The sequence below is a fragment of the Camelus bactrianus genome, chromosome 25 (assembly GCF_048773025.1).
Source record: "Camelus bactrianus isolate YW-2024 breed Bactrian camel chromosome 25, ASM4877302v1, whole genome shotgun sequence".
Taxonomy (NCBI): domain Eukaryota; kingdom Metazoa; phylum Chordata; class Mammalia; order Artiodactyla; family Camelidae; genus Camelus; species Camelus bactrianus.
In genome coordinates this window covers 4,537,347-4,666,357 of record NC_133563.1, presented here as the reverse complement: position 1 = coordinate 4,666,357, position 129,011 = coordinate 4,537,347, and the positions used below count along the sequence as shown (strand labels likewise).

At 40.8% G+C, this 129,011-nt stretch overlaps 4 protein-coding genes across 10 annotated transcripts; 2 read left to right on the top strand and 2 right to left on the bottom strand.

Annotated features, from left to right (window-relative positions):
* The first annotated feature begins 31,455 nt into the window (after positions 1 to 31,455).
* On the top strand, positions 31,456 to 47,840 carry TP53INP1 (tumor protein p53 inducible nuclear protein 1). Of its 4 annotated transcripts, XM_074352658.1 has the most exons (5): positions 31,456 to 31,682; positions 38,141 to 38,401; positions 38,943 to 39,303; positions 41,777 to 41,814; positions 42,930 to 43,068. In XM_074352658.1, exons 2-4 carry the CDS (start codon positions 38,290 to 38,292, stop codon positions 41,796 to 41,798), a joined length of 495 nt encoding a protein of 164 aa, XP_074208759.1. In that variant the 5' UTR covers positions 31,456 to 31,682; positions 38,141 to 38,289; the 3' UTR covers positions 41,799 to 41,814; positions 42,930 to 43,068. The 4 variants fall into 4 exon arrangements, with proteins under 4 accessions (XP_074208759.1, XP_074208758.1, XP_074208757.1 ...); XM_074352657.1 differs by lacking the exon at positions 41,777 to 41,814 and having other exon boundaries at positions 31,458 to 31,671; positions 42,930 to 47,840; XM_074352656.1 differs by lacking the exon at positions 41,777 to 41,814 and having other exon boundaries at positions 31,459 to 31,682; positions 42,930 to 47,840.
* A 20,053-nt stretch (positions 47,841 to 67,893) lies between these two features.
* Positions 67,894 to 83,446, top strand: CCNE2 (cyclin E2). Of its 3 annotated transcripts, none has more exons than XM_045505451.2 (12): positions 67,894 to 68,422; positions 71,632 to 71,671; positions 71,766 to 71,862; positions 71,941 to 71,997; positions 73,105 to 73,256; positions 74,200 to 74,335; positions 76,318 to 76,464; positions 77,703 to 77,798; positions 79,125 to 79,259; positions 80,919 to 81,030; positions 81,551 to 81,708; positions 82,141 to 83,446. In XM_045505451.2, the coding sequence occupies exons 2-12, from the start codon at positions 71,658 to 71,660 to the stop codon at positions 82,252 to 82,254; spliced, it is 1,218 nt and encodes a 405-aa protein (XP_045361407.1). In that variant the 5' UTR covers positions 67,894 to 68,422; positions 71,632 to 71,657; the 3' UTR covers positions 82,255 to 83,446. The 3 variants fall into 3 exon arrangements, with proteins under 3 accessions (XP_045361407.1, XP_074208756.1, XP_074208755.1); XM_074352655.1 differs by lacking the exon at positions 67,894 to 68,422 and adding an exon at positions 70,370 to 70,498; XM_074352654.1 differs by lacking the exon at positions 67,894 to 68,422 and adding an exon at positions 70,510 to 70,688.
* LOC141574957 (uncharacterized) lies at positions 68,027 to 70,606 on the bottom strand. The gene is made up of 2 exons (XM_074352577.1): positions 69,899 to 70,606; positions 68,027 to 69,421 (listed from the first exon to the last, which is right to left on the bottom strand). The coding sequence occupies exons 1-2, from the start codon at positions 70,604 to 70,606 to the stop codon at positions 69,356 to 69,358; spliced, it is 774 nt and encodes a 257-aa protein (XP_074208678.1). The 3' UTR covers positions 68,027 to 69,355.
* Positions 71,404 to 123,856, bottom strand: INTS8 (integrator complex subunit 8). Of its 2 annotated transcripts, XM_074352653.1 has the most exons (28): positions 123,554 to 123,856; positions 122,124 to 122,298; positions 120,131 to 120,271; positions 119,733 to 119,804; positions 118,961 to 119,012; positions 117,882 to 118,064; positions 115,519 to 115,626; positions 113,862 to 114,017; positions 111,725 to 111,825; positions 111,156 to 111,297; positions 106,985 to 107,055; positions 106,415 to 106,590; positions 105,141 to 105,274; positions 103,834 to 103,944; positions 102,411 to 102,612; positions 99,453 to 99,574; positions 95,276 to 95,460; positions 94,798 to 94,831; positions 94,057 to 94,113; positions 93,913 to 93,974; positions 91,327 to 91,445; positions 89,691 to 89,794; positions 88,891 to 88,941; positions 87,319 to 87,392; positions 87,169 to 87,233; positions 86,971 to 87,014; positions 76,011 to 76,077; positions 71,404 to 71,644 (listed from the first exon to the last, which is right to left on the bottom strand). In XM_074352653.1, the coding sequence occupies exons 1-27, from the start codon at positions 123,681 to 123,683 to the stop codon at positions 76,021 to 76,023; spliced, it is 2,928 nt and encodes a 975-aa protein (XP_074208754.1). In that variant the 5' UTR covers positions 123,684 to 123,856; the 3' UTR covers positions 71,404 to 71,644; positions 76,011 to 76,020. The 2 variants fall into 2 exon arrangements, with proteins under 2 accessions (XP_074208754.1, XP_074208753.1); XM_074352652.1 differs by lacking the exons at positions 71,404 to 71,644; positions 76,011 to 76,077 and adding an exon at positions 83,581 to 83,782 and having other exon boundaries at positions 123,554 to 123,853.
* Positions 123,857 to 129,011: the final 5,155 nt, after the last annotated feature.

The window sequence follows — 129,011 nt, the reverse complement described above, 5'->3', positions numbered from 1 at the left end:
CTGGAGACCAACCCTCTTCTTGGCTCATCACAGCTCATAGAAGAAGAAACAAATCTTAGCCATGACACTGGTAAACTCTTTATAGAGTAAAACTTTCCCCTGTCTGCAGACTGGAGGAGAAACAAGAACCATTTTGATCTGTAACACCTGAAAGAGAATTACCGCTTCCTTGGCAGTGGGATGACTGCAATACCCAAATCTCCCAGTCACCGTCAGCCTCAGGGCAAGAGCCTGAATGTGCTGACTGGTAAAATGTTTACTGGCTGGCTAGAAGACAGTGTCTCATCATTTTCATTCATTAGTTTCACTGTTTATTCATTCATTATTCATATATTCACTTGTTTACACTTACTGAGAAAACATTGTATTAGGCACTGGGATTAAAAAGAGAACAAGAAACAATGCCTGACCTCAAGGAGCTTACAGCCCAGCTCTTGTTCCCTCCCCTTGTCACCCTCATGAACTGCTCCCTTTAAAAAAATAAATTTTATTTATTATTGTATTATTTAATTATTTTATTTTGGTTGAGGGTGGTAATTAGATTTGCTCATTTTTAGAGGAGGTACTGGGGGTTGAACCCGGGACCTCATGCGTTTTAAACAGGTGCTCTGTCTGCCACTTGAGCTAAACCCTCCCCCACTGCTCCCTTTTATTTGACCTTCACGCACAGAGCAGTAAGCAGCTCTGCCTCTCTGATCTCTGTAAATACCAGTTATCATTGGAGAACTCATTTAGTATATCAGCTTCTAACTTAAGGAAATAATTAAGCCTAAAAATAATTATTGTTGCATAGTTTGAACTACTTTTCTTACTTATAAAACAACTCCTTTGAGCCTCACAACATATCTGAGGTGGGTGGAAATTATTGTTCGTTTTCCTCTTTGTTTAATGATAGCTTTATTGAGATATAATTCACATACCATACAACTTACCATTTAAAGGGTGCAATTCAATGGTTTTTAGTACATTCACAGAGTTGTGAATACAGACATCACCACAGTTAATTTTAGAACACTTTCATCACCCTGCCATACTCCATAGCTAATATACTAATCTACTTTCTGTCCTTATAGGTTTAGCTCTTTTGTACATTTCACATAAATGGACTCATATGACACATGATCTTTTGTGTCTGGCTTCGTTCACTTAGCATAGTGTTTTTACAGCTCATCCATGCTGTAGAATGTGTCAGTACCTCCTTCCGTTTTATGGCTGAATAATATTTTATTATGTGGATATTTCACATTGTATTTATCCATGCATCATTAGGTGGTATATTTTACTTTATAAGTGAAGAAACTAAAGCAAATAAATGGCTGGGTTGAGATCATTCAAAGCCAAGTCTCCTGGCTCCTGATCCAGTGTTCATTCTATTCAATCCACTGGGTCCCCTAATTTAAAAGTACATGTTCATTTCTACTTTCAAAACACATTTATGTAAGAAAATCTAAAATAAGGAATGAAGCTAAAAAATTCAACTTACCTTCTGGGACCACCGCCTAGGAAGTCTAGGAGGCTTCCTTATTGTTTGCTGTTGCTATTTTAGGGGTTTTCCCACTTTGCAGGGGAAAATTTTGAGGGTGAAAAAGAAGCCAATAAAAAACAGTTCTTCATAGGACCTTGCCTTCACCGTTGCTCCTGTCTCTTTCTCTGACTCTATGTCTCTCTTCCCTGTTGTTGTCTGAGCACAAGTCGTCAGTCACTGGAACGGGCCTGTGGGGCTGAGAGAGGAAGGATAAGTTCCTCATTAAGAAGGAGCCCGTCCAAAGTGGACAGTCATCACCACTCAGCCTCAGTTGCCAACACATGGGCTCCAAAAGCCACAGGCCATATGCAAATATTATGAAATTCATCCTGATCACTCTTGCCTCCCTAATAGTTTTATACACTTAGATGAGGCCCCTGGTGGGGGGGATATCCTAATGGAAAGTACTGTAATAGAACAAGGGGGTTTTTTGTGTGCAGAGGTTTGTTTTTTTTTTTTTTTTCCAATTTTAAAACAAATGATGGCTTTAGACAAAACTTTGTCCTTATAACAAGCAAATCTGTCCAGCTTTAAGCCAAATCCCAAGAGCAGCCAACTTCTATTTTCAGCAGCTGGCAAGGGCACCCTTAATGAGCTCTGTCGACATTTCTCTTTTCTTCATCCCATACAATATAGAACAAAACCAATCCACGCTCATTGATGAGCTTTATGTGGTCATTTGAGTTTCACAGATGGTTTCTCTACTGGTATGCCAAAATCATTTCTGTGTTCTCTCCAGATAGCTTTACTGTAATGTGCAGCAGTGCTGGGCCTCGTGGTGAGTCTTCTGTGAACAGTCTACCAGAGTTCTACGTTATGGAAATCAGTCTATGTGCAAATGAAGCGATCCACAGGTTTTAACCTGGAAATGTTAGGAGAACAATCTGGTTGCAGCAATCTCAGCACCAAGACGTGTTCAGGCCACTGTAATAGCATACCAGAGGCTGGTGGCTTATAAATAACAGAAACGTACTTTTCACAATTCTGGAGTCTAGGAAGGCTGACATCAAGGCTCTGGCAGATTCAGTGACAAGGATCCACCCCACGGTTCGTGGATGGCCATCTTCTCGTGCCCTCAGATGGCAGAAGAGGGCAAGGGAGCTCTCAGGGTCTCTTTTATAAGAGCATTGATTCCATTCACGAGGTCTCCATCTTCATGACATAATCACCTCCCAAAGGCCCCACCCCCAAATAACATCACATTGGGGATTAGAATTTAACATAAGAACTTGCGGGGACACAAACATTCAGCCTATACCATATACTAAGGATAATAAAGGTGAATAAATTAACTCAGAGGATTCAAAATTAAGTACCAGCCGAGATAGCCAGGCTCAGAGAAGGAGGCTGATAAATCAAACAAGAAAACATTGTCAGACCCTATTATGCAGAATACCAGGTTGAGGTTTCAACCTCAGTGAGTTTTATGCAGTTCACCTCTCACTTCTCTGTTGTCTCCAACTTTCCTCTCTTCATGGACAGGACTGGGGCTTCCTCTTCCAGGACCCCAGTCAGCTAACCAGCTGAAACTGGGCGAATCTACTAGCTAGACCCGTTCCAGTCAATAGTGGCTGCTGCTCCTCTTATGAAATGTGGGTGCTAAGATCTGATTCTAAACCTGTTCTGGTTCTAGTGCATCTCCTAATGTAATGCTCTGTCCCGGCATGGCTAGGGACATATCGCCCCCCACAGATAAGCACCTCTGGACAGTGGACCTCCTCCAGGGGGTGCGGCTCCAAGGGAGAGGAGAGAAGGGTATATATGGGTGGGGTTGTGGGGAAAGGTCTGTGTGTGTCTGCAGTGGAAAACCCAGTCTTTTCCTCCTGTTTTAAGGGAAAGCCTCAGTTCAGTCTATCTCCTGTGTATTTATTTTACTACTTGTGCAAAACACTTCACTTCTGACACTTCTGATCGCCAAATGTGGGGAGGGAGCATTTTCTCCACAACAACGAGCAAGTCTCTGGCACCAGCTGGGAGTCCTACAGTTTAACTTAATTCTGACACTGTCTACCCAGAGATAGCATCAGATCCCACAGGGTAAGGGCTCCGTCCCACAAGACTGCCCCCGACTCCCCACCACACACACACGCATGCACACATGCACACGCATGCACACTTCAGCTGAAAGCAGTTGAAAGCCCAGGTGCTTTCTGTGCTTCTGACCAACCAGCTATAGACTGGAGGGTTCAACAACCTACTCCTTGAGTTCAATTAATTTACTAGAGCAACTCAGAATTCAGAAATGCTATGTTCACCAGTTTGTGAAAGGATATGATAAAAGATGCAGATGAACAGCCAGATAAAGAGATACAGAGGGTGAGGAGCTTCCGTCCCTGCTGAGTGAGAGTGTGTCACCCTCTCTGAGCCCTGCACTGTGGGGATTTTATGGAGGTTTCATCATGTAGGGGTGACAGATCATTAACTCCATTTTCAGCTCTTCTCCTTTCTCAAGAGAATGGGGAGCCGGGCTGAAAATTCCAAGCTTCTAATCATGGCTTGGTCTTTCTGGTGACCAGCCCTGAACCAGGAGCCATCAGGAGCCCACCCAGAGGAGCCTCATTAGAATAAACAACACTCCTGTCACCCAGGAAATTGCAGAGGTTTCAGGAGCTCTGTGTCAGGAACCAGGAGCACAGACCGTTGTGTATTTCCCATATCTCACAGTGTCCCACTGTAATTTCTGAAAGGAACGAGAAGCAAGACATCAAGGCATGTTAATCAAGTACTGGTAAGAACTGCACCCCAGATCTGGGAGGGGTGCGTGACCAAGGGCACCTGGAAGGGTGAACGAACCAAGAATAACCAACAAAAGTTGCATAATACTACATATAGTATGATTACACTGGCTTAAGAATTTTAAACTGTATGTTCTCAGAGATGTATCTAAATTAAAAAAAAATGAAGAATGGTAAAACATCAAATCCTGAATAATTGTTAGTTCTGGGTGGCAGAGAAGCAATGCATTCAGGGACAGACACAGAAGGAGTTTTCATTCAAGGCGTTTTAGTTTTGAAACTGAGTGGTGGGTACACAAGTGTTAGTAGCACCGTTTGTTCACAACAGTGTTTGTTTTATTTTAATTTCTCGGTTTTAATGACTAGTAATGTAAACACTGATAGATACAAGCTACGTAAACAAAAGCTCTTTTCAGTCCTCTATTTGTTTCCTGTGGCTGCGTAGTCTTTTTTTTTTTTTTTTTAATTGTGGTAGAATATACATGACATAAAATTTACGATTTTAACCACATTGGTATTCTTTTAATGCTACTGGCTTACATTGGATAGATGAATAGGGAGTGGTCTCAACGTAACACAGAAACCAAGTTGGTGTATATGCAATTTTTCCAGTATGTTAATATTTTGAAGCATCAGGGCAAGCTTCCTCCCAAAGAGAAAGCTTTCTTCATAGTTGAAGATCATAGCAGAAAGCTGAAAATCCCACAGGAGTGCCTTCCACATTTAGTGGCCGATCTAGTGGCTTCAAGAACCTCTATGTTTTTCACTCTATTTATCTCTCTGGGGAGGTTGAGAGTACAGATGACAAATTATGAAGACACTTCTCATGTTCAAATAAAGTACCTTAGGAAAGCCACCTCTAGATTATATTTTTCATTTTTGTGAAAATAGTCTCTTTGGAAACAAATGTCTTCCTCTAAGGAGGAAGCAGGAGTACCAGGATATAAGGCTGCTGAGAAAGGCCCAGCCATGTGGTTGGCTGCAGGTGCCGGTGGAGGGTGAACTGTGCCGGGGTATTTGTCGGGATGGTTAGTCTTTTTATCAGGGCTCTGCTTACAAACTGCTGAAGATTTTGAGTGACCTGTTCCCAACTCTGTTTTTCCCATAACCCCTTTGACTTTTAGTGCATGATTTGCCTAGACATGAAATGTTTCAAAAATACTAAAGAATTTTTGTTACTCTCTACATACACTTGTATGTTCTAAATACTTGATTTAAAAAAATTAAGAAAAGGCTGTGAAGGAGAAATAACCTAAGTAGGGGAATTATTTATAGTCAGCCTTCCATATCCACTGTTCTGTATCCACAGATTTCAACCAACTGTGGAGCAAAAATATATGAAAACAAAAATTTCAGAGAATTACAAAAAGTGAAACTTGAATTTCCCATGAACTGGCATTTACATTGTGTTAAGTAATATAAGGAATCTAGAGATGATTTACAGTGTACAGGAGGATGTGCATAGGTTATATACAAATACTACACCTTTTTGTATAACGGACTTGAACATCCCAGAGTTTGGTGGGCAATGGTAGGGGGCGAGGTCCTGAACCAATCCCACGCAGGTACAAAGGACAGCTGTATTTTCTTTCTTGCTTTCTGGGCTGATGTTAACCCAGGGGCTAAGCAAATCAAATGGCTTAAACAATAAGGAAAATGTATCAATTTCACATTATGTATCAAGTTCCAAACATACGGTGGCATATATAGAGTGGCATAATGTTTTCAAGGACTGAATTACTTTCCATCTTCCTTCTCTGCCATCCTCAGCACCTTGGCTCTCATCCTCAGTTTGTTTCCTCATGGTCACAAGATGGCTGCCACAGCTCCAAAGCTCACGCTGCCACACAACTATGTTCAAAGGCAAAAAGAGTCTTTGCTTTAGAGTCTTTTTTTTTTTTTTTTATTAGGGAGAAAACTCTTTCCAGAAGTTCCCCTGCAGATTTCCCTTTAGGTCCCTTTGGCCAGAGTTGGATTACATGGCCATGCCCTAGCTGCAAGGGAGTCTGGTAAATGAATACCTGGCAATTTTAGCCTTTAAGAGGGAGGCAGCTCTACCAGCAAGGAAAACACATTGGGAATGACTCTTGGGTTGTCATCCAGCACTGTCAGCTAAGGCAGTAGGTAACCAAACAGGTCTGTCTGCAGACAGCACTTATGCCTTTAACCTCTGCTCCATGATGTCACCTCTAAAAGTCTTCCAGCTCTTAAGTTGCATTCCATCGCAAACACTATAATATAACCACACCCTCAAACTCACCCTGTACCTTCCTGCCTCCCATCTTTGTACATGCTGTTCCCTTAGCCTGGGATTCTGTCTCCTTCCATATCTGCATTTAGACATAGAGTTCACTCTTAAAGATGCCACTCAAATACCACTGTCTCAATAATGCCTTCCCAATAACTGATCAAACTTTGAAGCTCTTCTTTCAGTCTCCTATAGCTAGGAAACTCCCCCATGGGGTCTAGCACAGTGTCTGCAAATGCTCAAGTCTGGTGAATTGAATTGCACCATTTTGCCCTCTGGGCTGCAGAAGAAGGTATAATAGAAAACGGGTTCACATGGAATAGTGTTTGGGGGTATTTCAATGAAGTGCTATTACACAGAAGAGCCACCCTGAAGATTAACATTACCTTTATTCTGTTTTACACTGTGTTTTAACTATTTAAAAAAAAAGATTTCTTACCCAAATCATGTAGGAAGTTTACCCCAAAGTAGTTATTTTCCTCTCCCAAATTATTTGAATGACTGTTTTAACCCTTTCAAATTCTTTTAACTTCCAAGCAGTGATTTTTATGGATTTTTAAACTGCTTCTCAAAGTTAGTAAAATGTTAATAATGTTAATAATCATTGAAGCTGGGTGAAAGCATGAAAATTCATTACACTACTCTATTTTTGTCTATGTTTAGAATTTCCATGTGTAAAATAAAAAATGAATTGGTTCTCCATGTTCAGAACCTTTGAATCCTATGGCTTTGTATTTAGTAGAATAGTAGACATTGAAATTGGATGTTACATATAGGAAATTAATTTCCACTCAATTCAAACACAAAATCTGCGGCCCTTTAGTAGAGTTTTCTTCTTTGCTTCCCCAGACTCAATGAGTCATGAAGCTTTATTCTCCTGTTTACTTTTTTTTTTTAACTGAAGTGTACTCAGTTTACAACGTGTCAATTTCTGGTGTACAGCATAATGCTTCAGTCATATATACACATACATATATTCATTTTCATATTCTTTTTCACTATAGGTTACTACAAGATATTGAATATAGTTCCCTGTGCTATACAGAAACTTGTTGTTTATCTATTTTATATATAGTGGTTAATATTTGCAAATCTCGAACTCCCAATTTATCCCTTCCTACCCTCTTACCCACCAGTAACCATAAGTTTGTTTACTATGTCTGTGAGTCTGTTTCTGTTCTGTAGATAAGTTCACTAGTGTGTTCTTTTTTCTTTTTTAGATTCCACATATGAGTGATATCATACAGTATTTTTCTTTCTCTTTCTGGTTACTTCTCTTAGAATGATGATCTCCAGGTCCATCCATGTTGCTGCAAATGGCATTATTTTATTCTTTTTTAATGGCTGAGTAGTATTCCATTGTATAAATATACCACAGCTTCTTTATCCAGTCATCTGTCAATGTACATTTAGGTTGTTTCCATGTCTTACTATTGTATATAGTGCTGCTATGAACATTGGGGTGCATGTATCTTTTCGATTAGAGTTCCCTCTGGATATATGCCTAGGAGTAGGATTTCTGGATCATAGGATAAATCTATTTTTAGTTTTTTGAGGAATCTCCATTATGTTTTCCATAATGGCTGCACCAATTTACATTCCTACGAACAGTGTAGGAGTGTTCCGTTTTCTCCACACTCTCTCCAGCAATTTATTGTTCATGGACTTTTTAAAGATGGCCATTCTGACTGGTGTGAGGTGATACTTCATTGTAATTTTGATTTTCATTTTTCTGATAATTAGCGATATTGAGCATTTTTTCATGTGCCTATTGGCCATTTGTATGTCTTCATTGGAGAATTGCTTGTTTAGGTCTTCTGCCCATTTTTGGATTGGGTTTTTTGGGTTTTTTTGTTGTTGTTATTAAGTTGTATGAGCTGTTTATATATTCTGGAAATTAAGCCTTTGTCAGTCACATTTTTTGCAAATATTTTCTCCCATTCTGTAGGTTGTTGTTTTGCTTTGTTTAGTTATTCTTCCATTTACTTTTGCAAAAAGAGTACTAGTGTAGTTTGTGAACATATACCAGCTCATCAGTGATGTTAAAATTCATCACTTTTTATATGCACTTATTTTCTTTCAGTTACATACTTCCTGGGCCATTTACAGTCTTTGTCAGTCTGGTTCCACATTTGCTCAAACAAACCAGAGCGATTTCTCTTTTTTTTCTTTTTCTTTTTCTGTTTATATTTTATTTTAGTTTTGAAAACAAATTTAATGGAGGTACTGGGGATTGAACCCAGGACCTAATGCTAAGCGTGCACTCTACCACTGAGCTATACCCACCCCCTAGAGAACTTTTATTTAAAACAAATAACTTTGACTCAGCTGACATCAAAATTTGGCAACAACAGTAAATAAGAGCAAAATTAAGCAAAATTCTTTTAGTTGAGATAATAAATTTACTGCTCAAGTGATCTCAGTAAATGTCTGTTTCAGTTCATAAACAAGGAACTAGAGAGACTGCATTTTATCACATTTTTTGGTACAAGATATACACAGTGGAGCTTCCTCCCTTGTTTCCTCTTTGAAAAGTTCTGTCTGTTCTCCAGGCTTGGTTTAAATTCTGCCTCCTCTGTGAAACCTTCAAGACTGAGGTTGCTGTTACAATAAAAACTATTTTTATTACAATCTTAGCCAACTTGTATTGAACCCTTATTATATGGAAGCAATAGGTTGAAAAACAATTATCTGCCTACTCACCAAATTCATTTGGGAGGAATATTAAAAATAGATTCCCAAGTCCCTCCCCTAGAGATCCTATTCTGGTAGTTGTGTGGTGAGCCCTGAATCTGAACTTTAATAGATTCTGCTGGTGATTCTTCAGCCCAGGTAAGTCTGGGAAACCAGATAGAATGGTTAAGCCATGGGCCCCGGACACCCCTTGGATGCAGACTGTCTGCGTCTGAATCTTGGCTCCACCACTCACAGTGTGGTCTTAGAAAAGTTACTTACATACATAAGGCTCCGTTTTCTCATTTGTAAAATAATAATAACAGTACCTAGCTCATGGCATTGTGGTGAGGTTTAAACAGGATAAAACCAGTACAAGATTTGGGGGACCCAAATTAAGATAAATAATTGCAAAACTATCTTAAATTTGCAAATTTCACAAAACCCTGTGAACACATTACTGGGGCCCCTCCCGGGGCCCTGAGGTTTAACGAGCTTCATGGACAGTCTCCTGCTAAGTAGCTGTTGTTTTGTTGTGCTCAGGCTTTGTGTGTATTGTTCCATTTAGGTTTTGCAATGACTCTGCGAGAAGGGTATTATTATCTCTGTAGTAGAGGAATCAAAACAGAGGCTGAGGGGGATGGAGTCCTGCCCATCTGCACCGAGACTGTACCAAAAACAGCGGCAACGCAAACCCAGGTCTACCATATCTCAGAGCCCACAAGTGTTGTCAGGACCACATGCTGGATATGCAGGCTCTTCCTTTATTAATCCTCTTTTCATGAGAATGACCTTGTCAAAGTTACAGAGAGATATAAAGAGGCTTAGGCTGATTGGCTTCTCTGTATCACGGTGAGACAGCAGGGAGCTGGGACTGTGCTCAGCTTTGTAGCCAGAATCTCAAGGTTAAGCAACTGATTGCTTCACCATCCTCACAGGAGGCTGACCGAGCACACCTAATGCCAGTGTTTTCATTGGCAGTGGGAGGGTGCCTTCCTGGTCATCAACCCAGTCCAGGGGCCAAATGACAGGTCAGAGGACAGTTTGGTAAATCTGGAATCAGAAATAGGAGTTGGGTGCCATGGTGAGATATTTCCATCAAGCTAGGCAAACCGAGTGTGACTGTTTCTCCAGGGGAGAGAAAGATCTGCCCAAGGAGTAGGGGTAGAGGCCAGGACTCAGAGCATCACTCTCTCAAGGAAGCACTGAGAGGAGGGTACAGCTCAGTGGTACAGTACTTTCTTAGCATTCATAAGGCCCTGGGTTTAATCCCCAGTACCTCCATTAAAAATAATAAACAAAAAGGTCACAATTACTGTTGAGATGATATGAAACACAATAAAATGTAAAACTTTAAAAAATAATAATGATAATAAACAAACCTTATTAGCCCCCAACCCAATTTTCTTTTTAAAGCACTGGATGAAAGGCAACACGTTCTTCCTCTCTAGTCCTCCTTTTAAAGTGAATCTCCATAAGGACAGTTTGTAGAACCATTTTGGTTTTAAGTGTCTATTAGGTAGCTCAGCCTGACTTAGGAAATGTATTGGCTCACATAAATGAAAAATCCCAAGGCAGAAGACCTGGTCTCACCAAGGCCAGACTGGGGTTCAAATGATGTCTCCTCTCCATGTGTTGCTTAATTCTCAGGCTCCACATGGAAGTAAGATGATTGCAGCTCCTGCAGCCACAAGGTTAAAGTTCGAGTGCAACAAGAAAGAAAAAGAGCCCCTTTGTAGTGGCTTCAGTTTAACTGGCGTAATTTATTTGCTCAGTTTTGGCCAAGCACGAGGCAGAATGTGACGTGCTGACTGCCATGGGCCTGGATCTTGTGCTGTTGCTCACGAGGCACAGGTGGAGCCCAGATACGTCATGGGCTGTTGAGGATGCCCGAACAGCCATAAAAGGCACTCTTGCTGGAAAAACGGGGAATAGAGGCAAACAAATGTCCCCTAAACTAGGGTTCCATGCTCAATATAGTAAAGTATAGTTGACAGTGTTTGTTTTCTTCTGACAATTTAACCTCATTTCAGGCACACCTTCTTCAGGATACACCCCGGTCAGCTTCTTTGGGTGCCTCCCACAAATCATTTCTTACCATGAACAACTCCTTTAACATGAGTGGTTCAATTTCCCCATCCATTATGAAAAAAGAATATACCCCTTAAATATATATATATATATATATATATATATATATATATATATATATATATATATATATATATATATAAATTATTTATTTATAAAAATATAAAAACATACGAAGAACAAAAAACTTACTCTCCATAGTCTCACCATGTAAACAAAATCACTATTTCTTATGTATTTCATCCCAGTCTGCCCTCCACGGATAAAGTTTGTTTTTTGTCACCATCTTATTTTGCCATGTTGTCTTCACCCTGCACATATTCCTACTTTTTCTTAGATTATATCATAAACATTTTTCCAGATTATTACATAGACTTTATGAATATAATACCTTTCCATAGAAATTTTTTACAGGGTTATTACAAAATATAATATATTCCTGGGGAAATAATTCAAATAACACAGAAGTGCATACAATTAAAAAGTAAACTCAACCGGAGTTTAAGAATGTGGATGAAACTCATGCTGAAATCTCCACTTCCTTATGAGATCCTGAGAAGAGATTTTTGAAGCTATGAAAAGGAAGGAAGGAAAGAAGGAAGGGAGGAAGGGAGGAAGGGAGGGAGGGAGGAGGGCGTGCGGAAGTGAAAGATAAAGTAGCCACTGTTGAAAATGAGAAAGAGCTCTCTCCAAAATGGCTGAGCGCATCCCTTAAGGACGTGGAGCGCGACCCCACGTCGTAAGCAAGTCAGCGCCCCTCGTAACTTCCACGTAGGAGTTAGTGCGCCAGGCACAGGGGGAGCCCCAGGTGTGCACAGGCGGAGGTGTAGCCCAGGTCACAGAAGGTGAGCTCACCCAGCCTCTCAAAAAGGCCAACACCATCTGAAAACCTCAACACAGGCAAGAACTTGCACCTGAGAAAACAGTTACCACACCAACGAGAACTTGAAAATGGGGGATTTCAGATCCTCTCAGACAACGTTCTCCGTCTCAGCTGTGAGCTGGAATCACCAGGAAGCTTTTACAGGTCAGATGCCCTCAACCCCCCAGACCAGACTTAGCTGCTCCGCAGACTTCACAGCCCCTCAGAGAAGTCAGAATTCTGGAGGATGGGACCCAAGCATCAGCAGTTGTAATGTTCCTAGGTGATTCCAGTGTGCGACCAAGGTTGATCTCAGCTGTTCGGTCATGAATCGTTTCCATGAAATGAAAATGGGAGGCTGTAAGACAACACATGACCATAGGGAAGAATCAGCTAAAGATGCTGAAAATAAAACACAAATCATTGTTGACAGAAAGAGAAAAATAATAATGACCTGAATATCAGACTGGACATGACCTTGAAGACAGTCTCTTCAGGTAAGTCACTTCCCGGAGTTCATTCAGCCTCTTTTCTCCCACCTGCCCTTTCTCCCTCTCTCTCTATTCCCGGCCCTACACCCTGTAAATGTAGTCAGAGAGCACCGTATAGAAGGCTAGCGGGCAAGAGCAAAGAAGAAAGTTTCTGGGAGACCAGCAGCTGTGGGTCACAGGGGTTCTGTGCACGCACTCTTCCTGATGGCCCTGGCTCACCTCTGCCTGAGCCTTGGCAGGATTTGAACTCGGGGCCTGGAAGGGACACCTGGAACTTTCAGTGAGAGGCCTTGGAAGAAGGAATAGTTGAGTAGACACCTCACTGTGCCTTCACCTTCTCTCCCCTCCCCTACCTCCCTCCTAGGAAGATACAGTCTGGCCAAAAGGACCAATTAGAACAGCTTTACCAGGAAAAATAGACTCAAGAAAGCTACCTGCAGGATGTGAATGAGAGGGGGCCCTCCATCCCACCCACCTCTCTGTCTCTGCCTGACCCCAGCGGCTTCAGGAAGGACAGAGAAAGACTTGCCCTGTCGTGGGGCGACTCGGCATTTGGCTGACACAGCTGGGGCTGGCAAAGCCCACGAGTGGTGACCTCGGTAGGCCAGGAAGGGTAGCAGCAAGGAGCTGGCATTTTGGAGACAGACCTGCGTTTGACGTCCTGGCTGGCACTTCCTCCTTTTTAGCCTGTCATGCCTTGGGTTTGAATTCCGGGTCAATGCTTGAGGCAAAAGTCCTCACTGAGGCACTCAAAGACATAGTGTCTGTTCTGGGGTTAATATTACCCACCTCCTAGTTCAGAGCTGAAGATTAAACTGGATAATGTAAAGCCCCTAGTGCAGGGGAGGTGCTCAACAGATGGTCACTCAATCTGCCCTCCTAAAGGAACCAACCACTGCAACCAAGTCTCGGTTACTAACTGGAAGTTGCTCTCTTTCGGGGAACTGAGAGCTGAAACGCACAGGTGGGGCATTCTCCAGACGACTTTATAAGCATGCGCCCTTGCTACATGCATATGTTTTGCATATTTACAATACTCTTGATATCCATTTTTAGCACTATAAGAACATCTGGATTTATACCATTTCTCCAGATATTTTTACATACATTGGATTTCATTTGGCAGTGATAGAGGGAGTAAATTTAGTTTTGGAAGACCATTAGCACTTTTCATCTACCAAGACCTTCTGAAAAAGGTAGTTCCATCCACCAGTAAACTTGCACCTGAGGGATCCTGGGCCAGGACGAGGGCTGATAACTTATTAATCTGCATAAAACTTCTATCTGGAAGTATAGCAGACATCCCTTGCAATAATTTTTTACTTAAACTTTTAAATTTTGAGATCACATGCAGTTTATAATACAGAGAGATCTCAGATATCCTTGACCAGTTTCCCCCAATGGTAACATCTTACAGAACTGTAGTACATCAGTGTATCAGAACTGGGATATTGACACTGAGACAGTCAAAAAACAGAATTTTTCCATCACCACAAGGATCCCTCTTGTTGCCCTTTTAAATCCATACCCACTTTCATCCCCTCCTTAACCCCTGGCAACCGCTTATCTGTTCTCCGTATTTATAATTTCATTCATTCTTGTCACTTGGAGAATGTTATGTAAATATCATCAAAAAGTGTACAAATAATAAATGCTACAGAGGGTGTGATGAAAGGAAACACTTCTACACGGTTGGTGGGAATGTAAATTGGTGCTGTACTGTTTTTATATTGATTACATGTTGAAATGATAATAAAATAGATTATTAAAATTAATTTCATCTGTGTCCTTTAATGGCTTTTAATGTGGCTACGAAATTCTAGTAGCTAGAAAATGTGAAATTACATATGCGGCTCGGATTGTATTTTACTGGTCAGCACTGCTCTAACCATTACAATTGCGTCATCAAGGCTGACATCGTCTTAGTCCAAGACCCCAGGAGTCTGAAGCCACGGGGCCTGGGAAGATGGGTGCTGCCTTCCTTAGCACACAGCACAGCCCTCCCCCATGGCGGTGCCACCGCTGGGGGCCTCCTCCGGGAACTCTCCCCCCATCTCCTCTCTTCTTACACCCATAGGCCTCACCCAGCTCCACCCCTCCTGGGACAGTCAGCATCAACCATCATGTCAGTGGAAATCCCTCGAAAGAATCCTTCAAGCCACGGTGACAGGAAAGCACGGCTTCCTGCTTAAAAGGGGGGAGAGCAGGACAGCCAGAGGAGGAAGAAGGCCAGATGACTACTTCAGTGCATTGTCACAGAACTATTTTATGTGCTTGTTTTTACTTGTGATGAGTGCTTTTTTAACAAGTGATCATAAGGAAAATTAGCATTTACTTTTATTTTAATGGTTTTATTTAACAAGCACTCATGCAGTGGGTGTCACATACCAGGTACTGCTGGGAGCTGTTTACAAATACTAATTCATTTTTTTTAACATTTTTTTTTGAATTATAGTCATTTTACAATGTTGTGTCAAATTCCAGTGTAGAGCACAATTTTTCAGTTATACATGAACATATATATATTCATTGTCACATCTTTTTCTCTGTGAGCTACCACAACATCTTGTATATATTTCCCTGTGCTATACAGTATAATCTTATTTATCTATTCTGCATATGCCTGTCAGTATCTACAAATTTTGAACTCCAGTCTGTCCCTTCCCACCCCCGACCCCCTTGGCAACCACAAGTTTGTATTCTATGTCTATGATTCTGTTTCTGTTTTGTACAAATACTAATTCATTTAGTTCTCACAACAACCTTATGAGGTAGGTCCTATCATTGTCCCCATTTTACAGATGAGGGAAAAACTGAGACAGAGAAATTAAGTAACTTTCTCAAGGTCACACAGCTATTAAGTGGTAGAGCCAGGATTTGAACCCAGGCAGTTTGTCTCTAGACCTTGCAGTCCTGACTACGTGGTAATTACTGGGAGTTCCTTTCAAGAAATGAATGTTTTCAATGTAACTTATTTTTACCATCAGAAATTCATTTTCCTTTCGGTTGATTTTTAGGATCTCTTTTAAAGATCACACCTTTCCTCTCTAAATCTGTCTTGCTATGCCACTGACTTAAACACTTACCCATTTTGAAATAACCTCTTTCAACTTTTCAGAAAGCAGCTTTCCAGGAGAGCTTTCTCTCCGATGCTATCAGAGCCATTATTTTTGTTTTAGCCTTTGTCAGACTGCTGCAATTTGATAGGTGAAGGAATCAAGGTCGAGGTGGCACTGATAGAAAATAAATAACACGGTTGGTTTCACAGTCAATGACACCATTCTTCAATTTGCTGGTGAGTCAGAATTTTTTTTTTTTAATATGGTAAAGGACTCTAAAAATGGAAGGTGTGGTTCTCTGTCTTCTCCATCCATGAGAAACCTGAAAACAGAAGCGCTGCCACCAAGCATGAACCTGATGGCACAGCAGGAACCTCCAAGCCAGTCTTTGCCAAGTAGATGGGATGGAGAAGCAACCCCAGAGGGAAGGGGAAAAAAAGTGACCCACCCTTCGCTTCTGGTACTCTTTTAAAGAAAAAATTTATTAAAGAGCTGAAAAACAATTTCTAAAAGATTGACTTTTCCAGAAAACTGTAGCTACACGATCCATTGCGTGTATCACATTAAAACGTGCATTAGACACAACGGGCACCAAACCTCTTACAGCAGGAAGTTGAGAGCACATTCTGTCTAGACGCATCAGCTTCCTTTTCCAATTCCATTAGCTGTCCTTGACTTTCACTCCTTCCGAGTCAAGGCCACTTCAGCTCCAGTACTGGGGTCTCAATCAACTGACATCTAAATCTGCCCACCCAATGCCCTCTGATCTTTGACCCTGGGACCTCAGATCTGGAGAGGGGCCACCAAAAACCCAGCTGTGTGGCTGACATTCACTTTGTGGTCGGGCTCATTTTTGCTGTGATGTTTTGGGGTCCCAATTATTTTTATATCTTCTGAGACTTTATCGTTTCCTCCCACAGAAGAGTTTTTCAAATTTTAGTTAAATGCAAACTCCTTGAGGGCAGAACTTTCTGAATATCTTTGCAATCCCAGGACTTTGCACAGGGAGGTCAGCACAGAGCTCAACAAAGGCGCGCTGCAGGAGAGAGGGTCGCCAGTCTTCCTGTGTGACCTGCGGGCCACACTGTGATGCGTTTCCTTTATTCTAGAAGTACTTTTCCCCTGGGTGAGACTATAAGGTAGATAAAATTTACAATTCTACTTTTTTTTTTTCCAGTTAACATGGTGTGGGCATTATCCTGTGAGCTATAGTCTGAATGTTTGTTTCCCCCTCCTCAAAATCCATATGTTGAAAACCTATTTCCAAAGTGATGGCAGTAGGAGGTGAAGCGATTGATCTGGGAGGTGATTCGGCCCCGACAGTAAAGCCCTCATGAATGGACTTAGCGCTCTTACAGAAGGTCTCAAAGAGTGGCTTGCCCCCTTCCACCATGTGAGGACGCTACAGGAAGTCTGCGACCCAGAAGGCCCTCACCCAGCCAGGCCAATCTCGGGTTTCCAAGCCTCCAGAGCTGTGGGAATTAAATTTCCGTTGTTTATAAACTCCTTAGTGTCTGGTATTTTGTTGTAACAGTCCGAATGGGCGAAGACACGTTTACCATAAATTCTTCCCATTTTGGGGTATGTATATGTGGGTGATTAATATTCCATTGCATGAAGGTACCAGAATTTCCTAAGCCATTCTTTTGGTGTTCGGCATTCGGATGATCTCCTCTTGCTATAACTATCGTAAGTAAAACCACGGCCAGCTCTTTCATCCGCATTTTGGCTTCGTTTCTTAGGACTCCCTGCGCTGGAGTCACCGGGTTAAAGGGTATGAACAGCTTTTTGCTAATTTGATAGTTTAAAACACGTCATCTTGTGGTTTTAACCTGAGTTTCTTTCCTGGCTAATGGTGCCAAACATTTTTCTTTATCTTTGTTTACTAGTTACAGTTCCTTTCTGTGAATTGCCTGTTCACATCCTTTGTCCACTTACCTATTCAGGTCTTATTATTTTTCTTACCAATCTGCATGAGCTTTTTTTCCCATTAAAAAGATTCTAACCCTTGTCATATTTACTAGTAACAGCCTCCCTCTTTCTGTGGTCTGGGTTTTAATGTTACAGTGTTTGTTTATTAACATGGATATTTACCAACTTTTTATAACTCAGTAAGTGTTTTTCCCTCATGCTTTTATTGTTTCTAACATCGAAATTCTTGAAAGAGAGACCCATACCCAGTAGGTCTCTTTCTAAACTTCACTCTCTCCAAATCCACCACCTTTCAGCTGTTGATGCCAGGACTCTTTGCAAGCTGCCCTCTCTAACATCACCATGACCTTCTACCATCTTTCAAGTCCCGTGGCCCCACCAGACCCCCTGGAGGTATCTGGAAAGTGGAGAGCACCTCTCTCCCATGGTCTCCAAGGTGGACCCCGTTGACTGCCTCCCTAGCATCATCCACTCTTTCTCATTGGTGCTCCTTCTCAGTCCTCTTCATCAGTTTCTGTTCTCCCTTCTCTACTGAGAGAACCTCGGTTTGGTTGGAGCAGTAAGGGCCCTAGCTAAAGAACTACATCTCCCAACCTTCCTTGAACGTAGGTCATGTGACTAATTTCTGGCCAATGTAAGCAAGAAATTATGGAGTGGGTTTTCTGGCAAGACTTCCTTAAAAGCAGGCACACTTGGCACTGCAGATACATTTTCTCTTGGCCTCTTCCACTTTCCCGCTGCCTGAAATGGGATAGTAGGACCTAAAGTGGCCATTTGGTGTGAAATACACACGCTAAATATGGTGGAAGAAAAAGAGAGAGCCTGGCTCTCTGATGAAGCCAACACACTTACCCTGAGAACCCCACCTCAGAACTTCCGTGATAAGAAGTGACAAATCCTAATCTTAGTCCTTGTTTTGTTGTTTTTTTTCTGTTACCTGTAATGTAACTGATGTAACCCTTAAACATGAACTTCCCCAGGATCCACCCTTCTCCGTTTATGCCACACACTTCTCCCAGCTGATCTCATCTGCTCCCATGACTTCAGGAACTGTCTGCATAATACAGACTCCCAAATTGGTGTTTACATCTCCTGCTTATCTCCTAACCTCCCAGTGTCTCCAAGAGATCCCAGCTAGGGGGCACTTAGAAGCATGTTGGAAGATAGCATGGACTGTGAAGTCAGGGAGATACAGTTTCCAATCCTGACTCCAACCTTGGGTAAACAACTGCACCTCTGAGCCTCAGTTTTCTTGTCTGTGATACAAACATAATAATGCTACTTCATAGGATTTTTATGACAAAAATACATGTGAAACAGTGCCTGGCATGTAACCAGTACTAGATCTGTTCGGATGTCTCCTCCCCATCACCCTTTCCCACCTTCCCTGCTGACTTCTGTCCTCTCACCTTCAGGTAAATGGCTTTACCAACACCCTCGTGTCCCAAGCTAGAAATCTGGGAATCCCCTTCAGCTTCTCTGTCTGTCACTCCTCATTATCCCCTCATAGCCAGTCAATGACCGAATTCTGTTGCTTTTATCCCGGAATTGTGACCATGCTTTTCTATCTCCATTATTGCTCCCTGGTCTAAACTCCTACTGGCTGTTGCCTGGCTTATTCCCATAGCCAACCACAGGCTCTTCACAGCTTATCTTCTATCCGAGTTGTCCCTTTAAAACAAAACAAAGCAAAACAAAACAAAACAGGACCTTGCCTCAACATAGCATACTGATCTTTCTTGAATTGTTGCCCACAGAATAAAGCCCAGTTCTGCAGTCACCAAGGTGTCCCCTCCAGCCCCTTGCTCTCCCTCCCCAGGTACCCACCATTCTCCAGCGTCAGGCCTTCCCTGACTGCGTCTCCACACCTGTTGGATGTGCATCTTCTCTCCCTGACCTCTTAAATCACATCATCATCATCAATCTGTGGCCCAATCATTGTTTGAGAGTTTAAACTTTTCTTCCTGCATCTCTCTTTTCCTGCACCCATTCTGAAACAATCTGTTCTTAGTCCTGGGGAAGGTGGAGAGCGGTGTTGGATCGGAGACACTTCCCTTCCTGGCTTGTATATCCCAAGCCCCCTGAACTGAATAGGGCTTGAGGTGAGAGGGTCTATCCCTGGTGGAAACAGGACCAGAGAGAGATATTTCCCTCAAACGAAGAAGAGATGCCTGGACCTGGGGAGAGGAAAGAGTGGTCACTGGGGCCCACCAGCAGCAGGGACCTGTGCCCTGCTCTCTAGAAGCATCAGAGGTTGTACCAGGCACTCTGTGGAAATACCATGATGCATCAGGGAGATGGAATCCTACAGCCAGGGTTCCTGTGTCACAGAAGAGCAGCACAGGGGACCGCAGGCCCCCACAGGCTGAGTAACACACCAGGATTTTAGCACAGCCTTGGGTAGAAGGGGAAAGCCCCAGGAAGGATGAAGACTAAATTTCCTACTAGTCTAACAGGATGGGGGCTGAGAGTGAAAATGAAGCTGAATGATAAGAAATCATGAAATGGGGTATTTAGTGCCCTGAGTTTCTTATTGCTTGAGAAGCAAGTCTCCACTCATCTTCCCCAGCTCCTGCCCTGCTCTCCTTCCTACGTGCTCTCTGATCTCTTGCTATTGTCTTTCAGCCCCAGATTTCTAGCTCCATAGACTGCTGGCAGGAGTTTTTGCCAGTCCTGACAACTTCCCTCCTGGTTCTTTGGACTTTGAGTTTCCTGTATAGCTGTTGACTCTGCTGACAGGTTGTCCCAATATGCCAACCAGCAAGTCCAGCCTGTGGCCCCCAAGGGTAGAGGTGAGGAAGGACATAGTGCGGAAGGCATTTTTTTCCCTTCTTCTCTACCTGACAACTTTATTCATCCTCAGGACCTTGCTCAAATGTCACCTCCTGGAAACCTTCCCTGACCCCTCTGGGCAGTGTTCCTTCTCTGGGTCACCACAACATTTTGCTTATACCTCTGTGCTTGTCACAATGTACTATTATTTGTGTATTTACATGGTGGTCTTTTCACCAACCGTTGAACACCTTGGGGACAGAAACCTCATCTCATTCACCTTGCACAATGTCACCTACAGAATAGGGCCTCACAAGTGTTTGTTAAATGCCATTTCTCATGCAGCCCTCCAAACTCTGACACACCATTCTATCCTTCTTTTTCTCTGTATCAGGTAGGCATGCATTCAGCTGCAAGTAACAGAGAAACTGACTACAGCAGCTTAAATAGAGATTTATTTTTCTCACGCAAGTCCGGTGGTAAGCAACCTAGGGCTATCAGAGACCCAGCCTCTTCCTATCCTGCCAGTTTTTTGTTTTTTTTTTAATTCAAGTATAATTGGTTTACAATGTTGTGTTAGTTTCTGGTGTACAGCATAGTGGTTCAGTTATACATATATATACATATTCTTTTTCATATTATTTTCCATTATGGTTTATTACAGAATATTGACTATAGTTCCTTGTGCTATACAGGAGGAACTTGTTGTTTATCTATTTATATACAGTAGTTTGTATGTGCTAGTTTTAATGTGTCAGTCTCAGATGACTCTTGTATTTCCAAGCATTACCTGTAAGTTCTAAGCAGGAAGAAATGGGAAGGTTGAAGAGCCAAGTATGTCCCCTTTCCTCAGGAAAGCACAGGCTTCCCCAGACTTCTGCTTACATCTCACTGGCCAGAATACATCACATGACCACCCCTAGCTGCAAGGGAGGCTGAGACGGGGAAGGCAAGGGAGAAAGTGGAGGAGCCTGAGTGTGAATGAGGACATTCTTGGGCCCCAGCCCAGACCTACTGAATCAGAAATGTTGGGGGTGGAGATCACAGATGCGTTGTATCAAGCCCCCTAAACAATTCTAATTCACCTGAAGTCGGAGAACCACAGTTATACATGTTGGCCAGTGTTCTGGTAGGGAAAACCCTAGACTAAAATTCAGATCACTCATTTGTTACTATAACTTTTGTTACTGGTTAGCCAGGAAACCTTGATTTTCTGATCACTGAACTGTTGTGAGGACCAATTAAATATGGTAGATGAAAACATATTAAGAGCTGTAAGTCATTGGACAATTAGACTGATTTTGAAATTGTAAAATTTCTCAGTGCACAGTTTATGTAGCTGACATAGTCAGCAGACTGCAAATGCCTGGAAAAAGCAAAACCAGCCATAAAAGGTATGAAGAGACCGAAAAGTTATGACAGTAAGGGACAAAAATAGAAATTGAAACCACAGACGTTCAAAATACAGTGTTATCAAAAACAAATGTTTGCAGCAGCCCCAGTGGTTGCTGCTACAGGTGGTTTCCATGAGAGGAAGGAGGACATGCGTGGTTTCAAAACAATACTTTGGAGGATAATGAAGTGGAGCATTTAGGGTTGGTAAGAAGATGTGGAACAAACGTAAGGGACTTGGTGCTTTGCCATTAAATATACTGAGACCCCATTGTCTGAGCTCCAAGTAGAGTGTCCATCCGTCGCTGTATTAAAACCTGCTCACTCAGGTGTGTCTACTTATTCCACAACAGTCTCGGTCACTGAGTGGTTTTCATTGGCCAGTTCATCAGCTGCTCACTAGGCACCAGGGAAGTCACGGTCAGATCCACATTTGCCTTCAGATAACCTTGTCAGGTTAGGGACTGGCCATGACTGAAATAGCAAAGCTGTACTGATGCTGGAGGCTTGACCTGTCTACTCAGGTGAAAACCACAGTGTCAAGAAGGAAAGATGAATACACTAAAAACCAACAGGTGCACAGTTTAAATGAGTGGATTCTATGACAGCTGAATTCTATCTCAATAAAGCTGTTTTTAAAAAAGAAGTGTTTGCAGTCAGAGACACCATGACACTGAGGCCGTGAGCAGGTCAGAGACAGTGCGTATGTGTGTCAGTTCACTTTGTACCAAATGTGAAGTCAAGGTTTGTTTACTGACTGATTTGTTTAACATCTGGGCTCCAACACACACTGTGCTCTCATAAGAGAGCTTGTGGAAGCAGAATCACAAAGCCACGTGCTCCTTGGGGCTGGTGAAAGAGGGCAGCAATCTGCACGGGAGAAGCTGATGATGCAACTGTCTGAAACTGGTGGTGACCTGAAGCCCAGCTCGGGTCAAATAAGTAGGCCAACGTGGGTCACAGGTTCCCAGTGTTCAGGCACTTTTGGAACTGGATTCGTGGGGGTATTTCAGGTCATCGATCAGTCAGACAGAGCCTCACCTATTTCTCCTCCTTCCCCTTCCGTGGACCTAAAACCGCCCTCACCCCAGCCGAGCCCCGAGTGCAGTGGGAGTAGGGAGCCAGGACAGCTGTAATTCCAGACATGAGCATGTTTCCACCACTATGTCCCTCTGCTGCTTTCTTGGAGAATTATTACAGTTTTGCTGGTATTGAAATGTAATTGGCAAGACAGTGAGTCTCGGGGCTTAAATTCTCGGGGTCAGGAGCAAGCCCCACCACTCACAAGTTGGTGACTGGGTAAGTCATTGCACCTATCTTGGTCCCATCCCTGCTCAAGGTAGGCAAGAACTTTGCCTCTGTAACAGCCCCCTCTCTCCCGCGGCCAATCTCCCGTGGTACCCGTGGCCGGAACTGCTCCCAGAGTAAAAATCCAAAATAAGGACAAACCCCCCCCCATCACCTCTAGTTCCACCTCAACCCTTTGATCTTCTTCACAGCAAAATTCTTAAAAAAAGAGAATTGCTTAGTGTTATGCGTCTCCCTCCCTGAAATTCATATGTTAAAGCCAGAACTCCCAGCACCCCAGAATGTGACTGTATTTGGAAACAGAGCCTTTAGAGGGGTGATTAGGTTCAACTGAGGTGGTCTGAGGGGGTGCCATTCCAATATGACTGGTGTCTTTACTGGAAGAAAATATTAGGGCACAGACAACACAGAGGGAAGACCATGTAAGACAGGGGAATGTGTAAGTCAAGGAGAGGGGCCTCAGGAGAAACTGGTACAGGAAAAATGGGTCGCAAGAGGATGGCCATGTCCCAGGTCCTAGGTGAGCCCCTAGGACGCACCCTGACAATTGAGGGTCCTTGGCTTCTCACAGGAAAGAATTCAAGAGCAAGCCATGGTCGAGTAAAAGTGGATTTAGTCAGAGAGATGCACACTCCGTAGGCAGAGGTTAGGTTGTCTCAGAGGCCAGAGAGGCCACGAGGCGTGGGGGTGGTTAAAGTAAAAGTAGATACACACTCCATAGACAGGGTGCGGGCCATCTCAAAAGAGAGACAGAGAACTTCATATGCTATCAAGTGGGAGGAGTATTCCAACTACTTTGGGGAAGGGGCCGGGATTCCCAGGAATTAGGCCATTACCCACTTTTTGACCTTTTATGGTCAGCCTTGTGACTGTAATGGCGCCCGTGGGAGCGCCACTGAGCATGCGACTGCATTTTAATGAGAGTTTATTGAAGCCCAAGGTCTCCAAGGAGTTGAATCTTCCACCATCTCAGTGCTAATTGTTGTGTCATTCTTTTAATGTCTGTGCCTTTCCCCCTTCCCTCCACTCTCAAAACCAGTCCTGCCTGCTGACACCTTGATCTTGGACTTCTAGCCTGTGAGAAAATAAATGTCTGGTGTTTAAGCCTCCCTGTCTGTGGCACTTTTTATGGGGGCCCTAGCAAACTAATACGCTTAGACTTTCTGTCTCTGCTTCCTCCTCTCCTAGTCCCCTCATGATTTTCCTTTCTCTTGTTAATCTATTCTCTTGTTAACCAGGATTCTGTCGCCCTCAATCCACCAGACTTGTTCACCCAAGGTTACTGCTGACTGCCATCTTGCTGGATCCAGAGGCCACTTCACTGTCCTTATCAGATTCAGCTTCTCTGCAGGAGGTCACACTTGCCTTCTGACAGCATTTGCAGCACTTGGGTTCCAGGTCACTTCACTCTAAGTTTTCACTCACCTCATTGGCTGCTGCTTCTCAGTCTTCTTGGCTGAATATTCCTTATCCTTCTGTCTTGCAAAAGTCAGAGCCCCCAGGCCCCAGGCCCAGGCCCCAGTCCTCTTCGCTGTCCATAGTCTTTCCCTAGGCATTCCATGCAGGTCTATGGCTTTAAACATTACTAAAAAGCTGATAAGTCACACATTTGCATCACCAGCCCCCACCTGTCTCTAGAGCTGCAGGGTCAAATATTCAATTGCTAAGAACATTTCCCCTAGATATCCAAGAGCATTCCAAACTCAACACGTCAGAAACTCCAGGCTCTAATTTCCCATCACATTTAAAATGACACCCAAATTTCTCATCCCTGCTTGCAAGTTTCTCATACCTTTCTTATCTCATCTTCCACTGCCCGCCCCTCCCCCAGCCCTCCAGCCAGACAGCTAGTCCTCTGTGCACACCTGTGGTGGCCTTTAGACTTACTGTCCCTTCTGCCTCTACTGTGAGTCACCAGTTAGAGCTTCACAGAGCCTACTTGCTTCTTTACATCACTCAGGGCTTGGCTCAAAATTCACCCTCTAGAAAGACTTTTCTTGACCCACTGTCTCATGTAACTCTCTTGAAGGTTGTAGACCTCAGTACACTCAGGGTACACCCATAACATTTTAATAAGCTCATACTATAATGCCAAACATTATAGTATATGCTTGATATGCATGATCTCATTTGATCCTTAGAACCATCTAATGAGACTTTCTTACCATCCCCATTTTACATGTGAGGAAACCGAGGCTAAGAGAGGTCAAACCCAAGGTCATACAGCTTGCACTAAGGTCTGACTTCAAAACTAGTGCTCTTAACCATTAAATTCAGCTGCTTCTTGCTTTAAATGCTATTCTTAATTATGGACAATATGACTTCCAGGAGTTTACTTTCCAGGATTAACTAGTTTCCATTGCACTTGTGTTTGAGCAGGTAAAGTAGCTCAGGTATGTCAGTGTGTACTAGGGCGGGGCTCATTTTCCAAACTCTGGTTTTAAACATTCAGATAATACAAAATGCAGGTCTTGTAGGGACAAATTCAAACATGGGTCTAGACCACCTCTGTGGTTCTTGCTTATAGATTTATTAAAGAAGAGGAGGGTATTTTGCTCTTAACTTAGTTGTTTCTTGGGGCTGAAGATCTCAGAAGCTATTAATGCTTTTAAGCTTCCGTTTTTTTCTTTTAAAAAAAATCCTATTTCCACAAGGTGATTAGAAATAAAATTCTTAAAATAAACTCCTTAGAAAAAGGCCAGTGTGCTGGTGAGAACAAACATTTATGGAATCCTTGCGAGTCCCGGGCACTTCTCTGCTTTGACTGTCTCTCTGAGTTGGTATCATTTCCCCTCTTTTACATCTGAGGAAACTGAGGGGCTCAGAAGATAAATAAGTGTCCGCACTACAGCACAGGAGCCCTGCAGGCTCCTGTTCCCTCCTTCTTTACCAGACAGCACGTGCCCCGACAGCTTTTGCCTCCCCAGCATGCTACATGATTGACTACCTGGGAGCCATTCTGAGACACCTGTTTCCAGGGCTCTGAAATTTAGTTCCATGATACCATGGTAAACCTGAAAAGTTACTTCTCAGGGACCTATATGCCTTTCTGGAAGTGTGGCCAAAACCCAAAAGACTACAAAGGAATTTAAGTTTCTGGGCCAGTCTTCTCCAACCCTCGACTTACGGGTCTGCTCAGGTAACCGTCAGGTACCAGATGGGGTCCAGTTCCCTTCAGCACAAGATGGCGCTAGTCCTTGAGCACATGGACTCTTCTTTCCAGCCTGTGCACTGGCTCTGCTGGCTGCCTGGGCGCCTCTCCCCCTCATATTCTTCTGTCCTCAGAGAAGCCCTCCTGACCATCCTGCCTCCCCCGCCAACCTCTCTCGAAGTCTTTTTCCAGCTTTGTTTTTCTTCCCAGCACTCATTAAGTTCTGTTTATCTGCTTGTCTCCCCTCCACTAGAGGGAAGCTTCCTAAGCTCTGAGACTTTGTTTTGTTCACTGCAGTGTCTCCAGTGCTTGGCGTAGAGTAGGTGCTCATTAAATAATCACTGAATGAATGAATGGATGCTGTGAACACAAACGCAGTAGGCCTGTGTTGGTGAATGGGTGAATGATGTTCAGTCTTTATGAGGCTGACTATTCACACCTCTCCTCTGTCTGAGCTACGGAGAGAGAGAACTGACTACTCCTACCAGAGGAGTAAACAGGAGTAGAGGCCCAAAAGAATAGAAATTAAAAACCCTCCCACCTCTGACCATCAAGACTTCCATGGCCAAAGCCATGAAAAACTTGGACATTTAAGAACACAAGTTAATCTTGCAAAATGTAATAGCTATTCAAGGTAGGTAAGTCCACCAGAAAGAATAACCCAATAAACAAGTTTTCCTTCAATAGGCAGATTGTGTAGGTAGCGTGCAGTTTACATAAGCAGCAACCATATTGTCTGCATCATCCTTTTAAGAAAGGCAGCAAGACACGTTCTGCTCAAGCTGTCCCCATAATAGAGCGAATCACGGTTACAGACCCCACCTGGGGCTGCCTCTGGCACATGCGGGCTGTTGGGCAATGACCCAGAAGTAGCCATGTGAGTGAAGAGGTAGCTTAAGTAGCAGGAGCCATGAGAGACCTTTGCTCACACACTTCAGATAATGGCTGCCACTGCCCCAGGACTGGTCGCGTCTGCCCCACCCAGTGGGTCTCTTGGAGCTTCGTGGCTCCCTCGGGTGTGTGGTGGTGCATGAGGGCCATCCTACATCATGGATCTAGGCCACATCCATTTAGGGATGTCTTGTTTTCTGCTCTGCTGTAAGGATATAATTTAATTTTAATATAATTTAAAATAATTGGATACTTACCTGTGCATTCACCTAGAAACTAAAAAGCCTTTAAAGTCAGGACTTCACAGAAACTAAAGAAACCACACTAAGTCCGGGGAACTATCATCAACCACTCACAATCCAGCAAATGCAACCACAGCTTTTGAGGGCTCTTCTCCCCACACACTGCGAGCTGAATGAGGTGGTCTGGTCCCACCTCCCTTCTCCTTTCTGGTGCGTCAGCCAGAACACAGACCCTTTACATTTTAAGGATTTTATTTCTAATCATCATGATTAGATTAAAAACTAATCTGCTAGAGTTAACAAAGGTTCCAGAGTCATGAAAAACAAGTACACTATTGCGTTGGTTTCATAAATAAGCCCAGATAAATTTCTGTTTTCTGTGTATATATATATATATATGCATGACTGGGACATTGTGCTGTACACCAGAAACTGACACACTGTAACTGACTGCACTTCAATAAAAACATTTTTTTTTAATTTTGAAAAAAGGAAAAGACAATCACTTGTAGTTGTAATTCAGAATACCATATAGTTGATTCCCTGGTATTTATTAATAAATTATTTGGTGTATAGCACAGGGAAATATACACAAAATGTTATGATAACTCACAGAGAAAAAAATGTGACAATGAGTGTGTATATGTCCATGAATGACTGAAAAATTGTGCTGAACACTGGAATTTGACAAAAGATTGTAAAATGATTATAAATCAATAAAAAATGTTAAAAAAATAAAATAAATTATTTGGAAGTAAAAAAAAAAAAATGTCTGTTTTCTGTTTTTACGTCAGAAAGTGGAGTTCATCAAACCTCGCTTCCTTCTGTTCCAGGCTTTCTGGAGATCAGGACAGACCTTTTCTTTCCTTCTCTTAGGGCAGTAGATTTCACTGAGATTTCAAGTGATTGTTCTTCTAAAATGTGCAAAAAAAAAAATTTCTGTCTTTCCCAGACACTTGACAGCATGCTGGATGGGTCCCAGAAGCCCAGCCGACCGTATTTGTTGATGGGTAGATAGAAAATTGCCCAGGCAGACGTCACTTTTGGAGTCTCCTTAGTACAGACTGGAAGACTTGTTGCTTTGTTTGGAGGTTGCCCTGAGTAGCCACCCTCTGGGGTTCCCCATCTGCAGCATGTTGGTAGGAAACAACATTCTTTAGCAGCCTTGATGCAACTGGCAGGGCAATGGCCACAGCCTGCCTTTGTCAACAGGAGGCAGAGGCATTAGCCGTATTGTTTGTGGATGTTGGCAGAAATGTGGTCCTGCTCTGTGGTCCTTTGGAACAAAACGAGGTTGAATCCCTTTTGTTGGGATGGATAAGGCAGTGTATTGAGCTCCGTGGAAAACGGACAGGAGGACGCTGACAGATGGGGAAAGGGTCACCCCTACAGCAGGAGGTCAGCCTGGAAGTGGGTACTATAGCAACCCACTGAGAATTATACTGTGAATTAAGGGATGCTTGGATTCACCGGGTCTGCCCAGGCAGGGAACCTGGCTGGGTCTTTGTCAGCTAACAGACCAGAGGCTGGTTTGCAGCTGTGTAATTTGACGGTTTGGTTGTGTTCAGACAGCTCTGTGTTGTGGAGATGACATTGCTCCTGAGTCTCCCTGCATGTATGCATGTAAACCAGTGGCACATCAAAGAGGTGGGCAGTGGTACCATCCATCCACTCTGGGTGCAGACAGTAAACGGTCAATTTCTCTGTGTGTGTGTGCCTGTAGGGAATTTTAAAACAATAATAAAACTGACTAAAAGTCATTTTTTTATTATTATTTTCATGCTCCAACAGTTGCAAACAATGTGCAATAACAATAAAATACCTCTCCCTTGTAGGGGCGGACTTCTCCCACACCCCCTCCCCCCACCCTTAACACTGGAATAAACAAGCACCAGGTGGGAAGATTACAAATCAGCAAGAGAGTAAACAGAAAGCAAATAACTCCTGATTTTTAAAAAGCATCCCCAAAACTCTGCTTTGTGGAGGTTAGAGAAGGTTGATCTGTTTGTTCTGGGCCTTTCTCTTATTTAGCTTTGTGTTTTGGTTACCTGTTGCTGCTTTTAAACCCACCCCAACATTTAGTGCCTTAAAACAACAATCATTTATTTGCTTACGATTCTGCCACTTTGACAGGGCTCAGTGAGGATGGTTCATCTCTGTCCCATGTGGTGTCTGCTGGGCTTGGACCTTCCTAGAGGGCTTTTTCAGGCTGGTACCTCAGCTGAGATAAGCCCAACATCCTGGGGCTGGCCAGGCATCTCTCTTTCCATGTGGCCTCTCCACATACTTTGGACTTCCTCACAGCATGGTGGTCTCCTCTTAAGTGGTGGCTGGCCTTCCCCAGAGTATGAAGCAGAAGCTGTCAGGCTTGCTTAATATGTGGTCTTCAAAGACCTAGAACATTATTTCTGCCACAATCTGTTGGTCAAAGCAGTCAAAGGGCCAGCTCAGGTTCAAAAGGAAGAATAAACAGACTTCACTGCATCACGAAGGAGCTATTTCACACTGTTTTCACTATCAAGACAAGGTATTGTATGCTTTCACACTTGGCCTTCAATGGTGATAAATCTTACCAAGTTTGGAAAAGGTAAGTCTCAACGTGACTTTTCAAAAATTAGACACAAAATTATCATTATGCCTTGGTCCTGAGGGGGAAGACAGCCTCTTCATGAATTCCTAAGAAGAAACAAGAGATTATGGGGCCCCTAACGCAGTAATGACATCTGAGAGAAAACAGGAGATGAGCCTGATTCTGTGAGATTGTCCAGTCTACAAGGTATACGCTTGGTCTACCTCCTGAGAAAAAGTCAAACGGTCTCCGTATTTTGGCTGTTACTCCTGGGTGTGTCAGACAATCCCCTGCACTTTGATTTACACCCTTTAAAACCGGTATTGTTAGAAGCAGACTGACCACAGGATACTTGTGAGGGCCAGAATGTGAATCTTTCATATACTGTAATGTATGATACACTTGTCAGGGCTGCGATAAATTTCATCCTAGGCCAGAGAACTGCATCTCAGTCCAAAGAAGAGCCACGTAAGAGTGGAGATACATCCAAATGACTCCCTTGCCTTCGCCAGACAGCTACTTCGTCTATACCTGTCCAGAGCTTTGGTTTGGAAACATTTTAAGGCCCACTGTCTTATGTGCCGCTCACTATAAATACCCAGGTCGGTAGGTAGGCCCCGTGTGAATGCCCCCACTACGCACTACGTGTACAGAAGAGAGGTCATAACCTCCCTCGGTCACACGAGAGCTTGGAAGCAGAGCCTGGGGAAGACGCAGCTCTCCTGTATCTCCTTCCTCCAGGGTTTTCTTGGGCTGCTGGAGCAGAGGGCCCCCCCAGGCTCCTGACGTCCTCGCTTCAGGTCTTGAGAGACGGCCTCTTTCTGCCTCGCCGGCCTGTAGGTGGAATGCTGAGCCCGTGGGACCGTTCAGTCAGCTCCCAGGTCAGCTCCCACAGCGAGGTGTACCCTGGCTCCTTGTTTTGAAAAGGACGTTGGGTGGACGGCATCCCTGTATCTGGAGCCCAGACTTTTCCTCCCAAGAAGGACAAGAAGTTAAGCGGGCCTGCCTTACAGCACCTCGTCTATGGTTTTACCCCTGCATTGGCCTGAACGGGCCTCTCGGGGTCTTTGGCCTCCATCACTCTCAATGCCCTTAATTTTCATCGCACAGCAAAAAACGGCTTTGCGTCTCTTTGTACCCCAAACCCTGGGCCCCGAATTAGGCCAAAGGGACACCTGGGGTCAGGGCTTTTCCTCTCGCCGCTCCTGGTCCAGTTCGTCCTCACACTCCTGAGGGTTCCCATTTCTGCTCGCCCCCAGCCTTCCTCTCGCCACTTGCCCCAGTCCCCCCACTCCCGCCCCCGCCCTCCCCGCCTTCCGTTCGCCTCTCTTCTCTCCGCTTTGTTGCCCGGGCTTGTTTCTAACTCGAGAGCGTCGCCCGGCTCGGCGCCAGGTCACGTGCGTTAGTGACAACCTCTCGCAGGGCGGCCCCGGGGCCCCCGCGCCGCCGATTGGTGGGCCGGGCCTGGCGCGGCCCCGGGGCGGGGCGGCCGGGCGGGCGGGCCCGACGGGCGGGCGCAGCGGCCGATCAGCTGTTCCGAGGCTGCACAACAACAAAAGGAGCGAGACGGGCCGGCGGCGGCCAGCGGCGCGGCCCCAGGAGTGCTGGACCGGCCCCGAGTCCCAAGCCCCGAGCCCCGAGCCCGCCGTCTGGGAGCCGTAGCTACCTCAGCCGCCCCGCGCGCCGGTCCGCGCCGGTCCCCGCCGCCTTCGCCGCCCGTGCCGCCGCAGGTCGGGCCCACGTAAGTGCGGGCGGGGCCGGCGTCCGGGGCCGCTCGCCCCCGGCCGCCCCGCGGCGCTGCCCGGCCCGCGCTCCCTGCCCTCGGGCCGGCCCGCGAGCCGCCGCCGCTGCGCGCCCCGACCTCCACTGCCTCCGCTCGCCGTCGCGGGGCAGCCGCCCACCCGCTCGGCGGACTCTCGCGGCCCCGGGGTGCGGGCGGAGGCGACCGAGCTGTAGCGGGCCGGCGGAGCCCCGGCGTGGGGCGGCGGTTGGGTGTTTGCTTTCTGCCTCCTCCCCCGAGCGTGGCCTGTTTTCTTGGCCTCGGCGGGACCTCCTCCTCTCTCCTCCTCCTCACTCCCCTCCACTGCTCCTCCTGCCCTCCGCCGTCGGACTGGGGCTGCCCCCTCGGGACGCGGCATCGGGGCCCCGGGCTCCGGAGGAGGACCGCGCCCGCGGCCCCCGGCCGCATCCTTCCAGGCCCGCGGCGCCGCCGCTGCTCCTCCGGCAGCGCGCCCCGCTCAGGGTCGCGCTCGGTAGCGCGGCGGCTCCCGGGAACCTGGCTCTGTTTCCCGGAGACCCGCGCCAACCCAAGTGTCCGCCTGTCCGTTGCCTGTTGCTTGACCCTGCTTGATCTTACCCTGTTTGAGTTTGCACCTGTGGAAAGAGCAGTGTTCTTGCCCATCATGATGAAAATCCTCATCATCTTGATCACTCAAGCTGAGTGCTAACTATGTGCCATCTACTATGTGAGGGCTTTACATGCGTTCTCCCAATTGATCCCCGCAATAACCCTATGAAGTAGGCTTTATTATCTTATGGATAGGAAACTTGAGGCCGAGAGAGGTTAAGTAACTTACTCAAGGCCACACAGCCGGTTGAAAGGAAACCTATATTTCCTCTTTAAAAGTTGGAGATGAATTTTACATGGGGATTCCTCGTTTTTATTATTTCCTAGTTACGTCTGCTCACTAGCGTCTATGTAAATTCCAATTTAGAGTAGGTTAAGGAAGTACCACCCCCTCTACCCTCATCATTCAGAAAAGAGCCTTTTCTGAATACGAAGTAAGTTTTAGGAAAGGGAGGTGCAAAGTGACCCATGGGGTCATTGAACTGAGGTGATAATGAGGTTCCCCAAGATCTTGAAATCACTTGTTTGGTGGTTGAAGTATATTTTTCATTGCAGATGTGAAAAGCACTGGGAAGCTTTTGCTTCTAAGTCACAGCCACTATAATCCTGAACTGGCAGCATAATTTTCAAAGGCTCCTGCCTGGAAACAGGACCTTAACTAATTTCCATAACCAAGGTCTCGTTTGTTTTTTCATCCTGTCTTTTGTTCTTTTCTGTGAATGCGCCATGGATTTCTCTCTTATAGTTCTCTTGGGAATGGCCCCACTTTCAAAATTCAAGGTTAACAGGCTATGAATTACCACTTACTGCCGTCACTGTCCACTGTCACAGCCTTTAGATCCGATCCTGGTGGATCTATCCCTGGGAGAAGAACCTCCTGGTAGCCAGCTGAGTAGGGTGGGTAGAGTGCCACAAGCAAAGACAACTTTCTTGGCTTGGTTTTTTGCAGTTGAAAGTCGATTTTAAATTACTTGAATCAGCGTATTTATTTTTCTAAACTAGTGAGAAAGGGTGGGATCTAAGAGAAAGATCATTTTGAGGCTGCTTTTTGATGATGATGTGTTTAGTCACCTGATATTTCGAAACTGTTAAGAAGCCACAATTGTACACATAGTTAGAAGTTAGATCATCAAAGTTGTGGGATTTTTTTTTTTTTTTTAATTTAAAATGTTGTTTTTGGAGCCGCCTACTGGCAGCCAAAACTAACTGAAAAGTGCTGTTCTCTGAAGTTCATAGAGCCAGAGTTGAGGCTGGAAGGAGCCTGAGAGACCCCGGGGTGGGGGTAGGTAGGGAGCATGGTCCTTGGAACCAGACAGACTTAAGCTCTAATGCTGACTCCAACCCTGACCAGTTCTGTCGCTTTTGAGCAAGTTACTTAATTTCTGAACCTCAATTTCCATATTAGTCAAATGAGAGAAATAACTACCTCAAGTCTGTCACATACAATAAGCACAGTAAATTGTAGCTCTAATTATTACATAAATATCTTGCAGATAAAGACACTGAGACCCAAATATGCTAGGTGACTGGCTCACAGTCACACAACTGGTTTGAAGTGAACTTATGATTAATACTTACTGGGTGCCTGCTGTATGTCAGGCACTCGTCCGAGTGATACATACCTCATCCTCACATTGACACTACCCTCCCCATTTTAGGGATGAGAAAGCTGAGGCATCCAGAAGTTACTAAGGATCCTCAATTCACCTAAGTTGCAAGGAGCAGAATCAAGATTTCAAACAGAGCTGGCTAACTCCAGAGCCATGCTGCCTCTAGGTTGGTTGCCTGTTTCAAAAACAAATCATACCAGCCCTTCCAGACGAGTAACTCCTGAGTTCTCAAACTGGAATGCTCTACCCCATAAGCATTAAACTCAGCCACCTTTGTCTGCCCACAGAGCATTTCTACTCATGTAATATGAAAAACATTGATGATAAAATGTTAAAAAAGCAGAATACAAAATTTTGTATTCACTAGCAGTTATAGAAAGAAAGCATACTTGCAGGAGAAGATCCACAATATACTAACAATGATTGCAACAAAGCACGGAATAGTAACTATTTTTCTTATTTTCCAAACTTTCTATAATGTGGTTTGATTCATTTTATAATGAAAAAGACATTTTTTTAAGGGAGGGAGGGAAGTATTTTAAGTCAAGCAGAAGAGCTGCCTGCTTGAAATGCTGGGGCCCAGACACTTTGTTTCTTTTCTCCGCTGGGGTGAGACTGCAGGGATTGCTGGTGCCCTGGAAACACAGCATCACCCCACCTAGCCTTCATTCCCTACCTCTGCTCAGTTCGACAGCTGTATTTGCATATTTGTCCTCTCAGGACATTAGCTTTCTCTGGACTTTTCACTTTAGTTTTATCATTGTACCAGGGTTGTAAATATCAAAAAGTCAGTGACATGTGGTGAGGTGTGAAGTCTAAAGTTCTGCTTTGCCTTTTAGCCCCACATAGAACCAGCCCCATGCAGAGCCTCCATTCCTGGGCGGGAGCCAAGGTCAAGAGCAGCAGAGTGACTTGATAGGGACAGTCTCTGGGTCTTTGGGAGGATATGTTATCAAGGCATTGGAGAGACTTTTAGAACAGCATTGTCCAGAGAAATATAATGTAAGCTATATGTACACTTAAATTTTTTAGTAGCCACATTTTAAAAAAAGGAAAAACAGGTGAAATTAATTTTATTAATGTATTTAATTGAGCCTAATATATCCCAAATTAAGTAAGATTAAAAATTTACTTTCTCAATCACACTGTTCATTCGCCTGATGTGCCTGGCAGCCACCCCACTGATATTTTAGTGTGTTTTAGTGTATTGGGGTCTTTCCAACAGCTCCTCGTCCTTTGTGACTAATACAGAAAGCAGGGCCAGAGGAATTTTGCCAAGTTAGACCAACCTCACTTCGGGGAACCAAAAAGAAGATTGACTTGTGATCCCTGTGGAAAGCTCCTCCCGAGACACCTTCCCTGGTGCAGCGCTGTGTCTGTTCCAGGCAGGAGCTGGCTTCCATCCTGTGGTTTTGGAGCTGCAGCCAGGGGGTGCAGTTTGCAGTTGGGAACCCGCAGCTGCCCAGCCACAGGGGCCCCAGCAGTGTTTCCTGCCGTGTTGCTGCCCCTTAACTGGCCTGGGCCCCAGTGACCGACCTCATGTCCCAGCACAGCTGGGGGACAAGGTGCTTATTCAGGGCAGGCAAGGGTTCCCCTGTGGAGTGCTTCCTCCCCATGCAGCAGCTCCAGCTTCCTCACTGGTGCAGGGCCTGAGTCCAGCCCTGTTCTAAGGAGAATTGGGATCGTTCTCCCAAACGGGTCAGCAAACACAGAATTGTACTTGAGGCCAATATCTGCCTCCATAATTTAAGAGAAATGGGGAAAAGATTTTGAAAATACCCTTTTTCCCTCCTTAGCTCATATGCTCAAAACCTTTATTTACATCAGCCCTTGTGATAGCTCATCTTGGGATATAAGCCAAGCCATCTACACAGCCCACTTCCCTTCTAAACTCTCTTACATGGAACATAGAGCTGACTTTGAGTTCCCATAGTAGAGCTCCAGCCTTCATGATTTGGCCCTGGTGGTTTTCAGAAGGGTTTCAGGAACACTGGTTATGCAAGTGAAACTTCCTGTTTACCCGCTTTTCATAATTAATGGCTGAGGATGACAGATTGTGACCACAAAAGTGTTCAGATGTCATTCCTTTGAGCCCACGTTTGTAGTACTCACGTGGGTAGTAGCACACCAGACAACTCTAGCGGTCCAATTTGCACACAAAGAATTGAACCAGGAGTCGCAGCAGCCACAGATTCTAAGTCCATTTACAGCTAAAGATGATTGTTTGGAAAGCAAGATGTCAAGAGCCAGAAGTTAGGGACTCAAGGCTGATGCTCCCTGGATGGTCTCACCCTCTTGTGGTTCCTGTGTTTGTTGACAGCCCCCAAATCTGTGCCCCCAGTGGACACTGTGCTCTTTTTTTTTTTTTTAATTTAAGTATTGTCAGTTATAATATGTCAGTGTCTGGTGTACAGCATAATGGCCCAGTCATGCATATACATAACATATATTTGTTTTCGTATTTTTTTTCATTAAAGATTGTTACAAGATAGTGAATATAGTTCCTTGTGCTGACACTGTGCTCTTGAAGTGCAAAGCCCTATATTCAGCTGCCTTCCTGATATCCCAGTGCAGGACTTGCAGATTTCCCCACTTCCACGTGACCAGAATCCGCAACCTGCCCCTCTGCAGTGTTGCTGTTCCACTAAACAATCCCCCCCGCCCCGAGGTGACCAAGCTGAAAATCTGGGGCATTTGTGACTTTTGCCTCCCCTCTGCTTCTGACTTACAAAGTCCTGCAGGATCTGGCTCCCGCTTAGCCCCCGAGCATGCGCTCACAACCATCCACCTGGATCTTGAGCCATATGGAAGGCACCACATTCCCACTCATCTGCAGGTTTCCACAGTGTTCCTTCCTCCATTCTTGATCCTCTCAACCATTCAAGGTTAAAGTCATTGATTGCAGGAGTCATCCCCTGACCTCTGCCCATGTGGATCTGAGGAACATCCAGTACTAACATGGTACTCAGCACACTGGCTTGTTGCCCTTGTCCTGGGAGGGCCCCATCCAGTACCATCTCCCCTGCACTTAGCACTATGCCTGATGGATAATAGGTGCTCAGTAAATATTTGCAGAATAATGGTTGACATTGACAGAGAACTTTGCACCAAGTGCCTTGCTCAGTAGGTTGCCTGCACGACCTCATTTTACAAGAGTAGGATCTGGGAGACCATCTAGGACGTGATGACTGTCAAAGTCTGGAGGGACACCAGTTGGCTTCAACTAGGATGAGCGTGGTGGAGAGAAGTGGGCAGATTTGAGCCCCGAATACAGCCAGAGTCAGCAGGACTTGCTGAGAGTTTGACTGACGGGTCTAGGGAAGAGGAGCAGGGAAGGCGAGAATCAAAAGGAGTCAAGGATAAGGGCTAGGTTTTTGGCTGGAGTAACTGCTGGATGCTCCTGCCTCTCCTTCCTGAGCAGAGGCTGAAGGGCGGTGTGCCTGGGTGTGTTTGGGGAGCGGGGGGAGGTATTTAAAAGATCTCTTTGCTATGGGTTAGGTTTCATATGCCCATCAGGTAGCCAGGCAGAAATGGATATATAAATGGGGAACTCTGGAATGAGATCAGGTGAGGCTGGAGTTCCCCATTTAGAACTCCCCAGAACTCCATGAAGTAGAGCAACTGAGGTCGTGTGATTTCCTTCCTGTTTCAGGGCACCTGCCACACAGCTAGCACTTGAACAGAGGCACACTGATTGTCTCCAGTTCTAGGTGCCCTCAATTTTCCAGTGTGGCTTTCTCCATGCCAGCAGTCGGAATTGCTTTGAAGGTCAAAGTATGCTGTACTTAGAGATTTTCAGTGTAATCAGGTGTGCTTACAGTCCAACCAGAACAGAGCAGAAGGAAAGGTGCCAGGGAACGGTGAGGGCCTGGTGCAGTCGCGGTCACTGGCCACCGTTGCTGGGTTCACTTGGCAGCTTCTGGGCAGTTGACTGCTAATATCTAGTATTTGCTTTACTTACAGAAGAGCAGTGTTTCAGCTTGAAGTACGTTATTCAGATTTATCCCTTACTATAAAATCACAGATGTGAAAAAGAACCAACTCCTTCCCTTCTGCTGGTTGCGTCTGAGTACTCGATTCATAGTGGTTGTAGAAAAGAGATACTGCATTTCTTGTGTTTGACGCCTGCAGGAAGGGATGTGCTTTTTTCTCAGGGTGGGGATGTGTGAGTGTATTTTAAAACCACATACACGTATAAACATCTGCTGATTTAAAATAACCTTTTTTTCTGTTTTATTTTAGGGATCATGACTCTTCTTGCTTCTCGCCTAAGTTGAATAAGCACCTTGTGCACTTTAGTCCCCTGTCAGTGCCATCGGGCTGACCGAAGACAGGTTTTTGAGATCTCAGCTATAAAGACATCCAGCCAAAGTCTCAATCTTGCCTTAACAATGTTCCAGAGACTGAATAAAATGTTTGTGGGTGAAGTCAGTACTTCTTCCAACCGAGAACCAGAATTTAGTGAGAAAGAAGATGATGAATGGATCCTTGTTGACTTCATAGGTAAGGGTATTCTTAGCCGCTAATCGTCACAGCAAAGGTGGGAGCTCTTGCATCTGGTTACCAGTAACTCAGAAGGTTTTTAAGCCTGAAAAGTAAATAAACAAGAATTTATCTTTAAAAAAATTGCAGGAAACATTCTGTGCCAGATGATTGGTGAAGTTGATTGACGTCAGACTTTCCAGTTTTGCAACTCTGGCACCCTGATCAAATCAGAGGCACTTTAAGAGGAAACTCATACTAGAGAAACAGTAACCCATTTGGCTCAGAAACAGTCTTAAAACCATTCCTGCAAAACCAACATAATCCATCCCATACAGTGATACATCCCTCAGCCCTGCCACACACATACAGATACTAGATGCTCAGAAATTCTTTTATAATCATTATGAGTGAATATAAATGGTTTTGTTTCTGACCTAAATAAAGAGAGGAACGTATCAGCTAACAGTGTCATCTCTTCTTTTTCTGTGCTCTGATGTGCTATCAATGGGATACTTAATGTCCCGTGGGATTTCAACAACACATGTGGACCACGATCTAGACACTTGCACTGGTTTCTCAGCAGTGGAAGACGAGGAAGAAGAAGACGTCAGTGAAGAGTCACCCGCCGAGCACCCTTCAGTCTTTTCCTGTTTACCTGCGTCTCTTGACTGCTTAGCTGATACAAGTGATTCCTGCTTCCTCCAGTTTGAGTCCTGCCCGATGGAGGAGAGCTGGTTTATCACCCCTCCCCCGTGTTTTACTGCAGGTGGATTAACCACTATCAAGGTGGAAACCAGTCCAATGGAAAACCTTCTCATCGAACATCCCAGCATGTCTGTCTACGCTGTGCATAATTCCTGCCCCAGCCTCAGTGAGGCCCGCTGTGGGACCGAGGAATTTCATAACCCAAGTAGTCCCAGGTATGTCCCTGTCTCCACAGGCATCGTCTATTTAGCATGCATTTTATTTATTCTAGTACAATTCAAAGCTAAGGTATTAGAAGATGCAAAGTAATATTGTTACAGATTTATGAGAGTACGTGCATGGTGTACTGGGCGGTTGATAGTATGAAAAAACGTGTTCATTTTAGATTTTCAAATAAGTTAGTTATAGCATGGGCCCTGGTTAAGTAATGGAGAGCCGCCTCATTTATAATATTCTACTACTGAATGGAAAGAAAAGACCAGCACTTCTACTAAGTACCTTAGAACAGAACTCTACGCTTTATAGGCTGGATTAGTTGGGGTATCAAATTTGACAAGAATAGTATACCTGGAAATAAATCCCTTATTTTCTTGCACGTAGTCCTAGCTAGGTCACATCGAATGATGCTGAACCTTGAAAACCGAAGAAATCTTGAGCATGAAGTAAAGTGGCAGTTTTACCAAAACACGTGTTTCTCTAAGAGTCGTTTTCCGCCTTGCAAAGGAAAGATCTCACACCCAAACAGTGTTTTGCTGTTACATGGGTGTCACAAGCAGTCTGGAAGGCTCTGCTTGAAGCAGATGAGCTGAGAACCCGGGAAGGTTCAGGGAGGTGCCTGGTCAGTGATATGCCCCAAAACAGACTTACAGCCTGTGGCCTTTACCTGGGGACTGCCTTCAAGACTGCTCCCTCCCACTGAAATAAAGCCCACGGCTGGGTCAGTTAGCTCAGAGTCCAGCTCACCATGACGCATGTTAGTGGAAAGTTCCTTATGGTATTAAAGTATTTGAGAGATGCTGACACTGACTTAATTCCCTTACACCTGTGAGGGGTGCAGGTGAACTGGAGTCTCTGCAGCATTTCACAGGATTCCTCTGGTTAGTGCTGTCATCCAAAGGCCTCTTTTGTATTTTTCTTCTACTGTTTCCTGTTTGCCAAACATAAGCGAAGCTCAGGCAGCTCATGAATTTGTTAACTTTACCAGAGTCTGCTACACTCCCGAGTCTCAGTGTTGTAGATGATCTTGAATGAGGATAAACATATGCTTGTACCAAATTGAAGAGCAATTTGCTTTTATAGTTACCTAGGCTTTATACTAGTTAAGATCTTTGATGGGAAATGTTACTTTAACTGGCACTTTATTCAGCACTATAAATTTATCAAGAGGTTAATGTTTCAGTCATTGCAACAAAGTTTAAAATACAGTCTTTTGGAGGTGGTTTCGATTTAATTGCTTTACAGTTGGTTCAGATTAATTTTTTCAGTTCTTAGAAATTCTTCCCGCCTGATTTTGATCTCATCTTTGAGAAATTCCACTCAAGAATTTAGCATGATCAATAGCCACTTTAAATTTACTGGCATACGTGTGTTTACTTTTCAGTATTTAAGTGCGTGTGTACACACACACACACACACATATATATATATATTCAGCAGCTTTGTAAAACAACTTATTATTATAACAGAAGCAGTACATATGCACTGCAGAAAATGAGAAAATGCAGAAATTAAAACCTTTTAAATGACACTGTCACTACTGAGAGATGAACGCTATTAAGACCCTCGGGCATGTCCTTCAAGATTGTTTTTTCAGGATGTGCCCCCATACACGCACCGCATCACGTTCTACCTAAATGAGGCCAAGCTGTATATACTGTTTTATAATCTGCCTCCTTAGGCAATGATCTCTACCTTTTTTTTTTTCAGTGAAATTTCACTTCATCAGCTACACAAGCTATACTCAGATTTGCCCACTAAAGCCTAGAATATTTTGTTTAGTTTTTCCAAACCAGCATCCAGTTCTGGACCTTGCACTGCATCTGGTTATGTGTTTGCAGTTTTGATGCAGTGAAAATGTTCATTTTTTAATATTTTGTTTTTGTATCTGGTTGTATGTTTTGATGTAACACATAGGATAGTTAAACATACAGGGCAAAGGATCAAAAAAACACAATTTTATATAAATTCTTTCTGAACATAAGAAAGTACTATAAATTATTATAGTTTTATAGTAACTAAAAAAATTTTAACGTCTTTATTTTTGAATTTGAAATTCTTCTAAGAAAGGCCCACTAAATCAAGATAGCAATCAGGTGTTGCCAAAATTAGGAGAGTGGCTATGTAGTAAATGTCTGTATTTTCTGAGTAGGAAATGAATCATATATTTTTCAAAAGCTAGTTTCCATCCTGTCTATCCTTGGAGCTATTCCCATAAAGCACATTAAAGTGAGATGCTTCATAATTACAGCTGGGCTTCGCAGTATGTACTTTTTTGCATTTAGCCTTTATAAATACTGTTTGTGAAGGTTTACATGCTATCATAATTTTAATTTAAGTAATACATGTGCTGTTAATGACACTTGCTAAACCAATTATAAAAAAGAAAAGTTGATCACATCCTAACAGTAAAATTAAATAGCACTTTAAACCTTACTAGTGATTTAATAGTTCGCCATTTAACATTTGTAGGGCCAGGAAAAGCTGCTTATAAGACTCCCTGGCACAGAGTAAGTATATCCTCTTTGAGACCGTGTGGTATGTGTTATCAGTCTGAGCAGGGAGGCTAAGGACTCAAGGCACTGACCTTTTCAAAACTACTGTCTTTAACTGCTCTCTCTTAATTAAGTTTCTTAATGTGACCTGCTTTAATTCTACTATTTAATAAAAACAATATATTAAAAAATAATAGTGTTTTCCTCCAGTAAGTATAGGCAGAGTATATAACTGCCTTCCTCTATAAAATAACCCTTAAAAATCTTGAAGTTCTTCATGTTATGTGTTAATATAGTTTAGATCTATGTGATTAGCTTTTAACATAGAAAACATATAATAACTATATGATTTGTAGCCATGTTTTAAGATTATGTATTCTCCAGGGGTCTTTATAACATTGCTCTGCAAATGCCATTCCAAAATGCGCCCTGTTGTGATGTAAATTAAATCTTAGTGTTGTCTTGTGTAATAAGCAAGTAACTTTTTACCGAGAAAAATTGTAAATGAGTAGAATTTCTGTATGCATATTTTTATTAAAGATAGATTTAAAACTGGTTTCCTAGAACATTTTATTTATAGGCAGAAAAAGTCTGTGAAGGTGCTGTTGGCACAATGCATGAGTGTGAACCCCGCCTCTTAACCGTGGTCTTCAGAGCAGGACCTGTGTTAGAATCTTGGCTGAATCAGTTAATAATTGTGACCTTAATATTTCTGAGCCTGAGTTTTCTGATCAGTAAAACTTGGGAATTAAAATAGTTCCCTTTTAAGTCATGGTGAGAATGAAAATACATAAAATTTGCAAAGTAGCGGGCAAATGCAGATACTCAAAAAATGTTAGTTCCCCTCCCAGGAAAGCGTATATAAATGTGTTTGCTGCGTAACTGAAATTCATTCCAAGTGTAAAGCGTTTTTTAAAAATACAGTCCACTTAATTAACCACCTGTGGGTCATAAGGCATATTTCGATTGTAAGTTGGCTTCTCCTTTCTGCCATTGTCAGTCAGGGTGGTCATAAAGCATAAACGTCAACCATAAACAAATTAGTGTGGTCAAAGTAAATTGCTGAGTAACTCTTTTCAGTTTCATTAATGACGTGCTCTGTCACTTAATGCTCCTCATCTCTGTTTCAGAGTGGAAGCGGAGAATGAAGTGGGGCAGCACATTCATTGCTATGTTGCAGCTCTCGCCGCTCATACAGCCTTTCTGGAACAACCCAAGAGCTTTCGCCCTTCCCAGTGGATAAAAGAACACAGTGAGAGACAGTCTCTGAACAGAAATAGTCTTCGTCGCCAAAATCTTACCAGGGATTGCCACTCTCGGCCAGTCAAGCACAGCGGCTGGGCTGTCCATCAGCCCTGCCCACGTCAGTACAATTACTGAGAATTTCACGTTCGGTTGGTTGGTTTCTCTTGGTTTGTGCATATGTGTGTGGATGTGTGTGTGTGGACGATGAAGATGCTGTCTCTTTACAGCCAACTGTTGACCAATCACATAGTTTTATCAGCGTGTTTAGACACTATCTTGAAAACCAGATTTACATGCTGTGTATCACGTAATGCCTTGCTCTTAACATTTACTTTTTTTGTAAAATTTTCAGACTCTTTTTGGAAACATATCAATACAGTTACAGTGTTTGGTGTTTGGGGATGTCTTTAAATCTATTAGGGTGTACATGAGTTAGCAGTTTAAAGACTTCTTCCCAAGTACGAGAATAGGCATCTTTCAATTTCATTTGATTTGGTATTAATCTTCCGAGTAAGCAGAAATGTATTCTCAGGGTCAGCCATACACTTTATTGACCAGTACTTGATACTCTTTTCTGTATATAACGGATACATTTTTACACACTAACATGAGCATTAACAAGTGATGGTTGCCATGGATATAATGGAATTATGGCTGAACTTTCTTTCGGAAGAAAACTTGATATATTTCTGTGTGTATGGGTTTTTTATTTCCCAGATTAGCCATGCAGTTCATTTTGGAATTCAGGTACATTAAGTGTTAGTGAACAGTGCATTCAGTAATTCCGATGTGACTGTGCGACGTGGTACAGACATTACAGGTATCGTAGGACAGAAGCACTCGTCTCACGTGCGGAGGGATTAAATTAAACCTGTGAAATTGTATTTGGAAAAATGTATGTCTATAACCCAGTGGTCCACTGCTTAAGTGGCCTGGATTCTTTCCTGCCAGCTCTGCCCACTCGCCACCTCGCGTCAGCTGTAAATTTAGAAGTCCTGGTCCTGGCACCTGAGTGACTTCACATTTATATCATCTGCCCAAGGGAAAAGAGCTGGGCTGCATCTGATACAGGGACAGATCCTCTGCCGTGGAGCCTGTCCTGCCAAGTGGCCAGCGCGGGTGAGGGGGGTCCCTGATGACATCTTTTCATAGCATCTAAGTGAAGAGGGACAGGTTGGCTTCCTTGAGTTTTCATTTCCTTGTTTTAACTCGGGCTTCAGGCAAAATCTTTAACCACTTTGGCCTCTGTTCCCTCCACCAGCGGGGCGGGTTGGGGGAGCAGCACGGACCTCCCTCACGGGCACTGGGAGGCCTGCGTGCTGATCTGAAGTGGGGCTGCCCCGAACTGAGCCCTGCATGAAGTTCCCAGGGCCTCTCTACTGAATCGAGTGATGGGGTGGGGCCGGGGGTGACCGGCCCGCCGCAGCCGTTCTTCAGTCCGTTGGTGCTAATGAGGCCAGGGTGCAGGGTTCGAGTCACACAGAGGCCAGTTAACTCGACACAGAGAAAATCGATTCCCTTACCTCTAGCCAGTCACTTTATCTTTCAGCAGTTGTGATGGGTTTTGCTGAGCCATCCTCTCTCTCACTGAGTTCCTCTGAAATTAAGTTAAACACATTTACAGTCCAAAGTACATTCTACTGACAGAGCGGTAGTGTCACCTTCATAATCAAATAGCTTATTTTTCCATCTCCTCTGCAACCCCAGTTACATAAGTACACGTCTATACAATGTTGTCAAGGGAAAAAGCAGCGTACAGTTATGTAAAGTATTATATTCTTCAGTAACCCTGTAGCAGTTGGATGCAGGGAACCATGGGAGACTTTTTGCTTTTTTAAGTGAAGAGCTGTGCTCTTTTCTGTCTAGACTGGGATGTGTGGGGTTGGAAGAGGTCAAATAGCTTAGTTAGATGGTGGTCGTCAGGTTGTTCCTCCACTGGCCGTGAGGAAGGCCAGGAATGTCTCTTCAGAACAAGAGTCTGGGTCCCCCTTCTTTCCTTATTATTCCCCTTCCATTTCGACTACCCCTTTATTTATTTGTTTTCTAATTAGGGGCCAAGTCTGTAAAGTCTTGTCAAACGGAGCTAGGTGTTCTTTTGTTACTATTTGTGTTTACCGCAGTTGGGAGGTAAGGTAGAGTTTTCATGAAAGTGTGTTTGTTTTGCACCACGACTGTTACAGGGCCGTGTGTTGCTAACTTGAGCATAGACCAGCTAAATGTTTTCTGGGTGTAAGCCTCTGAATACATGGGGGTCTCCTTTTTCATATATTAAATGCAAGTTGTTAGTACCTCACGAGCTGCAGAAGTTCAGCCATGAGAATTTGTTTGGCAGCATGAACAGATTTGTATATAAAACTGCAATGGTCTTTTTTTACTATTATTTTTTTCAGATTTCCTGATACCTTAAATACATTTACATCTCTATCAGTTATTGACTTTTTGTTTGCCTTACTTGGGCCAAGTTTTTAATGCGTTATACCTGGAAAACAAACGATTTCAGCCTTGGGGATGTTTTTTCAGGGGAAGGGTTACCACACACCGTCTGTGATATACTGTGGTTTCTGTATCAGTATCTAAGGTTTCTGTCTAAAATTGGCACATGTAAGGATTGAAGAAAGCAGTTACATAACGGCAGTTGAAGTTCTTAGTCATTAAACGTTTGTTAGGGATCTTCTACGTGCAAGACACGAGACCAGGAATAACAGAGTGATGCTGACCTGATAAGTGTTCTTTGAAACATGGCTGAAGTGCAACTTATTATAAGTTAATTATTATTTTTGCTGTTGTAAATAGTAGTGGTTTACAATGTGCTTCAAAGCATATCCCTTAAAAATTCAAGCAGTGAGAAATAAGACCCATCTGAACTTAGTGCTCTGACTGTTTCTAAACTGATAATATAGAATGTTACTTGGAAAAAGTCTGGAATACGTGGTGCACGCAACAGTGCTTCATGAATGAGTTTCTTCGTTTTTATAATGCACCAGGTTTCTCAAAGTTTGTGTTTTTCATTAATAAAACATTTTATAATGTATATCCTATGTTTATTACTTTTTCTTCCTCAACTAATTTGTTTGTGAAGTGTACCGTAAAGTTGAAGATTAACCATCCATTATTTATCTTCTCTGGCAATTTATATGGTTGAGTGCATGGGGAGTTTTTTGCAGAAGGTGCAAAGTGATTGGATTTTTTTACTTACTGTTCCAGGGAGCTTTTTTTGTATTCATTTCCTGCGCATTTTTCCAGTTCCCAGGCAAACTTCCTGTTTACATACCTTCTGTGTTGTATCAGTACTTTGATTCTAGTTGAGATGACAGTTTACTTAAAACTTGAGAGGGCCATTCAGCATTGCCTAATGTTTTTACTTCTCAAATCTGTGTAGTACACTGGTTTATAATCTTTATGTCTTCGTTGAATCTGAATGTCTTTGCTATTTCTCTTCCTCAAGAAAATATATTGTCTTTATATACTCTTAAGAAAAAAGAGCAAAGAAGGGTATCTTTCTTATTCTCGTTTTCTTTGAGTTGGAAACAAACAAAATAATGAAGGAATCCAACTAGAAGATAGACACATAAGTTTAAATAGATTAGTGGAGAGAGTTGTAAGAGGTTCCAAGTATTAGCTTTCGTTCCTAGAATCAGTTCAGAGACTGCTCCTTGTCCTGGAGAGACTAGCATATGTTTGTAATGTTACCTTAAAATCATCTTTTTATTTTACAAGTCTCATGCCCACTGGTTAAAGTCTTTAAGAAGTTGGGCTACTATCATGGATGGTTTCACTGCCATCAGCTATCTTGATGTATTATAAATGGCATCCTTAGCTACTTTTTTTAATGCTTAAAGTTTTATATAAAATGCTTTATTTAGAAAACTTACATTTAATACAATGGTGTCAGCCTTGCCTTGCCATGTACCAGTTTCACTTGAAATTTGACACCAGTTACAGTGGTTTGGGACAGAGAATGCAGTCCTGGAAAGCATACAGATAAGAGTATCTTTTTCTATTTGCAACAGTATCCGTTATGTGGGAGGAGAAGTTACTGTTAGAAGGAAGGCAGCTTAAGTGGATAATGTTTTGTGTATCACTGAGGATTTTCCTTAAAACATTTTTTTAATAGTGTAATTGTTAAATGTCCAATTTTGCTCTGTATTTGCCTGAAGTTTTAGTATTTGTTTTCTAGGTGGACTTCCAAAAACCGAACCAGTACTTGGTGAGGTTAGATGTGTGTGTTTCCAGGCTTGGTGTGTGTGAGTGGTTTTGCTTGCTTTTTGGTTGTATTTCCCTCCAGAGGTTTGGAACTTTAATCAATAATTGTGTGTGTTATATATATATTTTTAAAGCGGCTTTGTTTTTTTCCTCAAGTAAAATTGTGAACACATTTGCTTTTCAAGGGCAGGGCGTCAGTTCTAGAGACTGAAGCTATTGCAGGTTGTACCATGTGCCTTCTTGTTGTGTTTCTGGACACAATTTTTTTTTTTGACAACTTGAAAACTCAAAAGGGATGTCTAATTAGGTTCTATACTGTACATCAATCTATGCATAAATGGCAGCTCGTCTTCTTGAGCCACTGTCTAAATTTTTTTTCTGTTTTTATAGAAAATTTTTATACTGATTGGTTCACAGATGGTCAGTTTTATACACAGACTAAACAATACAGCACTTTGCCAAAAATAAGTGTAGCATCACTTAAATATTGTATATTAACACCATTTCTTTGTAATTGGGTTCAGTGGTGTATTTTGCACGACCTGGAGTCACGGTTTTTAATCTGTCAGTAAATAAAATGTTCTTTAACTTCACATTTGTCAAATTCTCTTATTTTATCTTTACAGTCATTAGTCTTAAAACTAGGTACAGCTAACTTAAATACTTGCTTTTTAGTTTTACTTGTCCAAAAGATACGTTTAAGATGCACTTTAAAATAAATACTGTACAAAAAACTTGTATAGAATTAGTATATTTAAATTTTCACCTAAAATCAATAATCATTTGCATGAACATGAGTTGGAGGGTGACTCCCAGCCGGGACATTTTCCCTCCAGCCAATCCTTGTTAAAAAACAAATACAGAATTTAATACACTGATTCTTAGCCTTTTTAAAACAAGCTTGGTGAATTCTTAATGGCTCCTCTCCCAGATAAATGCAGACACAATCTTACATAAACATTTTAGGACACCTCGGCTTCCCTGCGGTCCCCTGATGCCCTGTTGAGGCGCTGCAGTTTAAACAGGCCGGTAAACCTTCAGAGCACTTGAACAGGAGCATAGAGAATAACTCCTGTGTTAATGGATCCTTGAGGAAGAGCAGCCTTCTGTAGAAGAACTGTAGCTTATTTCAAGACACATTTATATCATCTCTGAGACTTCGGGCTGAGATGAAAAGATTGGGGAAAGGGGTGAAGAGGGGTCACCCCAAAGAGGAAAATAAGGTCATGCAGGTTGACTTGGGACGGAGCAGCTTGAGATGAAAGAGTGAATGGCTGCTGCTGAGCAGAATGTTCAGCAGGCCCGCTTCCAAGGGGCTAGGCTGTCACGGGACCAGCAGCGGCATCACGAGTGCGCCCCCTGCCACTTGTCCCTACCCACCCCCCCGACGCAGTAAGATGATTTAATTTACTGTGATATTAGTGTTTATGTCCTGATCATGATCGTTGTACTGTGGTTATATGTTCTTAATGTTAGGGGAAATTAGATGAAAGGTATTACTTTTGCAACTTTTCTGTAAATCTAAAATTACTTCAAAAAAAGAAAGGCTCCAGTGAGTGAAGAGGCAAGCCACAAAGTGGGTGACGATGTTCGTGACACACAATCAACAAAGGACTGGTATCCAGAATACATAAAGAAATCTGACAAAAGAGTTCAAAAATGTAATTGAAAAATGGTTGAAAGCCTTGAACAGGAACTCCACAATAGAGGCAATGCAAGTGGCCAAGTAATATTTGAGACAACGCTCAACCTCATTAATCATGATGGGAATGCAAATTAAAGCCATAATGAAATACAATTATACGTTCACTTGATTGGCAAAAATTTGGCGCTGACAGTACGGAGTGCAGATGGTCTGCTGTTGATACGCACACCTGTGTCCTAGCAATTCCATTCCAGGTGTAGACCATACTGAAATGTGTGCTTCCGTGCATCAGGACTCAGGCAGCAGAACTTTCATGATAGCATTTTTTTTTCAACAGCCAGAAGCTGGACATAACCTAGATGTCCACCAGTGGTAAACTGGATAAAGTGTGGTGCACTCAAGCGAGTTAGGCTGAGCTAACAATATGACATTTGGGAGAGCATACTTAGCTGCAGAAATAAATAAAGCAAGGGAATGATTACCACCCAGGTTAGGATGGTGGTTACCCGGGAGGGGAGATGGTGTGACTAGACAGGGCCCTGTCCTGTTTCTTAGCCTACGTGCAAGACTGTAGATATGTTTTATACATTCTTAAATAAGACAGGTGGATATTTCACAATTCTTAAAAGACATATACACACATACTTACATATTTAATACCTCTCAAAGGATAGACATAAAACTTCCTCTAGAGAGAACTGGGGTCTAGGAACTGGGGTTGGAGAGAGCCACTTTCACTGTGTACATCCTTTTATATTTAATACGACTTAAAACTTTTTTTTTTTCAGTTTCTTGGCTCTATTCCAGACCTACTGAATCAGAATGTTGGAGGATGGCTGGGAGTCTGGATTCTTCAAGCTGCCCGTGTGATTTTTAGGCAGCCAAGGTTGCGAACCCCCGGTGTAGTGAGCAGGTGTCAGAAGAGGGGAATGTGCTGTCAGGAATTCATTGGACCGGAACCCAGTCCCCCTCCTTCCCCAGAAGGACAGAGCCCTAAACCTCTCTTTGGGAGAGGAAATCCCCGGCACAAGTTGGCTGCGTGCGGGAAGCCACAGGCCCCAGCTCTCGAAGGCCGCTGGTTGACTGCCGCGCTGGGACTCGGAGGTGCTGGCCCACTCACCGTAAAGTTCCCTCTTGGTTTCAGGTGACCAACCAGAAAAGAGTGTCACTCTCCCTGGCTTGTTTTCCATTGCATCCTTCTATCTTGATCTCTTTCCTTCCTTGAGTAGTACTGCCTCAGTCATCTGTTTCATCAGATCATGGGTTCTATGCAGCTGAGAGGTAATGCCTTGAGTTCTGTGTCTTTGAGTTAATTTTAGGTGTAAAATACTAAGATATCCCTCTTTAACATACAAATTTATATTTGAAGTAAAAACTTCTGCCCAAATTGACAATTTAGGATCCCATAAGACTGCAAACTCTAGACTGGCCTGTCTAAATATGGTAGCCCCTAGCCACATGTAGCTATCTTAATTAAAACCAAATAAAATTTAAAATTCCATTCCTCAGTCATATTTCAAGTGCTCAATAGTCACATGTGGCTAGGGGATGCTATATGAGCTCAGATACAGGACATTTCCATCATCTAGAAACATTCTACTGGGCAGTTTTCTCTAGCCCTATCAGTGGTTCCCCAGCTCCTGTGCAGCAATCTCAGACCACTACTCTGCCATGCAGCACCCCCACCAACTTACCTGCTTCAAGCTACTAGAAGTACACAGGCTGTCACTCCCTTCCTTCATGGCCACCCTCCTTCCTACCCAGATTCCACACCATTCTGCATCATTGTGGCCATTCTCATGATCAACTCTGAATCTTTTCTCTTTCAGATGTGCCTCTTCTGCTGATCTCAACCTCATGTCAGTCTGAATGCAGGACTTTGTGTCTATGCTTGAGCTGCCTAAGAGGTGCTGCAGGATATCACACAGCTATGGGGATCGGGACCACAAGACACAGGGTTACAAGCTCAGGTAACTCAGGTCCACTGTTGGGCCGTCCTGTCATGCTTCTGGTCAACTCTATACTATTCCCCATTCTCCAGTCTCCTCAAGGCCCCTAACCCAGTGCTGTCAAACTTTAACGTACAAGCAAATCACATGGGAGACCTTATTAGGAATGCACATTCTGATCTAGTAGGTCTTGGGTGGGGCCAGAGATTTTGCATTTCTAACAGGCAGCTCACCCTAGAGAAGTCAGCAAAGCTGAAAAACGGATTAGTGGTTAAAGAGCAAACCAGGCTTTGTCTGTGATAAATGAAACCTCTAAAATAACAGTAACAGAGTCTGATGTGGTGGCTTCCCTGCAAAGCTGAGTCCTCAACCAGCCTCCCGGGACCCACCCTGTCACTATTATCTCTGAAAGCCAGGGAGGCCCGGCCAGGGTTCCCTGCTTCAAACCAAGTCTGGGCCCCAGGGGACAAGAAGACCGGCTGGCTTTGTCTCCCTGATGAGCCCAGACTGTATCAATGGCACTGATCAGGAAGGGAGTCAAGCTGGTTAGTACCATGCCCTTGGAAGTTCCTGGGTTTTACAAGTCAGGCAGTATATTTTTTTGGAAAAAAGAGAAATACAAATATCTATCCAGAAATCCAGAAAAATTAGAAAATCTTGGAACTAAGGAACAACTTACAAAAAAAAAAAGTTTTACATATCCAAAAACATTTGACAGAAGTTTTGCTGATTCAAACACATTGCAATTTAAAAAAAAACTGACAAAAAAAAAAAAAACCATGTTGCATTTGGCAACATGTGCTAGAGAATGAATTTGTAGCCCCAGAGGTCTGGGAGGAACCTGAGGGGCTGTTAGCATAACCAAACTTCTGTTAATATTCTTGCTCTTAAGAAGCAAACATAATGGAAGAATTGACATATGTTACATTCCTTACTTAGCAAAGTGAATAAACTTAAGGATTCTTTCTTGTACACCTTGTCAAAAAATTGGATTGGTAAACGTTAATGCATGAGGTCATAACATTTAGGGGAGGACTTGACAGCTAGGTGATGTTAGTTTTATGTTCCAACTAAAATTTCTGCCCCCTTTTTAAAAAATAGAATCTATGCATGTCTTTGACATTTTTTAAAATCTCTGTAGTGTTGACACACTAAATTTCTTCTTGGAGATATTCTGTGGTTATGTTTTCTATTTTAAAACCAGTTTTGGGGAGTGCCATTGCTAACACACCTACTGGTAATTCAGATACTAATTGGTCATTCAAATACCATTGGTCATTGTACAAAAATAACCCACTTCAGACCCAAAGCTTTATATGTTTTATTGTCAATTTTGGCAGAAGTTACTTTTATTTCTATTTTTCCAATTGTTACATGGGGAGACAACATACTAGTCTGGGTACTGGGAAATGTGGGTTCCAGTTGCACAATAGCAACATTGTAGCTGAAATTCCAGTAAGCGTGTGAAACCTCCCAGAGGATGTAAGGCTCATGGGAGGACATTAGTAAACGCCTCTGAAGCTCTCACACGGGGCTCCTTGACGACAGGTGGAAACCAGAGGACTACCATCCTTAGGTTACTGTAGTGGGGCTTACTTTTTATTACAGGAACCTATGCCTGACACTACCCTCTGCAGTGGTTTGTCTCCTGTTTATTCTTTGTGGCTGATTTTGTCCTGTAACAGGTAAAGTAAGCTAAAATTGGGCGTACTCTGTAGTAATCCCTTTAAATGGAAAGACTAAATACACGTAAATGCCTGACAGGGTGACAGCCGGGATGTGAAAGGGACTGGGCTATTTATGAGGTGTTACAGGCGGGGCACTGGCCCTTCCCCCGCAGACAGATGGACAAGTGGACAGTGGCTCTATTAAGGAACTTTCTGGCCGTGAGGTGGTACTGATCCCACAGGACAAGGTTCTGGCTGGGCTGTTTGTTGTGCTAGGACCCCCTCAATTCAGGGCTGAATCGCTATTGAGAAACAGCAGAGGGGAAGGTATTCCCTCAGGCTCTAAGCGATTGCATGAGGCTTTATTTCTTCTTTTCTGTACCATCTTGCTACTTCCCTCAGCTACTCAGCGACCATCGGACACCCGCCTTTACGCATCACTGCCTAGGCTGTGCGCCCTGTGTCTGCTTCCACGCCCCCGGCTAGAGGTCAGTCAGTGGCCTCTCCCAGCTGCAGGGGAGGCTGGGAAACGTAGCCTTTCTTTCAGCCACATAAGGAGATCTGCTGAGGAAGGAGGAGGGCACAGATGTCAGGGTGGGGGGTCCCTAGCGCTCTCTTCCACCCACCCACTAACACCCCACCCATCCTGCGAGGCCTGGTACAGGTGTCACGTGCTCTGTGAGGGCTTCCCACTTCTCCCCTGGTCTCCCCGTCACTCCTCCTCGGAAGTCCCACTTCTGCTTCTACTTGCTAAAAAGCCTTGTGAGCGCAAGGTCCACGAACTACTCAGGTCTCATTCTAAACTGCCAATCAAGTCCGGATCCACGGACATCCATGCCTCCCCTTTGTACGTGTGGCCCACATGTGACTCACTTTTGAACTTTCAAGGACTGGACATTTACTTTTGGGTGCAGAACCCGAGACGTGTGTGGCAGTTTGCAGCCAAAGACCCTTGGACTTCCAGTAAAACCAGCAAGAGGAATCGATGCTATTTTCAATATATATTTAAGCTACAATATATATTAAGCTAATAAATTTTATGCAGAACGTGAATTGGTATACAAGTCAAAATAGGTTGTCTCTCTAAATGACATCATTTCCATGTGGTTACACTGGCTGATCATGCCGATCAGAAGCTTTGTTTGGCGGTTGTCTGTATAGAGCTCCAAGGCTGAAGGGGTCTCTGGTTAAAAATTAAAAAAAAAAAAGAAAAGAAAAATGGGAGACACTATCCTAGGTGCTCAGGAAACATTTTTTAATGAATGTATGATGGAGCTGTTATTTCTTTCATTACATAAAATATTTCTTTCAAAAAATTAGGCCCACACTCCTCATTTGTAATTCTGAAGACTGAAAGCTCTTAAAACCAAAAGTTATTCTGTAAGTTTGGCACAAAACTTATTTTGCAGCAAAATCTGGCTTGAACTAAGTTGTGTCATAACATTCCTCCCGAAATATCTGCCGAGGGCTGGTGTTTTGTTGCTTTTTTTGTTGTTGTTCTTTTGTAACCATGAAAACGTCAGAGTCAAGGATACCCTGTTGTCACAGCGAGAAGATGAAAAGAAAAGCATCTCCCATGAACAGCAGGAGAGAGTGAGGTTCTTACAGAAGCTTGAGCCTGGTGTCTGTGAGGCATTTCAATGCAGATCATGGCGCAGAAGCATTATTATGTATAACTTAAAGAAACAGGAGTCATTTAAGGTGTACAGTGATGATGAACAAAAACAAAAATAGGAGAACACTGCTTAGGACATAAGTCTGAGATCTGGACCATGTTTTGGTTGCGTGGATCCAATGCAAAGGGAACATGTGACCAGAATCTCGCTAGACTGTGCCGTGAAGAACGGACCCTGAAGTGTGCGTGAGAACCTTTTATAGATCAGCTACAGAGACTGAGGCTTATCGCTGTGTAAAGTAACCTGAAGATCAACTGGAAAACGCTTCTAATGATCAGAAAGTGTCAGAAAATTGATAGTGAGTTTGATAAAGGCATAGCTCATTAAAAAAAAAAAATCATTCTTCAGCAAATTGCAATGCTGATGAAACAGATCTTTCCTGGAGACACAGTCCCGGACAAACAGTGACGGTGCTGAAGTGAGATCCGAGAGCTTTGGGTGTGTCACTGTCGCCCATTCTGTCGATTACACAAAACCAGAAAGGGCAGCATCCAAGACGATGGAAATGTGTACAGAACTCACCTGGGCTGCACCATGCGAGCAAAACACAGCAATGGGGTGGTGGGGGGAGTACAGCTCAGTGGTAGAGCACATGATAAGTAGGCACGAGGTCCTGGGTTCAATCGCCAGTACCTCCTCTAAAAACAAATTTAAAAAACCTAATTACCTCCCCCCGCCAAAAAACAAAACAAGACAAAACACGGTATCCAGAGAAATACCGTGCCAGGTCAGTAACAATTTCACCACAGCCACAGGTGTTCGCGGCAGACGGGCTTGTCAGGAAGGACTGTGAGGTTTCGCTGTCCCTAGAGAAGTGCTCCACTCACCTGTCCTGAACTTCTTGTGATGCCAGTGTGGCATTTTACCCTCCAGGAAGAACAAGTAAAGTCATTTAAGAAATAAGACAAAAATTGTCCTAGGTGCTTGCTTGCTGCTGTGAACAAGGGTCCCAGAGACAAAGACTTCTCTGGAAATTTCAGCCTCCAGGATGCCATTAACACAGTTGCCAAGGCTTGGAATTATGTTGATAAATCAATATTAAAAATGCTTGTCATTGCTATGATGCATAACCACACACTGATCGTGAGAAAAATCAGATCAACTCAAATCGAGGGACGTTTTACAAAATACCTGACCAGCATTCCTCAACAGTTTCAAGGTCATGAAAAACAAGGAAAAACTGAGAAACTGCCATAAACTTGAGGAGACTAAGGAGATGTGATGATTAAACACAATGAGGCATCCTGGATTGAATCCTAGAACAGAAGAAAGGCCATTAATGGGAAAACTGGTGAAATCTGCTAAAGTGTGGGCTTCGAGGAATAGCAGTTCATACCATTGTTAACTTCGTAGTTTTGACAAACGTGCCATGGTTATTTAACATTAGTGGAAGATGGGTACAGGGTATGGGGACCTCTGTACTATCTTTGCAACTTTTCTGAAAATCTAAGATTATTCCAAAATTAAAAGTCTGTTTATAAAAATGCTTGGCACAGACTTTGCTTTACAGTGATGTTAGAAACTAAATTTACAGATGAAGACTTTGAAGGATTTCATATCACTAATGAGAAGACTGCCTCATGCCAAAAGTTTATCAGCTAAAAGTATAAACTAAGCTGACATCAAAGAAATGTCTCACATTGACCACAGTGCTTCTGCTATGCATGTCTTGAGTGGGGAAATGGCCTAAGAATGTTTTTTTTTTTTTAAGATTTTGTATGGATATATTTTTGTGTGGTAAAATACATCATGAAATTTACCGTCTTAACCATTTTTAAGTGTACAGTTCAGTGGTACTAAAATCCAGTCACATTTTGTACAACCATCACCATCATTCATCCCCATAACTTTTTTCATCTTGTGAAACTTAAACTCTTTACTTATAAATAGTAACTCCCCAGCCATCCCTCTCCCAATGCCTGGCAACCACCATTATCATTTCTGTCTTAGGATTTGGGGTACTTTACCTCAAATAGGTGGAATCATATAGTGTCTGTCTTTTTTGTGTGCCGCTGGCTTATTTCACTCAGAACAATGTCCTCAAGGTTCACGCCTATTGTAGCATATTGCAGAATCACCTTCCTTTTTAAGGCTGGACAATATTCCATCGTATGTGTGTACTACATTTTGTATATCCACTCATTAGTGATGCACATTTGGGTTGCTTCCATGTTTTAGCTATTGTGAAGAGTGCTGCTGTGAAAATGAGTGTACAAATATCTGTTTGAGATGCTGTTTTAAGTTCTTTTGAGTATCTACCCAGAAGTGGAGTTGCTGGATTATACGGTAATTCTATTTTCAATTTTTTGAGGAACTGCCATGCTCTTTTCCACAGTAAATGCACGATGTCACATTCCCACCAACAGTGCCCAAGGGTTCCAATTTCTCCTCATCCCTTCCAACACTTGTGGTTTTGATTTTTTTGACAATAGCTATCCTAATGGGTGTGTAAAATGGTTTTAAATATAGATATCAGTGATGATGAAGATGAATTTGTAAACACAGGTGGTAAAAAAAATCCCTATATGACGTGGTGAAAATGTGCGATCAGTCAGTGGCTAGCCTTGAACCCTGCACATCTGTCAATGAGCATGATGAGTGTATGATGGTTTCATAATTTAAGAGGGACTGCTCAGATGGAAACGTAAGTTGCTGGAACATTTGACACAGGAAAAGCCCTTAAAATGGCCCCTATTAAAGCGTTGCCCTCAGTCCCGCTCCTGCAAACATCAGGTGCCACCTCCAGCTGCTGCTGGTGACAGGCACTCAGGTTCCTCTCCTGAGATGCTCATGCAACCAGGGGTGATGGATGTTCAGGGTTTGGCCACGCATAGGCATATTTAGCTGAATTCGAAACTGCATATATTTGAAGATTTATAAAATGTTTTCTTAGAAATAAGATTACTAGAGTATTTACATTCTATATCTATCCCACTGTTTCATTTAGTGTTTTGTTATTTAAATAAGCTATATACTATTTGTCTTAATGAGTGTTTCTCTATAGAAATATTAATACATTTGACTATTGTGTGCTGCCTTAGACCCTGCCGGGGCTGTTACATCACATATGGTATGTGTACATGCTACCTTTAAGAAATCTGAAAAATTCTGAATTTCAGAACTCACCAGGCCCCAAGGATTTTGGATTACGGATTGTGGAACTTCTTTTAGTCAAAAAGCAAACAATGCACTTGTAAGAAATCATCCCGTTGTTCCAGGTTAAGATCCTTTCTCAACAATTTCTAATGCCCGTCACACTCAATTGGGCAGGTTTCTAACCATGGGCAGCTGCTCTGTCTTTCCCTCATGGGATGAAGGCCTCTGCTATATTCTGGCACTAATACAAAACAAAATTCACTTTTTGCGTAGTAAAACTGCAAAGTGTAATCGTCTTTGCTGGTAATACTGCTAGACTGTTTCACCCTCTAATAAGGGGCCTTTACAGGATTACACAAAGCATGAATTAGTTTTTCCTCAATAATCCAGCATTGTCATTGTGAGGATCAGTTGTTCGCTGTGAAAACAGGGCCTGGCCACAGACCACCTGGCTCCCTGACAATCTGTGTTTGCGTTTGAGTCTTCCGTACACCCCTGGGCTCACCGCCCCCGACCCCCGCCGGCTGTTCTTGGGGTGCCTGCCACAGCATCATCGCTGGAGAAGCTTGTTTGGGTTTTCTAAAATAAGAATAAATGGCCCGGTGGGAGCTTGAACTTCAGACATCCATTTTGACTAGCCAGAGGCCCTCTCCCTCCATCACAGCTGGGTTACTGATAACTCCGGTGCCAGGTGAGTCATCCCCAGAGGGCTGAGGCACCATTGTATGTTACTCTTTGTCTCTATGAGGACCAAGTGGGGGAAGGGAGACACTAATCCACCCCTCCAGTAGGCCAGGGCCACGCTGTGCACATCAGGATAACACACACTGCAGAACCAACACATACCGCACGGGTTAACACTCTACTCCAAACTGCTTGTGTAGAAGGAAGAAGAAACTAGCGTTTATAGGATTACAATGTGTTACATGCTTTGTATACTTCACTTCTTTCAATCAAACACGGTGAGGTAGACATTACTAACCCTTTTACAGATAAGGACTGAGGTTAAGTACTTTACCAAACCTCTCACAACTATTAAGTGACAGAAATTAGATGATAACCCATCTGTCTATCTCTCAAACCCATTCTGTCAACAATTTTTCACTTAAATTAAAAAAAAAAAATCACAGTGGCAAAGCATGCTTGTTACACCAAGTCAGAACAGACGTGTTCATGTCTCCACCCTCCAGGCACGAACCTCATTAGCTGAGACGGAATCCTGCCATTTCTCTCTCCACACTCACACACAGATGGTCCCCGCCTCACGATGGTTTGACTTACAACTTTTCAACTTTATGATCATTTAGAAGAGATACGCACTCAGTGGAAAGCATACTTGAATTCTGGATGTTGGTCCTTTCCCACGTTGGTGATCTGCGGAACCACACTCTTGTCGCTGGGCAGCTCCTGGGCAGCCCCGTGACCTCGAGGGTGAACAACCAGCACCCACACAACCATTCTGATGCTCACTTTTAGTACAGTTTTCAATACATTACATGAGATATTCAAAACTTCATTATAAAATGGGCTTTGTGTTAAATGATTTTGCCTAATGGAAGTATTCTGAGCATGTGTAAGGTAGGCTAGGCTCAGCTATGATGTTCAGAAGGTCAGGTGTATTAAATGCATCTTCAGCTTATGGTGGGTTTATTGGGATGTAACCCCATCATCGGTCCAGAAGGGTCTGTAATCGTGTATACACCCATAAAAAGATTACCTTATTTTTTCCAAAAGTAAGATATTCTATTAATATTATTCTGCAACTTTATCACTACATTTATATAATATATTCCTAGACAGCTTTCCAAGTACACACATGGAGTCCTAACTCATTAAAAAAATAATTGCATGATGTATTCTGTATTGCAGATTTCCTGACAAATTCAAATTGTTTTTAGGTTTTGGTAATTACAAACAGAGCTTTAGTAAACTTTCTTGAACATATGGGGGAGGGTATAGCTCAAGTGGTAGAGTGCATGCTTGGCATTTAGGAGGTCCTGGGTTCAATCCCCAGGACTTCCTCCAAAAATAAAAAAAATGAATAAACCTAATTTACCGTCCCCTAAAAGGAAAAAATTAAACATATCACTTTACTAACTGAAACCTTGATCTCTACATTTCTCCTGTATAATCTCTGTGTTTTTTATTTTAACAGACAGTAGGCTGCATTCCCCAAAGGTGCAGCAGTGTATCAGTGCTCATTTTTGCATCCCCTTGCCAGCACAGAGTATCCATTGCTCTAATTTTTTGCCTATTTGATGGTGGGAAATGGTATTTCATTACTTTTCTTTGATCACTAGTAAAATTTATATTTGTGCTCTTCTGTTGTCAGATTTGACTCCTAAAACAAGAGTGATGCGCAAGGCCAAACAATGGAGCCTCTCCTCTCTAAGGCCTAGTGAAATTACTCCTTCAAGACCAGGGCAAGATTCTGCTGAGTTCTGTGCAGAGTGTACCCTTGGGTAGCTGGAGGGTCTTCACCACGGACATCAGACAAAGAAAAACAAAAGTGGACTCAGTTACACTTGTTCAAAAACAGTAAATAAATAAAGAGGTAAGTGGGGTTATTTTTGTTAACTTTCAAACCAGATCTTACAGGGGAGGGAGCAGGGAAGCTTGAAGACTGGATGCCTCTTTTACAACCCTCACCCCTCACCTGGCAAGGTAAATAAGAAAGAAGGAAAAAAAAATGACAGAAAGAGAGACAGATTAAAATCGAATTTCCTTCACCAAGGGCCAGGCTCCCGTCAGAAAGGAACCAGGCTTCCAGGGGCCTTGGATGCAGGAAAGCAGAGGGGAGCTTGGTCTCCGAGCTCAGTCCACAATGTCTACCTGAGAGTCAGCTCTGAGGACAAACCAGAGGCCATCAGTGGAGGAGGCAGCTTCAGAGTAATTACTCCTCAAACTGAAGGTGTGCCTTAGGATAGATCATAGATGTTCTCCAAACCTTCTTTCCTATTTTGAAAAGTGAGGGAGTGGTTTGGAATTTGTGATGTATGAGGCCGTTTGCAACTCTAAGATTCTATAATTCCAATTATAAATTGTTGATGGTTTTCTAACAATTCTGTCTCATCTTCAGCTGCCATCCATGAAAAAAGTAGAAAGATCATACAGTCTGGATTCAGATCTTGGGTTCAAGTCCCAGCCTGCAAGCCATGTAACTTAGACAAGCCCTGTGGGTCCTCTGAGCCTATTCCCTTGTCTATAAAATTGACAAAATAAACCCCAGAGGTTTAGAGTCAACTGAGGGGATGTTTGTGAGAATACCTACAAACTGTAAAGGTTAAAACAAACATAGCAGAACCTGCTTACTAAATCTGAGCTGCTCATTTCCATTTCTTTGTTTAATTTAAACTTCGCTAATACTTAGATCATTCGGGGGGAGGGTGTAGCTCAAGTGGTAGAGCACGTGCTTAGCATGCACGAGGTCCTGGGTTCAATCCCCAGTACCTCATCTAAAAATAAGCAAATAAATCTAATTACCTACTCCTTCTACAACAAAAAAGAAAATTAAAAGTAAATAAACTAAAAAAAAATACTTAAATCATTCATTCCATAAATATTGACAGAAAGTCTCCTGTATTGGGCACTAGAGATACTTCAGTGAATAAGGCACTGGCGCTCACTGATATCATGGGACTTGGACTTGGAGATGTTCTTTTGACATCTGTGTCAGAAAAGGGAAGTCTCGACATACAAATATCTTAGCAAGATACACAAAAGGTAAACAAGCCGTGTCCAGTGTTGTAGAGACATGAACTCAATTACTATGTATGGAGCTCCTACTATGGCCCCAGACATAAGGACCAGGAACTGTATCAGGTACTGGGAGGCTGAGCATTGAACAAGGCAGACCAAGTCCCTGGCCTTCTGGGGCTTATGTTCCATCAGAGAAGTTGATTGAGTCAGACTATTGCTAATTACGTATGGAAGACACAGCCAAAGAAAAGCGTGTGGCTGATATGAGAGGTGGGAACACAGTGCTGGTGCCAGGGCTTTTGACCTTTCCTCTTGGCAACACTCGGTTTCCCCTTATCAGAGCGGCAGGCATTAGAAACTCTGACCTGCTCTCCTCATGCCTCATCTCTCCTTCCAGCTACTCAGCTTGGACAAGTTAATGGCCTTTACCAAGTAATGAGACATGTGGGCGTAAAAAATAACCACAGCTATTTGTCAGCTGTGGTCACTTGTCATGGCTTAAGTAGATTTTCAAACAGCATTCACACATTCTGCAAAAGTGTGGTTCAGCTTTCCCCTTCTTTCAGGTTCCTCTGAATCTGCCCCGTGACCCACTTAGCACAAGGCCCCCACAGCCAGTAACAGACTACCAGCTTCCATCTAACCTCTGAAGTGCTGATCACTGTGCATTCAGCTGGCCGTTCAACAACTGTGGCTTCTTTTGTATGAGGCATTGTGCTAGGTCCTTGCCTTGCATTTACAACCACATCTGAAAACCTATATTAGTTCTAAGTTATTTGCATTCCCCTTTAAGACAGTATGAGTAGATGCCACTGGTTACATGAGATACAGGAGCTCCTGTGAGGGAGACATCACTTCTGACTCGAGTCACTAGGGCGAGGAGAATGCAGCTCTGATGGGGGCTTGCTTTCTCCTGGACAGTTCAGGTGGGTGCTCCCGCTTGGTGGAATGCTGCACGAAGGACTTGGAGGCTAAGGCCTTAAGTGATGGGAAGAATTAAAAAAGGCAAAAATGCAGTTTCCATGGAATATTTATTGACTGCCCAAGGATAGTCAGGCACAAAACTAGGTTCCAGGCACCCAGTGGTGAATAAGCGTGGGCCTTGCAGTAAAGGGCTTTCAGTGGGGGATATACACAAATAAACAGGTAATTATAATTACTAGGTGGTGTGACGTGTGATACAATAGGCGAAAACTCCAGGGCAACGGGAGAACACAGTAAGGTGTATTTGTCAGGATTCTTTCAGTTGCAGGTCACAAAACTGACTCAGAGTTCCTTAAGCTAAACTGTGATGGACTGACTTATGTTACCAGGAACCTCAGGGCAGATCCAGTACTTAAGCAAGGAATCTCTCTTTCTCTCTCTCTGTCACCTTTTCCTTTAATTCTGCAGATGGGGTGTTCTTCCAGGTGAACATTCTCTGGCACAGTGACCCCAGACGCAGGAGGCAGGCTTCTCAGTTAGCTCTAGGAGAAGGAAGAGTCAAGGAGGGACTCTGGCCCCACTTGGACCATTTAGCTCTCCCCAAAACTGTTGCCCAGGGAAGAGGCACCATGATTAACGAGCTGGGTTTACACGTCTATCCCTGCTGGTGGCTGGTGAGTTGGTTCTGATACCAGAAGAAAGAGAAAAGGAGCAATGCATGCTGGGTCACCGGAAGCAATGGCCACCATAAAGAGGCCCCTGGAGGGAACACTGCAGTGTGGACAACAGCTGGAACACAGGAAGGCATGTGTGCGGTGAGCTCCTGGGGTGGTGGGAGGCTAGTCTGGCTGGAGCTGTGTGTGGTCACACGGAGGAGCAGGGAGAGAACCTGAGGCCAGACTGTGGAGGGCTTCGACTGGCTGGCTGAGGACCCTAGGCCAGCCTGATGGGTACGTGGTGACAGCTCTGTTCAGAATCTTTCCAGTTCTCCTGAAAATCATTCAGAGCAATGGGAATGAAGGTGTGAAACAGCTACAGGCTTACATCTTCAGTGAAACAAGGAAGTGAGAAACTTCACAAATTTCATGCGGTGTGTAGCGCCACCCCACATCAGCACGGGAAGCGAATAACGTGTGGTTCACCAGGTGCCACAGGGAAGACCAGACATTGCACAAGAGTCCGGGGGTGCAGGTCCCAGCAACTCCCACCAATCCCCAGGGAAAATCCAACCCCAGGAGAGGACTCAGCCTGGGTGGGAACGGCTGTGAGCAGGACCAGGAAGGCAGGGGGCAGGAACACGGGGAGAGGAAGAAATAAATCCCAGTAAGTGACTGGAGGCCAGGAGAACCCACGGGCACAGCTTCAGAAAAAGAGACGAGCACCCTGGCAGGAAGGGGCGGGTGCCCGGGAATCAGTGGCTGGGAGGGGACCAGGGAAGCTTAGGACTAGTTGGAGGCAGACTTAGAAGTAAGTGTAAGAAAAATAAATGCAAAACATTTCAACAAAAACCAAATTACAAGAAACACGAGAGAGGAGACAGCACTCAAGGGACACCGTGGAAGACACAAAGAATAGAAATAAGAGTGAAGAAGGTAAAACAGAGATGAATAAACGGCATTAGAGAGGGAGTGATGCGGAAGACAGGGAAAGGAAACTGCACACATGTGAAGTCAGAGTCCCTAAGGAAAGACCCAAAACAGCGGAACAGAACAGACATTTTAAAATAAAGCTCAGTTTTAAGTAGGGTTTGGAACTGGGATTGGAGGGAGAGCCAGGCCCCAATTTAGGACCTAGGTGGGGATGGCAGGCCTGGAAGTCGTCTGCGAGGCTGCGGTAGCTGGGTAGCCGACCCCGGAGCAGGCCAGAGGTGCTGCCTGCCAGACCCTCCTCCCTGGGGTCTCTGGGGAGCTTCTTCTGAACGGTGGCAGCCCCGTCTAGGAGACTCAGAGGTGGGAGCCAGCAGCCCTGCCCCTACGCCCTGGCTCAGCCCGGTCTCAGTCACCTGCAGAAGTGGGGGGCGAGGCAAAGCCAGTAAACGAGATACGCCCCCCCCAACCCCCGCCAACGCTGGAATTAAGCTCTGAGGGGACAGGAACTTTTGTTTACTTCATTACCTATTATGTCCTACTGCTTGTTGAATGAATGAACTAGATAAAATACCACCTCCCCTGTGAGTCCGTCCCCTCCCCCTCCCCCGTAGCTCAAGTAGTCCCCTCTCGTGTTACAATAGTTTTTCTTTTTCTTAGTGCTTAATGATAGTTATCTGTTACACAGTTATTGTCTGTCCCTACCCCAGTAGAACGTAAGCTCTTGTGGACAGTCTGTGCCCTGCAGTTAACAAGAGCAGTGCCTGACCCGGAGCAGTCTGATGCAACCTACACTTGCCTGCCTGTTCCAACCTCCACCCAGAGCTGCTTAATTTCCAGCGCGACCCTTTATCCCTGTTCTTTCTCCACACTGTGGAGTATCATGAACCCTGAACAGGCTGGACCAACCATCTTTTGGGAGCCCTCTAGCTCTCACCCCCTAAGATGCTGGCCTTCTCAAGGGCTCCCCTCGGAGATGGTGGCCAAGGGCAGCTCCGCAGAGGCCGGCGCTCTCTGCCTAGATTCCTTGGTGCTCCCGGAGTCCCAGAGGACAGGAGTCCCAGTTCTGCCTCTAGAGGGCAGCGCTCAGCAGCGACCCTGCTGTTTCAAGAGTGTTCCCTGGATTCTTGGTAGGAGGGCCATCCCCAGAGAGTACACCTCTGCTGCCCACCCCATTCATTCCACAAAGGGGGCTGTGGTCGGCCAGGCCCCAGGGTCCTGTCCCCAGGAGCTCCCCACAACCTGGGAAGGGCCATGGTAGAGGCAAGGGTGGGAGGGAGCGGGGAGTAAAGGAGAGAGCCTTCCCTTGTTCTGAGCAGGCAGCCTTCCAGAGATGCCGGTGTTTATTTGCATGTTAACAGATACCTGGGAGTTAGCTGGGAGAGACCGTGGAGGCAGGGAGGAGAGGTGCAGCTGCAAAGGTGGTCGGAAGTGAGAAGGCAGGGGTGAGGGGAACAGCACCCAGCTGGATTTCCCGGGTTTGAGAGGCTTTGTGTGTTAAGTTAGGGGGTTTGGCCTTTAACCGAAAGTGATCCATAACAGGTCAGTGGCAGGTGTGGGCAGATGTGTGGGCTTTAAAAAGAGAGTTTGGAAGACGTATTGGAAGACAGGTTAGAAGGGGCAACACAGGCGAGGAAAACCAGTTAGGAGATGACTGCACTGAGGAGAGAATGGAGCCCTGAACTAAGGCGGAGGGGGAAAAAGAATTAATTTGAAAATGACGTGATGGTAACTGGAGGCAGCACAGCACAGGGGAGCCAGAGTCAGACTCCACTCTGGGACTGTGGCAAACTGCATCCTGCTTCCTCACCTGTAAAGTGGGAATGACAGTAACAGTGTCTGTCTCACAGTGGTGGAGGATCCCAGGGGTCAATACCATGTAAAGAGGGGCAAGTTTAAATGAAGAAACCTGGGGGAGGGTATAGCTCGGTGGGAGACTGCGTGTTCAGCATGCACGAGATCCTGGGTTCAATCCCCAGTGCCTCCATTAAAAAATAAATAAATCTAATTACTACCCTCCACAAACAAGTAAACAAATAAATGGAAAAAACCTGACAAATACTACCAGGTGACCAAAGTCAACATCAATGGTCATAAACCATGACGACAGCATGTACTTTGATATGATGTGATGAAAATGACACTTTACCTCTGTGATCTTCTTCCTCTAAACCTGTAACTTGCATGAGAAAAACAACTGACAGAAATTCCCATAGAAAGGCTACAGAATACTTGACCAGTACTCCTCAAAACTGTCAAGGAAAGTCTGAGAAACTGTCACAGCCAAGAAGACACTTAGGGAGACATGACTTCTAAATGGGATGTTTGTATTCTGCAGCAGTAAAAAGACATCAGGGTAAGACTAAGGAAATCCGAAGCACAAGCTTTAATAATTATTATAATTTTGCATCATCATAATAATATAATGAATCAACATTGGTTCATATGGTAACCAATGCAGCATACTGTTGTGAGATGTCAGTGATGGGGAAACTGTATGAGGTGGCGGGGTGGAGTGGAGGAGTATATGGAAGCTCTGTTCTGCCTGCTCAACTTGTCTATAAATCTAAAACTTTTCTTAAAAATAGTTTATTGATTTTAAAAATCCTAATATTAACCGGGAATAATTCTACCATCCATCATTTTAAACTTACAGAATTAAAGTTCTATAATGGGATCTCTTATCCATAATTCAACTAAACATTTACCAAGGTCCTGCTTTGTATGCCTCTGAACTGCTGGGTAGTCGCTGCAAAAAAAAAAAAAAAAAAAAAAAAAAAAAGAACAAAACAAGGTCCAAGGCCTAGCTGGAGGTAAAAGGCATTTTAATAGGTAATTATTGTCCTGGGAGGTGAGCATAACTGAAGAGCACAGAGAGGGGTTTGGGAAGGCTTCACAGAGGAGGTATGGCACAGAAGAGGTGCAGAAGCAAGAAATAAAAAGTAGGTTGGGCCTTAAAAAATACCAACCCTGTGTTTCTAAGAATCTTTCTTTTTCTTTCTTTTTTTTGGAAAATGAAATCACCATAGAGGCCAATACTTTATTTACCATGGTGTTTTAATTCTGCATGTACAATGGAGAAAAAGCCAAAATTTCTAAAATTATTAGAAATTTTATACATTTCAAAGTAAACGAATTTTAAAATTGGGATGAGTAGAAGAAGAGGGAGCTAAAAATGAACATAAATACGAAACAATGATAACATATTGAAAGATGATGCTTAAAATTGGTACCCAAAAGGACTACAATAACAAAACTCTAGGAAACAGCAATTTTATAATTCGGCTTTTTGTTTTATTCAGTATCCTTAAAATTACTTCTTAATGTCTATGGGTATAAACTAGTAAGGGGGGTGGTGGATGGGAGAGCGAAGATGCAGCACTTAGCATTTGCTCTGTGACAGGTACATATGCAAGGGAGGGACTCTATATACAATTTATTATAAAATGTAATCTTTACAGTCTCTTTAGCAAGTGGTGCTCAGACAGCGCATGTAAATCAATGAAGTTAGAACACTCCCTCATCATATACAAAAATAAACTCAAAATGGCTTAAAGACTTAAACTTAAGACATGATGCCATAAAAGTCCTAGAAGAAAACACAGGCAAAACATTCTCTGACATAAATCGTAGCAATGTTTTCATAGCGCAGTCTCCTAAGGTAAAAGAAAAGCAAAAATAAACAAATAGGACCTAATCAAAATTAAAAGCTTTTGCACAGCAAAGAAAACCGTAGGGAAAACGAAAAAACAACCTATGGAATAGAAAAAAATATTTGCAAATGATGTGATCGACAGGGGCTTAATTTCCAAAATATACAAACGGCTCATACATCTCAGTATCAAAAAAAAGGAAAAAAATCCAGTCAAAAAATGGGCAGAAGACCTAAACAAACATTTCTCCAAAAAGGACATAAAGATGGCCAATAGGCGCATGAAAAGATGCTCAACATTGCTAATTATTAAAGAAATGCAAATCCAAACTACAATGAGGTATCACCTCACACCAGTCAGACTGGCCATCATCAAAAATCCACAAATAATAAATGCTGGAGAGGATGTGGAGAAAAAGGAACCCTCCCACAACTGTTGGTGGGAATGTAAATTGGTGCAGCCACTATGGAGAACAGTATGGAGGTTCCTTATAAAACTAAAAATTGAGTTACCATATGATCCAGCAATCCCACTCCTGGACATACATCTGGAGGAAACTCTAATTCAAAAAGATAAATGTACCCCAATGTTCACAGCAGCACTATTTACAACAGCCAAGACACAGAAGTAACCTAAATGTCCATTGATAGGTGAATGGATAAAGATGTGCTGTGTGTATGTATGAGGTATGTATGTGTGTGTGTGTATGTATACTCAGCCATAAAAACGAATGAAATAATGCCATTTGCAGCAATATGGATGGACCTAGAGATTATCATACTAAGTGAAGTCAGAAAAAGACAAATGTATGATACCACTTATATGTGGAATCTAAAAAAAAAAATGATACAAATGAACTTACAAAACAGAAACAGACTCACACATAGAAAACAAATTTATGGTTACCAATGCAGAAAGGAGGGGATGGATAAATTAGGAGTTTGGGATTAACAGATACATGCTACTATATATAAAATAGATAAACAAGGTCCTACTGTATAATACAGGGAACTGTATTCAATATCTTGTAATAAACTATAATGGAAAAGAATCTGAAAAAATATATATGTATAAAACTGAATCACTATGTAATACACCAAAAACTAACATGATACTATAAATCAACTATACTTAATTTAAAAAAAAAACTGGTAAAATTTAATCTGTAAAACAACCCTTGAAATGAGTGCTTTGTTTTATCTTTTGTAGAGGAAACCTACGCTCAGAAGGATTCGGTAACTTGCAGTAGAGCAGGATCAAAACCTCGGTCCTTCTGAAGGGTAAGCGTATGTTCTTTTTAGTCCCCCTTAACCAGTGACCTGACACTTGTAATTTGGCAGAATTCAACCTATCCGTTTCCACACAAAGCAGTCTTAAGATTCTTTCTAAATTTTCCTTTACTAGGATTGCACTCTGTTCACTTCAAAGTCCAGGGCATTGCCCAAAGTTTACAAGTAATTTACTAGTTAGCCCAGTGCTAGGCGTCAATGTCCTAAGACTGGTTTTCAGCTTATTTTAACTATCAAATTCACTCATGACTGCCACCAGTTTTGCTTCGGTTCTGGGCTTGCTGGAAGACCTCCCATTTCTTATCATCACGCTGTTAGCTCTCTAAGCTTTACAGCTGAACAGCACAACGTTTTGAGGTGACTGCAAAAAGGAGGCAACCCCCACCCCCCAACAAGAAAGCCATCATAAGCATCATAAATGGTATGAAGTTTCTTGGACTGACAAGATTCTGGGGCTCTTCTGATTCCAGGTCACCTTAGGCAAGCTTTTTACTTCCTCATGCGTAAATTTGGGAGAAAAACAATTACTTTGCCGGCGTCACGAGACTGTGGTCAGAATCGAAAAAGCCCGGAAGAGCGCTGGTTATTCCTAGGCTCACACCGGCGACGCGGCACAAAAGGCGCGGGGCGGGGACCCCGGGACTGTCCTCCCCGCCGCCGCCTGGTGCATCTCGGGAAGGGCTCCCGCCTGGGCCGCGGTGCCGGGCAGGCGCGGGCAGCCGCGTCTCCTCGGGCTCTCCCAGCCGCTCGCTCGGGCCAGGGCAGAGAGACCAGCACGGCCGGCCCGCGCCTGGCCCGAGCTGCGGCGGGTTCAAGGCAGCCTTCGCGCGGCTCCTCTACCCCGGGGGTCTTTGTTCCTGCCGGCGTCCCCCGCCCCACTTGCTCCCGCCGCAAACCCAGTTTGCGGACTATCAACCGCATGTCCTACTTGGAGACGTCCGATCTTGGGGCGCGCTGGAGCAGGATTTTAGTAGAAGCAGCGAGGGAATCCTAAATTTAGACATGGGGTAAAGAGAGAGAAATGCGTCGGACCGCCTCCTCCCATTATAGCTCGGAGGCGGGCGCTCCCTCCCGCGCGGGCGGCTCGCGCGGGCTCTGCAGGGCGCGCTGGCGGCGGCGGCGGGTGCGGCGGCTGGGCGGGGCGCGGTTGGCGGGCCCGGGGCCTGCACGTGGTGGAACAGTTCTCCACGCCCGGCGCGGCTCCCGACAGCCACTGTTCTCTTGGGGAAGGGGTAGTGTCACCCCCGGCACTGCTCGGGAGAGGTGTTTACCCTTGAGGTCCCCAGAACTGGAGGTTGAGAGGAGAGGGAGGGAGCGTGCGGCTTGGCGCAAGCGTTTCCTGCGTCGGGACTACTGAGTGGGAAGCCGCCAGGCACGGGCCGGGCGGCGAGGCGCGGAGTGACTCACCCACGGGAAGGGTAACACGGTCCGCGGAGCAGGGAGCTGGAAAACATGGTTGATACATACCTCGGCCGGCGGGCTGGAGCTAAGTGCAAGACAGGCATCTCTGAGCCTGGCTGCCCTGGGGTGCCACAGCTGGTCCCCGGTGGTCCCGGCGGCCGGCGGGTGGCAGTCGGGGCACACGTGGCCCGCCGCGCGCCCGGCTGTGTTTACATTCTGCAGCCGCTCCACGTTGTGCTGCCGTCCTCGCCGCCCATTGGCCAGCTCGCCAGTCAACGCTGCGCTCCTCCCGCAGGGGCGGGCCCTGCTGGTCCCCGCGTTTCCTAGGAAAACCCGGGTTCCTGGAGGCCTTGGCGGGACTACCAGAGTGCGCCACAGGATGGCCACTTCCTGGCCACTCTGTGCTCGCCCAAACCGTCTCCACCTGGCCGTATGCTGGGGCCCGGCCGCGGCCTGACACCCCTGGGATCCGAGAGTTGAGAGAGGGAGGGGACAGGGACGTACTGGCGGGAGATGCGGAAGCCGAGAGGCGGGGAGCCGGGCTGTGGAGGAGGAGCCTCTGAGAGACTCCCTCCCGCCACCGGGCCGCACAGGCAGGTGAAGGGGAGTGAGTGCAGGTGACCGTCGGCCAAGGGCGCAGGCCAGCCGGCCCTGCAGCCCCTCGAGGTGGGCGGGCGCGGCCCTGGCGCAGGGATCAACTCTCGGGCCTGCGGCCGGGCTGGCGGGCGCGGGGGAGGGGAGCGCGCTGTCCGGAGGTGTCAGTCTGAGGCGCATGCGTGCGGGGCGGGCCTGGCCCGGCCTATATATTGGGTTGGCGCCGGCGCCAGCTGAGAGCCGAGCGGTAGCGGGTCTGGCGGTGAGGAGGTGCTGGGTATGGGGCGGGTTGCGGGAGGAAAGAAAGCCACACTGGGCCGATCCGCCCCTCAGGCGGGAACCTGGGGGAAGAAAAATGGGAGGGCTGAGGACTAGGCGGCTGGGGGCGATGGGTCCCCGCGTTCCGTCCCTGTCAGGACCCTTGGCAGGGGGCCTGGGAAGCGGCGGCAGATGGAGGGTAGCCCCTCAGTGGGGGGCCACGGGAAAGCCCCTCATTCTAGGGGCTTCTCTCTGCCACTCCCATTTGGGGAGCTATCCCTCAGGAGAGAGGATGGAGGTCTGGGTCCCCTTCACAGGAAGGAACGTTCCCGGAGCATCCCAGTTTCCCCTTTTCCTAATTGACCTCCCTTTCCTTCACTCCCATCCCCCATCTGGAGTCGGGGTCCCGGTGCCCCTCCAAGAGATGAGCAGGGTCGGGTGAGGCTGAGAAGGAGGGAAAGGAGACTGAAGGACATGACACAAGTTCCCTCCGCCCTCTGCTTCCCCGCCACCGCCGCTCTCCAAATTGGCGCGGAACTGGCATCTCCACAGCGTTTCGCCTCCACAACCCCCTCCCCGGGCCCGTCCAGGATGGGAGGAGGGAGTGGGGGCGCGGCCCAAGCCCCACTCGAGCTGTGCGGGGGAGAGGGTGCAGGACGCAAAAAAGACCCATCTGCCTCCCTGCGCGTTCGGGGCGCTTTGCAAAATTTTGAAGACACTCTCGTCCCGGCTGTACATTCACTTGAGGAAATACAAGCATGAGTCCAAAATCATGGGTAACTAATACAGTGGAGAAGACAGCATGGTAAAATGGCTCAGGCCATCTCCTGCGGAACTTAGTTGCAACCTCGGAATCAGCGTCTAACTGGCACTTGGAGAGTTTGGATGACAATGTATTTGACTCTGTTTTTTGGTTGTTTTTTTTTTTTTTCCTCTCTCACCTCCAGAGATTTCACACACCTGAAAGAAGAGAATGTCAAGACGCAGGTAACATTATTTGTCTTGGAGATATGTTTCAAAGTTAGCTGCTGCCTTTGAAACGCTTTACTAATTAAACTTCCTTTTTAAAAACTCACTATAGTAGCCGTTTACAAGCTAAACAGCAGCCCCAGCCCAGCCAGACGGATTCCCCCCAAGAAGCCCAGATAATTCAGGCCAAGAAGAGAAAAACAGCCCAGGTGAGTTAAAAGGGGGAAGAGGGAGGAAATTCCTTACTGGGACCTTAGTTTAACAATGGTCTTTTTTTTATTTTCCAGGATGTCAGAAAAAGAAAAGAGGAGAAGGTCACCAAGAAACATCAGTATGAAATTAGGGTAATGCAGAATTGGGCTGGGTGTGGGGGAAACAAATGCATGACGAAAAAGAATAGAATTGCGTTACTGCTTTGCAATACGAAGATTTCTCTGACACTTTTACTTTTAATGCCCCGGAGGTCAGCAGGAAAGCACTTATCTTTGGGTGGTTTTTATGTCCCTGAATCCTACTGCAGCTGCAGAGTAACTTTGCCTTGAAGCAGCTGGTTCCTCTTTGTAAATCCCTCCCTCTTGGAGCTCCCTGGTGCACCAAGGCCCGCCTTAATCTGCCCAATGTTCTGCTCTTTGTTCCCTCTCTGACTGTAGTGGAGGGTCCTCATAGCTGCTCCTTGGGGCATAAATAGGATGCGAGGTCACTGACAGACTGACACCCAGCCTTTTGCTACCTTTTCTTCCTGTGTGTTGTACAGAAAACACTTCAGAGACAGTGGGTCTCTTTGCAACCAGCACTGACTGGGGAAAGGGTCCTTTAAGTATTTAAGTAATTGATTCCACTTGATTCCACTTTTAAGGCTTTGCCTTCATGTGTTCTAAAGTACTGGAACAGGCTTTAATGGGAGGAGGGCAGGGGACGTAGTTTCCTATAAAACAAGGTGCCCTGGCTAATATAGCTACGAGAATTTTATAACCTTGGAATTGATTAGTCTTTGACCGCAGATGCATTTTGTTATTTCTCTTCTCCCTCAATACCTAATGTCTTGTATTTCCAGAATTGTATTTTGTTGTCTAAACAAACATCCTACCTGTTACTAATGCATTATGCAGATTGATATGAGGTATATATGGCTTATTTATAAAATATGCAACTTATAGGGGAGGGTGTAGCTCAAGTGGTAGAGCACATGCTTAGCATGCACAAGGTCCTGGGTTCAATCCCCAGGACCTCCTCTGAAAATAAATAGACCTAATTACCTCCCCCCACCAAAAAAATAAAAATAAAATATGAGTGCAACTTAAATTAGCTAGATCATCAGCAGTGTTAGCTAATGATGGTGTTTGGGGAAAACTATAGATTGTTGAGAAGTATTAGCTTTCATTTATGAATGATCCAAGACAAAAGCTGGTTTCCTATTGCACAAAGATGTTCTTCTTTTTTTTTTATGACAGAATTGTTGGCCACCTGTATTATCTGGGGGGATTAGTCCTTGCATTATCATTGAAACACCCCACAAAGAACTAGGAACAAGTGACTTCTCCAGATTTACAAATTACAGATTTAAAAATCTTTTTATTAATCCTTCACCTCTGCCTGATTTAAGGTAAGAACATTTTCAGTAATTTAATGTCAAATATTAAAATCGTACTGATGTAATATATGGTGCTATTTTGAGGTTTTTTTGCCTTTATTATAAGATAGAAAAATTTGTTAAAAAAATTGTTTTTTTGTTTTCCTAGTGTTTAAGCATATATTTTATCTGAGAGTAGTGTTATTTGAGAATGATATAGATATTTAAAACATTGCTTTTGTAAAGATTTTCATTCTCCTGCTGAGTACTGTAAGCCTTATCAGAAGAACTGAATCACCTTTTTAATGGAGTCTAAATAATTTATCTAAATTGTTAAAATGTATTTTAACATGTACAGCATTTTCACTTGATATATCGTCTCTTTTTATTTCTCACCAAGCTTAACTAAAGTCTGTACTTAATTCTTTTTTCTAGCTAATGAATGACTAAGAGGTACAGCTTAAATAAAACGTGTAGTGTAGTAATTTATATTTGGCTTTAATAAGCAAATTAACGGACTCAGACATTTAAATTCACCAACCTTCCCCTTCTCTGTACTCTCCTACTTACCCCTGCCCCCCCAGCTTGTAGTGTATTGATGATCAGTTTGGAGGTGATTGAGACTGTCTCTCCTGGGATCATATGCTTTAAATATTTACATTTTTAGTATTGCTCTTGAGAAAACATGGTTATCTTAAACAGGAGCCTTTGTAAATTGTAAATAAATGAGGACCAGAAGGTACTCTTGGAATCTATCAGTTTAGATTATCATAGTTCAAGTTCTTGCTGTATAATTTCATTCCAAAGAAATGATTTTTACAAGTTAAGGTAGCAGTTTTTCCTAATTTAAGAGCTTTTCCTTCCAAATTCTAATTGAAAATTGGATATCAACATTTGAAAGTTAAGTTTACTCTGTGTGAAACAGGTAGCTTGTATATTATGAAGATCACTTAATTCTTTTTCCCTCTTTCCATAGCTGGGGATGTTCAAAGGATGTTTGGCTAAACATGTTAAATAAAGAGACCAGATATGTTCATGACAAACATTTTGAAGTTCTGCATTCTGACTTGGAACCACAGATGAGGTCAATACTTCTAGACTGGCTTTTAGAGGTAGGTTCCAGGAATACAAATTTCTTTTTCCTCTGGGTGATGGGAAAATGTCTAGACATGAATATGCTTTTCTTGTGCCCTCAGGGTATATCATCTACTGCCAGGAGCTGTTTTAGTAGGGCTACTTACTGTAGTTGATGACACCAAAATGGAAAATGACTGTCTATACAAGTAGACCCATACAACCCAAACTCTGGTGTCTGAGTACTGCAGTGTACTAGGCACTGTTGTAGATGCCAAGGATACTTCAAGATGAACTAAATATATAGTTGACGAGGTTTTGAATTTTGCTATACAAAGTGAAGAACCAGGACTAGGCTTCAGGACTCTCAGAGGTCCTTTCTTTAGCACCAAAATCAAATTATGATTTGGAATCCTAACTTCTGTGTCCTAAACAATAAGGAGGCTTTGAATATCCAGAAGCCCTAAGCCCTCCAGCATCTTGGCTCCATGTAGCTGCATTTTATTATCATATCTCTCTATTCCTTTCAGAAATACACTGGACCATTAATCTAAAGGAATAACAGTGATCCAGAATCCCTTAAGATCTGTGCCAGAATTTTCTCTTGTTTAGGCCCGTTCCCTTTCTCTGGATAATAATTCTAAGAGTCTCTAAAATTATTATTGAGAAAATGATTACTTGTACTGATGACAAACTGATTTTCCTCCAGTCCTTGGATACTTGCTCTGTAGTTTCCCTGTCTTTAATATGGATAGAGACGGTGAATTCTAAGGGAGAAATACCACAGGATTTTTGGTGGAGTAACACATGGCAAAATAGCTCTCAGAAGGTATCAGAGAAGTTCTTAAGACCACAAAATGTCCTCTTGTGCTTATTCCTTTTTCTGACTAGAAGGGAAGATTTTTCAGTCATATGTGTACAAGAAGGTAGTTGGGTTTTGACTTTTTCTGTGTATCTAAAGATCATGGATGCAGTTTAAACACAATTATGTTGATTTTATTTTATTTTTCCATTTTATGTCACATTGATTTTTATTCAGTGGTTGTCTTTCAAATTTATCCCTATTTTCCCTTAAATATATGATTATATATGCAAAACCATATAGAATGTAATAAATCCAGTAGAGCATTAAACTCAATTTTGTCTTAATATAGTCTTTCAGTCTAGGAATGCACAGATGGTTCAATATTTGGAAATCTATTATCTTAATAGTATAAAGGAGAAAAATCATAAGTTTATATATCAAAATGTGATATTTTTTGGAATTCAGTATCTAGTCATGATTTTGAAATATGTAAGAAACTAGGAATAGATTTCCTCAACATGTTAAGTGTTTATTAGAGATTCATGTATGTCTGTCCCTCTGCTTCCTCCAAAATGGAGTAGTGGCCTCTTCTTCAGGAAGTTGTTTTGGGCATTAAAAGCATTCCCTATATTAAGTGTGGAAATGAGAGATTCCCCTTATTATGAATAACAATCATGAAACACTAGAGGAATTCTCACTGCAGTCAGAAACAAGGGATAAGAAAATTTTTGTCTATCATCAATATTATTCATTCAGTTTCTTCTATAATTCTTAGCTGGAGCAGTAAAACATGAAAAATAAATGAAACAGAAACATTGAAAGGAGCAGAGTTGTCATTTTGTAGTTAAATGTATCTCGAGAATGATGAAGAGAATCTGTTGGTACTATTAATAAACATGAAAACTTACCCATTTATCATCAATAAAAATCAGGAAATAGGAAAAAAAAGTTGTCATCCATAGTCAGTAAATGTATCTGGGAATAAACACATTAAGTCCATGTGAAAAAAACTATAAAACTAGTAAGAGTAAACGAGGACAGTGATACATTTATCCTATTAGCATATGTTAGGTTTTCCCCTCACCTTAGTTTTGATATCCTAGAAAGAAGCAAAGTTGGGCTTAAAAGTGTTCTGAAGTCAGATATGCTAAGAGATAACTTTCTAATACGGTGAAATTCTTGGAATAATATTTAAATGTTTGGATTCTTCTCTAGGTATGTGAAGTATACACACTTCATAGGGAAACGTTTTATCTTGCTCAAGACTTTTTTGATAGATTCATGTTGACCCAAAAGGATATAAATAAAAATATGCTTCAACTCATTGGAATTACCTCATTATTCATTGCTTCCAAACTTGAGGTAAGTTCTCGAAGTTTATCCATATTTACCCCAAACTTTTTTTTAACCCCAGAGAATACTGTGTATCAATTTGATATGCTGCTCCTTAGGAAAGATGAGGTTTTTTTCAGTACATTTTCTGAACATTATGATTTGGATGGAAGGCTAAATATCATGGTTCCCTTCTCAGTATCTGAGCCTATTGTAAGTCTCTGGTTGGATTCTGGAATTGGTATCTAGGTGACATGTTCCCTGGCTCATTGTGACAAACAAAATAATGGATGCAGTCTCTAATCTCATAATTACGACACTTGGATTCAATAGAATGGTCTCTGAAACCTAAGCAACCACTCAAATGCAGTAAGTGCTACTACGCCGGGTTGGAATAACGGTCTGTATCCAGCCTTTCTGATGGTGATGCCAGGGTAGAAGGAGACTCCTCTCCTGCCTTAGATTTTCCTTCACACGATCTCAGGCTACTTTTCTTAGATTGAGCCCATACTGAATTAGTACCTTCATCTGAAATTTTTGAAGCCTGTATCATTTTGAGGGTAGGAGAGGTTATGTGAATCATGCACTAATTTCCTTAAGTGTATTTTTCTTCTCTCCCACATTTAAGGACTGTCCCCAAGTTCTGCCACATCTGATGAGTGTTTGTATTCAGTGTATCCTTACCTGAAATCACAGTGTATTTCAGGTATCTTTCTAGACTGAAACCTTGACCATTAGCCTGTTCTCATCTATGGCTGACTTCTCTCCTTCTCCTCTCATCATTCTAGCTGTTCCTCTCTGAACTGCTGAGACAGATATGTCATCAAACAAACTGCAAAAATTATTTTTTGATTACCATGCTTTTGTACTAGGGTAAAGGAAGTGTTTTCAGTTTCTAGACCTTATTTGTTGAGTGCCTTGTTTTGGTCTGATTGATATATTAGGCAATCCTAAAACAAATTTGGCTTTTTGTTTTAATCAGTCACTGAAATGACTGGTTAAAATACTCTTAATTGTTTATTAACAATGATTCAAGATCTATGAAAATAAGTTTCAATCAATATAGTGGGCTAATTTAGATACCTAGAAATGAAAAATATCTTTTAATGTAATGTTGCCTTGGCTACCACAGAATTATTTTACTAAGATTTATAATCATTTGAGCTGTCCTTTTAAAATGAAGTCTGTATGTGGTTTGTATAGAATTCTTTTGCTTTAATCTCACTCTAAACTGTGCTTGATATTAATTTTAAAAATCCATTTTAAAGGAAATCTATGCTCCTAAGCTCCAAGAGTTTGCTTATGTCACTGATGGAGCTTGCAGTGAAGAGGATATCTTAAGGATGGAACTCATTATTTTAAAGGTAATAATAATTATATCTTCATTATTTCTAGTTGCAATTTAATAACTTATTATTAAATCTCAAAGACTACAAAGTAAGTAGTCAAAACTGAGGTTTTAATTTTAGGATCCACTTCTAAGATGGGAGGGGAATTTGCTTAACCTGTAAGCTCTATTTTTCTGTACCTTTCATGTTCCCTATATTGAGAATATTATTTCTTTATTTAAAAGTGTTTAAGGATATTTTCCAAATATATAGGTAATTAGCAAAGCATGTGTATATAAATAAATTCCAACAATGATTCTCAACTCTTAATTCTGTTTTTCCACTTCTTCCAGTAGACAGAGAATGAGAATTATTTCATTGCCTTTTTTTCTTTTCTGTATGCATGGAATGGGCTATTAATATAAGAGTGGAGGAGAGAAGCATAAAGGTGTTTAATTGGGCTTTGAATTAGAGATTACAGGGTGAATGTTAGCTACCAGAAAGTATGTTATGAAATTCGGACATCATGGTTTTATAAATAGGACATACAAGAAAACACAATCAATATGACTTTCACTTACAAGTTTTCTATAAATTAATATATTTAATATAAATTAAAATTTTGTTATGAATTGTTTACAAACTATAAACATTCAGGTTGATAGCTCTGTAGAATGGGATCTTGTTGGCATGCTGATATTATTGTAACGAAGTTATTCAGATTCAGGCTTGAAGTATAGTGTAAAGAGGAAGCATGTGTAAAAGGAAGATGGAGTCCTCTAGGTGGTCCTACAGGCGTTAAGACTCTGTCCTCTCCTGATTATTTCAGACTTCCTATAAATGGAAAAGTCCCAGGGCTTCATGGAGGGAATGGTATCATAAATTAGGATTTGTCCCTTTTTTTAACTTTTACATTTTGAGCAGAAGCCGTTAGAGATCACGGAAAGTAAGAAAACGTACAGAATCAGTTTACGGAGGAACTGAATGGGATTGGCTGTGGAATCATTCAGTAAAATTCAAAGGACAGTTTCAAAAAAGTAGAGAACAGATTTGGAAGACTAGGGCCTGCAAGAAATGAGAAAAGTAGGAATGAATAATAGGTCCAGTGAACTTTTTAAGTAAAGACAACTAGATAATAAAGGGGTCTGTATCAATGATAGATTAAAACACAAGCAGCTTTAGATTGTGAGATACCTATAAATATTTTTACTAAAATAGGAAGAAATAAGCTTAAAGCAGAAAGTCTCTTAAGTGACTAAGAAAGAAGCTATAGAATATGGTGTATATATATATATATATATATATATATATATATATATATACACCTACATTTATTAACACACATCTTGATTTCATTAACAGGCTTTAAAATGGGAACTCGGTCCTGTAACAGTCATCTCCTGGCTAAACCTCTTCCTCCAAGTTGATGCTCTTAAAGATGCTCCTAAAGTTCTTCTACCTCAGTATTCTCAGGAAAAGTTCATTCAGATAGCTCAGGTATTGATATTTTTATTGAGTATATGCTAATGTTATTAATTACAGGCTTTGTTTAGTGTATTTATAGTGTTAAGTAGGCTGTACTACAAAATGACAGCACACTGAAAAGAATTCACTCCGAGTAGAACGAAACTTCTGATGCATAAAACTCTGTCCCCAGCATTTACATTGCTAGCTTGCTTCTCATCCTTTAGGAATACAAAACAGAGTTAAGTAACTCTTTTTGATACAAAATGGGGAAAGGTATTTTTCAGCCAGCTGTTCTAGGCTTTATAGTGGAATAAAATTATTCTGTATGATTATCTGACTCTCTTGTATTTGAATACACAGGGAATCTATTTTATATATTAAACTTTAAATTACTTCAGTTATAACATGTTTTTAAAACTTAAGTTCAAATTAAACCTTTCAAGGCCAGTACGTAACAAATATTCTAAGAAAGTAACTAATAGTTAATGGAGGAACGTGCCATTCTCTCCTGCCTGCTTCTCCTAAGTAGGCTCTTACGGCTGCTCTAAGCACCACATGTAGGTGAAGAGCATCTCCATTCCGTGTGGGAGGTGAAAACCTCACACGTGGAACTGAAGAACTTGTGGTGCTCTGGGTGGGTTTTAAGTCGCATAGATTGAAATTCAACTTGTTTTAAAAACATCTAGTAAACACATTATGAACACTGGATAACCAGTAAATATATTGGAATTGGTTCATTTTGTAGAACTTTCTAATGAAGGCTTACTGATTTTTTCCGTCAGATTTCCTGGTATCCCAGATCATCATAGACAGCTTTACCCTCTTGATAGGGCAAACCCTTGCCGAGATGATGAACAATGTAGAAAGTTTCTAGGGCTATGTAATAGTAATAATTCCTTTCTGACTCCACTTGTGTTTCTATCTTCTGAACCAATGGGGACAAAACTAATTGAAGGTTTACTCCACTGGACAGGTGTCCCTGAAGTCTAACCCCTTTACCTGATTCCATTGCTCATTGACCAGCTCTCTTACTGCATGGATCATACTGCCTCTTAACTAATCTGTTTAGAACATGTTCCCTTCTTGTGTTTCTGCTGCACTGTAGCCAAAGGGATTGTTCTTAAAATGTCACTTTCCTGATTTAAAATCTTCCAGTAATTTCAATAATCAGAACTATAAAGTTCTGACTTCTTAAAGACCCTTTATGATCTAACCTAGGCCATGCCTTTTTTTTTTAAATAAAGAATGAAGGAAAGGTATTCCTTATTTTGTATTTTTTTACTTTGTGTTCTTAACTACTTGAGTTCCAAGGGATACCTTCTCATTTATCTTTGCAAATTGTTTCTTATAACCAGAACAAACTCTACACTCCCCAGTATTCCTGGGTACCTTGTCTTTTAAGACTCATTTAAGCAGAAGTCTTCCCTGACTTTCAGATTCTGGATCAGGTTCCCCTGCTAATAGTACACATCACACTACATGCTAACAGTCCTCCTCTCTTCTTCCTCACCTACGGTCCCAAGACTCGACTTCCGTCAGGGTGGTGGCTTATTTCTCTCTGGATCCCTGTAGTTCTAGCAGTCCTTGCCATATAGTCCACATCTTAAGCACTCTAAAATATTAATTGATGTTCAGTAGCGACACGTAGTACTCATCCTTCTCCTAGGTACTGACACTTTCCCCTGTTAGCTTTTAGATCTGTGTATTCTAGCCATCGATTCATTAGAGTTCCAGTACAGAATACTGGCTGCTGCTGCCTTGTGCCATTTTACCTCTATTGAAGTGGTTAAGAAAGCCTCAGGTAAGACACTCTATCATCTTCTTACCTGTTCACAACTTTTAAAGGGACTATTTATGAACTTAGCATCCTGCTAAACAAGAATTTAAAATTTTAAAGTTAAAAATTTAGCAGCTTAGTGATTACTTCCCTTCTGCTAGAAGTACTGTCTAATCTTCAGCGTATATCCACAAACAAAAAATAAGGTCAAGTGGAATTTAAACCCACTTGAAGTTGGTCAACATGACTATAACTCTGCTTTAAGAATTCCTTGGGTTTTGACAATTTCAATTTCCTGTGTAGCAGGTACTGGCTAAGAAGCTCTAAGTCTTTCTCCCTCAAAATAGTCACATTATAAACATAGTTTGAGAGTGATCATCTGTTTTGACTTGCTAAATTTGTTCATTTTTGTTGATGTTTGTTTTGGTTTCCTTTTTACATGAATTTTAAATTAACTTTGAATTTTGAAGTAAGAGCAAATACATTAGGCATTATGTTAGTTTCTGACGTAACCGTCACATTTTTCTATCTTTTCTTTCTCTAGGTTTGGAGTGGGACAGCATTTCTGAATGTGTAGAATGGATGGAGCCTTTTGTCAGCGTAGTAAAAAGTACTAGCCCAGTGAAGCTAAAGATTTTTAAGAAGATTTCTATGGAAGACAGACACAATATACAGACACACACAAATTACCTGACTATGCTGGTATGTTTTTTTGTAGAACTTTTTTGTCTTACTATTTGGCAAGTCACTGAAGCTGACAGTAAGGATATTATGGAATAATATTTCAGGCAGTTATACAAGATGGTAAGGGGACAGAAAGTTCTAATGAGCATACTGATTTCAAAATGCAGAAAAGCTAATAAAATAACTTTGAAGTCAAAGCAAGATCTGTGAAGTGTCCCAAGAACAATCTCAGTAGCCCACGTTGAGAGTCTTTAAAATATGAGTCGCAGGCAGTCCATGTTGTTGAACCTCTAGAACACGACTTAGTCACTGTTGTAAAGGCAGAACGAGACCGTCACATCAGGCCTCCGTTGTTTCAAACTAGCACACACAAGTCTGGGTGGACTCTGCTTTACCACATCAGTGCTTTATCTTAGCTGTTAATCTCTGCGTAATTTTTTCACATTACAGGATGAAGTAAATTATGTGAACACCTTCAGAAAGGGGGGACAGTTGTCACCAGTGTGCAATGGAGGTATTATGACACCACCGAAGAGCACTGAAAAGCCACCAGGAAAACACTAAAGGAGCAAGTAATAAGCACACAAGTGGGAACTGATGAAGTAATGTACAGAATTTCATAGAACTGAACTACTTAAGTTTTACAGGAAAACAGTGCCGTGACTGTCCTAGCCAATTCAGAAGTGTCACTGCCATTCTTTGATTTTAAAACCACTTAAAATTGGCACCAAGGAAGAAATTCATTTAATTCTTATGTCAGCTGTTTAAAGAGACAGCAGGACTTGTTTACAAGGGCGACTTCATTCCCAATGTTGACTGGACAGAAGCCAGCCGTGATCCACGCCGTAACCATTTTTTTGACCCAGTGTTACTTTACTGTGTTTATCTTAATAAACTAGGAATTTTATTATTGGAGTTTTCGACTAGCTAAGTGCTACCTTAAAGGGTACATTAAGTGATACAGTACTTTGAATCTAGTTTTTAGATTCTCAAAATTTATAAACTCTTGATAGTGCAATTTGGTTCTTGAAAATAAAATTTAAACTTGTTTACAAAGGTTTAGTTTTGTAATAAGGTGACTAATTTACCTATAGGTGCTGTAGCAAGCTATTATGAAACTTGAATTTTTTAAAATGGTGAACTTTAATCTGCCTGACTAGTTTCTTTGCCTTGCCATAACATGTTTAACCAGTAAGGCTTAGGTGAACATGGTGTTTTAAACTGTGCTCTGAACAGTGGGAGTGCCAAAGAAATTATAAACAAGGTAAATGCTGGGGCTCCTACTTGGGGCTTTGACATATAGGTTGCTTTATAATAACTTTTCTGTACATCACAATTTGGGTGAAAAACTTAAGTACCCTTTCAAACTATTTATATGAGAAAGTCACTTTATTACTCTAAAAAAAATCCTTAGGGTTATCTTAATTTAGTGTGACCAAGGCTTTATTTATGTTTGCAAAACTGTTAAGGTCCTTTTAAAATTCCTACATTATGAGTTAAGGACAGTGTCAAAGTGATGAAGCTTAACACTTGACCTAAACTTCTATTTTCTCAAGGTAGGAAAGTAGTAAATGTACACTGACTCCTAGAAATCTATTTATTAAAAAAGGAAAAAAAACCTTGACCTAGAAACTTGCTGTATATAGTTAGCTACTGCTACATACATGTTTTAGTTTTTTAAGAATGAAATTTCAGCCTCAAAAGTGGATTTAATTAGAAAAATTATACTAGATCAGTAGTTTATTCTGTTACTGGACATGTGAATCTCTTCCTTTGAAGAAATTATAAATTTAAGCTATTGTTTTGGTATGAAGTCTTCTGTATAGTTTTTGTTTTTAAACTAATGTTTCAGTATTTTATCTGAAAAGAAAACACCACTAAATATGTATATATGTATTATATAAACTTAATCTTTTAATACTGTTTATTTTTAGCCCATTGTTTAAAAAATAAAAGTTAAATTTTAACTAACTGCTTAAAAGTAAAGTTTTGCCATTGCTTGGAGAAACTTTTTTTTCCTTCTCTGTGCTGCCAGCTGTAACACTTCTTCTGGGTTGCTTGCGTTCAATTCTGTCTGGCCGATGGCTTTGATCTTCCAGAAGAGAAAAGTGATGTTATCAGAGGTCTGGTCAAAAATGAAGTCTTGCTAGTATACATAATATAAAACGACCTGCATGCTAACAATGATAAACTGAACCTCTAACTGTAAATGCTAAGAGGTGTGGAAGAAATTAACAAAAACGGACCAGAGCCGTTCAAAGCAAAGCTCAGTTGCTGAACCACAATTTATGGAATTATTTTGAGTAACACTAAGTAAATTCATGTTGTTTATCTGACTAAAAGTACCAGGAAATAAACTCTACATGTACTCTCACACATTTTTACAGTTAAGGCTCCTACAAAGTAACTTGAAAAATCAAAACCCGTGTTTCAGGGCTTCAGTTTTTTAATGTGCAAAAGCAGCTAGCTGCTCAGCACTATACTACAGAGTGGCCCATCTCCTTCACGATTAAAAAGAAATACCTCAGCCTAATAAAAATCTATAGTAGTATTCCACCATGGAGTATTCTACGAGAGCATGTTTTAGGACCTTAGAATTACCTTTAGATTGAAAAAAAAAACTTCTTTAAACAATAAAGACTATTAAGATAGGTAGCCTGAAGGGAGCTAATCCTATTCTGAAATGATCATCACTTAGTTTGGGGGTGGATTGCTGGGTGATGCCATTTCAATATGAAAGAATGCATGTGGGAAAACCTGGCGGTGGGGTATAACTAAAGGGTTTTTCAAACAAAATATTCTGAACACAAGTGGCTATAAAAGTCCAAAGTGTAAGTCAGAACCTGGAAAAGGGGCCAGATACTTGAGAGAAGTGACACACCCTAGGTGGGCAGCACTCAAAACCAGGAATGGCTGAGGTTACCCAGGGAGAATGCAGGGCAATCAGAAAACACCCAAGGACTAACTTCTTGGGAAAAGCAAGTTTAAGGGGTAGACAGAGGGAAATAAATAGCCATGAAGAAGAAAAGGCAGAAGAGTCAGAGAAAAGAGCCGAGTGAAAACGACACCACGGAAGTCAAAGGAATAAAGAATTTCAAGCAAGGAGGAGATATAAACAGTAGGATCAAGGCTGGAAAGGATCCACTGGCTTTGGCATTTGGTGACCCTTGAGAGCAGTTAGTGAGTGGGGACAGCAGAGGTCAAACTGCACTGGGTCGAAGAGCTTCAAGAAACTTGGCAGAGGAGGGGTGAGCAGGAGGTGGGGGCACAGTCAAGAGAAGTTTTCCATGAAGGATGAATAGCGTAGTTTATAGGCTATGGGAAAGGACAGGAGACAACTAATTAAAAGGGATGGAATCACTGATATGACAGAAGCAAAAGCATAAAACCCTGCCTCCGTCAAGGAGCAGCCTGAGCTCTTCCTGACTAAGTGGCCTCGACAAGGAGCACAGCTGTAGGCACGTTAAAGGTGCCAAGCAGGGACTCCCAGGGCCACAATCCCCAAGACTAACTTGCACAAGGACAGAGATGGTCAGTCTTTTTTTCTGGTCTATTCCAAACACAGGCAAGGAAGTTACTGAAAATGGAAAAGGGAGAGAGGGGACAGGGACTTAGTAGGGCAAAAGTCTAAAATAATTCCTGAAAAGAATGGAGACCACTGACTACTGGCAAGTAAAACAAAAGGAATGAGGGGCCAGCTAAGGTTGCAGGCCATGGTTTGGTAGTGGCACAAATTTACACAGTTGGAGAACTTTTTCCAACAGGACTCAGTGCCTTAGGGGTAAGAAGCATAAATTTTGGAACAGATTCAGGGTTGGGACTTTTACAGGTGAGGTGAAGGACAAAAAAGCAAAGATGCTGAAGATATTGATCAGAGTAGTTCTGACAATCGACCATAGATAGCAGGGTTCCCAAATCTGGTTTATCAGAACTCCCTGGGAAACTTATAAAACTGGATCCCAGGACCTCATCTCAGACCAAATGAATCAGTATCTCTGAGGGCATACAGACCAGTAACTGCTGCACTCAAGGTCAGTCGGGAAGGAAGGGAAGTTGGGAAAGGGCTAACAGACTAGGGGAAAACTGGTCATGAACTCAAACATCTCACTGATCACGAGGAACACGGGAGCCAGGAAGTAAGAAAGGGATACATTATTGGCAGAGAGATCTTATATGTAGAGCAATTCTACAAAAAGGCCTGCCAATGGGTACGGGTGGCTGGTGAAGAGTAAAGGTGACGATGGAGCTTGGAAAGCTAGGGGTGTCAGGTAGTTAGATAAGGGCATCTTTTGATGCGTATAGAGGAACAACCAGGAGATTGGTTAAATGAGCTGGTAAGGAGGCAGGTGTAAACGTCTAAGGAAAAGGGACTTAAAAATGATACAAATAGAGATGGTCTGGAAATCCCACCAGGGAACTGGGAAATTTTCAGTACTGCCTTCCAGCCCTGGGTAAGTTGGAAATGGGACAATGAGTAGCCTCCGATCAAGTGGAACTGGCTTCATGTCCTTTTTCCTTTCTTCTGTTTCTGTTTTTTTTTTTTTTTTTTTTTTTTTTTTTAAGGATGCTGTTATCACTGTTTCCTCTAAACTAAGGACATACAATTTAGTCCAAGTACAAAGTTTTAAAAGACATTTAATAAACAGCATACACTTTTATTAATGTGTAAAAGAGCAAAGAGAAATTACCTACAGCGATATTGATGCAGAAAATGTCAGGCTACCTAAACTGGCCATAAATTTGTAGCGTTTTGGCTTGTAAGTTAAATTTAAATAATTCATCTACTCAGTAATGACTGAGCATCTATTACAGTGACAGGCACCATCTAGGTATCAGCTACGACAAAACCAATCCCTACCCTTATGGAGAAACAGCCAACAAATAAGTCAATATACAGTATGTCAGATGTAGGTGAACTCTACAGAAAAAACTTTTAAACGGGAAATGAGAATAAGGGGACTGGAGGGAAAGGAGGGAGAGACATTGCTATTTTATAAGATGGTCAGGAAAGGATGATCACTAAGAAGGTGACATCTGAGGATAGACATGAGCGAAGTTAAAGAATGTCTCTGAAAGAAAATGTTAAAGGCCCTTGGGTGGATGTTCCCGGCACATTCAGAGAGCAGGAGGGGTGCTGGTGGAGCAGAAGTCAGCAAGGGGGAAAGTCACGTGCAGCCTTGCAGACCCCACACAGACTCTGGCACTATGTGAGACAGAAAATGGCTTAGTATTAGGGAAATTAAGCATATCACTGAAGAATACAGACATAAAATAACTTACCGCAATTTGTCTTTTATCCGTTTCTCCTCTTTTATGATGAAGATCTAAATGTATAAGTTAAGAATAATCCGATAATATTAAATACATGATAGAATCTCACCCCGTTCATCTTTTACTTAGAAAATACACAATATTAAACACTTGTTTAACTTGCAGAAATGAACAGTTCTAATATCACGTATGTTGATGAAAGGATACAAGTCAAGTATTCCAAAATGGTCACATCCCATATGTAGTCATAGTAGGAGTCCATAGCATCATGACTGAAAAACAGAGTTCAGTTACTTCCTCTTCCTCTTCCTTAAGCAGAAAAATTTCAACTTCATTTTATTTAAAAACCATTCATACCTGTTTTGTTCCTGCAGTGATTTAAAGGCTGTTTTGTAGTCAATCTCTCTGAGGAATTGACATAAAATTGCCACCTACATAAACAAAGAATTGAAAGTGGTTTCATGTAATTAATGTCAACAATGACTCTACTGGTTTAATAATTCTTATGTCAAGAATACATTAGTTAATTTGAGAGGCCTTGCAGAGCATGCTGAGTGGATCAGCTCATATTTATGGATTCCAACCAATTTTAATTGCAGAAGCCCTTACACAAGTGTCTGTCTACCCAATATTTTCTTTACTGGTGACCTAAATCATACATTTTTAGAGCTCTATTTGAATGAGAAGATGGCAAAAAGCCAGTTTAGACAACTGAAGGGAATGGAAAACTGCCAAATAAAAGTGTCAGACATTCGAGGACATACACAACCTCCAATTAAACCTTTCACAGCTGGCAAGTACAGAAGCTCGTTTTGGTAAAACGTAGGCTGCCAGTCTGCTTAACGGAGAAGACAGATCCATTTCAGTCAGGTATGTAGGTCATAATGCTGATTTTGTTTTTAAATATTAAAAAAAATTTTAATTGATAGAATTCACATACCATAATATTAATAAAATTCAGTGGTTTTTAATATATTCACAAAATGTACAACCATCACCACTATCTAATTCCAAAACATTTCATTATCCCCCTCCAAAAAAAAATTCCATACCCATTAGCGGTCAGTCTCCATTCCCCCCACCCTCCCCTCCACCCTCCAGTCTCGGGCAACCACTCATCTACATTCTGACTCTACACATCTGCCCATTCTGGACATTTTGTATGAATGAAATCATACAATACAAAGTCTTTTGTATTTGGCTTTTTTCACTCAACATAAAACTTCCAGGGCTCATCCCTGTTGTTGCATGTTATCAGCACTCCATTCCTTTTTATGGCCGAACAGTATTCCGTCGCATGGATATACCAAACTTGTTTAACCTTTCATCAGCTGATGAACATGTGGGTTGTTTCTACTTTCTGGTTATTTTGAGTAATGCTGCTATGAACATTTCACATACAAATTCCTCAGTGGACATATGTTTTCAGTTTCCTTGGCTATATACCTAGGAGTGAGACCGCTAGCTCATACGGTAATACTATGTTTTGAGGAACTGCCAAACTGTTTTCCAAAGAGGTTGCCCCATTTTATAGTCCTACCAGAAACATAGGAGGGTTCTAATCGCTCCACATCTTCACCAATGCGTGTTACTGTCTTTCAACTACAGCCAGCCTAGTGAGCGAGGTGGTGATTTACACCTTCCTAATGAGTCATGTACACATCTACTCTTAAACATAAGAAAACATACTTGGGAATGCTTTTTCTAGAAGGTTCAAAGACCAATGTTTCCTAATTCATACTTTCATTTTAATTAAAATTCTATAAACTATTTAAAAAAAATTAAAGAACATGCCAAATTCTTAAATACCATAAATTTAAGCAATTATGATACAGGAAATAAAAGCTACCTCCCAGTCCAATGCTTTATACTTAATATAAACTCTAATATACATGAAAACAGACCAACGTCATAATATTATGAACTAACCTGTGTGTGGCAATTCAGCAAAGAACAGCACTTTATCATTCGTTTTATTACCTACAAAAACAAAATTCGGATTATTTTTAAAAACTAGTCAATGTCAGTTGTAACAAACGCAGCGCTCTGAGGAAGGATGTACACATGCGTGAGGACAGGAGTTTGTGAGAACTGTTTTTCACTCAATTTGGCTGTGAATCTAAAACTGCTCTAAAAAAATAGAATTTTTTATTTAAAAATTTGGCTACTAAAAAATTTCAAATCTTATTTCAAAAGCCATTATTATAAGTTTTGAAAAATGCCATTTATTAAATTATGATACTGGTGACCCAAACCAAAGAAAAGAGCAATGCCTATAAAAAGAAATGGAACAAAATTGAGATTTAGGAGGTACGGTCATTTGAGATTTGGGCAGTAGAATCAATATGACTGGAAGGCTGAGTGATGCTGGTGGGAGGGTCAGTAAAGAAAAGAGGATGACATTCAGGGTTTGTGCTTGATTAACTCAAAGGGTTAAACAAATGACTCCCATTCTCTCTGTTTTGGTATGCAAAGAAGGTTATAAGAGGGGAGAAAGGAAGAGTATGACACTGAATCAGTTTCGGACAGGCTGGGTTTGAAGTGTTCTGGGGAAATCAAAGCACCAGTGGTCTGTGGGCCCTGGAAATACAGAGAGCAATCTGGTCCAGAGCAATCAATTCGGGAGTTACCACCACATACAAGGAAATGAATAAACTCACACAAAAAGGGGCCCAGGAAGAATACTCAAAGGTAAAGAAGAAGAAAGCAAGCCCACAAAAGCAACTTACCTGGTCTGTATAAACATCCGGGGGCACAGCCTTATTAAAGAAATCAGAGCACACAGCTCCAGCCTGGAGGTAATAGTGAAGAGCTGCCGAATACTGATTTGTCGCTTGAAGAAGGAAACAGAAGTGAGGAATTACCTATCCCAGCACACAGCCAGAAAAATGGGGCCTCTTTTGTGAAGAGTGAGGTATTATTTCATGTCTGACAAAAGCAGATTCAAGCCACGGACCTAGAGATAACACTTAGCTAGGACAACACTGAGAAAAACTGCCTTCATTACTATTTTTTAAAGGAATTCTTTCTTTTTGATTGTTTTGTCTTTTTTTTGGAGGCGGGGCGATTAGGTAATTAGGTTTTACTTGTTTATTTTTTAATGGAGGATTAAACCCAGGACCTCTTGCATGCTAAGCACGCACTCTACCACTGAGCTATAACCTCCCCCGAAAAATTCCCTTTATTTTTAAACCACTTTAAAGATGTCGTATGATAGCTTCTTTCCTTCTAAAACTGAGTAGCCAAGAATTTAGCTCAGCTCTCTCAGCAAACTTACTAGCACAGAACTTAGTATTTGGAGGTATTTATTTCCCAAATGCCCGTACTAGAAACATATCTTAATTTTCCAAGGTAATTTAGAAACAGTAAAAATCAATTCTGAATAAAGATATTAAGATCCTGATAATAAAATCTTTGGGAGACTGGGGTGAAAATGAGCATTAAAACTGTCAATTATTTGCTTCAAAAATAATCCAGGAGAGAGCGGGACAATGCAGGTGAGGGTACAGGTGAAATGAGACTGACCACAAGTTGCTGTAAAAGGCGGGTGGCAACAAACCATTACATATAAAATAAATAAGCCACAAGAGTGTATTATACAACATGGAATAGAGCCAATATTTTGCAGTAACTATTAATATAATATAGCCTTTAAAAATTGTGAATCACTATGTTGTACACCTGTAACTGCTGTAATGTTGTACGCAGGCCATATTTTGATTTTTAAAAATGAAATAAACAAAAATAAAAATGACTTAAGGCTGCTTGCAATAAGTCACTTAATTTAAAAAAAAAAAAAAGCTGGTGGCAGATACATGGGGGTTCATTATATCATTCTTATCATTTTGAACTTTCTCTTTTAAAAAATCAACTCCTAAAAAAACTGATCCAGGAATGATACCAGTCAGAACTTTTACCTAATCTGTATAGTAACAAATATTAGATATTTCATATCACATTGGAAAATCTATCACATTTAACCGGGGGTGGGGAGTCGGGGGAAGGAATTAGGACTCTATTTCCATGAACACAAATAATTATCAAGAGTGCCTAGACAGATTTTAGGACCTTTAAACAGCAGTTTTGCAAACTCAAATTTAACCTCTTTACCAACTTTTTAGATGACCATTTACTATTTTAAAAAAAAGTAGTCAACATAAAATTAAAAGCATCTAAATCAAAGACTCTACACAGAAAAATGCATATATATAATTACAGTCACTCTCAATTTTATCTAGGAAGAAGAGTTAGAGAATGTCAAAAACAAGTTTAATTAAGTACTGTAATAAAATGTGTAATATATTTATTTCTACTTCTAAAAGTGCTACAAGAATAAAACACACAGCAACCACACATCTCACTTACCAAAATAAATATCCGCCTGAATAACTAACCAGGAATGGTTGTTGGGGTTTATGCTGAGCGCATACCGAACGAGCTCCTTCACTGTGATCGCCACAGCCTCAAAGTCCACTGACTGGAGGCTAAAGGAAAGACAATAAACATCCTCTCTATCTAAGAGTCAGCTTCAAATTCCATACACACATTTATTATGGACAAAAACAAAAAGACTTAGTCAAAACTTAAGTGACCATAAATACAATGTTAACTACTACAAGGAGTAAATCTTTTAAAACTATCAAAACAACCAAATCTGAGGAAGTGTGATAAGTTAACTTTTTATAAGGAGTTGAAAACAATCTGATTTTTGCTTCCTTTTCCCCCCAAAATGCCAAAGAAGGTACACTAGGCCACTCTAAAAAAAGTATCTTTAAATATTTTACAAAATAAAGCATATAAAGTGGCATGATGACACCCTATCACTAACTTTTTATACACAGTTTACAGACAAGAAAATGAAAGGGGCAGACTCATAAACATTCCCCACATGATTTTTATGTTAGCCACAAAAACAAGGGCTCAGATATTAACAATACTGCTATGTGGCCTTAAATCCATCTTGCGGCTTTTTATAAAAGTAACTAACTGCTCTGGGTTAGATGATCCACTGGCCCTCACAGGCTGGGGGCTAGATGTGGCAAGTGTATCTCACTTCAGCGCATTTAGTAGCAGTAAAGAATCCAAAAAAGGGTAGGGAATGGGGCCAGTGCTCTGAGCTCGGTTAAACCTGGAAGTCTTGAGACACGGAATGAGGAGGCAGAACTAAAAGGCTAAGAGCGAGGCCAACACCCATGAAACAGGTTGACAGCTCCTACCTCCCGGAAGCAGTGAGACCCACTGGTAGAGAACATACACTCTGGATTCAGAAACACGTGAGGTTCAAGTCCTGGCTCTATCATTTACAAGGTGAACTTGGACAAAGTACTTCTGTTGCCCTGAGGTAAGATTTTGCTGTAACTCACCACTGCTCCCAGCATAGTGGAAAAGGACTGTGGTGCTATTAGCAAACACCCAACTCTTAACTAACAGCTCATTTGTTTACATCTATTTAAATGAGATAAACTGGTTTATGATTATATCTTCTAGTAATTTTAAAAATGTTGAAGTCTAAGAATTCGATCTACATATCAAACTGTCAATTTTAAAACAGTAAACTTAATCCATACCATTCTCACAGTATTCTTGGGAGTCAATAAAGACTCGCTCAAAAACTGACTGTACTTCAATTAAAAAAAAAAAAAGGTTTCTTGCTTGAGAGAAATACTTTCTCTGGTCAAACATGCAGTCATATTTTATTTTCTCTGGGTTAATTTACATTAAAGTAATTTTATCACGAAGATATAGTTAAACCCTACTATGTGGCCACCCTTACTCCAAACACCTAGCTTAGAAAGTGTATTATTTAATCCTCAGGATTCTGAGGTAGATACTACTCTTATGCCCATTTTGCAGATGAGAAAACTGGCACGGAAAGCAGCTAACCCAAGGTCATATACCTGGTAAGCGGAGAGGCTGGGACTCAAACCCTGTGAGTCTGGCTCAGAGCCTCTATGGTAAACCATTCTTTTGCCTCATTTATAAATACACACTGAAAAAAATCAATCACCAGTTTACAGTCTAAACTTAGGCCAAAAATCTAACACCAAAGAGGTGTTATAACCATCAATTAAAAAGGCAAAATGACCTCTGATTCTCGGGTTGCTATCTATATACCAATTTTATGTAAAAATCTGCGGTTATTTCCTGCAGGAAGCAAAGTGCTCCTTTGGGAAGAAGGCTCAGTAAGTGGAGGAGAGGGTGGCTCACCCACTTCTGACCCTCCAAACCCCTGTCTCAGTGTCCAGTCTCTTAAGACTGAGATGGAGGCAAGTAACTCTCATTCTGCTGCCTGCTTACATATCTACTAGAATCTTTCCTTCGTCAAAGATGCCACTAAGAGCAATAAAATAAGACCTAGACCCTTCAGGCACAAAGAAGATGACTGGTGGGGGAAGGGAGAAAAGAAAAAGTAATATTTATGAGGAAACAACAGATTCTCCTGAATGAGAAGTTGTTATGTTTGGAAAGAGAAAAATGTAAACGACTTCTTCCAGAAAAGGAACAATTTTCTTCTCCCTAAAAAAAAAAAATTCCCTCACCATCCTTACATTCTCAGGTAATGAAAGTAAGAGGGAAGAGTTCTTAAAGTAACTTAATAACTTCTTCAGGCAACTAGAAAGGGCTGGGACCCACCAATAATCACAGTGCTAGAAAAACCCGGTAAAACTCATCTCTCATGAGCCTCAGCCTTCTAATTCTACCACTGACAACGAATCAGGACCACTTGGAGATGGCACGGTTTGGCTTAAGGCTAGGATAACTAGCTCTTACTTAGAGTTACGCCTTACCCACAATTTTTAGGAAAATCACTGCTGTAACAGAGAAACACAAAGCTGGCTGGAGAGTCCTAACAGAACTTTTAATCAGATTATTCAGGGACATTTCTATCAGTCAGGAAGGCTTCTAAACACAGAAACAATTCAACAGGCTGTAAGCTACAATACTTCTTACTTGGGGATGGAGGATGGCCAAATAGAAATGTGTTCAGCTGTAATATCATTCACAATGTCCTCCTTTAGGGGAAAAAAAAAACAGTGTGATTTAAAAGGAAATTTCTTTCAAAGATTTTTTTAAATGAAATTATGAAATACTGACCCGAACATTGTGAAGTTTCACAAAGAGTGACAAAATAATAGTCAAAACCAATGGTTCCTATGAGGAAGAAAACAGAGAAGCCTTAAATATTATATATATTTTAATCTTTCTCCTATCAACTTCAAGGATACAAAGTATTTTCTTTCGAAAGATTCTTACCCTTTTAAAAGTTACCATCATCTTTAGTTCAGAGCACACTAAAGATCAACTTTATTTTCAATCTCATGAAAGAAATCACAACACACAATTTACACAAAAATGACCATATTTAGGTGTCTGGCTTATAGTGTTCAAGTCCTCAAATGCCTTTTAAAATTGAGTAAATAGATCTCTTTCCATATAGTCCTTCCAGCTACCTCTAAAAATAATTGACTTTTTATTCTTCAAAATATCATTTATAGAATGGAATCTAGGTCATGTCCAGTAAGTAAGTATGACGTTAATCCTATCAGCAAAAAGCAAAGCTCGGTCTCACATCTAGCCCTGTTAGGAAGACTTCTTTACAATTAAGGAAAAACAAAAACAAAAACCTGTCCTATTCACTAAAACATTGTAAGGTAAATGCAAAATAAACTTCTCCATTTAGACTATCCCATCCTCAAAGAAGAAAAAAAAAATCACTGAACATGAAAAGCACATTAACAAATTAGTTAAATAATCATCATTTAAGCACTCAGTATTTTTAGTCATACTCTACTGAAATCAGCAATAGTAATTAAATCAACTTTTAATAAAACTTACCCGTAATTTTTTGATAAAAGAAAGCAGTTCGCTCCTACAAAAAAACCACAAAATTTTTGTATATATATTTAATATCAGAAATTAAAAATAAAATCAAAAAAGTAAATTACAGGTGAAAGTTTACACCTAACTTTCCAGTTTCGCCTGTATAAAAGAGTGTAACGTTTCATCGTACTAACCTAATAAAATTTCTTTCCTGTTTTAATCACATGTGACTTCTTCAGTACTATCTAACTACGGACATTGTTTTTGAATTCAGGTTGATTATTTTAAATGATTAACAGGCAGTCTCTTAAAGCAACACACATACAAACTATTTCCAAAGGTGGCCACACCAGACAAGTCCGTCAGGGGTCGGCATCAGAGAATTCTTACACGGTCCATCTTTACGATATGCAAGGATAATGGCAGATAATGTTCTTGAAACAGTACAAATAGTATAAATAACTAAAAAAAACCCAAACTGATGGAAACATACCGATACATTATACCTAACGTAGACTCCCTTTGCTTTATTAAACTAACTCTGCCATCATTTCCTCGTTTGTGTTGACTGGACACACTACAGATTTGAACAATAACTTCCCAAAGGTCTTTGGCAGTCCGTCTACTTTCTTTAGGGCCTGGAAGTTCTTTGCATGTAGCTGCTAAAAGCTGTCCAAGCTGTAACATGAAAAACAAACAGAAAATACACAAAAGATAATCTGTAATGTCATACAGGCTATTTGTATAATTAAGGCACATTTGAAGAAAGATGGATAATTGCCCATATAGCCAAAGCACAGTTATTTTATGCTGTGCCTTCATCTAGCCACTGAGGAATTTAGAGCTCACCGTCTACTGACAGATCTGAATCAGATCTGGGAAGAGGACCCTCTGGTTCTACCACATTATAAATCGCCTTGTTTCTGAACAATTATATTTTAAAGAGGGCAAAAACAAGTATAGTCTAATGAGAACAAAACTGAGACAGTGCAAAGAGGTATGCAATTTATTAACTGAAAAAAAAATTGCTAAATAAATACACACAGTATGGTCCCCACTTAAAACAAACTAACAAACAAAAAAAAAAAACCACCTCATGGAACATACACACTACAGTGTTAACTGTAAAAGCCCAGAGATGAGATTAAAATAGTGCTTAAATTTCACTCACAAACACATACTTTACTTTTTAAAATTTTTAATGAAAAAATGAGCAAAAACATGGACGCTGAAGTTGGCAGAATAAAGGAACAAGACTTAGCGCTACTTCTAAAAAACCAGTAGTAACTGGGGATGCAGCTCCTGCTGATGCAAGGAGGCCAGAGTTAAGGAAGGGAAGATTACTGAGAGTGACTGACCTGAAGGAAGGCAGCCTTCAGGACCAAAGGTGTAGGAACCCAGAAATACCGAGTAGAAGGGCTGAGAGCAAAAGGCAGGCCCAAAATGCAGAGAAAGAAACAGGCTTATATGCCAAATCCAGCATTTCTTTCCCTCTATAATTTCAAAGCAAGAGAGGGCCCCTCTATTGTTTGCTCTTAGTAAATCTTACACATCATTTCTCTTTAGAGGGTGAAGTAGCAAAGATAATTCATGTCCATCAAGAAATTCCAGTTCCCTGACTGGACCTAGAAAATGTTCATAATGGGGTTCCAATGCTTAAGGTGGCTTCTATAAGAAGGAGGCAGGATTTTGACAAAGGTGAAAACAGTGGTCTTTCCCCCAATTTTTTTGGAATAAAAAATTCAAACATAGAAAAATTGAAAGACCAGTTTAATAAATACCTGTTTACTTGACTTCCTGTGAATACTCTGCCATACTTGCTTTATGTATCTATCTACACTGACAGTTTGTTAAACTATGTGAAAGTAGTTGCAGGCCCATCTCACCTCTAAATACTTCAATATGTATCTTTAAGGACAAGGACGTCTTCTTATGTAATCACAACTTCAGGATCACGCCTAAGAAAATTTACAAGAATTCTGGTGCTTCCTAAAACTAGTGCAAATGATGTCAAAACCCCTAGCTTGCTGTGTGAACAGAAATCAAGGGTCCACAGTCTAGCAGAACATTCCATCCTGTGTACCTACTGCACACACTTTTCTCTGAGAACCAGCATCACAGTACAGGCAGGTTATGCACTGCTTTGATCTCAACTTCATTTCCTGTTGTCCGGGATCATGCTGAAGGCCACTACCTTAAGCAAGTTACATTTAAGTAAAAGGAAGAGTCTTCAGAGGTATGAGGCCCCAAGTCAATTGAATTCTACATTCTTGAGCATCTCCTGTGTGCTGGTATCAAGCAAAGCACTAAGAATATAAAAATTAACTGTCCTCAAGAAGCTCACTGTTTTATGAGGAAGACAGACAGGTGAACAAGTAACTCACTGCACAGTATAAACACAACAAAGGAAGCATGTCCACAGCACAAAAGTAACAAGAGGAGCAAGGCTGCAGGGAAAGGAATTATGGAAAGCTTCGAAGAAACCACACAATCAGGCAAAAGTGGGAAGGGCAACCTGGCTGAGTGCACCCACACAGGCACGTGCAGAGAACGCACTGTGTGTGCAGGGACCCACGGGCGCTGCTGCACCGCAGGCAGCGCCGGCAGGACGAGCAGCAGAGGGGACGAAGGCGGGAAGGAGCTCCCACACCTTAAAAGGCCTCTCGGGCCATATGAAAAGCCGTGGTCTCTGTCCTACACCATTACCTCCGTTACCACCAGCCTCCCCTCCTCCCCATACTAGTCAAGCTTTTATACTCCAAGCGCCCACGAATCCTGCACATTTTCCAGTATTCTATACTACCTCCACGCCGAGCCAAGGGAGAGGCAGGACAGTTTTTTACTATTTCAAAAGGTCATATTTTGGTCACATGCTTAAGATTTTTTTCTTTCCTTTTTGCGATAATTAGTAGACATTCAAGTAAATAATATGTAATAGAATGGAAAATAAAACTGATGAGTTTTATTCATCACCCAGCAATAATGACTGTTAACATCCTTTCAGAGTCTTCAACTAAGCATAGGTTTATATACTCTGCACAGAATTCGAAATTCGGAAGCTGCTCCAAATTGTGTAATTTTTAAAACATAATCCCTTACTCTGGACTTCTTTCTCTGATTCCTTTCTCTTTGACATTAACAAGGGAGCAAGGGGCCAACCAGGGAAGGAGGCACACAAAATCCTAACCTGGATGAGACGGTGAGATGTCTCAGTGGCTCTGCAGCAAGGTCACCACGTATCTTTCCTCCCCTGGGGCCAGATCAGGGGGAACCGCAGGAAGCAGCGAAGTAACTGAGCCCAAGGTTAGGCAACCTGCATCACGACATCCTGTGCCCTTGCACGCCGCCTCCCGGTGCTCAGCCACACAGGGGTCACTGCTAAGAGCGGCGAAGGGAGAAGCTACTGCACCCTCTCAATACTGAGCAGCGAGCTACGACTGAGTCTAAATGGAAATGATTATCTTCAAACAAGACGGTTCTCTCATCTGAGACTTTACTGAAGACTGAGAGACTGTTGGGCATAATCAGACAGATAACCTAGATACTAGGAATTGTTGTCTCAGAAAGTTCACTGAAAAAACAGATATAATCCAGTGTCCGAAATTCCAAAGAGAAGGATGATTCACATACAAAGATACATTTTTAGGAACTGTAAAGAAGACCAAAAGTAGGGAAAAACAAAAGAAATCAGTAAGACTTCAAAGAGTTGAAACGAGCTCAGTTTTTTAAAAAATATACATGAAATAAGGAGGAAGAAACAAATAACCAAAGACAAATGTGAAAAATTGGTACAGTCTTACAAGGCTCCCAGAGAAGTGCCAGTTTAAGAGACGATGTACTGAAGAAGAGATGAGGGCGAGGAGGACAACACAAAGTAACACAGCACCAAGGAAGGAACAAAAAATCTGAAGGACCAAACCTATAGCACAAAATGCTAAATCATGAAATGTTTTGTTTTTTTAAATTATAAGGCCAGAAAGAGAGAAAAGCTCACTGCTTATTCAGGGTAAACATAATATTAACACATGAAAGATAGAATTTGAGGGAAAATCTCCAGTCTCTTTATTTTTGATGTTTTCTTCACCCAGAAGCATTTCCAGTTGACCAGAACAGATGTAATTAAGGAAGGAGAATAAACAAATAACTCACCGTCAATTCACCAAATGACTTCTGTCACATGGAAATGACCACTGACAACAAACATGCACATTAGTGAGAATCAGGCTTCAACTTAGAGTCTAACAGGCCCTGACAAAGGGTAAGATGCTCAAATGAAAAACAGGTGCAGCACATCCCTCAGGGCTCCCCCAGTTCAACCCAGGCAGGCCTGGGTATTCCAGAGCTGAAACTGGAGTTCGATTATATCAATGAGAGCAAGAAAATCTGCCTGACCTCTCACTAGCTCAGGATTATACCAAAATGTTGTTTGTTAACCAAATAATATTAGCTTGCATTCTCATAACTGTAGAGTATGAGAAAAAAAATTGTAGAGAGGGCAAACTCAAGTGCTTGAATTACCAAAAACTATGTTTACCTACAAACCAATATGCGTTTGTCCAATCTTACACTGTTTCTTAGAAACTGGAAAAGCTTGCTAAGGAGCATAGCTCTCAAGAAACTGGTACAGTAATTCCACCCTAACAATCCTACTTAGATTAAACATGAATTACCTTTACATATGGGTTACTCTGAAGCAGGAGTGCAGGAACCTGCAGCGTAAGGTATTCATTTTCCCTCCAGTTTAACATAAAAGCAACACACTCCTCAGCAATAACTTGACGAAGAGGAATGTCTGAAAAGCAAAGAAGAAAGTGGTTGGAATTACCAACATGACATTAAAAGAGCAGAGCAAATATCTGCTCAGATTTCAGCTGAACAAATTGACAATCACAGATGAAAAAACAGAAAAATACTAACATTTTATACTTTTCTCTAGAAAGTTTATGATTTCCCAGTAATAAACTGCCATAGTCCTCACAATTATCAACAAAATTCTCTAGTAAGAACATCTTAAGATGCCCATCACTCTGCTGTGGAAGTCTAAGGGTTGGTACCTAGTCTCCACAAATTTATAATTCAAATGAGCAGAGAATAACCACATTAAACAACACAAACACATAATGGTACAGTATAAACTTCCAGCACACTTAGAGCTCAGAAATCAGTAAACCACATATAAAACTGTAATAAATCTGAGTTAACATATTCATTTAAAAATATCTTCCTGATTAAAATGTAATGAATATTCATAAGCAACAAATAACTCACTCATTTAAAGGGTGTTTACTGTGCCGGGGACCATTTTAAATAAAAGATATGGGGAAAAAATCACTCAGAATTGTTTGACCATTATTTCCTTTGAAATGATCATTAAATATACCTTAATATTAAATATGTTGTGCATTTTTGTAGCTCAAAGTATTTAACACTCAGGTTTTAATATATTTAAAGAGAAAAAGAAACACAATAAATACTAAATAACAACGTGAAAACTGAAAATGGAGAGAGCTATGAAACTCCTTGAGTACCTAATATTTTTCAGTCTTTCTAACAAGACTGCGACTGTGGCTATTTAATTTGTTTATATCTCACTATTCCAAAAAGCAACTGGAGACAACAAAAAATAGGCCTAAGAACACAGCAAAATAAAATAAAAATACATTATCATATTCTTAAAGAAGGAATGAAGACAGAAGGGAATTTAATATCCCAATGCACATATGTCAGGTGCATTACGCACTGTACACTTTGCCAAAGGAAGGCCACACAGCTTTCAGCTCCAAGGCCTCCTTTATTCACCGGGCATCCCTCATTAGTTCTCATTAGTGAGTCCTCAGTGGTTCTTAGAGAAGAATCAGCACCTAGAGAGTGGGGTTCAATCATTTTCTTGTTCCCCTAACAGTACATCCTTCCCTTCTCATTTTATGCACTGTTTACAGCACAAACTATGGGACAAGCACATGAACATTCAGTAAGTTGGAGGGGGAGGGAGGGATAAAAGGGAGGAAGGGGTGGGGGGCAGGGAAAAGTGACGTAAACTCCAAACTACTCAAGCGCCAAAAAGGCGGCACCGAGAGACTACAATCATGTAAGCCATTTCCAACCATTTCAAAGAGTGAAAAGCATAGGCTTAAGTTGGACTAATAAGTTGAAAACAGTCTGTCTCTCACTTCATGACTTTAGCCAAATTCCTTAACCTCAGTTTCTTGATTTACAAAATGGGGATAATTAAAGAAGCTACTTCACAGAGCTGCCACGAGGAGACAATGAGTTACGTACCTAAGTTCTCAGAACAATGTCTGACATCTAGTTAGCACTCAATACATGTTAGAGTTTTTAAAATTCTTTGTTTTTCATTTTAGAGAAATCATGTATGAAAAACCAACCTTCAACTTTTAAAAAAAAGTTGGGTTTTTTTTTTTTTTTTACCTCCACTGACTGTTAGTATATATTAATTAGATCAATTCTTTTGATATTGCGGGGCACTGATGCATTAAAGCTCAAAGGTATTCCATCTACAGACTGCTAAAAAGTTGTCAATTCTTCAAGAAACCACAATGTAATAACAATTAAATTAATTCAAAAGACCCCAGAGGGCCAGCAGCCATCTGTTTTGGCACATTATTAGCATTTTTCTTTATGCTTCAATTTTACTATTTACAGTTTATGTATATACTGTACATAAATGTGTACAGTATGACTTAATTATTCTAAATATCTGTTATTCAAATATGTAAGATTAATTCACGGTGAAAGTATGTGACGATGAATACATGTATGTTCGTGTATAACTGAAAAATTGTGTTCTACACTGGAAACTGACACAACATTGTAAACTGACAACTCAATAAAAAAAAAAAATAGTAAAAAAAAAAAGTAAGATCAAGAAACTGCTTTAACTAAGCAAGATGTATACGTAACACAGACAATAATGCTTATGATAAGCCCCTTTTCATACTAAGATATTTATGTTTCCAACTAGACAGGCAAAATCTGTTCCTAAAGCGAACACAAGTGAGTTCCCGACCCACCAGCAATCATTTTGAGGTCTACGGCAGCACTGAGGAAATAAACCTTCAAAATTGAGATTCCAGAACATTTTGATTCTTTTAACAGAATATCTTAAAACTGCAATATAGTTTCTGTAGTGTGCTGAATGAAAATGAGGTCACAGCAAATTAGGGCACTGGTGCCCTTACAAGAGGAAACACACACACACACACACACACGAAAGTCACGTGAAGGAGGCAGAGACCGGAGGGGTGCACCTACAAGCCCAGGAACACCAAAGGCTGCCGGGGGCCACCGGAGGCTAGGGAGAGGCAAGGAAGGATTTTTCTCTAGAACCTTCGAAGGGAGCATGGCCCTGCAGACCCCTTGATTTCAGACATCTCACATCCAGAACTGTGAAAGAATAAATTTCTGATACTTATTCATGGCAATCCTAGGAAATTAAGTTTCCTGTATGTTCCCCAATGTTCTCAAGTGAACGCCAAATCTGAATTGTTTTAAGAGGAAAATAATTTCTTCTTAGATGGTAAAAAAGTCTAGTAAATAATTCTTTTAGATTTTCCCCCCGTTATTTGAGTACTGAATTTCTGAAATTTGGCTTTGTGAAACTGTCTTACCAGGAAGCCTCATTTCCAGATATCCGCGCACCCGACTAATAAGATCGGAGGGAGGTCTCTCTCCGGACTGCCCCGTCCCAGCTTCATGCGTATGAATATCCAAAAGCAGCATCTCATTTAGCATGACCTGGCGAAGCTTGGGTGAGAACTCTGTCACCAACTCCAAACAGGCAGCAAACAGCTGTTTAGCATGGGAAAAGTCCTATAAAAAGAAGTAACAGAATAGTGTGGATCACCTTTTCTCTGAAGTTAAAAAAATAAGTGGATTTATAAGTGCAGAGCAAGGAATAGAAGAATTTAAATGGTTAACATTAGTAATCTTGGGGAGTGAAGCTAGACTATATTTTTCTTTATCATCTCTGCATTGTTTACTTATTATAATAGTCAATTCTTTTGTAACTTAAAAAAACTAATAGTCAATATAATACACATACTATATTACTAAACAAGTTTTATATAAATTATAAAATAACAAAAACAAGTTTTTATATAAATATATTATATACATATTTTACACAGGTATACAATTCTGTAATTAAACACCCTTGCCCATCTAACATAGAATTAGACCTTACATCAGTCAACAAGGTTCCACATTCTAAAATGCTGCATCCAACTCTATTAACTGACTAGTAACTGACTAGTAAATAAATCAAATCAGCTATGATCCAAGCCCTTTCCCACACATCTCCTTCTAATTTCTCCAAAGAGTAGTCTTGGTTCATTTTCTCTCCACATGCCTCCTTTGCTCCTACCTCTTGCTTCTATCCCACTGGGCAACAGGAAGAAGAAATAGCTCTCACAAAACAAAGACCTTCTAATTGCACAATCTTCTGAACACCTCTCAGTTACCTTACTGGACTTCGGGGCTGCATCCCAGTGCCATCCATTTCCTTTTCTCGACATCCTCTACCCCCTTAGCTACCATGACTCCATGAGTCTGGTCCTCATACCCCTCACGCCACTCTTTCTTGGACCCAGTGCTGGATCCCCTAGGTTCTGTATATTCTCCCAGGGGGACCTTTGATGATTTCCAAATCTGTATTTCCAGCTCTCTCTACTTCCCAAATAGATTACAAATTCCTTATATCAAGTCTACAAAAGTATTTTAAAGATTCTTTGGGTTTTTTTTTTTAAGCTTGGAATATAATCTTTACTAATTAAATCCTAAAGAATACAAATAACTATTCATGTTTTCTACTTTTCTTAAAGAAAGAGAGTCATAGCCTTATGTCCAAAACCATTTTTGTATAGTTATAAGGGTAAAGGAAAAAGGATAAACCAAAACACCTTTTCACATATCCTCTCAGGCCTATGACTATGATTTTAAAATCAGGAAAACATAACTGATTCCGATTCCTGGCTTCATGCTGAATTAATAAGGCATATTCTTAACCACTGGTCGATGTACGCTTTTACTCACCTTAACAGTACTGCAGTGTAAACCTTTGGCCATTAGAATGTAAACCAAATCTCTTGTTAAATTGTCTTTAATTCCCAGGATAACACCACTATAGACAGAAGGTACTTCCCACTAGAAGAAATGAAAATACATAAATACACACACACAAAGCCAAATCTGAGTCACTCAGAGGTCATTTTTTAAAGAGAAAGGAAAATGACAGCCATAATGAAATGCTGATCAAAATGAACATATTCACTGTAACGAGCTAGTAATAAAGATTAAATGGACCGGAACTTCCTGAAGGATAGTCTGTAGAAATAAAGAAGGAAAAAACTCCTAGGAGTTTTATATGTATTAACTCATAGGATCCTCACAACAGTACTAAGTAGGTACTATTATCTCCATTTCAGATGAGCAAGCGGAGGTACACAGAAGTTAAATAACCTGCCAAAGATGATACAGCTAGTAAAGTATGGATCTGGGATCCAAACGCAGGCAGTTAGTACCAGAACTCGCTCTCTCAACTATTATGTTATGCTTCCTCACTTATAAAAATGAACACGAATAACAATGGCCAACTAAGGTTTGGGGCAATTTTTCATTTCACTGCACTTGCATGTTCAAACCCCACAATGTAGGTCAATTTCTGGCTGCTTCTTACCACACATTCAGCAGAGGAGGAACGTGCATTTACATCAGAAGCACTGCCACACGACTTTAACTTCACCTGGGTCTAGGGCCTATTCCTAGTATCTCCAGCTACAGTCCAATGAAATGTTTAAAAGCTATTTTCATTTGCACTTCCCACACAGGATAATTTTTAAATAAACAATTTCAGAAACAAGTAACTACATTAGCTTGGCATTTTAAAAAGAATATCTAAAGCCAAAAATGTTCTATAAAGACGTTTTAATGAAGTGGTTCTAAACTGTAGGCTTTAGATTCCAAGAGAGTATTAAAAAACAAAACCAAAAATGCTCTATAAGCACATGGCAGGTATTAGCTACAAACTGCAATAAATAATATACCTTATACACATATTGACAGCTGTATTTAAAAATGCATGTAGGCGCTATGACAATAAATGGAATATAAACTCATTTTTAGTTGTTACTGATTTAATAGTATCTTTTTAGGAAATTTAGTATTTTCTCTGTCAATGGGTGTTCAAAGTGCAATGACCGTCATCTGAAGGTCCTTGACACTGTTGATGAACTGTTGACAAATAAAAGGGGTTCTTATTCTCAAAAAGGTCAGGGAACAGCTCTTCTACATAAGAAAACAAGGGTAATTTTCTTATCTGCTCCTGACAGAAGATTTCTTACCTTATTAGACACAGTCCAGAACTGGCGCTCTGAAGTCATACCATGTAATTCAATTAAAATCTGTCGAATCCTCCAGGGATCCACTGACAGTATCAGCTGATGCTCCAACTGGCCAATGTTAACACTTGCTGAAGCTAAGAAAGCAAGAAGAGATATTCATTTCAATAATGATTTGATTCAAAATATACATAATCCTATAAATATGACAATGCTAATTTACTGAGAGAAACTGCGTGTTTGTAAGTATTGTAAGTTAAAAGCATCTCTCATCCTGAAAACTGTTTTATTCAACATAGTGCAAATTATGTATTAACTTCATAGAGAAAGGCTAACATAATTTGTATTATGTCTGCATTTAATAAGTAAGTGCATTTAATAAATAAAGATAATGAAAATATAAACAGATATAAATTAACTGGTACATGGAAAAAATTATGTGGTATATATGGAAAAATTCAACTTACACAGAGTCTCGTACTTTTGAACACATCGTGTTAAAAGCATGTATAAAATGTTAATTTTGAGTAATAAACATTAAGAACGTGTTTTCTGAAGGGAGTGAATGAGGAGGAGGCCCCCTGTCTTCCCAGAGAACCAAGAAATGATTATTAAAATCCTTAACTACAACTCAGCTTTCAGATACAGTCTTCCATAATGCATTTCCAGCATTCTGTATGTATTAATATCATTTCTTTTCTTTTACAACTGGACAGTCAGATCAGTTTAAATATGGTGAGGTTCAAAGCAGCTAAAAGTTTGCTTTGTTTAAATAACTGAACTCTCCATCTCCCCTGTATTAAGTTTTATAGCTTGTATCTCTTAACGAGCAGCACTGTATTTTCTGCTTACATTTATAAAATAAGAACAAAAATGGAAGAAAATCATCAAATAAATGAGGCAAAAATGGCAATGTTGCCAAAGCTGAATGTTTAGCCAGCAGACAGCACACAGTGATACAGGCTGAGATACAGGAAAGCCTGCACCTTTTTTCTGTTCTCAACCACCCCCCGCCCCTTGTTTTTCACCTTCAAGAAGAACAGCAGCAGAGTTTCGTAGGTCTGCTTCCCCAGCTGGAATCTTTTATGTATCTAGGCCTAAATCGACATTAACTATGCAGAGTCCCAAGACTTAAAGACTTAGACAGAAATGTGACTACAGAAGACAGGTAAATTTCTACTAATTCCCGGCATAAGTGTGAACCGAAACAAGTAAGAGGGCATCCTCAAATACACTGAGGGGCAAAACGCGCCAACGTTTGAGCTAGCAGAGCTGACCTGGGATGTCATAAAATGAAGTTACAGGTTTAATGCACAGATTTACTCTAGGGGACCGCTTCCTCATCTGATCAACAAGTAGCTTTCGTTCTTCATCTTTCAACAATGTAATGAAAAGCTCATGTGAAGAAATCATGAAAACATACTGCAGGTCTTCCAACCCCAGACACACATTCCTAGATCCGTAAGAAATATTGTAAAACAAAAAAGTGTATAATTTTAGTTTGGGGAACAGAATCATATTAACCAATTTTTTATTAAGAAACCATTTTAAAAGCCACCATTTCATAAACTGCACAACAATTTGAAGTAGATTTAAAATCTCTCTTTGGTCCTTATTTAAAACTGTGATTTCAGTGCCACACTATACAAAAAGAATAACTGAGAACCCTAAGCTTTGTGTGGCTACACACTTCTAAACCATGACTGTTCTCAAATACCAGCTATTGCCTTGTTATAAGGTATGTGGGACAAATCCAAAACGGTATTACTTAGAAGATATTTTTCTCACAGTTCAAAGATATTTTTCTAAGTTCAAAATTAAGGAAAAAAGAAAAGAAAGGCACTTACTTTAGAAAAGCAGCCATGTTTCCTTTCAAAGAATCTGAAGCTTTTTCTAAATTTATTGATCTTGAACATACCTAGGGATTTGAGTAATTTTTATTTGAATATGAGTATTTTTAAATAATTATACTACAGTTTGAAAAGGTTAGACTGAAAAACAACTAAATTTTCCCTTCAAACATTTATCACAGATTTAAGAAATTTAAGAGCTGAGACCAAAGAATAAGAATCTATTACGGGAAGAGGGAGTAGAATGTGCCCATTTCAAGGTACTCATATGTAGTAAAGAATAATCTGCTAAGCATACTAACTAGTCCTGCTGAAGTTTATAAGTTACATTGCCAAATTATATGGAGTGATAAACTTTAAGAATCAGTAGTCCTGTCAGAAAAGTGAGAAAGAGTCATCTTAGTTGAAAAGAGTGAATAATAACAGCTAAAGTACACAGAACCAATGATTAAGAATGTTAAAAGGTTTAAAAAATACACGATGAAAATAAATAACAGAAACTATCCACAAAAATACTAGTTTTCTAAAAATAATATTCTTATGTTATTTTGAGTTTATTAGATTAGGCTTCCTTCCCACATATTATTTACAAGAAGTCAAAAAAATTATTAGTGTAGAAGTCCCTAACCTCAAGAAATTGTCAAATATTCTCTAACATGTTGACACAAAAATTAAATTATGCAATACTTGTAGCGGCATTATTCACAACAGCCAAAAAGTGGAAACAATCCTTAAGTCCATCAACTGATGAATGGACACACAAAATAGACACTGAAGAGTATATCCATTCAGTGGAGTATTATTCAGCTATAAAAAGGAATGAAATACTGACTGAACAGGTTACCCTATCAGTATACATCACATCTGAGCATCTTGGAGTATGCACAATGTTTACATTCTAATAATTTTGCCCCACTGTATAAATTAAGTTTGCTGTCATATGTAAGATCTTATGATTAAAAAATACTTGAATGTCCTTTCGTAATAGATTATTCACATACTGAGACACACTGTACATGTGTCATAGGACAACTTAGGGAATGTGTGTTAACTACTGATAAGCAACCTAACATTTCATGTGGACTCACCGCAACTTTTTAAAACTGAAAAACATGAAACAGGTGATGTCTCTGTAGATGCTATAAGCATTCAAAGGGTAATTTAAATCTTTAATATTAATAAAGTTAAATATTTAGATGAAGTGGACAAATTCTTGGAAAAGAACTTCTCAAAATTAATCAAGAAAAAGAACAGCTGATGAAATTAAATCAACGACAAAAAAATCTTCCCACAAAGAAATCTCCAGGCCCAAATACATCAGTGGTAAATGTTACCAAACTTTAAAAGAAGCACTGAGTCCATTTTCACATGAACTTTTCCAGGCTAGAAGAAAGATACACACTCTAATTTATTTATGAGGCACATATGACCTTAATAACAAAAATCAAAGACAGGACAAGGGGTGGGGGGAAGATGCATCAATCTCACACACAAATGTAAAACATCTTAAAATATTAGCAAAGCAAATCCAGCAATATATATGAAAAGATCATGGGATGCACCTAAAACTAATACAATGTTATAGTCAATCATATCTGTTTAAAAAAAGAAAAGGTCACAACCTAGTTGGGTTTATTTCAGCCAAGCAAAAGAAGTTCAACACTTAAAAATTAAAACACTTCACTACGTTAACCCACTTACAAGAGAACAATTACATGCTCATCATGACATAGAAAAAATATTTAATAAAGTCTAAAAATCATTCATGATTTTTAAAAAAGAGCCCTCAATGAATTAAGGATAGATGGAAACTTCCTTCATCAGAAAAGGAGTATCTGTAAGAAAAATCGACAATAAACATCATTCTCAATAGTGAAAGAGGGCAAGCTTCTGAGGCTGGGAAGGAGACCAGAAGCCCACCAGAGCCCCTTGTACTGAACACTGTACTGGAGGTCATCGGCAGCACAATAAGAACAAGTAAAAAGACACAAAAATGAAAAGGTTAGAAAAGGAAAAAAACAAAATGCACCATTTATAGACAAATACTACTTATTTAGAAAGAAACCAAATGAATCTACAGATAAATTAAGAGAATTTTTAAGAGTTTCACCAAATAATTGGAAACAAAGTCATTACACAAAGTTCAACTGTACCTCTATATCAATACATAAACTATTTTCAAGTTCATAAAAAAAAAAAGACTTCTAAGGAAAAATTATAAAGCTCTAAAGGACATTAAAGAATGCCTAACTAAATCAAGAGCCAAACAAGTTCACGGATTAGAATACTCAATGTTGTAAAAATATTAATTTTCCTCAAACTAGTTTTTAACTGTAATGTAATTCCAAACAAAAATCCATCAGGCTTACTGGTGGAACTTGACAATCTGACTCTACCGTTTACAAGAAAACGCAAAAGGACAAGCATAACCAACACAACTTTGAAAAACAAGATTTGTGCTTCAGATGCTATCAAGACAGGGATACTGATGGGTAACACAGGTAAGCAAACAGAAAAGTGGTACCGAACGCAGCCCAGAGACAGGCCCACACACGCATAGACCCTTGGCATTCGACAGAGGTAGCACTGGAGATTGGTAGGGAAAAAAAGATGGAACTTTCAATAAACGGTACTGGAACAAATGGGGGAAAAAATGACATCAGACCCCTGACTTCATTTTATGCACAAAAATTAATCACACGTGGATTAAAGACCTAAATGTGAAAGGAAAGCTAAGCTCTAGAGATTTCAGAGGATAAAATATGAGACAATTTTCACAACCACAGGATATGAAAAGCTTTCTTCAAGACACAGAAATTCACTAATCGTCTCCTTTACAGAAAAGATTAATAAATTTTATTATATTAAAATTAAGGGCTTTTAAAATAATAAAAATAAAGTTAAAACAGAAGTCAAACTCAGAGAAGATACCTGCAATACTTAAAACTGGCAAAGGACAAAATATATTTAAAAAACTGCAAAAAAAAAAAAAAAATCCAACAGAAAAATGAGGCATACCATTTGGAACAGGTTACCTCTAAAGATGAAATCTATATAGCAAAAATAAATGAAAAGCTGTTAAGTTCCTCAGTAATGAAGGAAATGGACATTAAAATCTCAACGAGATACCACTGAACAACGACCTTGTTAGGAAATCTGCAACACCAAGCACTGACAAAGATTCTGACCATGAGAACTCTCATACATGCTGGTGGCAAAACACTTTGATACTGTACAGTAACACTGCAGATACACTTTCTCCAGGAAATGTAGCAGACACACGGTACATGTGCGCACCAGATCTATGTACAAGTATGTTCCAAGCAGCACAATAGCCCCAAACTGTAATTTAACACAAATGTCCATCACTGTAAGAATGAGTAAGTCAATTGTAGCTTGGTCATATAATGTGTAACACCTTACAGCAATGGGGGGGAGGGTGGAATTGTATCTGCACATACCCTGAAAACCATCTCACAAATATGTTAAGTGAAAGACAATTTATTTTGTATGATTTCATTAATGTAAAGTTCAAAACAGGCATATTAAAGAATATTCTTTAAGGACACATACAAAGGTGATATAACTCATGAAAAGCAAGGAAATGATTATCACAAAAAGCAGGATGGTGGTTTCCTCAAGGGGAGGCAGAGGGAGTTTGGTGAGGAGCATAAGAAGGACCTCCAGAATGTTGGCAATGTTGTATTTTTGGAACTAAGTGGTATTAATTGTGCTTTATGTACTTTTCTCAAGGTCTGTGACTTAAAGACTATTAAAGAGGAAGAAAGATCCAGTAGAAACATAGATTCTGGAGCTTATACGAGACGCAAGAAGTGCCATCGGAGAGTTTTTAGTAAACAGGTGGCTAAAGTTTTGGATTAGAGTAAAAAATGGTATGAGAAGTTGAGTGAGCAAGGACAAGATTTTGCAAATAAAAACATTAAAGAGAGAGCAAAAGAGAAGTCGATGGAGGACTAAGGAAAATCCAATGATGGAGGAGAATCAAAGAAAGACACGCAGGTGAGCACAGTGTGTCAGCTGTACCGACTATCAGCCAGGGAGGCAAGTCAGACAAAGACAGAAAAGAGGGCACTGGATTTGGCAACTAAGAGGTCACTGGTAAACTCAAAGCAAAATTTCAAATCAAAACAGGAAAAAAATGTCTTACCTCAAGAAGAAAGTCTATTTTCTCTTTATTAGGCCTAAGAAATAGCTGGTTAAATGGAACACTAACTGTTCTACCTTCCAGGATATCACGGACCGTGTTACAGGCACAGACTTTAAAACAGATTTCGTCTAGAGCTTCATTTCTGTAGAACACAAGAGCAGATGAACTAATTTTTTTTAATAAAAGAAAGGCATATATTACAAAACTAAATTCACAAGAATGAGCCATTTATTCTTGAGAGGTAAGATTTTAGGATATTCAGGCATACAAGTAAATACCTAAGTGAGTGGGGCAAAAAAGAACAGAAAAGTTTTAAATTCAAGGGACAATTTAACTACAGATTAGGTAACAGAATCAAATTCTACTATGTAAATTTCTCTCCCAAGTGCTTTTAATATGGGTTAGATGGAAATTCAAGTAGCTCCCCTGGCCATGTTAACTTCTTATATACTAACAAAAGTGAAAGCATTGTCACAGACATACAGGTAATTTGGAGGTACGTCTTTGATAAACCTGAAATGCACACTTACTCTTTTATTCAAAAATCAAAAAGTAATTCACTTACTTACCCCTGCTGAGCTTTCTGAAAGAGTTCTCTTAGCACTGACTGCCGGAACTGGACAGGTAAACTGAATGTTAAGTTGTCTTCAACAAAAATCTTTATTACCTCCTAGAACACAGACACAAAATTGCATCCATTTCAAAAATCATGGCAAAGTTGCTTTATTTCAAAAAAGTCTTTCCCCCCCAAAAAAAGTTTAAATTCATTTTTAAAAATCTATCTATAATTGAAAATACACATTGAAGAAAATCATTAAAATACCTTGCTAGGAAAATCTTCTCTTTCTAAAAATATTAAATTATATTAAAGGTAAAAATGGCACCACCTGGTCCAATTTTTAAATTGAAGATCATGGGCCAAAAATGAGAGGTGAGAGGACAATCAACAAATAAGAAGCAATTCAGCTATGTTATTAGAGAGATTTTTAAACTTCTCATCTACTTTAAACACTGGTTCATACAACAAACTTTTAAAAATATTAAAAATCATTATTTGAAAATAGTTCAGCTAGAAAAAACATGGGCTAAGAAACTATTCTACTCAATTTAAATGGTTTAAAATATATTATTTAGTGAATTACAGAAATCACTCACATTATTACAGTCTTTTTCTCAGCTCTTATCAAACAGTGGAAGAGGAGAGAAAGAAGGGGTGATTACGTGGGGAGATGGGGAAAAGGATTTCTGGAAACAGCTAAAGCTAGTAGTCAGCTCTACCACAAAAGCACTAACAAGAATGGTTTCAAAACCACAGAGCAACCACTGCTTCACCTCCACAGCAAAACATGAGCAGTGTGGGGACACGCAGGGCCAAGCAAGCCACTTTCCAAATGTGAGAAGACACATATGTTAAGCTGTTCAATAACTTGTTTGATCAGCACAAATATATATGTATATATACTTAATACAAAGAGAATCCTATTACCAAAAAGAAAAAAAGCTAAATATGATTTGTAAGATACTCCTGCATATATAACTGATGTGATAAATTTCAGAGTTGCAAAAAAAAAAAAATTGCATGACACTACTGAGATACACATTTAGTACTTTATTATATGCAGAGCAACATGTGCCTGACAGTGAGTAATATTTCTAAGGTCTTGTTTGCACAGGTCTTACCACCCCAGGGACCTTCTTAAAGATTCTATATGTTATTATAATTGATCCCCACCCTCCATAGACCTGTACTAGGGATATGTAACTGAGAGATCTCTAGCATTTAATTCATCTTATCTGAAATCCACCTTCAAGAGAGTTTAATTTCTTCCCCAGGGCAAAGTAGAATTTGAAAAAAAAAAAAAAAAAAGTAGAGAGTGGCCCACAGGGAGGGAGAGGATGTACTATCCTGTCTCTTCTTCTATTTTCTCTGAAAAGAAATAAACTCTAGTTAAGAAGAGTGAACTATAAACCTAAGCTAAAAGCCCACTTGAAGACACAAAACTAAAGATATGCTATAGCTTTGTCATTTCATGATTTCTGTTTTGAATTAATAAACAACATAAATGTACTATTCACTTTCTAGAACGAAGGCTTTCTGATAGATTTTAAAAGTACAAATTCCATGTGTATATATATACGTAGAAAAACATACATACATATATCTAGAGGGGACAGTAAAAATCTCAACAGAGTAACTTAAGCCCTTCTCATGGGTAAAACTGAGATGATGACCAAGCTCCCTGGGCCCTGTGATGGGTTATCCAAACCCACAAACCTACCAAAACCGCTCTGCTCACTTTCTCCTGCAGTCTTAACAACGTGCAGGGGCCAGTAAGGCTGGGCTACAAGACCGTATTTTCAAGTCAGACACAAGACTTTAGGCTCCTCAAAGCTAAAAGTTCTCTACCTGTAATTTTAAAAATTTAAAGTTCTGCCTACAGAGTTTCTTACAGAATGCACTTAAAATGGGCAAACTCTACAGTTTCAAGACAGGATAATATCGAGTCAGTATCTGTCTGTTGCTTTGCCTTTCTCACTTGATTCTCATAAGAAGCTTAATCATTAAAACTATTTTACAGGCCAATCTGACAGTCTGACCTGCCCCAAATCACACAACTGGTAAATGGTGGTGCCAGGATTTGAACTCAGCTGTCTGGCTCCCAGTGCTTTTCAACTATGTTGTTGTATCCCCATCACACATCTTACCTGATAGTTGCCAGATCTCAAACAAATATGGACTTGACTGTATGGAGTCAATTGCTGAGATGTGCTATCAGAAGAAGGTACAAGAACATCACATGCTTGACAATAGCCAGCTAACCGCTTCTCATCTATGGTACAATGAAGAGATAATGAACCTATCTGTAAAGTAAGAGGTATAGATCATTATCCATCAGTGTAACAGAAACAACAGTCCAGCACCCACTTAGTGCATTTTAACAGTACAAGAAAATGCCAATGGAAAACTCGGGGCTAGAGGAACCGTAAAAAATGAAAAGGTTTTAAGTTTAGAGCAAGAATCAGCAAACTATGGCTCACAGGCCAAATCTAGCCTGTGGCCTGTTCTCATAGAGCCCTTGACCTAAGAACAAGTCTTATGGTTGTAAAGGCAAAAATAACCAAATAATGAGAACATGCCACAGAAACTACAGATGGCCCACAAAGCCTTAAATACCTATTTATCCCTTTACAAAAAAAGTTTGCTGACTCCTGGTTTAGAGTTTTCAGGCCAACGTAAAAAGGTGGACATTATTATCACCCTATGTAGGTATTAGAGTTCAGATATTAACAGAGTGAACACTGTTACAAACAAGCTTTAAATTCTAAAAATACATATACTTGGCAGAGATTTAAAGAACATCAAAGAAAACTCAATCTTCACTCAACTGGAAAAAACATAAATGCTTCTACCAAAACAGAAAAAAATTTTTAAAAGATTTTAAAGACACACTGTTTAAAAAAATTTAAAGTTTTAAATTGCTATACTTGAAATGCCATAAAATTAGAAATCTGATGAGTTCCCCAGGCAACGTAAAATGCAGATTCCCAACAGCTCTAGCACAAATTTAAACCAAACCTCTCACACATTACATCAACATTTCCGGTGAAGAAAGGAAAGATTGAAGCGGCAATTTTCCCAGGTACCAGGCACACAATGACCTAGTTATATACTTTAAAATTCATTTGTCTGAATCATAAAAAGATAAATGCAAATAACAAACACAAGAAAAAGTTTACCCTACCAGGAATTAAAGAAATTCATTTTTTAAAAGGTACTACATTTCACACAACAAATTAACAATTAAAAAAAAAATTCACCCCTAATTGGAGTACCCTTGAAGAAATGTTCCTAAAAAGCAATTTGGTTTTATATATTACAGCCTTTAAAAAAATTAGTGACTGCTGACATGGCAATTCTACTTGCAGGAATCTAACTTGAAAGTATCTAAAGTCTGAACAAAAATTTATGTGTGCAGATAGAAATTTTGCAGTTTTATAATAAATAAAAACAGTAAACAACCTAAATGCCCAAACATTAGGAAAATGAAGTAAATTACAGGATATCTATATAATAGAACAGAATACATTTAAAATGTCTATTCAAATATTTAAGCAAGATACAAAATAGTATTCACAGCATGAGCTTCACTGTATAAAAATAAAGAAAAACTGGAAGAAAATAAACTAAAATAGCAAAAGAGGTTAATTCTAGGCAGTAGTATTACAGATTTTTAACGTTTTCACTACTTCTTTGAACTACCAAATTTACTACAATGAACACTTTTTTTAATCATTAGAAAAATTAATATATACAGATGTTTTAAAGGCCTGAAAATTATGTGACTGTTATAACTATATTTACCTCTGCAATTAGTTCTTTGGTTCTAAAAAATTTTTCTCTGGCATTTTCATAGACAGCAGAATTTGTAGAGCCTTGCTGGAAGTATGCTGCACCCAAATCATAACACACCTAAAATGGTAATGAATACCAAACTGCTTAGAATTTTTTCATGAACTTAAGAGCTGATAAAAGTCAAAATCATATTTCTCTCAGCAAAACAGGTACATATACAGCAAAAAATCATTTCAATAAGCAGCGAAACAATCAATGTTCTTAGTTGCAAGCAACAGAGATCAAGTCTGACTTACCTAAGCAGAAAATGAGTAAGGTTTCAGGTGCTTAAAGAATTAATGGGAAAGTCAAAGACTCAGGCTTGGAAAACAGAGGGGGAAGGAAGGCAAACAGCCAGCAGAGGGGCCAAACGGCCCTGCAGCCATCTCAACACCAGACCACAGCTCGGGTCACCTGCAGCCACCAGCACCAGACACCGAATGCAGCAGCTACATTTCTGCCCGGGAATTTCAACCACGCCAGTTTCCTCATTCATTCCTCAATCATCTCGGATCTAGAAATGAACTTCATTCCACACCCCTTATTTCCATTTACACCAAACCAACCCTAGTCAACAGATACTCATTTCCCCTCCAAACTCCTAAGCTGTAGTAGTCTCTGGTACTCATTACCAAACCACTCTTTACTGATATGCATTTTAGATACTGTTCTGTCCTCTTCAACAAATCAAGAACAGGAATCAAGAATCTCAGCCTCTAGAATATTGCTTTGCACTATTTAATCCACACTTAATGTTTGGCTGCTTTTCATTCTATAGAGCTTCCCCCTGTCTACGGTACAGGGGTGCTAAAGAAGTTAAAAAAAAAAAAAAAAGTACCTACATGTATAGGTAATACAGAAAGATTTATACACACACAGACATACATATATATGTACACATATTACAGCTCCATGTAATTCCCCTTTCCAGGCAAAGACAGAGTATAATACCAAAAAGATACTTTCAAGAATTACTATACTAAAAAAAAGGGTTTTTTAATATAAAAAAAATTACTATACTAACTGACTAACCATTAAAACAAGTTTAAATTCTGTAGTCAAAAGGTGATCAACAGGTTAAAAAAAAAACCAAAACAAATTTGATAATGAAGCTGCTTTGAAGGATAGTAATACTTTTGGGAAAAAATTTAAGATTTTTCTTTTGAGCCAGGTATTAGTAACATAAAGACTGCAAATGCACTTTAAATATTAACATGCCAGGAAATGAGGATTACTACCAATATGTCATTCAGAAAACAGAAATTATGACTTAGCTATGCAATTAAAAGAATATTTGATAAGGTTTACCTAGCACATGTGTTTTTTAAGACTTCCGTTTTTTCAGGTTGTTATCATCCACTACATTGAGTATTACTAAGATTTTTAAACAGACACAGTGACTGTAAGATACGACAGTATCAGAAACCCTCCTATATGCAAGTTTCACTGTCAATTTAAAGCAGTTACCAATGGTCAGTGCCTCACGACTCCTACTTCTACTGTATGAGACTCCATCTCGTCAGGTCTTGGAAAGGTAATGTCTCTGGAATTGGCTAATCTGAAAAGGTACCTCCCAATCCTTTAAAGTCTGAGCTACTTCCGTCCCTTTCAGGAACGGGAAATAGTGATTAAGGAAGTCGCACTAACTCACACAATGAAAAAAAGAGAACATAGTATATAAAAGGTACTCTCCTAGGGGCCCTCTTTAGGCAGTCATCAAATATTTTAATATTTCTATCATACTGAAGATTCTGTGCTAGGAAGTGAGGAAGATGCAAAAAATATACATATATTTAAAAAAAAAAAACACCTCAAAGAGTTTAACAATCCAGCAGGGAAAAAGAAGACATCAATACATAAAATAATATCTAACAACAAACATCAACTGAAAGGAACAAAGGTACTAGGGCACAGACTTACAGAAAAGGCAACCTTAAAATCCTTGAAAAACTAGGTATTTCTCTAGGGGTCTACATTTTTCAAAGTTTAGCACAATTTTGATTTTTTTTTTTTGGTCTGAATTGATTTCTAATAATATGAATGAACTGTTAAGTCAGTTACATACTCACTACATTGTCAATATTTAAACTTCGTCTCCTAAATACAGCTCAGAAACTAGTTCAGAGACAAAAGATGAAATGAAATTTTCCTTCCATTTCTTTTCTAAAAATTACAAGTGAGGGCTTATAAAATTCACAAATTAAATACAGTCACAGTTTCAGTAGCATCTTCAAAATCAAAGGGACAAGGGCAAAAATAAATTCTAATTAAAAATACTAGGGTGACCGCATATAAGACAAAATTTGACATGCATCGACTAAATACTGAAATACCTGGCACTGCATCTCCTCAGTTTTGATTTTCAATCCAGCTGTGGAACTCTCCGTTTCTCCATTTACCATGCCGGGTTCCATGGCCAAGAAATCTAGCGTTCTCATTGTATGGACATAGAGATCCTTGTTTAACTTAAGGGCTGCCTCTAGTACCAAAATAGAATCAGAAGCTTGTTCTTTTAGCTACAAAAATTCAACAAACAAATTATTAAGATACAAAAATGGCAGCACTGGACTATATTAACCAAAAGATATTTACAGAATACTTAGTGGCTCAGCATACTAATCTATTTTTAAAAATGTTTCTAACACAGCAAAAGTACAATTTTATCTGTTAAAATTAAGTTATCTAAAGATTTTTTAAAAACTAGGTTCGTATTGTATAATTAGAAAATACAAACTGGAAAAGATTGATATCTTTTTTCTATAGAAAAGTTTAAAGATCTGCACTGTTGCATTGATTTATTCAAGAAATGTCTGTGTGCTTCAATGTGCCAGCCATTTTAGTAGGCATTAGAGAATAATAAAATGATGCAGGTTTTTGGCTTCCACATTCAAAATACATTATCTGCTTTATATAGATACAGACTGTTTCCTATCTTTCCTCTCCTCTCCCAGTCCCCGCACTTTACGCGGTATCTCAGGCACACTGCAGGCGTTAAATAAAAAATTATAGAAATCATTGTTATATTATGGGAACTACCATGTTTCTACTTTCATATTAACCAGAGTAATTTAAAAATTGTTTTTCTAACTATAAAAGTCATTTTAAAATACATGTTTATTGTAGAATTTGTGGGGAATGTAAAAGAATATAAAGATATCACCTGTAAGAGTGACTTCTCAAGTCTGCTTAAGTACTGTGAAATATTCAACCACAGAAATGGTGGTAAAGCACTGTCATTAACACTGAAAACATGTACAATTTAGAATATTACCAAACTATGTTCTGATAGTAAAAACCTAAATGTCACTGGAGCTAGACCTTGCCAACCCTTACACACCTAAGACCAGAAGTATCTACACATGCGCTATACACGCCCCAGGAGGGTTCAAGTGTAACTGATGCCAATACTCACCACTTTCAAAATATTTTCTGTTAACTCTTTCTCCTGTTGCATCTGATTCATACTAAAAGAGAAATGATTGAATGTCCAAAAGAGAAATGATCAAATGTTACTTGAAAGAGAGGAAATTCAAAACTTAAGATCATTCTTGAAAGTGAGGTTGAATTTAAACAAAAATGGTTTTAATGCCATTTCTTTTCATGCTTAAAAAATAAAAGCTCAGTTATGATGATGCTCCTTTATTTATCATCATTTTCTCATTTGCTTTGTGTTAAAAAGAAAAAAAAAACCTTCAACTTAAAAATAAAACTTATTGGCAGCAAAAGCATATTTATATCAGTTAGGAACTATGCTCTCTAGCTCCAAATTCGGGTAAGTTCTACCTGGAATTTAAGAATGAGGTTTACAACTCCAGATATGATCAAGCAATTATAATTAACTTTTGTACTCTATTTCTCATATATGGAACAAATATATATTCCCTTCAAATAAATTTAATTAAATGAAAAATATCTTAAGACTTGGAGCAGGTCAGCTAACATGGAGATAAAAGATACAATTTACAAAGTGTCCCCCTCCTTTTTCAGAGCTCTCTGCCCTAGACAGCCAAAGCACTACGTGATTCTCTCACCCTTCTAACTCCTCCAAACCCACCTTCATGCAGGCCTTCTGCTCCCCAATTTCTGCTCTATTTCTTCTGTACCAGGAGTGATTAAAAACTTGAAAAAAATTTTTTAAATTCTGATGAAAAGAGTGCCAAGTAGGGTTCTATCTGCCAACTTACACACTTAACTGAGGAGGTCCAGGTTTTGCCTGTTTGACAGGAAAACTACTTTGAACAATTGTCCTAATCGCCCTGAAGAAAAGACAAGAAAAACAAAATGTATGTAATACATTATGTCACTTCAAGTATTTTTTCAAGTATTTCTTAGAAGATTTGTAATATAAACTATCTAAAGTTCTAATTGACAGATAATAAAAACTTTATAAGTCATCCACGTTTGTATCAGAATGCTTTTCATCTATGCAGTCGTAAATTTTCTCCACCATCAGATTCACCATTCCCAAAATCCTCCGAGAGATTGCTAGAGCAGAGAGGGTCCTTAAAAGCATAGCCCTGAAAGCCAGAGTGCAATTAAAAAGAGGCTGCCCAACACATCTTAGGTTTATGAAAACATGTACCATCTGTTGTAGAGAAGGATAGCCATGGCAGTGGTCGGAGGTAAGGTGTCCAGGTCCATGTCCACGTGCTTTGTCCCAGGAGGAACTTTACTGATGCACAGCAGTTCGTTCAGTAGCATATTCAACACTGGAACAGACAAACTTAAAAGGAAGAAGCAAAAGACATGCAGGCTGTATAAGCAGCACAAAACACACAATTCAGTGTCTTCACTGAAAATAATCTTATTGTTAAAGGGCTAAATCTACGCGGCCATTTTATTAACCTGTCTGAACAACTTACACCAATATACATTTACCGATCATATTTTAAAATATTTTTAAAATTTTTATTATGAAAACAGTTTAAACATATACAAAAGTAGACAGAATAATACAATGAACCCCAATGTGCCCATCACCCACCTTCAACAACAATCAATTGATGGCCAATCTTAATTCATCTCTACTCTCACTCGCTTCCCTCCTTCCCATAATGTGAAGCAAATCTCCAATATTAAATCATCTAGGTATTTTACAATACATCTCTAAAAAATTACCTCCCAACATAATGACATTATTAATGTGAAATCCAAAAAAATTTTTTTTAATTTTAATTGCTTATCATCAAATATCCAATCATTGTTCAATTTTCCAAGTGTATCATATACATCACACTTTTTTGTACACATTGCTATCTGTTCATATGCCTTTTGAGACTATTAATGGAAAAGTTCCCCTTCAGATTAAAGAATAAAAAATTTTTTAAGTTCTAACATTTAATGCTAGAAAGATGTGGTGAAAAATAATGTTTAAGTACTACTACTGAGGATATAAACTAATACAACTCTCTTGGAGTACAATCTAGCCATATGCACCATGTGCCTTAAAAATGTTTTTACTACCTGGTCAGCAATTTAATACTCTATACTAAGAATGTAACTCAAAATTCAGATAAAGTTTATGGACAAAGACATTTAAGGCTCTGTGATTTTTAAGAGTGAAAATCTACAGACTAACTTCAATGGAGAAATAGTTAATAAATTATCCATATGATGAAATAATCTTCAAAAAATAAAATAGGGAAATGTTCATGAATTCTGCTATGTGAAAAAAAAAAGCCAGAAATCAAAACCGTACAGAGTATGTAGGCAACTAAATTTGTTTAAAGATATAGGGAAAAAACAACAAAAATTACACAAAAATGTTAAAAATACTTCTCTCCCCTCCCCTATTATTTCCTATTTTCTAAATTTTCCCAAATGTTCTATAAGATATTTATTTTTAAATTGTGAGAAAGGAATGAAAACATATCATTGTCTTACACAACAAGGTCCTACAGGGACCTACATTCAATACCTTATAACAACCTATAATGAAAAAGAATATGTATATATATGTATGACTGAATCACTATGCTGAATATCAGAAATTAATACAACATTGTAAACCAACTATACTTCAATAAAAAGACTCAGTAGGAACATAAGAGGAAATTTTTAAAGAAAAAAATAAAATGCAATTGAAAACCCCCATAAAAGACATCTTTTTCTAATTCTACCTTTGAAAGTATTTAGTCTTAAATAATCACTGATTATAATAAGATATTTTAAAATTTGGGGAGATAGTGATTGATTTATGACCAGTAAAATGAACTGAATTATTTAATAGCGAATCATCCATCTTATATAACATCCATCATCAATTTGTATTCATTTTCTTCAGATATTTTAAAACTGTTCAGGTGTGGATTTTCTCTAGTCACCACATCAAGAAAATAATAACAGCAATTAACTGCCTCATTACTGATGACACCGTTTATACTTTAAAAGGTGATTTACAGTCATCTAACATTCAAATCCTTTCTTACACCTTTTGAAAAATACTTGTATATTTTACCAAAAATATACAGAAAAATAATTTTGATTTTAAGAGCCAATATTATAGGGGCATAAACAGAAATAAACCAAGATATCTAAACAGCACTCAAAATAAATTTCATTCAAATCTTGTATACCTTTTCTCTAAAATGTCTAAGTCCCACTTCAAATGTGCAGCAACTTTAAGAGCAAGTAGTTTTAAAATACGATTCCTCTTGTTATCAGGCGGAGGCTGAACTTGATTTTGTTCATTAACTGAAGGTTTTGAAGCCTGTTCCAAAAACTGAACTATAAGTTGAACTGGTGCAGGATCTAGGATTTAAAAGAAAATAATTATTGAATGTAAGTTTTAATAATGAAGATGCAAAAGGAGTCACTGTATTGGTTTTTATCCACAAAAGGAATCCAAACCGCTGTTAATAATGACTAAAGATTATGATTTATAAGAAGTGTGCCTAGGGAGTAAAGGAGAAGATCAGGAAGGGTGTAAGGAGGAAAGGATAATAGATTTGTGCAGAAGAAAGCACTTTACAGGGAAGAACATAATGGTTACAGATTTCCAGCTCAGCTGAAAAAAAAAAAAAAGTTAATTAGACGAAACAGATGCAATCTTCAGAAGCATTAACACTTAGTTAGTGGAACCTGCACCAAGTTACCTCTCTGCATGTTTCCGTCAATGCAATGAAGGACAATGTATCACCTACCTCACAGGATTACTATGAAGCCTGAATTAAATAAGGTAACAGATGTGAAGCATTAAGCACAGTGCCTGGCACCCAGAAATACTCAAATGTTAGTCAAAAGCAATGAAGCAAAAGAACACAATGTAACATAAGCGGTAAAAAGGACCGAGTGAAGTACACTAACACAGCAGTCTCCACCAGTAAAGGCCAATCTATTAGACTGAACAAACCACATCTGGGTTCGAACTTCATCAGCAAGATACCATCCAAGGAACTTACCTTTTCATGCCAGTACCTCTTTCCAGAAACGCCTGGAGTTCTCCTTCCCTAACAGCATTCATTAACTGGGATATTAACCATGATCCTCATTATACAACAACCATCTCCCAGTTGTACAGCATTTCCTCTTTCAAAGATTTCTTTCTAATTTACAGCCCTACTTTGGAATGCATAATGAAGAGTCAGTAAAATCCCCACTGCTAAGGAATAAAACAGTTAAGTAAGAACCTAACTGCCGTCAGGATCAGCCCCAGAACAGCTGATTTCTCCCCATCTCCTCAAACTGTCCGGAGTTCTGTAAAAAGGAGGGTTCGAACCAGCCTTCCCAACCCAAGTACGCTCACAAGACCATCTCGCAGGGGATTAAACCCCGAACAGAAAAGGGGGCGGGTGTGGAAGGGCCTTTGTTTTGCGCTTTCCCTTGGTCTACCATCCCCACCACTGGGATGTTTAATGCTTAGCGAGGGGCCGGGCCAGGGCTCAGCTCGGGTCCGCGCCTCCCAGGCCGCAGCCTGGTGGCCGAGAAGGCACGGGGAGGAGGGAGCCCGGCGGGCAGCGCCGGTGGCCGGGTCCCGCTCCCCTCGGGCTGCAGGCGCCGCGCTTACCCGGGCAGGGCTTGCGCAGATGTTTCTCCAGCAGCGACTCCTCCAGCAGGAACTCGAACCAGCAGGTCTGCGGCGGGGTGCAGGGCCGGCTGGAGGTGGCCGCCTCCCGGTCCGCCGCCTCCGCGCTCATCCTGCCCCCGCCGCCGCTACCCCCAGGGACGCTTCCTGGCTCCAACCTGACACTCGGACGCTGGCCCCGGGCCTCTGAAGTGCGGAACCGCCGGGAGCGAGGAAGTACTCGGAGCGTCCCGGAAACTCACACAATCCAAAATGGCGGCAAGACCCGGCCGGAGCCGGGGCTCCTGGATCCGCCTCCCTGCACCACGCCGCGCCTCTGGACCAATCGTTGTTCGAGTTGGAGAAAGAGGGCGGGACCTATCGCCAGACAGAGCCGCCTCCTGGTTGCCATGGGAGACGGCTTGCGGATGGGTAAACTGGGTCTCTGGTTGGTTTGCCCAGTTCCCTGGGAAATTCTCAGCGAGAAAATGAAACAGCCTATCTGCAGGCCTCAGTGTCTTCGTAAAAGCCTGGGGACATTTCAGGTGAAAACTGTGATCCTGGTAAAGTTTGTTTTCAGTGCTTTCAATTTTCACATTTCCATGTCTGATATTTTTCTCCCACTTAGGTCCTCTCAGTGGATGCACCCTACTGTCTGGGGCGCTAGCGTCCTAGCCCCGTTTCCCGGACAACTGACGCTGGACATGAGATCCAGCTTTTTGGCTACTTCTCAGGACTAGCTCTCAATATTTAGCGCCTACCTAATTTTCTTGAAATCCTGGCTAGAAATATTGTTAATCCCATTTTACACTTATTTCCATTCTGTAATGTTCCTGTGATTTTCATTAACAAATTGACAAAAGCGTATACATAGGTCCAGCACACGATTTATATATTAAGAATGCAAATCTCTCTAAACCTTAGTTTTTATATATGTAAATCAGGAATTATAATAGTGCCTAATCTTAGGGTTAATAAGAAAAATCAGGGGGGAAGGGATAGCTCAGTGGCAGAGTGCCTGCTTAGCATGCACAAGGTCCTGGGGTTCAATCCCCAGCACCTCCAATTAAAAAAAAAGAAGAAGAAGAAAGAGCAATTTGTTCAAAATAAAGGTGAACTTTAAAAAAAAATAAGAAAAATCAAAGACAGCATAGGGAAATATATTCAATAACTTGTAATAGCCTAATGAAAAAGAATATGAAAAGGAATATATAACTGAATCACTGTACTGTACACCAGAAATTAACATTGTAAACCGACTATAGTTCGATTTTTAAACGAATAATAAAAAAATAAATAAAATCAAAGGTGGAACTTGATGACACAGGTAAGCTTTGTAAACAAGGGCTACCATCTAGAAACATGGGCAAAAGTTAGTTAATATCACATAGTGATTTTTTTAATGTACATGATTCTAATTTTCTCCTACAAACAACCCCATTATACATCTTTTAATTAATGAAGACACTGAAGTTCCAGAGTTACCATTTGCCCAAGATTTCCCAACAAATTAGGGACTGAGCCAAAACTTTGGTGATCTTTCCACTGTACCCAGGCTGCTTCCAACATTGGATAGAGAGGTTAACACTGATGGCTTATTGTCTTTGCCAGAATGAAGAGATAAAGCTTTGAGAAGTTTTGGGGAAAATAAATGAAAGTGGCCCCTCCATAAGTGGAGGTAAATAAGTGCTTCGATGGCAACCATTGCCTTGTTCTTCTCTTCCTGTACCATCTGCTTTCTGGATTCTGCCCTGCCTCTTTCCCAACTTTTCATTCTGGTGTTCCCTGAGGTCCTGTTTTTAGTCCTCTTCTCACTGTAAAAACCATCCCTGGGTCACGTCCTCCATTCCTGAAAGTCTGTCCTAGGCCCTGAAGTCCACAGTTTGGAAATCATGTATTAGACTAATAAAATCATGAGGACCTAAACTAATAAAATACAAACAGAAAGACTAAGTCATTATTTTCACAGAAAATTTGGCATGTATCATTCACCATCTGGGCATGAAAAACTTAGGGGAGAAAGAATGACTCCCATGTTTCTGACTCCAGTGCCAGGGTGGATGACATGTGTCTCTACTCTCTATCAGTATAGGGAAGAGCTAGGGGGCAGCTTTGAAACTCATGCTGTAAGTGATGAATATGCGCCACCTGTCAGGTGTCGAAATGGAAATGTCCAGTGGGCACTGAGCGCTATAACAGATGATGAGTATACAGAAAAAGAATAGCTGGTAATACTAGCAAACTCTCATTGTGAACTCACTACATGTGGACACTGATTTAAGCACTTTATGCACTGTCTTAGTTCAAGCTGCTGTAGCCAAGTATCATAGACTGGTACTTATAAACAACACAGATTTATGTCTCATAAAGAACAGAAATGTAGGTCTCGCAGTTCTGGAGGCTAGAAGTCTAAGATCAGGGTGCCAATATGGTTGAGTTCCAGTATCTTCATGGGCTATTTCTATTTATAACATTTGTTAAACTAACCTGCTCCTTTAAGCTTCGACACTTCTGCCAGTGCAGAATCAATTGCTGCTCCTAAATATGGCAGAAAGGAATATAACCCATTTCTGCACTAAAATAATAGTTAATATACTCTCACACACTGGTGGTGAGACTGAAAATTGGTGCAGCCACTGTGGAAAATAGTATGGACATTTCTAAAAAACAAAAAATTAAGAATAGTACCACCATACGACCCAGCTATTCTACTTCTAGGTATTTATCCAAAGAACATGAAAACACTAACTCAAAAAGATATATGCACCCTTATGTTAATTGAAGCATTATATACAATAGCCAAGAAATGGACACAACCTAAGTGTCCATCAATGAAGGAATGGATAAAGAAGACTTTACATATATAGATAGATAGATAGATAGATAGATAGATAGATAGATAGATAGATCATCCATAAAAAATGAATGAAATCCTGCCATTTGTGATAACATGGATGGACCTTGAGGTTACTATGCTAAGTGAAATAAGTTGAATAGAAAAAGACAAATACCATATGATTTCACTCAAATGTGAACTCTAAAGCAAAATGAAATCCCCCCCAAAAAATGAACAAACAAAATAAAACAAAAACATAGATACAGAGAACAGATCAGTGGTTACCAGAGGGTAAGGGGGTTGGGAGGTGGGCAAAATGGGTGAAGGGAGTGAACTATATGGTGATGGACAGTAAGTAGACTTGTGGTGGTGATCACTCTGTAGTGTACGCCAGTGTTGAACTATAATGCTGTATACTTGAAACATAATAAAAAAAATAGCTAATATGGTATTTATTATTTGTGAACTAGGCACAGTGCCAAGTATTTTACACATGCCATCTCATTTAAGCCTCATAACAATCCTTCAATAGGCAGGTACTATTAACAGTACTATGCCCGTTTTATAAATAAGGAAACTGAGTCTTATAAGAGTTAAGGGACTTGCCCAGTATCACACACCTAGCTAGCAGTAAACTAGGGATCTGAGTCTCCATTTTATCTGAACCCAGAGCCCAAATTTACCATTCTTCTTCCTCAAGAAGATATCTTGCTGTTTGTTTATTTGTTTTTTAAATAGTTATAAACTTGCAAAAAGGTTTCAAGAATAGTATGAACTCTTGCAACCCCTTCATCCAGGTGTCTCAATTGTCTCCATCACCCTCTCTTCATAAAACTTCTACGCCCCACCCTGCTTCCTTGAACATCGTGAGGGTGACCAACCCATCCTGGTTTGGCCAGGACCGGTCCAGTTTTAAAAGTAAAAATCCTAGGGGAAATGGCATAGTTCAATGGTAGGATGCATGCTCAGCATGCACAAGGTCCTGGGTTCAATTCCCAGTACCTTCATTTAAATCAATCAATCAGTCAAATTACCTCCCCCCTTTAAAAAAGATGAAAGTCCTACATCCTGGCAACTCTGCCCTCTTCCAGGAAAATCCTAACACCAGACATGTTACTGGGTAGCTACACACCCTCCATTTGCCCCCAGCTGCTTGGCTGTGGGGTGCTGACATCTCCCCTTGGAGAGGGAATATGGGAAGAAAAGCATGATAAGAAGGGAAGCTTGTAGTAATTATTAATTAATGAAATGGCCTGAAGGCTGTCAAAGAGCCTGAAAGGTACTAGAGTGCTTAACTTTAAGCCAAGGAAAAATTGGCATATGAGATGGTACCAGATTTAGTAATATCATAAGAATAAGTGAAATTCTAGCAAACACTTTTGCAAAGATGATTATGTATTACAGAGCATCATGTAAGAGATGTTTGCTCTGTATTTTCAATAACTATTCAGTAAGGAGTATCTGTTTTATGCTGACAAAAAACAGCAGTAGCTGGCTATACCTTTCTCGCCCTTCTTCAGGAGAATTTAAAGTATTTTCTCTTACATTCTCCCAGCATTCTTGTTCTTCAGGTAAGTCATAAAGTCTTTCCTTCTGAAAGCTGGACTCCCCCACTGACTACTATAGGAAAATAGTTACACCGGAAAAAAATGCATTGAGATGTTACTCTTATGCATCCTAAAGATGAAGACTTTTTTCATAAAGGGTCTCTGAGAATCACATAAACATAAATAAATTTGAATTCAGTTAATTTATGTGAATTTTTTTTAAAAAGCAAATGCAGTGCAATTTAATTATGAACACAGATTAAACTTTATTCAGTAAGTATTTTCCTAAACTGAAAATAGACTTGCCCTATGATCGAGCAATCCCACTCCTGGGCATATATCCGGAGGAAACTCATGCACCTAATGTTCATAGCAGCACTATTTACAACAGCCAAGACACAGAGGTAACCTAAATGTCCATCAACAGATGACTAGATAAAGAATATATGGTATAATGGAATATTAGTCAGCCATAAAAAATAATAAAATAATGCCATTTGCAGCAACATGGTTGGGCCTGGAGATCATCATAGTAAGTGAAGTAAGCCAGAAAGAGAAAGAAAAATATCATATGATATCACTTATATGTGGAATCTTAAAAAAAAAAAAAGGACAAAAATGAACTTATTTATAGAACAGAAACAAACTCTCAGACATAAAAAAGAAACTTATGGTTACGGGGAAGGGTGGGCAGTGGGGGGGAAGTTGGGGAGAGGGATAGATTGGGAATTCGGGATTTGCAGATGCTAAATACTGTACATAAACAAACAACAAGGTCCTACTGTATAGCACAGGGAACTGTATTCAATACCTTGCAATGGCCTATAATGAACAAGAATACGAAAAGAAATATATAAATGTAGGTAAAAATGAATCACTATGCTGTACACCTGAAATTCACACATCATTGTAAACCAACTCTACTTCAATTGAAAAAAAAAAAAAAAAAAAGAAAAAAGGTTATTTGCTAATGGTTATACTGCCATCTTGTGGCCTTTTGGGGGTATTGTTCGTATCTACCAGCAGTACATCACCACCTCCGAATACGTCCCTGCGTAGAAGAAATATGACATAAGGC

Bases quoted from the DNA above. Each gene is read 5' to 3' on its own strand.
- INTS8 (XM_074352652.1), bottom strand. From the start codon at position 123,683: ATGAGCGCGGAGGCGGCGGACCGGGAGGCGGCCACCTCCAGCCGGCCC. The intron at 106,591-106,984 runs GTAAGTGCCTTT...TTACGGATCTAG, and splicing joins AACATGGCTGCTTTTCTAAA to GAATGTGTGTCTGGGGTTGG. The intron at 83,783-86,970 runs GTAAGTTATTTT...CTCTTCTGGAAG, and splicing joins CGGATAAAAGACAAATTGCG to ATCAAAGCCATCGGCCAGAC.
- TP53INP1 (XM_074352657.1), top strand. From the start codon at position 38,290: ATGTTCCAGAGACTGAATAAAATGTTTGTGGGTGAAGTCAGTACTTCT. The intron at 38,402-38,942 runs GTAAGGGTATTC...ACCACGATCTAG, and splicing joins GATCCTTGTTGACTTCATAG to ACACTTGCACTGGTTTCTCA. The intron at 39,304-42,929 runs GTATGTCCCTGT...TCTCTGTTTCAG, and splicing joins CATAACCCAAGTAGTCCCAG to AGTGGAAGCGGAGAATGAAG.
- LOC141574957 (XM_074352577.1), bottom strand. From the start codon at position 70,606: ATGCGCCTCAGACTGACACCTCCGGACAGCGCGCTCCCCTCCCCCGCG. The intron at 69,422-69,898 runs GTATGTATCAAC...GTCTAAATTTAG, and splicing joins GCTCCAGCCCGCCGGCCGAG to GATTCCCTCGCTGCTTCTAC.
- CCNE2 (XM_045505451.2), top strand. The intron at 79,260-80,918 runs GTATTGATATTT...TTCCCCTGTTAG, and splicing joins AGTTCATTCAGATAGCTCAG to CTTTTAGATCTGTGTATTCT. The intron at 81,031-81,550 runs GTAAGACACTCT...TTCTTTCTCTAG, and splicing joins AGTGGTTAAGAAAGCCTCAG to GTTTGGAGTGGGACAGCATT.